We start from the raw sequence: 116,658 nt of genomic DNA on the forward strand, positions 1-116,658 counted from the left end.
CTGTAGATAGGTCCCAAAGCATTTATGGGGTAAGCTCCATGCCAAGGGCCCTGGCCCCTCGGGACACCACTTCCTCTCCTCTCTCCCTCCCTTCCTCCCTGCTCCAGGTTTGTTTGCTCTCTTCACAAATGAAAAGAGGGAGTGAGACAAAAACCTGCTGCAATTTTTTCTGCACAGCAACCCCTGCAGAGAATGGAGGGGTGTGTGCATGTGACATAAGCCATAAGGTAATTCTTAGAGTCATCTCAGCAGTTATATGAGGAGTTAAACAGATGAGATTAAAGCAGGCGTGAAAGAGGATGTTCATGTAATTAACACATCACTCTGCTGCTATCTGCAAAACCAAAGTCCCCGCCCAAGTGATAAGCTTAGAGGGAAATCAACAGGTTCCTCCATCCAACCCTTAAAAAAATGGGGAATTAGAATATAAATAGAAATAATACAAATGAAAGAGAAATAATAGAAATAGAAATAGAAATAGAAATAATAGAAATAGAAATAAAAATAGAAATAGAAATAGAAATAAGAAATAGATAGTAATAGAAATATTCCTATGAAAGTCATCTAAGTTCAACTGCCTGACTATTCCAGAGCTGAGAAAATTTAAAACCCTTTATTAAGGCTATTGCCCAAATAATTTGTTTTAAGGGAGGGGTCAGGCATGGGGTATCCATCACCTCTATAGGAGCTCTGTTCCTGAACCTCCTCTGAAACAGCTCTGAGCCACTCCCATCCATCCTGTCACTGGATCCCTGGGAGTTCTGTGCTCCCCCTCCACATCCCCTCCTCAGGAAGCTGTGGGGAACCACAAGGTCATCCCTCCAAACAGGACAAACCCAAACTCCTCAGCTGCTCTTCATGGGACACGGGACTCTGGATGCTTTCCAGTACCTAAATATTCTGCTTAAACTGTGCCCAACACTACACACAGAAAACCCCACAATGCTCCTTTGGACTTTTGGGAGTGTTTAAGAGCTGCCAGTTTTATGTAGGGAAATTTAAGCCTCCCAGCAGTGAACAGGAATTGATAACAATGCTAAACCACCTCTGTGAAATTACTTGATTTCAGTAATAAAGCAATAAAATAATTAGGATTATTTTATTTTTATGAGGGAATGTGTTTAAGTGGGAAAAGCAGAATTTTCTTCTCTAAAGATGTAATTACTTGCAATTTGCAAACCAGCACACTTTCATTGTAGTTCAGAAATTCCTAAAAAAGACATAAAGTAGATACAAGTGCCTTGATACTTCAAGGTGAAGTAGGTAGATGTTAACAGCTCAATTTGTAAAACCTTTAGCCTCTAAATGGAGAACACCACACAGTAGGATTTAATGAGCCTCTTTCAAAAGCCTAAAAATTATCTACGGACTGCAGTCCAGAGCTGGTTGTACTGCAGGAAACAAGGCTGTGCTGCAGCTTTCTTTTGCTGCAGCTTCCATTTCCTTGCAAGCCTGATTTGCACAGGGTAGAAAATAGAGGAAAAACATTTCCATTGAAACATAACCCAGTGATTCTTGGTGGGAGGAGTAATTTCACTTGAGATATTTCACCCCTACTCAGGGCACGGGAAAAAGGCTTTAAGAGAAAGTGTCACCTGCAGTTTCCCTGCTCCTTACATGGGAATTTCTGCATGCCCACAATTCCCTCCAAAATATTCCAGTTTAGCTCTGTGAATTTAGCTCTGTGATTGTCCATAATTCCTCTTCCCCACACAAGCACAGCAGAGCATTTGCCTCAGTTCTCTCCAAGGATGATCAGACTTCACCAGCAGCATGCAGACCCCTGGGCTATCCTAAACGTTTCAAGGCTATCAGGGCAATGGTTTCTACCCTGTTTATTGTACAGTATTTTGGAGAAAGGGAGTTAGACCTTCCAGGAGGTGGAACTCAGCCTCACCTGGGAGTGAGCTTCCTCCCCTTAACTGGAAAAAAGGAAAAACATTAAGGGTCTACAGGCTAAGAGTACTGGAAATTTTTCAGAGATGGCTCAGGAGACCTGAGAGAAATTGGCTGGTTTTTCTTAAACTGAAAGACAAATAGGAAAGAGTTATGTTCAGTGACTGGTGGTTCAAGCTGAAGATGTGGGAATGGCACCAAACTGAGCAGTTGCATCCCTGAAGGAAATCCTGTGCAGGTGCTGGATAATGTCTGTGAATCAGGAGTGTGAGGGGAGGAAATCTGGATCTGGTGTGTGCTGGGAGGACAGGCTCCCCCAGAGGAAGAGTAAATGAAGGAAATAGCAGTTTGAGAAGTTAAGGAGGTGTTATCAGCAGGATCTGGAGCCAAACTCAGCAAGCCCCATCATCTAAAGTCCTACAATCCAAAAGGAGGCAGCCACCATATCCCTGCCTCAGCATGGGCCAGAAAAATAATTTTATTTGTATATATTTAGTTATATCAAAAACTAATTTTAAAAAATTCTGACAAAGTGTGTCCTCTCCGCCTTCCTCTAAGTGTCGCTCCTGCCCAAGCATTCCCTAGAGGAGGACAGGCACTAAAATAGCTTTTTGTCAAAAAGCTGTGGGGTTGTTTGGCTTGTGCTTATCAGAGACCAACAGTAGTTACTCTTTAGAATAATGATAATAAAAAAGATAACACATTACCACTGCTTTCTGTTTCCAAGCCACTTCTTTGAAGGTAGTTTTATGATGTTTGTCTGTAGAGCTACAGTTGTCACCTTTATAGCTCAGTCGGGTAATTACAAAGAATTACCAGGGGAGGAGGAAGGAATAATGAATTTTCTATCCTAAAGAATAAAAACACTACTTGCAAGTGAAAAGGTTTATAGTAAATAAATCAACTGATTAACAAAGGTAGCTATATTCATTAGATTTTTCAGGTATCTGTGAGCAGGATATTCCTTTTCTACTTGGACTTGGCAGTTGATTCAGAGTGAGGCATGAAGTTTATCATGCAGGCTGGATAAAAAATAAATTACTTCCTTATTCTTTCTTGGTTGTTTCTATACCCTATATTTCTCCAGCAAAATATCCTCCCATATTGGTACACACAAGAGGAAGTGGTATTTTGCCAGGGCACATTTAGGGGAAATCACAGGCAAGAAAAAATTAGCTACATCCTGAAAGGACAGGCAGGGGAGAAATAAACAGATTTTGTAGCTTTAAGTTTTTATCCCAGAACTTTGGAGATGATAACTTGCAAGTCCACTATTGCCTATCTGCACACATATTTTCAGAACTAAGTCATCTCTGCAAGATGTTCAAGCAATCTTTGGCACAAGGCCTGAAATAATTATTCAGATATCTTCAAACTTTTGGAAGCAGCAGAGTACTGTTTGAGCCTTCGAGAAGTTTGGGAGATGATGAACAGATTCTCAGAGTTCCAGAAAGCACAGGGGTTTTCTTTTGTAGCCAGCACATCAGTGTCTTAGCTATTACCTCGTTTGCATTACACTACTTTCCTTGTAAGAACAAATACGAAGTGCATTATCCTCTGTTGTCAAAGGTTGTTTTTCCCACTCACAGGCTACTACAAGGCAGAGCACCTTTCATTCACGAGATAAGGTTTCTGTCTGCTAATTCCAAAATGGGGTTTTTTTTATCAGTAAGAATATTAGCTCAAGCTCTTTTTGGTGCCCTTGGCAGCATTTAACGTCATTTGCCATTTCAACAGTGCCCAAGAGAAGCATAAAGTATTCACTTTTGCAAATGGGTACAGAATCAAATAAGAGCCTTCTGTGAAATCCTGTCCTCTGCTGAGCAGAGCAGATCACATTAAAGTTGGCATGGATGAGCAGTCATTTATCCCTGGGTGGAATTTGGCCCTTTGTGAGATGCCATTTGGAATTAATACCTAAATCTCTTAAACCATGAAGAACTAAGCTTCAGGATTCCAAAAATTCTTCATGTGCAAGGCAGCCAATTATCAGCGTAAAATAATTTTTATGTATTATTGTAAAATAGTTTTACGATGATGCAATTTTAAAAATACGTCCCTGTAGAAAATTAACAGAAGATCTGAAACATACAAAGGTGTGACTTAACAATATTGATTCTCTTGTCATCCCCCCTTAGAGAAATTTCAAAAGGTAATATGATTTTAAATGTAGTTTCTTGTAGTTTAAGCAAGAAACACTGTAGTGACCAAGAAGCACATGTGGCCTCAATGCAAAAATGAAGCTGATTTGGGGAAACTGCTGCAAACTGTGTCCATCTGGTGACAGCTAAGGCCAAAATTCGCAATGAGACGCTCATAGATCATGGAAAGTCTTATATTTTGAGCCTTATCTGGCAGAAAAATAAAATTAAATAAAATACAGGAGCATGAATTTAAAAGTATACATATAGAGCTGAAAATAGTCGCAGGTAAAAAAATAATAAAATAACAAAATTATTCTCGTTATAGAAAAAATAATCCTATCTTTAGTCCGTGCTTTGTTAATTTAGTAGCTGAGGGCACTGCTAAACTTTTCCCCTCCCATCCCCACCGCAGGAATTGTGATCCTCAAGCTGAGAGATCAGATTTTGTGTTGTTGGACCTTGGCTTATCTCACCTTAGTTCCTTAATTCATGCTGGGGCAGTGAGCTGATTTTTCAGAGAGCTTGCTAGCTGAATATTAGAGGCAAACACAACACATTACTTTAGCCACTGAAGGCAAGTGGAAATAAAAAACTTTTAATTTCCTGTAGTTAATTCCAGGGTGCTCTTGCACCATTTTGTAACAGATGTAGGAGAACTTCAAGAAGTGTTGTTCTATAAGCAAATTTATTCTGTGAAAGGCAGTTATTAATGAAAATTATAGGGTGAGACCAGTTTTGCTGAAGTCGCCAGGATCTGAACAATAAAGCTCTGCACCCTGGTATAGATCTTTCTTTCTGAATAATTAATTATGAGTAATTAATCCTGCACATACCTGTGCACTGAAAAATGCTTGTAATCATGTTACTGGTAGTTTAAAAGCTAAGAACCTGCTAGTAATGTGCCTTTCCCTCCAGAAGGAAGAAGCAGCATGGCAAAATTAAATAGAGCCATAGTTAAAAAGCAATAAAAAATAAAATCATTTAAAAAATAAAATCTCTTTAAATTTTCAGAACAGAAATTCTCCAATACTTGTGGTTCATAAAGCCCAGAACTAGAAACTTATAACCAATTACACACTGAAACTGCCTTCTCAAGTTTTGGCAAATCTTTACATTTGTTCTCAAAGGATTTTTTTTTTCTCTGAAATGACTTCTTGAGTGCTTGTATAGTTTTCTGGGGATCCACAGTCCCACCTAACTTAGGGCCACAAATAGCTGGGCTGTGAAAAGACACTGCTGTGACAGTTTTGAAATTGCAATATTTTTCCTCTGCCAAACGAGATTTTGGACAGTTTGACAGACACAGCTAAAGCAACACTTAAAATGAAGAGTTTTCAACTATCAACTTCAGCAGGCTGAGCAAGTCTCCTTTATTCTGAATCTTCAGAGAACTCATAAAAAACACATACTGAATTTCCACTGGAGAGATACTGTAATGCAGTCTTACATATCTAAGAAATGAAGTTTTCTTCTGGGCTTAGGAGGAAGACTTGCCTTAATTGCATTGAAATTGTTTTGCGGCTTACAATATTTTCCTTATGTCAGTCCTCTCTATCAGAAATCCCTTGACAGGTTGAAGTCATCAAAGTTCCTAACTCTGAAACAATATTCACAAGGCTCCTTCACGAATGTGGCTTTTAAAGAATAACTCTACAGCCAAGATGCCAAACTTTCAAAACATAATTAGTACGTTGCTAACTCATTTAACAAAACCACAAGGCTTTTGTACGCCCCTGTGTCCCCAAAGTATGAAAACTGGTATTTCCAATGCCTGCAACACCCCTAGAACAAACTCTGACGCTCCTTATCTTTGCAGCATGTAGAAGAGGCTATTGAAATAAAACTAAATATAAGGGCATGCCTGGACCAGAAATCTGCTGCATGTTTATTGTATTTTATTTGCGCTGCCACCCACAGCAACTCCTGTAGGAGCAGACAGGCTGTCCACATTCTAAGATTTTAGTGTTTTCATAGTCTCAAAAAGCAGCCTAGCCTACTCCAACTCATTCCAACAGTGCTGAGAGCAGTTCTGCAGGTGGGGTCTCACCTGAGCAGGGAAAAGGGGCAGAATCCCCCCTGCCCTGCTGCCCACAATGGGGGATCAGCCCAAGGCACGTTTGGCTTTTTGGGCTGCCAAATAAATAATTTGTGTTACCTCCATAAATGGAGTTGGTTTGCCAGCCTGAGTCCTGTGAGGCTCAATAACACCTGTGTGGTCCTTTAGACATAAACTGCTGACCAGCCCTGGGGCTGGGGTTGGACCTTCTCCTCTCTGAGAAGGACTTCACAAACTCTGGAGGTCATTTTTGCCGCTCGTGACATTGCAGGTGTGTCGCCCTGAATTTTTTTAAGATTTTCTAAGCCTTCTGATGCTTACATTCTTGCAGCAAACTTTCTCGCGCGCTTTCTGTAAATAACTTATTGTTTTGCATTCTTTTATGGAGGAGGAGAAATTTGATGGACTGTTGGTTTGTTCAGTGTCATTGGAGAGGTGACACTTTCACCCTCCAGTCCACTGCCTCTTTGAGAAAACTCTAAATATTGGAGTGAGAAAATAAACTCCCCTTTTTCTTCACCTTGAGAGCAGTGGTGTGTGCGCTCGTGTTATTTCGTGTCCTACAGTGACACAGGTGGGTGTCTGATAATGCCAAGGTTGTGGCTTGGATCCCTCTATGCGCCATTCACTTAAAAGCCAGACTCTGACAATGCTTCCAACTCAGAATTCTGGGCTTTCTGTGAAACCTTGTCTGAGGTTCCCACCTACGCTGCTGCTGGCACAGTTGGCAGCAGCACAGCACCCACAGGGAGCGTCCTGGTCCGTGCTGCTTCCTTGGGCTCCTCAGGATCCGGGCACGGTGGGATCGAGGGCCACCTCCAGGGGCTGGAGGGCTGTGACCCAAAGAAGCAGAGCCCAAATCAGCCCCCGTGTCTGCAGAGCTGCCCGCAGCCCTCGCTCCGCACTCGGCTGCAGATCGGAGCCGGCTTCTCCTCAGCCCGGCCCCTCGGTTCGGTGCGGCCATCCCCAGGCACGGAGCTCCGTCAGCTCCCGCAGCTCCGCCAGCAGCTCCGCCAGCCCTGCCCGCAGCCGCCCCAGTCCTGCCCGCAGCTGCCCCAGTCCTGCCCGCAGCAGCAGCAGCAGCGTTAGCAGCGTTAGCCCGGGCGCGGCGCTGGCCGAGGTGCCCGCCGAGCCCGGCTGTGAGGGCAGGAGGGGCGGGGGGGGGGCCCGAGGCCCTGCCCGGGGCGTCCCCTGAGCTTGGGGGACGGAGCCCGGCTGCCCAAGAGGGACCCCGGGAACGGCCTCACCAGCGAACCCGAGCCTCTCGCACGGGCCCGGGGGTCCTGCAGGTACCCGAGGCTCTGTTCAGCCCGGCTCCCGTCCCTCGGCAGCCCAGAGAGCTCAGGGGCACGGGCCCGTCCCAGAGCCCGCAGCCGGCCAGAGAGGGCCCTGCGGCCGGAGCTCCCCTGCCCCCGCTGGCCAGAGGCCTCCCCCGGCTCGGTGGGACAGGGCAGAGGGGCTCCGGACAGGGCAGAGGGGCTCCGGACAGGGCAGAGGGGCTCCGGAGCCCTCGGGGCTTGTGCTGTCGAGGGCAGGACCGAGGGCGCGGCTCTGCGCTGCAGCAGAGCCGGAGGGAAGGGGCAGCCCCGGCCCAGCCTGGCCCTGGGGCTCATCCCCGCCGATCCCCCGCGGGATCCCTCCAGGAGCTCCGGCTCCTTCCACCCGAGGAGCTCTGCAGCAGCCGGGAGCGCTTCCCCGGAGACCTGCGGCACAGGAGAAGGTGGGAGGCGGCAACAGAGCCCAGGGAAGGAGAGCTCGGGGCTGTGCTCTGGGGTGATCCCGCCCTTACGGATCCGGCTGGGATGTGCTCCCACCCAAGTGTCTGGGGCACTCTTGGGGACAGGGACTGAGGATCAAAGCCGTGACCTCCCACACCGGTGGGGACAGCTGGGAAGCCTCGGAGACACCGGCGTTCAGCCTCTGCGGCCGGGGCTGCTGCCAGGCCCTGCTGGAGCAGGCAGGGCAGGTGCTGGAAATGGCCGTGCCGGCTTCTCTGGCCCTGCTCGATCTGCAGGGACCCTTCCCTCGGGCTGGGCTGGGGGAACGCTGCCAGCAGCCCTTGCCCCAACACCTGGGACCGCTGGGACATGTCAGTCCCCTCTCCTGACCCCCTTCCCCATGCCCCCATGCATCCTTCTTGCATGTATGAAAGGCATCTTCCATTCTGTGAGAAGCTCCAAGTCAGCGCAGCTTCCCAGACCAGCACCGCCTCCTGACTCCAGCTCAGGCCAAGCCAGCTCCCTCGTTCATCATCTCGGACAGCATCGTGAGGCCCCTGAGCAGCAGGAAGAGCAGACCACTGCTTGGGTATGTCAGGAGCTTCAAGGCTTTGTACTGCAGAGTGGATTTCTCTTTCTCATGGTGGGAGCTGAGCAGCTGACAGGACCCCAGCAGTGAGATCCCGGCAGAGCGAGGCTGCCCACACTGTGCAGCTCCTGGTTCCCAGCACCAGCTTTGGGTTCACTGGGGCTTCTCCTACTGACTCACAGCCAAGTTGATGAGGTGTCCTCCTCCTTAGTGTGGAAGTGCCCTTTGTGCCCGAGTTGGATGTGCAGGACCTTCTCCAGAGTCTGAGGTGTGAAGAACATCCACTCCCATAGTCTGAAGCTGTCCCTGCTAGGGAATGTCCTGCACCATTCCTCAGGTCTGGCAGCCAGAGAGCCTCAGGATCCCTCTGCCCACAGGGAACAAGGTCTTGTGGCTGTTGGGGCTGATAGCTCTTATTTTCTGCCTCAAAGGTCAACATGCTGTGGGCCAGCATTACAGGCAGAGCAACCAGGCTTTCCCCAGCTGACACTGCATCGGTGTGCTCCAGGTTTTCTTGGCTGCTGTCCACAATTTTTGGGACCTGGAAGGGCCACAGGTGAGGGTGGTGCAGCCTCTGGAGCGCAGCCTTGTCCTCAGCTTCCCTTCCCATCCCTCTCTGATGCTGAAAGGTGGTTTCAGGTGTACCTGGGCTTGGGAGACAGGCTGGGCTCACCCAGGGCTCGCTGGTGGGCACAACTGGAGCTGTGCTGGGACACCAGAGTGTCCCCTGCTCAGGGACAACAGGAACCCTCCAGGGACAGCACTGCCCTCTTTACACTGTGGTGGGTGGGAGCCCTCCGTGGGGGTGACACAGGTGACACTGGGGCACAGGGACAAGGCCAGCCCTGTGTCCAGTGACCTCATGCAGGCAGCAGGGTGGGGAGAGATGTGTGTGTAAAATTTCAGGGTTCCCTAAACCCTCTGGGCCCACCCCATAGCCATCCCCTCTCCAAGACCTGCTGGAGAAGGTTGGCTTTCCATCCCTGCTACTATTTTTGGGTGTGCAAACATAATAAACATAGTTGTGCTTAGTAATTATTTAAGAGTTGATAATGACAATGTTCCAGATGTGGGTGAGTGGAAATGAGACATTTTCACTCCAGAAAGAGCAATAAATTATTTTCTAGATGCGCAGTTCTGGAAGTTAAAACCCTCCAGAGCCCCAAACTCTCTAGATCTCTGTAAAAACAGAAGAGAGGCTCCCTGACTGGCAGGAGAGCAGTATTTGTGAAAGACAAGCAGGCTGCTAAACTCTGGTTTTTCTGAAATTCTGTGTGCTATACTTGTCCAGAGATGTGGAGCACATCAGCTTCACAAGCACTCACCTTAACTCAGAGAATCTGGGAAACTCACCATGCCTGCTGTTACCTGTCACATGCCAGATTAGACTTGGGGCAAGTGTTTAATTTTCTTTAAGATGTTTAATTTTGCAGTGACTCACACAACAGGTTTGCTTTTCTCCCCTGCCTCTAAGGGGTCAAGGATCTTGCTAAGACTTTGAGCTGTGATTAATCTGACACAGTTCATACAACTAGCCTTTGAAAACAAAGCTGACAGTTTCATAAAACTAATTACAAAGTCTCAGAACATGGCAATAATTGATGTATTCCCTAACCATGCACTTACAATGTGAATTAAAGTTGTCCTGTCACGGGACCAGCCACAGCAATGCACTCTCATGTACTAGTAGGGTTAATGCCTCTGTAACTTCATGGCAAAAACCTTTTTTTACCAAAAACTAGTACTTCTCTATAAGCACAAGCCATCTGTGCAAACAACTGGGCTCTTCAGCGAGGAGATTCTCTATTTACACTAGCCTGTTCTGGAGAAATGCAACTTTTCCAGTTTTGCGTGGTCTTTTTTAAAGTGAGCCTAACCTGACCTTCATGTGGCACTGTGTAATTACGAGTTTCTGCTTCTCCTTCACCTTCCACAGCTTCTCCCCCTCCCTCCCTCTCCCTCTCTCTCCCTCTCTCTTTCTCAGTGTTTTGCAATCACTGCGGGGAGTGATTCCAACCACAACTAACAGCCCTATCACTGCTTCTCCCCTGTGGGCAGCTCTGCAGTGCGGGTAGAAAACTCCCTGGGCCGCTCTCCAAACGCCCACCCCGTGTGTTTATCTCTTCAAACACATATCCCTGCGTGGCTCAGCCTCTGCCAAGGCAGGGCGAGCTGGAGGGTGCTGGTTTAGATGATGGTTTAGATGATGAAAAGCAGAGCAGGGCAGTTCTTGTGATGGTTCTTTCTGCTTCTGTTTCTCCTGCTCTGCTTCCATTCCTTGATCAGACTCTCAGAGGCAAACGTTGTGTGTCCACATCCCAAATGTGTCTATTCATCTTACTTTGGCTTTTCCTGGAGAAAGAGACCCCGCAGAACACTAAACAAACTTAGAAAAGTTTTCAGTGCGAAAGATTCAGCAGAAATGAAAAACAGGCTTTCCATTCTACCTGAAACAGCAGTTTAAAAAAAAAATGCAGATTTTTAATGTCATTTGTTTGTTTTCATTTCATATACTCATTTATCTCAAACAATATTGATAGCTCTCTTTGAATCCTGGTAATCCTGGCTAAATTAATATTTTTAAAGTATTTTTTCTAGGAAAGGCTTCAAGTTCTGCCTGAGGGAACCTACAAAGTGCAGTGTAGTCAAACTTAAGTTATTGCTATACAGAGCAACAGTTAGAATTTGCACAGGGACCATGCAGCAGTCACAGTGATAATTTTCACATCACTAAAGCCAAAAACCAGGGAGGAGTATTACTATTACCCCATCTGCTCATGTGAGGAGTCTCCAGATTTTGTTCTCTTTCTAAACAGCTGCAGACACCCCTGTGCTCTCTCCTCCTACCATGGCTGTTACAGAAAAAAAAAATCATTTGTATTCATTTTTTGTTGTTTTGCTTGGTTTCTTGAAAGCCCAGACTGAAGCAAATTCTCTTTTTGGCTCTTCTTTAGCAGACATTCCACAGGTGGAAACAAACAAATGGTATTTTCTCATGCATACTCAGGTTAGGTGATATAAAATTAAATATTTGTATATTGTTCTTCTTTAGGAGAACAATATCTGAATCACTGAGGTAACCCTCAGACTGTGGACACATTTGCAGAATGTATTCACTGTGTCCATTTTAAAAGTAAATATGGTACAAATACAAATTATTATATACACACATAAAATCTGTTTTAGCAATACAAAGTTGGCAACAGCAAAAATGGCTCATTTACTAGGAATTACAGGATCTGTGCAAATTTCCCAAAACTTAAATCAGAGTACAGAGAAAACCTTTGCTACTAAATGGTGCATGTTGGAAGGCTTTTTTTTAAAAATGTCTCAGTTATTGAAATGCTTTCCACATTTTGAGCAGGTGAGTCCAAGAGGTGCACTCTGTTGGGTCTGTAAGTTGTGTACAAGCCCCATATACACAATTTATGCTGACTACAAAAAATTAATAAATTAAAATTAATAAATTGCAGCTGCAGTGGCATTTTGAACCCGTGTGGAAAAAAATACTTGTGATGTATTTTAGAGGTGTGTTAGAGGCAGGGCTGAGTCACATGGGTAAATACCACATTCCCTTTATTTTTTTTTGTTTGTTTGGAGCTGCCCTAAGTAAAGAGGAACAGTGCTGATACTCAGTTTCATCAGCACAGGCACAGTTTGAAGACCCATCATTTACTCACTTCCCTTTTCAGACTAATCCAGCAGGAAAAATTCAATCACACAAGCACCAGAAAGAAATCTCAGATATAAAGAAAATTGCAGGGAAATCTGACAGCAGCAATGATTGCTTGTTTCTTTATTGAAGCTAGTCTTGCTGTTGATACCAACACAAGTTTATTTATTTTTTTTTTAATAATGAGATATTAATAGATTCAACTATTATAATTTTATGTGCATAGGAAATGCCACATCTTTCTTTTTTATTAGGTGGAAGCAGCAACCTGAAAACCCAGACTGCTGAAAAATAAGCATGGAATAGGCAAGATCAACATTTAGTTTTGCCACTGGGTAATTACAACAAGAAGACTGATCTGGCCAGCTGCTTCCACTACAATATTTGTTTCCATTAATACTTTTTTATAGTATTAGCCAATCTTGTCTGCTAAATAAGCACCATTTATTTTAATCTCATGTGATAGACCAGAAGCTAAAATGCAGTGGTTTCAACAACAAAAATATGAATCTTGAGGCTTCTGAAGGGGAAAGGAGGGCCTCCTTACAAATAGTTTGGATTTTTAATACATCCTTTTGATTTGGGCGGTGAAATAGAACACATCACACCCATACCTCTGTTGGGAGAGAAAAGTGCTTTGCTTCAGGCAGACAGATGTAGTGGGGTGGGGAAGGGATGATACCGCATTTTTTTTATGACAAAATGAAAACTACTCGATTTAAAACCAAGCACCAAACTGAATTCTGGAAGCAGAACCAAATTCAGAACCAGAGCCAGCACTAAACACCTGCAGAGGGCTCAGTTTGTCCAACAATAAAACCTCCCAAACTTTGTCTCTTGTACTGCCTGTGAACACAGATCCTTTCACAGCAGTGCCAGCTGCAGTGTAAAATTACCCAGGGTTGTAATCCTACTGTGCTGACAATTTTATGTTCCAGCAGGTGCTGTAGAATTTTTTACCAGCTGCTATCGCTCTTGTAACCTAGCTTTTCTGTTTTTCCAGTGGAAAAGGAGGAAATCTAGTAAATGGCAGGGAAGGAAAAACCAGAGATAATGGTTTGTGTCAGTAAAGGCACCATGTGGGAAAAGCAGGAGCTCCCAGCTATGACTTAATTACTTTAGTTATGTACACCCCTGTGATTGGAATGTATTCTTTTTGCAGTTTGAAGGGCTGTCACCTAGCAGTGAAAATTTGCAAAAGGACTCCCGTTTTTCCTGAAGAAATTAATGTTCAACCTGAAAGTGAGTGCGTCTCACTGGCAGCAAAACTTCAGGAGCCACACTGACATCAGCCAAGGAATATGAAAATGCAGATTCCAAAGCTGGGCTGACTCCACCTCAGGAATTGCACTCCGAGTCCTGAAACTTGCAGAATCATGGAATCAGTTGGGTGGGAAATGACCTCTGAGGTCATCAAGTCCAGCCTGTGACTGAACACCACCTTGTCACCCAGACCATGGCACCGAGCGCCACTTCCAGCCTTTCCTTAAACACCTCCAGGGACAGTGACTCCAGCACCTCCCTGGACAGCCCCTTCTGCCCTCTCATCCTGTAGCTGGGAGATCCCTGGATACCAAATTCCTTCCAAGCAGCCCCACACTGGGTGCTCAGGAAGCAGCAGGAGCCAACGCTGTGTTTTAAACCACAGCGAGCAGCCTGTGGGTGAGGGACACGTAAATTCTGGGTAGGAAATATCCGGCACAGCAAAATTCCTTATTTATGAGGGGTTTACAGCTGCAGCCGGACACAGCCCAGGGGAGCCCAGGGGAGCCCAGGGGTGCCCAGGGGGCCGAGAGGCCGATGGCCCCTGGGCTGTGCCAGCCCTGGGGCGGCAGCAGGAGCGGGGCAGGGCCCGTCCCTGTGCCGGCCCTGCTGAGGCCACATCTCGAGGGCTGGGGCACCTCTGGGCCCTCACGCAGGCAATGGAGGGGCTGCAGCGTGGCCAGGGAAGGGAACGGAGCTGGGAAGGGAATGGAGCCCCAGGAGAGGCTGAGGGAGCTGGGCAGGGGCTCAGCCTGGAGCAAAGGAGGCTCAGGGGGCCCTTGTGGCTCTGCACGGCTCCTGCCAGGAGGGCACAGCCGGGGGGGTCGGGCTGTGCTCCCAGGGAACAAGGGCAAAAGTAAATGGCCTGAATCTGTGCTGGGAGGAGTTAGGATGGACATCAGGAGGAATTTCTTCCTAGAACGGGTGGCCAGGCACTGGAATGGGCTGCCCAGGGACGTACTGGATTCACTCTCCCCGGAGGTGCTGATGGAAAGCCTGCACGGCGCTCAGTGCCATGCTCTTGTTGACAGGGTGGTGTCCGGCCGTGCGCTGCGCTCCATCACCCCCGCCTGATTTATCCCACCATTCTGTAATTTACAGCCACGCCGCCAAACCACTGCCTCTCCCCGGGAGCGTTCGGCCAGCCGAGGGGCGCTGCGGGCGGCCCGTGCGGGGACCGCCGGGCGGGGCGGCGGGAGGGGACGCGGGCTCCGGGTCCCTTTGTCCGGAGCCATGGGCGGGAACGGGGGGCGGGAGTGAGGGGCGGGAACGCGCGCGGGGCGTGGGCGTGGCCCGGCGAGGCGTGGCCTCAGTGGCGCGCCCGCCGGCCGTTGGCGGGTTTTGAATTTAGCCCGCGGCAGAAGGCGGCTCGCGATTGGCTGGCCGGCGGTCACGTGGGCGGGAGGGCCGCGAGCGCGGTCCGGCGGGGCGGGCGCGCGGCCATATTGGATCTGTGCGGAGCCGGCGGAGGAGGAGGCGACGGCGGTCGGTCCGTCCGTCCGCGCGTCCGCCTGTCCGTCGCTCCCTGCCCGTTTCCCGCCCTGCCGGTGTCCTCACCCCCAGCCGGCGCTCCATGGCCGAGCCCACGCCGCCGCGGACCCGCGGCCCAGCCGTCGCCGCGATGCCGCAGAGCCCGACGCGCATCTCCCGCCTGCAGGAGAAGGAGGAGCTGCGGCAGCTGAACGACCGCCTGGCCGTGTACATCGACAAGGTGCGGAGCCTGGAGACGGAGAACAGCGCGCTGCAGCTGCAGGTGACCCAGCGGGAGGAGGTGCGGGGCCGCGAGGTCACCGGGCTCAAGGCGATCTACGAGGCGGAGCTGGCGGACGCGCGGCGGGCGCTGGACGACACGGCGCGGGAGCGCGCCAAGCTGCAGATCGAGCTGGGCAAGCTGCGCGCCGAGCACGAGCAGCTGCTGGGCAGGTGCGGGAGAAAAGGGCTGGGAAGCATCGGTGGCACGGCGGGATGGAGATGGGGCTGCGGGCGGAGCGGCGGAGGAGGCACCGGCGGGGCGCGCCCCGCGCCGCCCGCCCGCCCGTCCCGCCGGCGCTCGGCCGGGGGTGCGCGGCCGGCAATGAATGGGGGAATGAATGAGGAGGCACCGGCAGCGCTGCCGCCGCTCCGCCCCGGCGGGAAGAGCCGGCCCCGAGCGCCGCCCCTGCCGGGTGCGAGTGCCCCGGCCGCCGCAGCATCCGCGGGATGCTCCGGTGCGGACGGAAAAAGGGGGGAAGTTTTGTTAGACAGGTTAGATATTAAGCAGGAGTTCCTTATTGTGCGCTGGAACAGGTTGTACGGGGAGGCTGGCGCGTAAGAAATGAGGTGAAGTGCTCTGGTTGCTACCCGGAGTAAAGGAGACCTTAGAGCACCTTCCTGTAACTACAGGAGGCTGCGGAGAGATTTTTGACAAGGGCACGGGGTGATAGGACAAAGTGGGAACGGCTTTAAACTGAGGAAGGGCAGGTTTAGATGGGATAGCGGGGAGAAATTCTTGGCTGTGAGAGAGGCGGTGTCCTGGCACAGGTTGCCTAGGGAGGTTGTGGATGCTCCCATCCCTGGAAGTGTTCCAGGCCAGGCTTGATGGAACTCGGGATGGTCTGCTTATTTTGGGAACTTGGGACTGGAAGAGCTTTAGGGTCCATTCCAGTCCCTCAGCACTGTGATTCCATGACTATTCACCTCCCCCTGCACGGACAGAGGGGCTGTCTTTAAGACTCAGGCTGCTTCGGGATGAAAAAATTGAACCTTTCTCAAACAGATTAGCTTCATAATGTGAAAATACTGACTAGGTAATACATGGATCATGCTTAAAACCAAAGGGAGCTGTAATTTCTGTGTGCCCTCTTGGATGTTCAGATGTTACAAAAGGTAGAATTTGTATCCACGCATCCCCCAGACTGACGGCTTTAGGGCACAGTGCCAAGATCCCCGCTCTTGTAGCAAACTGATTTTGAGACACTAGATTTTGCTTCTTAAACACTCGGCTCCATTCAATTGTTATTTGGTTCCTTGTTTGTGTTTACCTTCAATTTGATTTTTATGACTGCTGCAGTTTTAGGCATTCGCGCCTTCGCCTTGGAATCACAAGGTGTGACATTATTGGGATGGGGGGGGAAAAACCCTCCAGGGTTGTTATTCTTCCTCTGCTACTGTGTCTTAAATGCTCTCTCAGCCCTGATTTTTCATGATGAGGAAGATACTTCATGTGTAACCAGCATATTGATGTTCTCCCGTGTCTGCAGACAGCTGATATCTTTTGGACCCTGTTATTTAAAAAACCCCAAAACTGTGAGCTTCTAATTAGTGAGACTGGTTGTTCTTGAGGTTCTCTCTTGATGCCTTATGAAAGTCTTAAATCAAAGTAGTCATTGACAGTGATAGGGGAATGCCAGGTGTAGCTGCTGACAGGCACCAGCATTACTTGACTCCGGGGTCAAGCCAGGAATTTCCATCTCTTAGGGATTTTATTGAGGAAGACGCACTCTTGTGTCAGCTTCTCACAGGACTCCATGCGTGGGACTGGGATCTAGATGCAGTCTGTGGTGGCTTCCCTTTATGTGGCTGGAACCAAGGCTTTAATAACGTGGGCATGGCCATCTGCATATTCTGTCTTGCATTTGCCTGTGATGCTTGGCAAAAACCTGTTTTGTTGGGGACGGGGTGCTGATTGCCAAGAGCTCCTGGAGGCTTTAGTAAAACAAACACTTAGTGCTGTTTGGGGCTCCTGGGTTCCACTTGTTTGTGGCTCTTTGGTGGTGTTTGGTGCTGCCAGACCTCACGGTGGGCGTGCAGTTTCTTAGTCCTCTTTGAGTGCTAAGATGGATATCTTGGGGATATCTAAGCTTATCTGTAATTCTATTTGCAAAGCCTTAAAAAGGAGCAGAGGGGTTTTTCACTTGAACTGGGGCACGGTCCTTCATGGCTTCTTAAAGCTGTTAAATCACATTGTAACCTGACCAAAAAATGCTCTTAAAAGCACTTTGCACAAGTGTGCTTAGGAGTAGTGTAAAGGTTTGCAAGGTAAGATAAGGATGCGTGTTCTCAGCAGGATTTTCCTTGCCCTCTCTGAAAGCTGAACTGCAGCAGCTGCATGCACTGGCTTTAGTTAAAATGTGAGTATGTTGTAGTTTGGATCTAACAGAAAAAAAAAAAAGAAAAAAAAAAGAAAAGTTACCTGGCACATTTGGTTTGTGTGGTTTAGGCATTCTGGTAGCCATAAAATTCAAATTAGAGATGGCTTTGTTTCCTTACAGAGCTAGTGGAGGAGAAATGTCCCTTCAGGTGTTCTGGGTCTCTGGAGGGAGCAAAGATGATTTGCCACTTGATTATCTGAGGCTGGGCAATACCATTCATGGTCTAGCTGGTCTTCTTGTGTTACTTGAATATTTTTGCAGGTGTTACTCTTGTTTAACTCTATTTCCTCTGTTTAGCACAGCATCCTTCTTAATTGCTTGATGCATTTTATTCCAATCATCTTTCAGTCACTCTTGGTGCCTCAATCTCAACCTTCTGGTTACTCTCGAAGTGCTGTAGGACTTCTCTTATTCTTTCTTTACAAAAATTAAAGCTCCAGTCACCTGTTTGTTGGATTTGCTGGATTCAGTGCCATCTATATGGTGTGATGCACCAAAAAGCTTGCTCTGCTCATACTTCAAATCCCTCAAGAAAATTGCATTTGTTTGCACTCCTATATATAGCAGATTTGTTGAATGCTCTCCTAGAGTGCTTGCCATGCAGCCATGGGTTCTGCTCTAGCAAAAATATGAAGGTTTCCCTTGATACTTCATACATACTTTTTGTATGGCTTTTCTATTAACTTGATACTTCAAAGTTGGTAATCTCTAAAAGAACTAGGGGTGAAAAAAAGTGAGATTAAGAAAAAAAGAGCTTCCCTATTTTTGTTCTGGAGAGGGGATGGGAAAGTGATACTCATAGTTGTGTAAGTAGGAAGCTTGTGATGGGCAGAATGGAGATAAAGGAAAATAAATCTCTGTGTCTTAAGACTTGGGGGAAGAAACCATGTAATTTGAGTTTGGGTGTATAGAATTCTTGGAGAGCTCTTGGGAGGTGGAGGAGAGGAAGGTCTCTCTTTCATAGTTTGAGAAAGAATTGAGAGACAGTACAAATTTCACAGTATTTCCAATTTATTTTCTCATTAGTGATTAGACAAGACTTTACTGTATGCTTTGCCATTGGTGTTGGCTGTTGTAGACACATGCCTCTACTTTCTGTCCTTTAAATAAATTGTGTAATTAATTGTGACTGCTGCACTTTTGCCAGTCAAGGGCTGTGGCAGACACCAGCAGTAGCTCCACAGAAAAAATGTCTGTGCATATTGATTTCCAGCTGCTGGACTTGCTCGTGGGCAATAAAGCTGAAAGGTTGCCTGTAGGTAGCAGGACCATGAAGTCTCAAAATACGTGGTGATACAATTAACAACAAATTACTTTGGGGTACCAACTCCCGTTATTTTTAGGTAAGAGTGCACTTCCTACAACAGAGCAGCGTTGCCTTGGCTGGGAGTTCAGATTGCTGCAAGTTCCATATTTCTCGAGAAAAAGATTAAATAGACAAGGCATACAAATCAGTGAAGGACATCATCCTTGGGCATGTCATAATGCCACCATTTAAGCAGCAGGTCCCAAATGCTCCATCACATCCTACAAGAGTGGACAAAAAAGCTTCTGCTTTTTGAGGGGAAACGTGTCATGGGCTCATCCTTTGCCACAAGTGCACACCAGGGAGAACTGCTGGGCCACGACGGTGGGGGCAGAAAGGTCTCGTGTGTCACTGGAAGCAATTAACTTAACAAGGGTGCACATTGTGAATTTTGGCGCAGCTGTGTCACCAAGTCCTGCTGAACAAGGGCGGTTCAGAAAGCCAGGGCTGGCTGCTGCGTTGTGGGGCTCTGCTGATGGGTCAGGTTTCAGCACGGTTTTCCACTGGTGGAAGTGGTTTCCAAGATAAAGAAAATTTGCTTCTAAGAATGCTTGCAACGGGGACTTAATTCAATGTACAGCAGGTCAAAAATCCCCGGCTGGACTTGCCCGTGTTGGTCCTGTGAGGAAATTGTGTTCTTTAGGAGGTGTAAGCTGGTGTTAACTCCAGTTAATTTAGGAAACCCATTGTTTGCATTTGTCTTTGGCAGGCTGGGGTTTCACTGTGGCACTTTGCCAGTGTTGAGGGACATCTGCTCTCCTGGAAGAGGAGAGACAATGTGATTAAAGTAACTTCGAAGGAAATTCTGTGTTTTATTGAAGGTGTTGGTAAAGGACTTAATCTTCCTTTATTGTCTTCAGGTGTTTTGTTGAGTGCAAGCATTAATAGCAAATGAAATTATGGCAAGGAGTTAAACTTTAATTTTAAACATCAAACAGATAATTTATCTGGCTGGCTTTGCATCTCCAATTGGCCTTCCTTTCCATCCACACTCCGAAATACATTTCTGCACTGAGATTAGGCAGTAAAATAAATATCAGGAACAGCTTCCCATCAGCCTGTGGCTTGAATTACTGTGCAAGTGTGTGGCACTCTGCAGCTGGTACCCTGAGCAGCTACCCAGAACCATGTGGTGTTGGTGCAGGCAAAGATGTGACACCTGTTCCAGGCTTCTCCAGGGCACATATGTGCTGTGAGGAGCTGGAAAGGAAGCTGACTTGAATTATATTTTTTTAGGCGTGTTTTTCTTGTTGTAGGTGATCTTGTTCTGAAGTCAGCGTGTCTTCTGTGCAGTGTGGGACATAATTATTGTGTCTCAAATACGTGGACATGTGATGAGGACAGGGTAGTGGGCAGTGGCTTGTGTGTGTAGTTTCTGCTTAAAATGGGGCTATGGGGTTCACACAGATGAGCTTCAGGTTGGATTTGTGACTTCAAGCAGGGTCACAGCTGAACAGTATGTGACCAGAGATGATGTGTTGTTGTTGGTTGCAAACATTTAAATAAAATGGGTAACATGAGACACAAGGTTGAAACAACATTACATATATTTATTTACAGGAAAGCCAAACTTGTCCAGTTTCTCTTACTTTTATGTCGGTCTCTAATCGAAAATTTGAATGCTCTTAGGTGCTTCTTACATTATTTAAGTCACTTTCTTGCAAAATACAGCCTTAGCATTTTGTCTGCCATGGGAGAAAAATGTGGGAAACTGACTGCTAGCTAAATAAAACATCAAAAAATTCATTACTGTAGTTGGTTTTTTTTAATTTTAATTTTCATATTTATCTACAAGTGGAGCAGAAAACCAACCCACTTTGCAGTAAATGTAATTTTATAGGGGTCTAAATATAGGTTGCATTATCAGGAATGGCAACACGTGTGTATCTATGTCACGACTTGGCTGAAAGCCTTTGCTTTTCGAGGAGGGTTTGGTTAATGTTGGTAATGCTTAGCTTGGTGATCAGGCTCTTAAGTAGCTGCAGAAAAGAGTGGGTGGGGTGTGGGAGGTGAGAAGAATCTGCTGTAGGCTGGTGGCATCCTGCACTTGGTCACTTCCAAACGAAATTTTGAATTACACCTCCCAAGGTCTGGCTGCTGACTGCTTGCCTTGCATTTAGGTGTGTGGTTTGTCTGGCTCCAGATGGTCAGTTCAGCTAGAAAATTATTTCTGTGGGGTTTTTGTTTAGTTGAGGGTTTTTTGTATGGCTTTTCTATTAAGTTAGCAAGATGTTTAAGGAGATGACGGGAAATTCTAGGTTGCTGTAAACAAATTCCATGGATAAGGAGATCCACGCACTTTGAAGTCAAAAGAGAGAAAACCAAACTGCTTCTTTGAAAAAGATGCAAGTCAGCAATTACTTGTTTGCTCTTATTTTCCTTTCATGAGTCAAACTACTTGAAAAGGAGCACAGTTCTAGGTAATTTCTGAACACTGCAACAGGAAGGTGTTTGAGGTTTTTTCATTTGCTGTATTCAGATGTAGCTTTGGCTCTCTGGGGAGGAAGAAGCCAGCTATTGTCAAGAGGCTGAAGTTTTTCCTGCTCAAAATTAATGGATGTAAGGGTGAAGTATGTGTTGTATACATTGGTGTTTGTTTTTATAAATCACAGAGGCTTTTCTGATCTTTCCCTCCTTTCCCGAATTCCCTTCAGGGCTGGGATGACACTGTTGAGTTGCTGAGGTTTCATCTGGCTTCCAGCGTTTGAAGTGTTGAGCTCTGGTTTCTGTTTTCTCTCTGAGAATGTGTTCAGATGAGCTGTCTCATAGTTAGACAGCTCATGTCACTAACAACTAATAGTGCTCAATTTTAATTCTCCACCCACCCACCACCCCCCCTGCTGTGGCTTTTGTTGCATTAAATTATAGTGTGGCTTCACAGACAGTCTTGTTGCAAACAAGCCAGGAAGGGCTGATCTAACTGGTAATACTCTTTGTGGTACAGGTACTACACTGGGTTTTAGTCATGTTGTTGTTGTTGCTAGTCTATTTTATTATAATACCCTTTTTTCTCTGCTGGTGCATGGCAAGAATGCTCTTCTCAGCTGCCTTTCAGTCTGTAAATGCATTAAAAAGGTACTTGCATTAAAATAATTAAAGATCCAAGAAGTTTTAAAGTATCCACACACCTTGGATAGTGGCACATTTTGGGGAATCTCTCTGTTTCAGAGTCCAGGATAATTTGGGGAGCAGCACACTATCTGTAGCTCTGCAAATTTCTCATTTCAGGGTCTGACTTAGTAGGCTTGGTTTCAGCATGGGAGAAGCAGCTTCTTCCTGTTTTGATAAAAGCTTTTATCCCAGAAGTCATCAAGCAAGAAATGTCTGCTGTGGACCCTCATACTTCCTAATAGGGGGATGGAGGGATTGGGGTTTTTTACAGATGTGTTTTTGTACAGATGTGCAACACACCTTCCCTTCCTTCTTTTACCTCTTGTGCTGCACACTTTCCTTGCACGCTGAAGTCCCAACAGGCCTGGGTGAAAGAGGAAGGACAGGTCAGAACCTCTAGGGAATAATGCAGAGAGCTGGAAACAGGAGTGCCCAAACCCTAAATCCTATGTTTTTGTCCGAGCGCTGGATCCGGCTGTGGGTCTGAGGAGTGAAATCCCACTAAGGCAGTGGAGGAAGCAGCTGAGTGCAGAAGAGAGTGTTTTTGTGTTTTTGTGTGTCTCAGGGGCTCCCAGCCTGGCCCTTGGATGCCGTGGGGGGAGCAGGTGCTAATCCCACGGGATCGGGATTAAGGAGCGCTAAGTCTGTTGCGTAAAGCCCCTGCCATGTGGCGTGGCTGTGGTGCTGAGCCCTCCAGACAGGCATTCCATTCCTGCATCCCTCTATGTGCATGCGCCTCTCCTGAGCATGATGAGTGCAGGTAATCTTGGGGGGGAAAAAAAGGATTTTTTTTAAAGCCTGAGGGGTGTCTCCTTTTAAAGTTCTCGTTTTGTCGAGATGCGTTGCTGTTGTGTCTTATAAACCTTACAGTGACTGAAAAGAGTAGTGGATGTATTCTGAATCTATCCAATTTTAATTTAATTTCAATTTATCCAATTTTCTGCACATCATCTTGTTAATTCTGGGGGTTTTTTGTTGTGTTGTTTTTGGTTTTTTTGGGTTTTTTCAATGTCTGGGAAGAAAAGCATAAGAACTGAAGAAGGATATGCCAGCTCTTGTATTATCGAGCCTCAATCTATCCATTCCTTTAAAACATTCATAGTTCTATTAAAACCATCTAGGACTTCTGCTTGCTACTGCCCTTGATAGACAAATGTGGATATCCCAGGCAGAAAAATAATCTACTCCAAGGTTGAAGAACTTGTTACACGTTTAATGGCTGCTTGTGCCATCTAAGGACAAGAAACACTTTGATTCTTGAATATAGGTTTCCTTTCTCCTGTTTTTGATAGTAGCCTGTTCCTGTGTTATTTGTGGATAATAAACTTGTATTTATGTGATGTTACTTTTCTCCCCTGTTTGATTTCTCTGTTTGAATATTCTGGTTTAGGAGACAAACATCTAGAAAATGCTTGACTGCTTGTCAAGACACAAAAACTAATTTGAAGGTAATTTGAAAATCTTCTGTGCTTGCCTTCATAAAGAAATCACCTCTGCACCAGTGTAATTTCTATGATGGCAGATATAGACAGGATCTATATTGTATAGACAGGATTTGGGTCTGTGGAGCTTTGCCATTTTTGAAGGTTGCTGCACAAGCCCAGTAAATTTACCTAACACAAAATGTTTTTGACAGGTGTTTCTCAAGTTCAAGATTCAGATTGCTTTATTAGCCAGCAGTCTATTTTGGGGGCATTTCTAGATTTTCTTGCAACCTTTTCCTAGGCAATTCTAGGTTTTCTTGTGACTTATCTTTCTCTGGTTTGTTCCAGCTATGCAAAAAAGGAATCTGACCTCAGCGGAGCCCAGGTCAAACTTCGTGAGTTTGAAGCAGCCCTGAATTCTAAAGAAGCTGCACTGGCCACAGCCCTTGGTGATAAGAAAAGCCTGGAGGGAGAAATTGAAGATTTGAAAGATCAAATTAGAGAGGTGAGAAGAAAAGATTTCTAACCATCAGGTTCTCTTAGCGAGTGAGGTGCTTTTCTGTATTATGAGCTGCCATTCTGATGAAACCAAAAAAAAGGATGAAAACCTCTCAATTTTTAGAGCTGAGAGAGCTCTTAAAATTGAAGATGCTGAAAATATGAGGGATGTTACTTAGGGGGAAGAAAGCAGATCAAGACTCAAAGTACACTTGACACTTTTCAGAAGTGTTTTGGGGGGCAGATTGACTTCACAAGAACAGATAATAAGTGACAAATAACAATTTCTCTCTGTCCCCCTTTTGTTCCTGCCTCTGGTTCTGGATGTTCTGCTGGAACAATGAGGAGAAAAACCTCTTGTCCTAGTTTTGTTAGCCTTTAGATTTGTAATCTCGAGCATCACCACCTCAAGAAGATGAGTTGTGGAGACAAGGAAACTGGTGTTTTCCATGTATTAAAAATTGATTTGTAAGGAAAATTATTAGGTAGCAATTTTAATGCCAGTTACGAATGTGAAAAATACCGAACTCACTTGTATAAGCAACTGCAAGAGTGTGTATGTGTGATATATAATACTACTGGGATAAATACTGGTATTTGATTGTGAAATTAAAGCTTAATGTGTAGTTAGCTGTAATTCTGTGAGGCTTTGGCCATTTTGTGAGCTCTGCTGCATAATTTTTGTGTTGATTTTTTATTTCTTAAAGCTTGAAGCTTCTTTAGCTGCTGCCAAGGACCAGCTTATAAACGAAACCTTGCAGAAGGTGGACCTTGAGAACCGTTGTCAGAGTCTCATTGAGGACCTGGAATTCCGTAAAAATATGTATGAGGAGGTAAATTTAGCCTCAAGAATTGACATTTTTAAAGAGAAGAAGGCAACTGGTGTGGGAAATTCTAGAATAGGAAAAATAATTTAGGTTGGGAGGTACCTCTGCAAGTTGTCTGAACTCCTACTCAGAGTAGGGTTCACCTCTGTTCTGGCATGAAGATTTCTAATTTCCTTTTTTCTAGGAAAAATGATTTTAGCTCTGAATCCTTGTGGTAAAATAACTTCATGTATCATGTTGTTTCATCTTAAATTCTGATCATGGTATGCAATGCACATGTCTTTTATTAATGAGGAAGGTTAGTAATTTCCCACATAATCCCATTATAAGAAATAAAGTAGAGGGAGACTCAAACAGGTGCTCTGGACCTGCAGTGTTTTTATTTTCCAACCTTTCTAATAGGATGCTTTTGAATCATGGAAACAAAAGAGGAGGAATAGTTGTCTCTTAGAGCTTTCTCTTGCCACCCTCCCTTTCACCTGTGGCATTTGAGTCTTTCCAGGAGGAACCCTAGGGCAGTAACAAATGTACTTAACCATACTGTCTTTTGTTCCACGTATGCTTTTTCTTGCTAGAAGTATTTTCAGCTTTGTTTCATATTGTTGGAATCCCTTTCTTTCCAGAGAAAGCACAGGCAAGCGCACAAGTAAATGGGGAAAGTGGGGTGACTGTTATTTCACAGTAATTTGATTTTGTTGAAGCACACGAGATACCTCAAGAAAGGAGGGATATATTTCCAAAATCTGATGATGCTGAGGTGCATTTGTTGAAAGTTCAGAGAACTCTCAGAAAAAAATGTTGATGGTATCCTAGCTCTTATTTTAATGACTAGCTATTGCAAAATAAGACTGGGCAGACCATTTCTACCAAAAGCTTCATGCCAGAATAATCTGATACTGGAACCTAACTAGAACATTACTCCCCACTCAACAGGACAGCCTCCTGGAACTTTCTTGTCCCGTATTTCCCGAGTGTTAGCATGTTTCTCTGGCTCTCACAGGAAATCAATGAGACAAGAAGGAAGCACGAGACTCGCCTGGTGGAGGTCGATTCTGGGCGCCAGATTGAGTACGAGCACAAACTGGCCCAGGCCCTCCACGAGATCAGAGAGCAGCACGATGCGCAAGTGAAGCTCTACAAGGAAGAGCTGGAAGAGACTTACCATTCCAAAGTGAGAACGATGTTTTTCACGCAGCTGTTTGATGTTACTTTGTTTTTGTTTGGCTTAATAGGGTAATTGCTGGCGGCTCGGAGGGGTTTGTTAGGGAGCTGGGTTTGGAATTAGCATGGGTTTGGGTGTGGATTTGCATTTTCACATCTCGCTTTGGGAGCAGGTTTAATCCTCATGAGGTACAGCAGCAGAAGGGAAGGAAGCACCATGTGAAGGTGGTCTGTGGGGAAAAGTGATTAATGCTGGGATTACTGTGAATTCAGGGAAAATTTTTGAATTGTTAAGCATGATACTGAGCAATGATCAGTAAGGTGTCTCATGGTTTGTTTAAAAATTAATAATGGGGCTTGCTGAGAAGACACAAAATAGAGTCCTCTGAGCCTGTACAAAACATGGGGAAGTTTTACAATGCCCTGTAACTTCTGTTTTTCACTCATCTGGGCAGAAATCTGAAATCAGTTAGACATCATCATTTCCTTCCTCTGCTGTTACTCAGCATTTAATGTCTCAACTGAACCTGGTTTCTGTGGCTGTGCTTGTTGCAGTTAGTATTTTTTAAAAGCAAAGTGGGATTTTACATCAGAAAAGTTCATATAAACTGAATTTATTAGCATTGGTTTTGATCTTCTCAGCATGCTTATCTCCAGGCTTTCAATCTGGCTTGGAAAAGATGATTTAAAATACAGTCTAGCCAAAAACGCAACCTCTCATTGCTTCCTTGGTCTTTATCATCAGGTATAATTCTCTGTATTTTTGGAAACTTAGTTAAAAAAAATAAGTGAGGTTGCTTTCCATCATCGTCATCAAGTTCAATAAATCTGTGGTGTAGCTCAAGTGAGTGTGGTAATGTTAAGCAGGAACGATTTAGTTACTTTATAAAAGTAAAACTGTTAAAGTTTGAAGTGATAGAATGAAACAATAGTGGTTTAGAACGCTAGTTACTGGTACCAAGTTTGCTTATATTGCCTGGAAGTTAACAAGTTTGCCTCTTTTTAGAGACCTGGTCATTTCAGTTTAGCTTCTTCACTAAGAAGAAGCTAAAGCATATTAAATAAACATTTAAGTGTATTAAATAAACTTTAGCCAGCATGAACATGGAGCTCAGTAGCTCAGTTTCAGTAATGTCTACAAGGGACAGTTTTAATCCTAAAGTAAATATTCAGAGAATTGGAATTCCAGGCAGGGCAATCCAACTTGGTAACCACATTTTAGCCCTAAAGAAAGAAACGTTTCAGCGCGTCGGAGCTGCGGAGAGGAACTCGGGTGGCTTAGCGCGGCCTGTGGGTTTGTGGTGATTCATTCCTTCTTCTGGTGAAAGTTACTCCGAAACTGATGTCTTCACTTTGGTGCCCTGCAGCTGGAGAGTGCCAGGCTGTCCTCGGAGATGAGCAGCTCTGCAGCCAACACCATCAGGGAGCAGCTGAACGAGAGCCGCATGCGCATCGACAGCCTGTCCTCCCACATCACCAGCCTCCAGAAAGAGGTATCCAGCTCTGCCTCCTCGCTCCTGCTGCTTACACGCGTTGGGTTTTGGATTAAAGGGCTTTTCTTCCTGTTACATTTGTTGGTTTTTTGTATTAAAGGTGTGTTTTCCCCTAAGTTTGTTCAGTGTCAGGACCGGAGTTCGTCTTCTTTCCTCCTGCTCTGTGCTTTTTCGAATTCCTTAAGGATTTGTCTCCTTTTGATAAACTTTATTTCTTTTTCTGTGTGTAGTATTCTGCTGTAGAGCCAGTGTTTGAAATGGGGTACTGTTAACTGGCTTTTGTGAAATTTTTTGTGGAGAGATGAGGCAATTTTAGACAAATGTTTATTAAATGTTCTTGATGCTCAAGCAGCTTAATAATGACTGGACCAGCCTAGTGTAGAATTCTACAAAGCAACATTCAAAGCCAGAACTGGAATTTGGAGGCTCTTTTCATCCTAGATCCAGACATCTAAAAAAACCAAAACTAATGACAAGATCTTGCCCAGATTAGGAATGTGAGACTGAGTAAAAACATTAAATAACTGTGCTTAAGCCATCTGTAGGGCAGGACCTCGAGCAGAAATTGGTTATTCCTAGATCACAGAGGGCATAGATCACACCCAGAGAAGTATGACATAATGTATGACAAGTGATATGTTCAGTACTGGCCTGTTTGTAACATTGTGTGCACAGTGGGAAATCCAGAACGAAAATCAGAAGAGTTAGGAGGGAGGTTCTGCAGTAACCTTTTATAACTCAATTGAAAATGCAACTAAACATTTAAACATTTTTATTAACATAAATTATAATTAAAAAATAATTATAAAATAAAAATTATAATATAATTATAATAAAAATTATAATTATAATTTTATTAATATAAAATACTAGTACTGTTCAATCCTTTCTGTGATACATTTTGAATTTTATTCCTCCTGTACAGTAGACTCTAATAGGACATCAAAACTCTGTGTATTTCTAGTGAAAAATATAAATGTGGGGGATATTATTTCCTTATTTTCCAAATAAATTGGCAGATACTAGTAAGAGTCTTCCTAGTTTTCCTTTTATCTAGACAGGTTAGTCTTTGGAAAAGATCAGGTGACATAATGAATGTGCATGAGGTTCCACAGGAGTTGGATGGAAAATTTTGGCCACTTAGACCTTATTTCTGCCTTTAGATTACCTTCATCTTTTGGGGCTTTAGTCAACAGTTTTTTTAAGTTAATTGCCTCTTTTCTGTGCTTCTGAACTGCACAAGTGTTTGTTGCTAATTTCAGGGAAAATCAACTTCTGTCATTTTGACTGTGATTTTCTACCAAGGAAACCTTTTTGCTATGGTTTTGGGGTGTTTTTTTTTTTTATGGTAGCATTAGTGTAATCAGCCAGGACACTTTCTTTTTCCACTTCAGTAGCATTAAGTTAATTTTATTTTCTTGGAAATCTCTTATCCTGGTGCTGGTCTGGTTTGAGTTGCCAGCACTGAGCTCTGTAGTAGACTCCACTGTGATCTTCCATGTGACACAAAACTCCATTTATTAAATTCCTTATCTGGCTCTCAGCATTGACAACCAGTTATACTGGTCCTTTGTTTCAGACATGGAGACTCCCTCTCCTCTCTGTCTCTGGAATATGTGGTGACTTCCTAAATTTGGATGCATGCATAACAAACTTTGTGATTGTGGGGCATTGGTTCGTCTGTCTGCTCCTTAATTTTTTAAAAAAATTTGAATCTCAAGGGGCTGTGAAACAGAAGAAAGCATGCTGCTTATGGAAACCCCAAAGCTTGCCATCATTTTGGGCTTTCTTTGATAAGCATTCCATTCTGGGTGTACACTTTTAAGATCTGCCGACCTGATGGAATTTTTGAAGCAGGAGACAAATCAGATTTCTTCAAGGAGTGCTTATCACCACACTCTGAGCAAGCCTTGGAGGCTTTAGGAGTAGGCAGGCAGGTTTGCACTGACAACAGCCCCTGTTCCTTGAGGGGAGCTGCCTCCCAGAATTCAGGATTAGCAGCACCAAGCCAAAGCACAGAGCAGACATCTGGAAAACACAGAGCACTGAAACACCTCCAGGGGTGGTGACTCCTCCGCCTGCCTCCCTGGGCAGCCCATTCCAATATCTAACCACCCTTTTGGTGAAGAAATCTGTCCTAATGTCCAGACTAAACCTTCCCTTGGTGCAGCTTAGGACCGTGCTCTGTGTCCTGTCTGGCACATGTTAAACACTTAAACTCTTGAGCTCAGTTTTTCTTTCCTGAGTAAATCCAAGTTCAGTAGCATATTGTCAGACCTCAGAAAAACGTTGCAAAGTAGTTGTTTTCCCAAGGATGTTGCAAGTTTCACTGGAATTTGAGGTGTTTACATTTGTAGTAGGTGGGTTGGAAAGGAGGAAGCTGAACACACGGGTGAGTTTGAACTCAGGGGAGGACATAACTTCTGTATTTTGAATTTGGTGTTGCCTGAACTGCAGAGGAGGAGCACGTGGAGGCTTGGGTGGGCTTTCCTCTGCACCACCACTGATGTTTTCAATGCTTTTCCTCTAGTCCAGAGCGTGGCAGGACCGAGCCCAGGAGCTGGAGAGCAGCCTGGCCCAGGAGCAGGAAAACTGCCGCAAAACCCTGGCAGAGAAGGAGAAGGAAATTGCAGAGATAAGAAATCAGATGCAGGAGCAGCTGACTGACTACGAGCAACTCCTGGATGTTAAACTGGCACTTGACATGGAGATCAATGCATACCGGAAATTGCTGGAGGGTGAAGAGGAGAGGTAGGGAAGGACATGGCAAGGAGGTGGTGTCTCTGTTATCCCTGTGCTTTTCTTGTCTCTTTCTCAGTTAAAAAGCAGTTTTTAGTGGTGCTTGACTGCTTTCCAAGGCACTGTTTTTGCCCCCTCCTATCTCACAGAGTTCTAAGTCACCAAGAGACCAAGCACACTGATTATCAGACCAGCTCTCAAGGCAGCAAACACCCTTTATCCTTTTTCTTTTTAAAATTTTTTTCTCTTTTTTTAATCTTTTTTTATCTATCTTTTCTTTTTAATATTTTTAAAATTTTTTCCCTTTTCCCCCTTCCTTTTCCCCCTTCCTTTTCCCCCTTCCTTTTCCCCCTTCCTTTTCCCCCTTCCTTTTCCCCCTTCCTTTTCCCCCTTCCTTTTCCCCCTTCCTTTTCCCCCTTCCTTTTCCCCCTTCCTTTTCCCCCTTCCTTTTCCCCCTTCCTTTTCCCCCTTCCTTTTCCCCCTTCCTTTTCCCCCTTCCTTTTCCCCCAAGATCCAGCAGAGAAGAAGTAATAAATTGTCATTTGTATGCCTGCTTGGCGCTGTGCTTAATATTCTTCTGCAAAATTAATTGCAGGGTTATATAATTGTTACCCAAATTCCTCTAAGTATAGAATAATTTTAATAAACTGATAGCCATTGTTGCCCAGCTCATCAGCCAGCTGCATTTTCCACATCTGGCCTCAGAGTTCTTCCAGTACTGAGAATTTTCACCTCTGTCACAACTGTCATTTAAAGCAGTTTTGTTCTTCACTGTGTTCTGAGCTACTCTCTGCTGATTCTTCTCAACTGTGGGGATTTTTGCATTAATTTCACACAGTGGCTTAAGTCTCCCTAGGGTTTTTGTTTCTTTGTAGTCTTCAACAAATGCACAGAAATGCTTTTATGCTCTTTATGTAGTAATCCATCAGTATTCTGTGCTCCAGGAACATTAATCAGCTGTTTGACAACATTTCATTCACCTCTTCAGTACTTCAGCCTTCACTTCTTCATGTAACATACTTTGTTTACTATGCTGCTGTATCAATCTATGGGAAGAAGAGGAGATGGAAGGAAGTTTATTTAAAAAAAAAGGTGGAAAAAGTGAAACCAAATCATGGAATCATTAAGGCTGGGAAAGATCTGAATCCATCTGTTGACCTGGCACTGCCGTGGTCAGCACTAAACCCAAGTGCCCCTATGTCCCCAAGTGCCACATCCACATGGATGTTGGATGTTTGGGTGATGATTCCACCCTGGAATCATCCCTGGGCAAACCCTGACTGCCTTTTCAGTGAAGAAATTCCTCCTGATACCCAGTGCACACCATCCCATGTGTCCCAGCTCCAGCTGTTCCCTCTCACTCTGTCCCGCATTCCCCATCAGAGCACCCCGACCCTCACCTCACTTCACCCTCCTGCCAGTGACTTGTGGAGAGCGGGGAGGTCCCTCCCTGAGCCTCCTTTTCCCTGATGTGATGTGTGATGTGTGTGTGTCTGTGTGTTTTCTCCCTTGCCCACGCCAGGCTGAAGCTCTCCCCCAGCCCCTCCTCGCGGGTGACCGTCTCGCGCGCCTCGTCCAGCCGCAGCGTCCGCACGGCCGGCGGCAAGAGGAAGAGGATTGACGTGGAGGAGTCCGAAGCCAGCAGCAGCGTGACCATTTCCCACTCTGCCTCTGCCACGGGGAACGTGTCCATCGAGGAGATAGACGTGGATGGGAAGTTCATCCGCTTGAAGAACACCTCTGAGCAGGTTTGGAAGCGACCACGCGCGCCCCCGAGTTGAGGGCGTCCTCAACACCTCCCAGGCTTCATTCACTTTGACCCCAGAGCTTGTGGCATTAAGGAACTGGTGTTTCCCAAAGAAAGCTTTCACACACTGATCTGGATCGATGGTGACTTCTCCCCAAGGATTTTTGGTGCTTTTGTTTTTACTGCAAGGTGGCCCGTCCACCAAATCGTTACCTCGCACTTCTGCGTTCTGTCTTGCGAGTAATGCACCTGTAAAACTTTACAGATGACATTGTTCCTGATCAGAAATGCTGCAAGCAGACACACAGGCTGCTTTAGAAGCCTTTTCAGCACTTTCTCTGCCTTTTTAAGCCTCAAAATAAATAAACAGAGATGCAGAATAAAGGTCTAGATAAAATTAACTGCTAATGTCCTTTGTATCTGCATAGAGCTTTCCTAAATCATGGTTTTTCTTCTTCCTTGGCTGCACCCACAATTTCATGAGCCCTCAGTTCCCATGCCAAAGCTACTGTTACAGTGACCACTGAGATGATATGATTCTGTGAATAGGTTAGAATTTGTATTGGGAGGGTGCACATATCTACACAAATGAAGAACCCTTTGATAAATAATAATCGCTTCCTTATTTTGCCCTCAAAATGATGCTGTTACATACAGCACATTTCCCCCCTTTATCTTCACTAAAAGGCAGCTTGTTGCGATGAGCTGGCCTGGTTCCAAATGTTCCAGTCCCCTCTAATCAGTGAGGATATGGACAGGCTCCTCCAGACAGCAATAATGCGGGTTTTATTTACCTGTAATTACCACACCTGGGGAGCGATGGTTTCATTTAGTGAATTCAAGAAACCTTGACATTTCTCTTGGTCTAGACACTTCAGTCTGTAGATGACTCAATTCAGCCAGGTCAAAAACTGTTTCTGGTGAGTCAGAACCTGCCTTTTTTTTTTTTTCTTTTTTTTTTTTCTTTTTTTTTTTTGCTTTTTTGAGGGTTTTTTTGAGCTTCCCCACACACATATACTCGTTTAACACACAGATTTTTCCCCACCCCCCCAACTTTTATTTAATTTCCCTGCACATCCCTTGTTTCATAAGGAAGGAGAAGCATCAGTTTTGTTCCCAGTAACCATGGATGGTTCACGTTTTTAGCACTTTTCTAGGGGATCTGGATATTTGAGCAACTCCCTGTAGTGCAGTGTAATAAACTGTACTTGGGGAATATTCATGAGCATTTTGACAGTTTATATAGATAAATAGATTTTAAAAATTTATAAAATCCTCTCTAAGTATGGTATGTTGTGGTGCAATGACAAACTGAATGTCAGCATCCATTGAATTATATAAGATTGTTTATTTTAGATGATTTTAACTGACAGTGGGAACTGTTGAATGATCAGAACCTGTGTTTGTGGGAGAAAAACCCCTTGCTTTGAATTTAAAAAATACCTACTCTTGTTTTGAAGCAGTCATTCTTTAAAGATGACCTGTAAATGATTTGTTAATGCTTTTCAAGTAGTTGATAGGAAAAAAAGTAATATAGGGAGTATGTGGTGGCAAGTGTGCATATGTAAAAATATTTCAGGAATACTAACAGCAATATTTTGTTTTCTAGGAAGCCTGCTTGCCATTCTGTGCTTCAAAAAATAAATATTTGTAAGGGGATTTTAATATTTAATACCTATTACTAATATGTATTTCTCTGGACCAAGTGATAACAAAACTGATGCAAATCATAAACATTAGTTAAGTTAACATCAGAACTCAAAAGCAGAATGTATTAAGCTTTAACTTCAAATAAGAGGTAAGATAAATTAACCTAAAATTATTCTAATTCCATGCTGAAGATCAAGAGATAATAAACCCCTTCACTGACAGTTGTCTGTGTGTCACAGCCTTAAAGATAAAACACACTACATGCATAGCAGAAAAATGAATGCTGATGGAAATACTAAATTTTTTTCTTCTTCCTCTCCGTTTTTTTTAGGATCAACCTATGGGAGGTTGGGAGATGATCCGAAAAATAGGAGACACTTCTGCAAGTTACAGATATACCTCAAGATATGTACTAAAGGCAGGCCAGACTGTTACAGTAAGTGGTCAAGTTTCACTTGAAATGGACTTGAGGCCAACTTCTGTGGGTGAAAAAGACAAAAGGATTTTTAGTTTCGTCCTTCCTCTGTATGTTCTCAGGAAGTTATCACCTGTGTTTGTGTTGGCTATTCGTTGTGTTTGTTACTGGGATAACTAATACAGAGGTGTTTTTCAGAATTTTCTGAGCGAAGCACTAATTTTCACCATGTGCAGGTGAAAATTTTACATATATTACATATTCTAAAGTCCCTGCATTAAAAACACATGTGTTTTATTGTACAAAACCTTGGGAGATGCTTGCCTTTCCTCACTGGAAAGGGATTCACAGCATCACTGTGAAACGAAATACATTGAAATACTGCTAAATTAAATACGTTAATTGAATTTGGAAATGTGGTAAGACTGGCAAAAAAAATGTTCCTGTGTGACTTCTGTTGTCAGATCTGGGCTGCAAATGCTGGAGTAACTGCGAGCCCTCCCACTGACCTCATCTGGAAGAACCAGAATTCCTGGGGCACCGGTGAAGATGTGAAAGTTGTGCTGAAAAATTCTCAGGGAGAGGTAAAAGAACCTCAGATCTGTGCGGGATTTTTCTCTCTGTAGGTGGCATCACCTACAAGGATTCAGATGAGGGCTCCATACAGGAATGCACTGCAGCGGTTTTTAGGTAAAGTTTTCTCCTTTTGGAGAACTAGCTGCAGTTTAGAAATGCCTCTACTGAAGCCTGTGATTCTTTTTTTTTACTCTGTATTGAGTGTAAATAGTGAAAAAAATACATGTTCAGGCACCTTCCTCATGACAGGAGCTGGGCAGTGCCTTAGAATACACCTTGAAAAGAAAGTTTTGGTAAATTCTTGAGTGATTTGTCTTCAAAATCAGTTTTTCTTAATCCTGTGTGCTTATGAGGAGTGGGGAATGCCACAGTGAAATCCACATGAAGCAATGAGGAGTTAGTAAAACCTGGGGTGGGATAATTACTGAGAGATGCTGCAAATGAAAGAAAATATTTAAATATATATGAAAAAAATCAGATTTTGGAAGAACCTGATGACTGTGTTGTCAGAAACAGTCCTTTTAATCTTTAAGATACTTAAAACTAAGCTGCTTATGATCAATACTTGAGGAAGTGTACAAACAAAATGAGTACAAGTAGTTTTCCCAGCAGCTGGAGCTTTCATTTCTCAAAAGTCTTGAGCAGGTGAGAAACAGGAAATTTTTGTTGTTGTTGTTTTGAAGAGTTCAAGTCTTAAAACTGTCTTGCAGGAGGTTGCTCAGAGAAGCACTGTGTTCAAAACAACAGCACGTAAAGGGGAAGATGAGGAAGTTGAGGAAGAAGTAGCTGAAGCTCTGGATGAGGAAGAGATTTACCATCAGCAGGTATTTTCTTTTAGGGCTAACAAGGTTATTTATGTTGAAAAAAAATTGAGATATAAGTAATGAATTCTTAAAAAAATAAAATAAAATATCCAGTGTGGATGTTCTTTTATTTTATTTATTTTTTAATCACTAATTAAGGAAAGCATGGGGCTGTCTTTTTGAAAATATTGCCTAACATAGCCTCTTGCAGACAAGTACATTTTTTTTTAAAGTTTAAGATATGGAGATTTTTTTTTTCCCCTTAAACTCTGTTCCTCTTAAGATTCCCCCCATGCCAATTTACAGTAAAGCTTGGCTTAAGCAGCTAAATTTACTTAAAGTTTTCAGAATTTAAATCTCTCTTTATCTCTGATTGAGAAAGTCATGTTAGTGTCTTATATTCACGTATTTTCTCTGATAGAGATAATTTGAGATTTGAAAACTCTTTGAGAGAAAATGTGCCTGGCATGCTGAAAAAATGAAGTTTCTAAGACCAAAAAAAAAAAAAAAGGAGGACAATGTTATATTTATTATATACAACCTCACAAGGTTCTTCTTTATGCTCCCTAATTCAAATATGGCAATTATTTGTATTTTTCTGGTGCCTGACCTCTATTACTCCTCAACAGGAAAGGACGTGTAACATTGTTTTAATTCCAGGGTAAAATAAGTTGTACAGCTTTGCTGACTCTTGTTTGTACCATGCCAGGCCAATAATTTCATATATTAAAAAGTGTGTGTGTGTGTATATATATGTATATGTGTATATATGTGTATATATGTGTGTATATATGTGTATGTATATACATATATGCATATATAAATTTAATTATATATTAAATGTAATATATAATTTAAGTATAATTAAATATTTAAATATATAATTGATTATATATAAATATATCATTAATGTATGTTTGATAGATAATTAATATAGCATGAATATAATTAATACGTAATCAATATATACTGTGTATTATAATTAATATATAATTCCTATAAAATTAATATTTACTTATTTAAAAGTATATATTAAAAAGCACAGTAGATTCTTTTGGGTAGAAAAGCATTTTGAGCATTTTGCTGCTGGGTAGTTTGTTGGTTTTTTGGGGGTTTTTTCCTGGTTTTTTTTTTGTTTTGTTTTGTTTTTTGTTTTTTGGGGTTTTTTTTGTTTAAAATGGTTCTCCCTGTTCTCACCAGGCAGAGCAAAGGGCATCCAACAGAAGCTGTGTGGTCATGTGAAATTCCTGCCACTCCAGGCTCCTCCAGCCGTGGTAACCCCTGCCTGCAGAACAGAGCCTTCTGAGAAGCACAACGTTATTTTCCTGTCTGTGAATTTTTAAAGCTGCGAGTCTGATGGCCTTAAACTTCCTCTGCCACTGAGAAAAAAAAAAACAAAAAAAAACAAAAAAAAAAAAAAAGGAAAACAAAGGAAAAAGGAAGGTTTGTCACAAGCATCTCGACTTCCTCGCAGGATGTGAGCTGTTAGCTCCTGACAAGGAGAATTCAGCTGATGCTCCTGTCTCTCTCTCTCTCTCTCAGATTCATACACCAGTCTCTCTTCATTGAAACCTTGCTGGAGTAGGAATATTCCAGTGTGTTTTGGGGATCGATTTTTTTAGATTATACCACTCTAGACTAGTTGCTACGACCTCTTTGTATTTTAGGTGCTGTTGGGGATTGGTTTAGAGTTCCTAATTCTGGAAGAGGATTCATGTTACACCTTGTAGTTGTGTTGTTAAGATAGTGTTACCAGCTTAAATTTTCTTATGTGGTTTTTTTCTAACAAATTAGAAAGCTGTTTTAATATGGATTGCCTTACTTGTTTACAATTTTTAGTAACAAAACAAAGTCTCTAGAGGTCTAGTCTACATTTGTATGGGAAACAGTTGTAATTTTGCCAATGTTGAAAGTTTTTCTGTCCTTTTCACATTATTCCAATGTCTGAAAAACATTTTAATAAAGTATGTCTGTGCTGCCGAGTAAAGTTTTTGGAATTTGTTTCTTTCTGGAACTGAGCTAAAAGCTGAATGAGTGTTGAATCTTTGAAATTTGATGGGCTTTGAAGCTGAAGAAACATCCATTAAATGGAACAGTAGCATTTGAGGTGTGCAAAGATTTCTTCTGAATAATGACTGATACTGCTTCACATTTATAAAATCAATTCTTCAGAGCTTTATTCACACTCTGTTGCATTTGTGCTTATCTTGGCTCATGGTTCTGTTCTTACTGGACTGGCTTTGACTGCATCCTGCAAGTACCAGCCTAAGCAAATGTGAGCAAGCACAGTAACATAAAGAGAAATTTAGAAGTGCTGTAAAATAGTTATCTTTGACATAGCTTGAATTTATTGTTTTAAATGCCCAGCCAGAATTTTGGAAGTTGATTAGAATTTTTTGTTTTTTAATTGACTGAACGTTTTTTTTTCATGGCAAAATTAAGGTTTTTTTAACATGTCTTTCACCTCGGATGAGCCCTTTTCTGGTGGAATTTCAACCATGTGCCAGCAGAAGGTAGAAAGGGAGGAGTTGATGTACAAATCTTAAGTTATGGTAGGAACCTTCCTGCATGATCAAATTCTTGGTTATAGCTTTTGTAGAGCCTGTTCTTTGATGACTGTGGGGGAAATGCAGATCTTAGAATAATTCTTCCTTTTTTTCATTGCTGTGGCAGGATTTACTGTAAATTAGAAGAAGGGAGTGTGGGGAAACACAACTGTGAAACATGCTGCCACAAGGTGGAGGTCTTGTTTTGCTTGTTCTTTTTTAATACTTGTACAGCAACACTTCCTGCACTTCCCTGCAACTTCCATAACTTGATCATCGTTGGTTCTGGCATTAGATACAGCTGAAAACTCTTTAGCAATTTACTGCTTGCAGCTGGATAAACGTTTTACCAGAAATGTTTCTGCTCAAATACACTCACTCCTGTAAGAAACAAATGAGGAATTTAGGAAACAAGTGGTTTGACCTGTGCAGCAAACCTGTGAACTGCATTATTTTTTTCCAGTGTTCATTATAAAAACCCCAGTGTAGTCAAAACTGGTGCAAATTAGTTTATGGTGCTGTTGGCAGCAGTTTTGTGCTAAAAATCGGTTTTTGCTTTGTATTTCCTTGTTCATGATTTTCCATCACATTGCTCCAAGCAGAAGCAAAATATGGACAGAGAAATTAATCAGTAAATTCTGTTCAACAGATGCTAATTATTAATTTCCTTCGATAAATTATGCAATTTTAAACACTAGTCTTAGTTTAATTTTTTCACATGAAAATTTATCTTATCAGTGTATCATTTTGATACTATTTTAGGGGTTTCTGGATTGAAAGGGATGTTTTTTATCTGTGAAACACTGCATTTCATATTCATATTGCACTGTAAGCTGTATCTGTACTTCAAGTTGAATGCTGCTGCTTTTACAGAAATGGCCACGTGATAACTATGAAGGATTTTTCTCCAGTCAAAGAAATCAAGTAGCTGATGGAGAATAAAAGCTCTTAAAGCCCCTGTCCCGAGAGGACAAGTGATAATAGCCAGTGGTTTTTAGAAAGGGAGTGGAGGCTGAGTGTGATGGATGTGAATGCTTATTTAGCCTTTCCTGGACATCGAGGAAAGGCTGGGACACTTAATTATTTATAATACTCAACTAGCCCCATCACAGGATTATGGCAAAGTTTGCTATTTTATCTCAGGTTTTGCTTGGGGTGCATTTATTGCTCAGAGCCTTTTGCTGATCTCCTGGTTTCTTTTCAGGAGGTTTGCATAAATACAGGATTCCTGTGTGATAAAAACACTGATTAACCCCAAAGAAAAGCTGCATTTGGGGCATCAGTAAAGGAAGGCACATTACAGCTTAAGATGATTGACTGATAGAATTTTCCTACAATTAAAAATTAACTCTTGGATGTGAGTTTTCATAGCTGTTCTGCACTTTCAGAACAAAAAATATTTTCGGCAAGCAAGTCTTACTTTCTGCATTACAATAGAAGCTATGGAATTAAACTGTGACAATGATTTCCCCTGCAACTGCAGCATCTTGTTTTTGAGTTTGGTGTGTTTTGTTGTTGCTACTAAGGGCATTCTGTACATAGGATATCAACATTTGTTCTCTATTTTGACAAGTTTTTTGGGAAAGTATTTGGTACACTTAGAATAAAGAAATTTCCTTTTGGTTTTGTAATAACCTCTCAACACCAAAGGGAGGACAAGTGCTTTGTAGCTTTGCCACAAGAGGGTGAGGAGAGGCTCTCGGCAGAAGATTAAATCCCTGAAAGCTTTAAGGGATGTCACCTGCTTCAAGATGTAACCCTTGATTTGAAAAAAAAGCTGTCTCATTTGGAAATGTACATGAAACTTAAGTTTGAAATGTGGAATAACACAGTGGGTCAGTGAGGTGTCACCATCAGTGTTGGGACAAGCTCTGGTTATTATTTATCTTTTTTGATCTGGAGTGTTCCCTCAGTAAATTTGGAGATAAATTGGAGTTCTGGATGACACTGAATTGGATCTGCTGGAGGGCAGGAGGGCTCTGCAGAGGGCTCTGGCCAGGCTGGATCCCATGGGATGAGGGACAGCCAGGGGAAGTGCTGTCTTCAGCTCCAGGCAGGGATATTAAACTGGACATTAGGAAAAGTTTCTTCAGTTTCTTCACTGAAGGTGTGGAATGGGCTGCCTGGGGAGGTGATGGAATTATCATCCCTGTGAGTGTTTCAACAAAACCTGTGGGTGTGGAGCCTGGGGACATGGTTTGGGGTCAATGAGGTGGTGCTGGACTCAAAGACATCTTTTCCCAGCCTTAAAAATTGTGTGATTCTATGAGCTTCCCTTGTAGTTTTAAAGATGCTTTTGAATTCCCAATAATTGGCAGTAAAGAGGCAGGGCTCAGTTCTGCTTGCAAGGAAAATGCTTCTTTATTAACCCGTTCTGTGTTAAATGAAGCGCCGTCTCACAAAAAGTAACAAGTAAAGATGTTTAATTATTAACAGGGTTTTTTGTTTGTTTGTTTCAAAGGGAGAGCTTCTTTAGCCCTCTTAGTGCCTGAGTCTGTCCCAGTATCTCTTCTCAAACCTCTTTCTGGTTGTACCCATTGCATCAAAGGCCAGTTGCATTTATTGGCTCCAGGTTCCTTTTTGCAGAGTTGTCACTCTGCCCTGCGTGACTTTGTACTGGTGCAAAGCTGGTTTAAATAAATGAAATGTAAATGACATTTTGAGGTCTCAGTCTGGCAGAAATGTTCAGTTGAGTAACGTAAAAGAAAACCCCAGACAACACCAAAAACTGAAGTATCTTTAATCGCTTCTGTTGTGACTTCCTTCCAGCTGAACAGAAAGCTGGGGTGTTTCTCAATCTTTATGTAATGTGATAGGCAAGTCCTGCAGAGGGAAAGACTATACAAAAAAAGTAAAACTTCCTCATTTTGCATTACACTCATCACACTGAATCAGAACAGGCTGCTTTTTTCATTTGCAACTGAAAATACTGGCTCAAATACTGTTGAATACTGTTCCTTCCATGTAGCTTCTTATCTGGAAAAGGAATGTAAATTACAAGGTCAGCTGCATGACAAGAAAGCATAAAGTTGCTGAGAGAGAAGTTGACATTTTCAAAAGATACAAAGGTGGTCACTCATCCTGTCATTAATTATGTTCTTTAATTAATTTTCTTTCTTAAGGAGAGCATAACAAAGGTGTCATTGTACTACCAGGAGCTTTGCAGGCTGCAGCTTCTGCTGTGGTTAATTTTGTCTTTCATTTCTATTCAGACAGAAATGGGTGTTGCTGCTGTTGTAGAAAATATTCTGTAATAATCTCTTTTTTAATAATCTGCTGTAATAATCCCATTTTTAATGGAAATTTGGGCTTGGTGTGCCATCTACAGCATCAACTCGTGGAAGAAAAATCAGCACCCATCTGGGAGATTCTTCTGTCTGTAAATCTTTAGAGCAGGAGTGGGATTAAGAAGTAGTATCTCTCACCTCCCAGTTCTTATGTTTTAGGAAAAACAAGAAAGAGTGCTTTTTCTCATGGGTTTAATGCAATGTTAAGTGTCTGACTGGATTTTTCCTGTCAATTTCTTTTCCTCACAAAAATCCATGGGACACTACTGTGACTCCATCAGACAGTTCTGCCGTGCTGCTGCATCAAGCACAGAAACTGGGTTCGTTTTTCCTCTCTGTCTGCTTCTCTCTACCTGAAGAATATGCCTTCTTCAGGTCAGTAAAGATGTCTTTACACCAAGGAAAAAAAAACCAACAAACCCAAACGAAAAAACAAAACCAAAAAACAAATTAAAAAAAATAAAATTGAAATAACACACATGAGCTGGGCCAAGCCACTGTGCCGATCCCTGTGCACAGACCTTGCAGCTTCACTTGAATAAATGTTTCCCTGAATGTTTTGCCACTTAATTCCCTGTCACCCTGATTTTTGGTTTCATGAGGCAAAGCCAACAAGAATAAGTCACTCACTAAGAATAACAATTCTTTCAAAGAATTCAAGAGCAGTAGTAAAGTTCTGAAGAAAGCTTACCAAAAGTGTGTGTTGTAGGCATTAAAACACTGACAGCATCCTCACCCAGCTAGATTTGCTTTATTTCTTTGCCCCTGGCCAGCAGATATTTATTTTAAATCTGGAATTCTGCATAAATGAGTGTTCAGTCTTCATTCCAAACAATTATTTACCATTGGGAAGAGGTATAAAAAAAAAAATAAAGGACTACAGGTCTTGGCTATCACAGGGATTGTGATATCCTTATTTCCAGAACCTTGTTTAGTTTTCTCAGGAAGAGAAGCAGTTATTCACAGCCAAACATGAGCAACCCCAGCCTTGTCAGACAGATGAGTACAGATCTGCAGGTTCATGGCCTTCCTACACACCTTGGGTCATTGTGTAAGTGCCTTTCTGTTGGAATGAGGCTGTTGTTGCTTTATATCCCCATGGTTCTCCTATCCCCATGACTGACAGTCACAAAGAACATTCTTAAATAACATGCTCACAGCTAGACTGGTCCACAGACAGAATAAAGAAATTTAACAGATTTGGCTTTGTGTACTAAGCTTTTTCACCCCCACAGAGCACACACAAAGCATCAAATAACTTCTTGTCTGATGGTAAATACCCATAATACCTTGAACTTTATGAATAACAAATTATTAGCCTTTCTGCTATGTCTTCCTTTTGATTTTCAGTTCCTGCAGTTTTTGGAAAACAAAGCACATGGTGGTACTGCCATCCGTGCACAGTTTCAAGAAATTCATTTGTTCAGAGGGGCTCTGTATCAATTTCTAATTCTAGCAGCTTTTGGCAATGAGATTTTGTGTAGTTATTTAAAATAAGTGTGTCTCTTCTGGGAGTGAAGGATTGCTGAATGAATTAGGCATAAAACAGAGGGGAAGCAGATAAAGTCTCCCAGGAATAAGGTCTTGATTTTACACTCCAAATTCAATTGGTCACCATAGAAGACTGTGTTATTAAATATTTTTAAATTTTTTTTTTGTCTCAGTGCTACCATGAGAGGTCAGGGTTTGCACACACTCTGCCAAACCCTACCTGTCAAGCTGGAGTTTCTGCTGCTTTAAAATAATGCTGTTCTTCATGCAAGATGAGTCCCTGCTTCCTAAAACTTATCTGATGATCTCATTCATTATGTATGCAGAGCTTTCCCTACACAAAAGTAAGCTGTAGAGTTAAATTCAGCCTGGTATAAATGCAGGATATGTTGGCTAAGTTTGAATTCACACCAGCAGAATGTGCACTTCACTGAAGAATGTGGTGGTGCTTCTTCATGGAAAAGCAGAATATCTTTTTTTTTTTCCTGAGTGCTATGCACTATAATACTTTTGACAGGAAGATTATTGCAATTTGTGTAATTTTTCTCTTGCACATGCTAGAGTCATAACTGAAGAATCTTCCTGTCAGACCTTCCCTGCCAAATAGGAAATGGGTAATACAATTTTCCAATCACTTTGCAGCATTTAAATAATGTGCCAATTTGTAGAGCTCATTGCACACAGATTTTAATAATCAAAACATTGGTATAATGGACCTGCAGATAAAATCAAATGAGGAAATGCCATTGCTGCGCTTTAAGAAGCAGAAATAAATATTGGTTGCTGTCCAGCTGCCTAAAGAAACATTACTGTAGGAACAAGAAATCATAAAAACAAAGCACTTTTTAAACCTGTTTTGCATTGTTAATTACCATAGCTTAATACTTTAAACAATAAAAAAAGTTTGCATCTCTCGATGACACAACAATTAACATATTTGCAGAATCCATAGGGTCCCTGCTCACTAAACACGTTTGGCAGCTCAGCAAATGCCACAGATGACTGCAGCATCCACAGCTGATGGATTGAATTCTGACTGTGATTTATCCCTCTGCACTCAGTCTGTAAATACAAATTGCACATTCCTGGGTTCTGGGTGCCCGACCCCGATGGGTCTGAGGAAAAACAAACCTCCTTTAGTGCGCAGCTGCACCCCAAATCACACGATTGTCTCCTTGGAGCTCCTTTTGAGGGGCTGCAGGCCCAGCAGGGACTGCTGGGTGCAGGGGACGTTGGCAGATTTTGGGATGCGGAGCATCACCCGCTGATTGTTCCGACGCCACTCGTGGTACAGCCGACAGTGGTACCTGAAGGACACCTGGGGACAGGAGGGACACGAGCTGCCTTCAGTCACTGACACCCTGCAAGGACCCAGCCGGGGCTCCAAATGCCTCCCAGTGGGACAAAATGGGTGAGAGTTGGTGAAAAGAGAGACCCACCACGCCCCAAGCTACCAGAGCACAGGAGAAAAACAGCCTGTGAACTATTTTACCTCTCATTCCTCTTTTTTTCACAGCCTGAAAAATCAGACATCCTGCCTCTGCCTTTCCCAAGAGCTGTTGGCACACGTGGAATGAGAATTTGGGACATCCTCTCCTGCTTCAGGTTGCTAAATTGACAAAGAATGTAATTGTTTGCAGGCCGATGAACAGAGATGTGTTCTACCTTGTAATATTTTACTGCTGAATGCATCAAAGTTGGGCTTGCACAGAGGCAATGAGCTGACAATGTGTGTGTCTCATTTTAGATTGTCTCTGAAAATTATTTTTTGTTGTTGTTGTTATCAGGTAATTTCAACCTTTATGTGGAAATGTGATTGCTGTGGAGATGCAAGATAGCTTGGCCTCATGTTTTTAAAAAAATAGATTACAACTTGTTTTAGTGGCAGCCAAGCATTGTGGGAGTTGTAGCTGTGTAAGAGAATGTGTATGTGCAGTTTACAAAAAAACAAAAATCAAAACAAAACAAACAAACAAAAATAAACAAACAAAACCCTCAAAAACCAAACCAACCAAACAAAAAAAACCCTAACAACAAACTGTAAATTTTGAGAGAAATGTGCCAAGTGATGATTGTTTTCTCCTTGAGCTGTGGGCAGGAGTTGACCCATGCACTGTATCCTTTCCATACTGCAAGAAGAGCTAAAGAACTAAAGAAATGTACCTTTCAATAATGTCCTACAAGGGCTAAAAAATACTTTTCTTTTTCTTTTTTTAATTAGACCTTTTCACAGCTGTCTGAGGGAAACCTATAAAGCTTTGCTTGACTAAGCAGTTTGGCAAAGGCAGCTCTTCAGACTGATCCCCACAGCTTTCAACCTCCTCTCCTCCCCCTGAAGGAAAGCATCCTGCATCCTCTGTTTCTGTGGAGCAGTGTGTATGAAGGAATTTGAGAAATCTCTTCCCAAAAGACACTGCAGGAGGAGCAGAAATCACTTGGAGTAGTGAGGAGGGTGAAAACACCCCAACACCTGCAAAGGGATGCCCTGTAAAATGCAGTGACAGGAATGTGAGCTGGAGTTCAGGTTAGGTTTTCAAGCAGCACAACATGAGGTTCTTTGAGTAATAGCTGCAGTGTTAAACTAGGTATGTGTGTTATACAAGAGAAAGCAGAGTTTTAAAATTAAAATTTAAATTAAATTACTTTTTAAATTAAAATTTAAATTTAAATTCTTAGTTTAAGTAAGAACCCCCTTTTGGTGTCTGGAGCTTTCTTCTTGGGAGGACTAGGTGCCTTTTTTGGTGTGCATGTGTGTGTGTGTGTGTGTGTGTGTTAAAAATACAGAGGAAAAAGCAACAGTGTTTTATGGATAACTTGTCTGTTTTAGAGGGAGGGATAAAACAGCTTCTGGGATGCTAAAAATAACATCCCTGCTGCTCACTGCTCACTGGGACAACTGTGGTGTGTAAATAATCTGTATGCCAGCTTTTGCCTCCGGAGAAAGAAGGCTGATTTACTGGAAGTAAAACAAAGTTTTAGTTCCCTTCATTTCCCCAGGACCTAGAGGAATATTGTGTCATCTTGTGTGTAATTTACCCTGCAGCTCTGAACCTATTCCCTGCACAGCCATAGCTATGTAACAGGATTCTCCCACTCCTGAAAGTGACAGGGCATGTGCTGCTGAAGAATTCGATGAAATTAACACTTCTGTGTGTGGGACCATTCCTTCCTGCACACAAGGGGAGCCTGGAGCCCTCCCCGAGGCAAACCCAGGCTGGGGCTTTCCTACCTCACTGAAAGGAGGCTTATTTTGACTCCAAGCTCCAATCATTTGGTGATTCACCTCCCTAAAGGCCTTCCTGCCTTGCCCTTCTCAAGTGAACACAGTGCTCCCCTAGCCCATCCATCTCCTGTTGCCCCAAATAACAATTTAAAACGGAATTACAGCTGTCCACCGCTGAGCGAGCATCAAAGATACTGAATTTTGATTAAATCAACCAAGGTATGCCTTTATAAAAGGCTCAGTACCACTAGCATGTTCTCCAAGAGCCAATAGCACATTTTCCTGTGTGCTTTAGAAGGGGTAGAATTTATAAAGTTAATATAAGGGATTTTTGCCTCTAACTCTGCAAATGCAACACCCAGGGATACGGACCAAAGCTGGGATGCTGGAGTAGTCTTAATAAGCAAGATTGTGTCATGGCTAATTAAATCCACCTGAAAAAATGCCTTTTACCACTTCCAGCAATTTGGTGATGGTGAATTAACTATGCTAGGTAAATTGTTCAGAATTTTGGTTTCCAAAACAGCCACACACAAAGCAAATTTGAACAATATTTGCTTGCATACCTGCCAGGCACATCTACACCCAGCACTGCAGGAAAAAAAAACAAGTGTGGCCTCACTGCTGGAGTACATGGCCTGTCTCAGGAGAGTGCTGCTGCCTCACAGAAAAGCAGAAAACAGCAAAAAAAGATTAACTGCACGAGGCTGAGGCAAAGCTCTGAGCTTTCCCTCCTGCCTGCATTGCTCCGTGGGTGAGACAGGGTTCACAAATGTGCAAATGAGATTTCCCTTTCACAGCTTTCTTGGAAATACTCGTGAGGAGGTGTGGGGGGGTTTTGTGCTCCCCTCACACCCCCTTTTCCTCAGGGCTCAGCACAGGGGGTGTTTCTTGCTCCACCAATGCAGTTTTTCTAAAAGTGGCAGCTCACACGGGTCCAAATCTGCTGAAAGGAGTCTGGGATAGAGTATGGCCATAACCAGAGAGGGGCAGAGCTGTGTGCTGGCCCTGTGGGATGTGGCCATGCCACGGTGTCCTGGCTTGACTATATGATGCTTTTATCCCCAATTGTCATGTTCTGTTTCTGCTGAATAATAAGTTTTGCACCTTGAAGATGTGTTCCAAGAGTGAAGGGGGGAGAGAAGAAGCACGGAGTTTCTTTTCAGAAACTGCACTCACTGCTCCACATTCCTGCTCCTGGACTGTGATGTCTGCGGATGGACAGACAGCAGGACAGAGCTCTCCTTTGCTTTTAGTTAGTTTTAGCTAGCTGAGACAAAGAAGTTCCCTAGATTGTGGGGAGGTTTTCCCCCTTTTCTTTGGACCTGTTTAGACCTTCCCCAGACTGAACAACAGAAGAGCACTGGCAGCTCACACCTGTGACCCACCGGGCTGGGCCTGGGCCGCGGCATTTCCAGCACCACAGGGACTGATCAGAGACTGAGTGAGCTGAGCCACAGCCCACGGAGGAGACTTTGTGAGATTGTCTCTCTTTTGGAGCAGCAAGAGGTTTCATTGTTTAATATTGTTTAGGTTTTATTGTTTAATAAACAGGTTTTTTCCACTTTTCTCCCAGGAGGTATTTTCTCCCAGACTGATTGGGCGCCGGGGCCGATTGAATCTGCTTTCCTAGAAGAGCCCCTCTGGGGGTTCTCTCCCAAATTTGCCCTCAACCAGGACACACACACGGACAGGTTGGGCTTTTCCTGCCCCAGCCTGGCACCATCTGAGTGCACTGCTGTGTGTGCTCCCCCTCTGCACCCACCCCGCTCTTCCTGCTGCACAAAAAGGTGTGAAATGTCAAACACAGCATTATTAACCTCGGCTTCTCAGTGAGCTGCTACACCATGGCTTGACAAACACCCATTTTGGCAGCTGTCCCCTGTGTTCCTCTCACTTCTGCTGCCTGTCAGTGCACTGGGGCCAGTAAATTATCTCAATTCAACAACTTGACAGAACAAGTCGCTCTCAGGATGGATTGGCGGGAGAGTGACTCGTGCTGGGACACAGAATGCAATTTAACCTGCACTGGAAAAGCAGCTCTGTTTTCACAGACCTGGGCACGTGTGTGTTCTGATTTCCCCCACATCCAATACTTTTGAATTGTAAGTTGCATTAGAATAAAATTTGAATCCTCTGTGGCAGCCAAGTTGTTCACCTTTAATCTTTTTTTTTTGTGTGTGTGTATGTGCTGTGTCTTCACCCTTTGCACATCACATTTGCTGAAACTCCCTCCTGTAGTGTGGATTCTTTAGGGTTTTTTTGTTAAGGTTGGCATTAAATGTGTGAGATGGTATTTTTTGTTCAGACTCAGATGTTTATTATTTTTATCTATATTACAATCCCACAAACTGAGAGTTCTATAGTACTTCACTTTAACAAACTAAAAAAGGAGCTGTATCTCTCTCTTTATAAGGCTTTTTAAGGATAAAGTGTCTAATTAAGAAAAGACGTTTATATTGTTTTTACTTTTAACTTAATAACTAACTACTTGTGGCCCGCAATGTGGGCTTTTTTATCTAATTACACAATACTACCTAAACTCATGAAGAAAAAGGTGAAGGAGAAGGACAAGTCTTCACCCTAAAATCTCTATCTGGTTCAATATACATTACTATATTCTAAAACTTTAAGTTTTCTGCTGTGAGACATTACACACTTTTATTCATACTACACACTCATAATCCCGGTTCTATCATTCCATTTTGGAAGCTTCTCCATGGCTTCAAGTGAAATGCAGTGTTCTCTTGGGGGTCAGTGCCTATCAGCACAGAAAGGCCAAAATTCTCAGCATCCAGGGTCCCAACACTGCAGCATCTGCCTTGAACTCCCCCATGCTGCTTCCCTGCCTCCCTCCTGCTGTCCCCACTGGTGTTTGGCATTTGGGAATCCTTACCCCAAAGCAAACTGTCTTTCTGCTGTCCCAGGGAGCTTGAATGGTGTGGGGAAAAAAGAGATTTCATGCAGGTGCAGTCTGCCCTCACCAGCACAGGAGGCAAAATAGAAGCAAAGCTCCGTGCCATCACCTAGAGCGCTCTGTGCCATTCATTTCCCCGTTTTTGCCCCTTTCCCTTTCCCCCTGTGATGTAAACAAAACCCCTGACACTTACCAGGGTCCAGAAGAGGTAAATAGTGAAGAGTGCCACAGTGAGTGCAATGAGGCCAACAGCTTCCAGCCTACTGCTAAAGTGCAGGTGGTCCACGGCTCCTCGCAGGCACAGCCAGCCAGAGACGGTGGCCAGCGGGGTGATGAACAAGAAGCACACCATGTCCCCAAAGAGGGTCCTCTTCTCGTGCTGGGGGCCCGGGTTCCTCAGCCACTGCACAGGCACAACACAGCCAAGGCGGATGTCAGCCCAAGGAGGATTTTTTTTTTACCCCCAGCTCAAAGCACAAACCCACCCCTTAGAGGACTGAATGCGGACATGGCCTTCGGCGTCCCCCGGGGACGCCTCTCATGGATCTGTGGGTTTTTAATGTATAGCTCTATAGTACTTTTCTATAGCTCCTCCAGAACTTTACTAATATTTACACTAAAAATTTTGAAAGCAAACCTAATCGCATCAAATTTGATCCCTTGCCCTTCTGAAACACCCTTGGAACCCCAAGAATTAGAGTTCCTGCGTTCTCTGGAATTGGATTTTAATGTTAATTTTAAACGCACGGGAAGAAATCAGTCTAAAACTTTTTAACTTTTTAAAACTTTCTCCCTATCACCCCATGTAAAAGAATCAAACCTTTTGGTACAATTACACTTCTGGCTGTCTTTCAAAATCCAGTAATGCAGCTGCCATCAGGGATGTTTTTAGTTTAAAAAGATCAAGCCTCAGCCTTTTAGTGGCTGGAGTTTTTAACTAAAAGATTCTTTTTAGGAAAGGTATCTATGTGGTTATTGTATTAATCATGATACCTTTCAATCTGCGCATAGATTAATTAATAAGGCAATTAAAGGAGTGGTTGAAAAGAAAGGGAGAAATGTTGGAATGTTGGGGGACACAAGACAGATGATGGACTTTGGACCTGGTTAACATAAGAGATTTGATAACATCATGCCTTGGCAAAAGTAAACAGCACATTGAGGATTGCAAGAAGATTCAATCAGATGGGTTTACTGGAAAAAGAAAATTACACCCTCTCAGCAAGCAAGAGATGTTTAAAATGCGTAAGTTTTTTATGTGATCTTTAACCCAATCATTATAGTGAAACATTATTAGCCTCCCTAAAATAGTATATAAGCATTTGTATCCCACAATAAATCAGATTCTGATCACCAAATCAGTCTTCCCTGTTTCTATCCATCTCCGACACTTTTCCTGCACTCTCTCACATTTCAGAATAAGAACCCTTTCTAGCAGGTTCTTGGAATTCTGTTTAGTCTCACTCTCAAGAAGAGAACTTTTAACCAGGAAACCTTGTTTTTCACCAGAGTTTGAGAGACATAACAAAATGTAGGGCAAGCAACCCCCTGGACCAACTCCAAGGGACAGACCCCAGGGCAACAACATTGCATATACCTGCTAAATGTACAAATTAATTGAGCTTATTATAATTAATACTAATTAATTTTTAAAATTGTAGAAATCCTGTATCACTCACTTTCATACCTACACTTTGTGCACCTGAAAGCTTTCATTAAAGAACTGCTTTTTACCTTACCACTCTTAATATTGTTTTCCTTTGTATTTTAGGCAACACTAGAGATCTGAATTTCTCCCCCTTGCCTCCTGCTGGTGTCCACCTTTATCTGTACCTACCATGTCATTCATTCAGCTGTGGTAAAAGCTGCCTTGAGAAATGTTTTATGAAGTGCAGCCCCTACTTTTTGCCCACTGGCTTCTTTGAAAAACTCCCTTCTTAATATGTAAACGTGCAGAAAATATTTTAACATTTCCCATGCTATTTTAGGGGGCTTTTTTTAACATTCTGCTCATAACATTTGCAAAGCCATTTTCGACTTGTTTTCAGATACCTCCACATTTAAGCAGAGTTCAATGCACACAAGGTTATTTTTATTAAGAGGGTATTAATCTTGAGAAACAGAGTGCCTGAAAGTCAACTGATGAAGCAAAGGTTAGGGTTGAACAGCTATCAAGCCCACACGCCCACATTTCTACAAACAGGATTTGAGATAGCAGAGGTGAAAGAAGTTCCTACAACAGTACGTTGAGGTCTTTTAATTAAAAAGAAAATAAAGTAAACCAAGCCAAACCTCATCACATGAGTCAATATTTGAACAGGAAAACTACCCAGCCCTGTATTTTTTGCCAATGTGAGCCGTGGGGTTTGGGGAAACCTGTTCTGCAGCATCCTTTTATGGGTTTTTGGGGCCAGTAGAACCAGAAGAGGCTCATGCATCCCTAAACGCATTGGTCCTCTTATTTCTGCAAGTGTGTTACACATTTACAGTAGAAGTCCTGTCTCATGTACAACTCAGGAATTTACAATACAAAAAATACATTCATAATTTTTTTTTTAAGGATGTAGGCTTTTAACTTGCTTGAACACTTCTGAAATGCTAAGGAAGTGCAAAGCACTTTAAACCAGCTGTGTATTACTGTGAACAAGAGGTTGTAAGGGAAGATGCCAATTAAAGAGGGAGGCTCAAAACTGTTTTTTTTCCTCTCCTTGATCAGGACAGATAGTAACCAGGTGTGGTTTACCCCAGGAAGCAGCTAAGGCCCAACACAGACGTTTCCTCACCTCTCCATCCCATCAGTATGAGGGGGAGAACAGCAAAAAGCTGCAAGCAGAGTTTTCTTCAGCAGAGCTTGTGCAAAATAAGTGGACACACATTTACATTTGAACACCTTTTTCTTTTACTGTAGCTTTAAAGGGAATGCTAAAGAGCGAGTAAAAGTGTCACACTACTTTCCTTGGACCTTTGTATCCATTTACTTAAAAAGAGCACCAAGGGTTTATGCACAACAGCTCCAGGTTATATCTGGTTGCTTCTGAAAAGACTGATTGCAGCCTTCCCCTTGTTTTCCATTTCCAGGAGTCCCTGCAATTTCCAGGAGTCCCTGAAACCACCAAGAAAACAAGAGGAACTGAAAGGACCTGATAGCAGAGATTGTGCTTTTAAAGGTTTTAAAGACTGCAAAAAAAGAAAACAAAAAAAGGTTTTGTGAAAAGCACTTGTTTGAAAGGTGACCTGGAAGAGGAATGCTGGGCATTTTCACACTTCTTGACCTCAACAGGAATTGCAGGTGTTCACCACTTTCCCAGGACAGACTTCAAAATTTTGGCACCCGTGCCACTCAGGTAGTGTAAAAAATAGTTCCCAGTTCAGAGCAAGGAGGAAGAACATCAGGAATGCAGGGAGGGAGCACAAATGTCAAGGCATGTGCTGTTATCCCCACCCTGTGACTGTCACTGCACACAGCGCAGTGCACTTGAATTTAGACAGCATTTCTCACTGTGCCATCAAACCTGATTGAAAGTTTGAGCAGATTAAAAAGGTGTGGAGCTGCTTCACAGGCTGATTGCTGCCTGCTCCTGATGCCCTGTGGCACACGAACAAAGAGTCAAACCCAAGCAATTCAAATATTAGATGAGGCCGTGACAGGCAAGAGTAGTATTAAATAATAAATAAAGCCATCACAATTCTACAGTCTAACCTCAAAAAGCCGGAAGGATTTCATTAGCTAGCTCTGAAGTGTAAGTAAGTCAGAAGCAAAGATTAAGCGATTTCAGTGGTTGTACAGGTTTCAGTCACAGCACTTATATTTCTCCTGAAGCAGTGCACACCTGCTTCTAAATCTGCTTCTGTTTCTAGGTTTCAGTCATTTGTTTTGGGAATGGAATGGGCACTGTCAAGTTTCTTTATAGCTAAAAAGCCAAGTCAGCAGATCCTTTTGTGCAACTCATACCCACACAGGGATCCTAACACAGCCCTGAGCTGATTAATTACTGTGGCAGTATGGTATGGACTACCCTGCTGGCCAAGAACGAGATGTAAGGCCAGATGAAGCTGTCAGATCTGCGCTGTGACACCCTGAAATCTGTCCTATTAAAATGTGTCAGCGTGCCCAATTATTTCTGCAATAAACCCAGACTCTCAGAGTGATAATTTCCATTTAGGGGAGCAGGGGAAGGATTAAAAAAAAAAAAAAGAGGTAGAAAAAGGGTCATGTTTGAAGTAAAATGCTGGCCTGCCTGGATTTTTGTGAAATGAAATCTTAAAGTGGTCAGTGTTTCCTGTTCCTGATCCACAGGTAACTGGAGCTGGAGTAACAAGACATGAAATGACTTCAGCTATGGCAGCAAAAATTATTTCAAGAGCTTTAAGCACAGCACCTGATGCAAAACCCAATCTTGGCCCGTGACTGAGACAAGCCAAGAAACCCTTTGATAATCCAGCACCTCAGAGAGATGGGGGTTAACACTTATCTCAACAAAGTCACTCTCTAAAGGCATCTTGGGGAAAGCCAGAAGGGAGAGCTGAAGGGTGCCATCAGTGAAGTTAAAGTGCTGCTTAAGGTGAGGGACAAGGTTGGCTTAAGAATAGATGGATAATTGTTGCCCCCAAATAAATTTAGCATAAGAATCAGAAAAAAAAATCCCCATCCTTTAGAGGATCCTACTCTGGAGCAGCCTCCCAAGAAGAGCAGCTTAGACTAAAAGCTGACAAAGTTCTGAGAAGGAGCTTGCTTGCATACTGAAAGAGATTTGTGATGTACTGCATTCGACTTGACAAAACACTGTGAACGCACCTGGGGCTCTTCCACCCCATGCACAGAAAGATTTGCTGCAGCCCCTTCACAAAGCAGGGCTGAAATTGGAGGAGGAAATCATTGAAATCATTGGAGCAAGCAGCAGCCAAGGACCAGAACAGCTGGAGAGGCTCAGGCTCCCTGAATTTATCTACCCTAACCAAAAATGAGCTGCCAGCAGAGTGCTGATGTAAAACACCTCCACCATTCTGAGCTGCCTCACCACTGCCAAAGGCCAGGTCCTGGAAGTACTCATTTCTGCAGGTCTAACTTCAATTAGATGACTCACAAATGTAAAAGCAAAGTGTGTGCGCAGTGTTTTTCCTGATCAGGTCCTAAGGCTACCATCTGTTTCTGCTGGAGAGCCCCTTCTGGTTCAGCTCATTTTCCTTGGAGAAGTGATTTCAAACATTTCTGGAGTCACACCACGAAGCTGGGCGTAGAGGAAGGAATTATCTCCCCTAAATGCATTGTCCTTTGAGCCAAAAATAGCTCGTTGCACATCAGAACTCATCAGTTCATTTTGTTGTTTTCATGCTGATGGCTCAGCAGTGAGTCCTGGTGGAAGCAGGCTGTACACAAGCTGAAGTGATGGAAATTACTGTGTTTTCTGGTTTCTGCCACCAATGGGAACATTTTGCCTTGGGCTTTAAGCAGAGAAAGGCTGATATTCCCTCTTTCTTTCAAAGAATAGTTCTCTGGAATGAAGAATGTTTTTAAAGATCAGGAAGACCATTTATTGCTTCTCCTCCTCCCATTCATTGCCCATCCCCAAATACTGCATCTGAGCAATTTTTTTTTTTCTGACACTATTTTTACTTGAAATATCCATTTTAACATTTTTCAGTGAAATGTTTTGAAACCTGGCTTAACTACATGTAACTAAAAAATAAAATATCCCAGACTAGAATGATATATATGCTTGTTTTCAGTGTCATGAAAGATTTTGGGTGACTTGAAACTTTCCTAGGTTAATATTTTGCCAAGGAAAACAAACATTTGACAGTTACTTTTTTGGCAGAAAAAAAATATTTATGCTCCAGTTTTTTGGTCTCCTCCTTATATCAAACATTCTGTTACTAGCACAGTCATATTGTCTTTAGTAGGTGCCTTTAGAAAGGCCATGGTGACAGCTCACAGAGATGTTTCTTTGGTCCCAAAGAGTGTATTTGAGAGTTGGAATAAAAATTATTTGATCTCTGTAATGTTATTGTGCCAATATCACGGCCTCTTTGCAAATGACTCTGCTCTTATTTAAGTTTGATCCCTATTTTGACTCGAAGTGCAGGAAATATTTTAAATGTGGATGTCTCAATAAGCCAAGGCTTCTTTTTGAAACAGCAAATAAATTTTGCATTATTCTGCGTGCTTCTGAAAGGGGAAGGATTACATTTTCCACTGTAAGGATGGTGTATGATAAAACTTTCATTTTTGTTTTGTTTTGTTTTCTAGAAAGGGTAAATCACAGCACAGACAGCTGTACCTAGAGTTGGTTCCTCAGTGTGAGGAGATCACCACAGGCTGTGGTTGCTGTCACACCACAACTCAGTTTTCAATTTAGACCTTGGGTCATTTGCCAGCTGAAAAACAGGAGCAAGAAATTGGGAAGGCAGGTCCTATGCTGGTCTATTGCAGGGAAGGCAAGAGACCAGCATAGGAGAGTGAGGACCTGCTGGACAAAGGAAAGAAGCAAATAAATGCACAAGGCAGTGAAAGCAAGGACAGGTGACCTGGGAAGAGTCCAGAGATTAAATCCTCTAAGAGGTTGTGGAGGGTTGGGCTCAGGAGCGCCAAGGTGATGCTGGAACTGAACCTGGAAACGGGAAAAGAGTACCAGGACATTCTAGAGCCTCATTAAACACAACAGGAAGGTCCCAGGGGGTGTTTCCCCCACTCCAAACAGCACTGGCAGACAGGTGACAGGGATGGGGAGAAGCCTGAGGTACCCAGCAGCTTTCCTGCCCCAGCCTCCAAAGGGAGCCTCTCCTCCCAGCCCTCCAGGTGGATGGAGAGCAGGATGGGCCCTGGGGAGCACAGGCTCTGCCCTGGGAGGAAAGATCCTGCTCAGGGCCAGCTGAGGAGCCTGGAAATGCTCAGCTCTGTGGCACCTGATGGCATGGAGCCCAGGGTCCCCAGGGAATTGGCTGGAGGAGCTGCCAAGCACTGTCCATGGCACTGGAAATGTCCTGGCAGGGGTGAGACCCCAGGTGGCTGAAAAAGGGGAAACATTGCACCTGTCTTCAAAAAGGGTGGGAAGGAAGAGCTTGGGAACACCCAGCTGAATTCCCCTCTGTGCCTGGGCAGGTGATGGGACAGACCCTCTGGAAGCTCTGCTGAGGCTCCTGGAGCTCAAGGAGGGGATTTGGGGCAGCCAAATCCCTCACTAGGGGCAAGCCCTGCCTGACCAGCCCAATGGCCTTCTCTTGACCAAACCAGTGGACAAGGGAAGGGCTACAGATATAATTTACCTGGATTTCTGCAAAAAGAGTCTCCCAGAACAGCCTTCTGTCCAAACTGGGGAGAGATGGACTTGATCATGGACTGCTGGAAATGTTCCAGGCCAGGTTGGATGGGGCTTGGAGCAGCCTGGGACAGTGGGAGGTGACCCTGCCATGGCAGGCGTGGCTCTGGATGGGCTTTAAGGTCCCTTCCAGCCCAAACCATTCAGTGATTCTGATACACAAGCAGCATTAATACAGTGCTTCATAGATGTGGTTTCATGTTTCTGGGTTACACACACTCAGCTTCTAAAAAAGGATTAGTAATTCTCTGGCAGTGAAAACAAATAGCAGAGCTTGCTAAATGGCACTATAGAAATCTATGACATGTCTTGCAGGTCCAATTACACAATAGTATAATTTTTTTAACATTAGTCTGGCTCACTGCTGTTCTGTTTTCCTACTAGCCACTTTTAATTAATAGTCCTGGACATGGTTGTATCAGTTAAAAGATTTCAGGATGTGCCAAGAAAAAAAAGATTTTGTGGAACTATGGGAAAAGCTGTGTGTCTTTCTATCTGTATTTGCAATGCTCTCATTCTGGTTTGAGTGACTGTATTCCCAGTTAGGCAGACAAATATATATGCATTCAAGAAAATCAACAAAAATCACATTTCACATTTTAAAATAAAAAAACTTATTTCAAGACATTGTACACGTCCTGATCGACAAACTCAAATATATGGGAAGCAAAGACATGATAGATAATAAATTCTCTATAGGTCTACAAATAAAGACAGATGCAATAAATCTTACCACTTCTATTTTCCTAGAAAATGTAAACTTTGACTGGCTCCTGTCAGGGCTGGGAAATGCTGCCAGCAGGAAGGACAGAGATAGATGACAACTGGGCAGTTCAGGACTATTTTACAGGGCCACGATGCCCAAAGAAATGTCACCAAACCCATTATCTGAAACAGAAGAAGCTGTGCCTTTGGAAACTCCAGCATCTTTCCCCTATCTTGCTCATTATTGAAGCAAATCTGATTGTTCAGTTACTTTCTCCTGGGAACTTTCCTCCAGTATTTTTTGCCCTTGATTGTTATAAAGTTAGGGATGAGCAGTTACAGATGTGATGGTTTGAACTAGTCTGTTCACTGACAAGTAATTTAAATTTTTGGTTTTTTTATGGGGAGTGGGTTGCTGTTGTTTGCACTCTTGCTGCCAGTACTATAAGAAAGATTTGTGCATTGTAGCAAATCCTTGCTGCAGGGAACATAAAACAGGTACCTAATTTCTCTTTAAAGGAGAAAGAGCATTCTGGTTTGGTCTCTGAATTTCACTCCATTAGGAATAAATAGATAAAAAAAAGGGATCTTGGAGAGTTTATGGTTTTAAATCCATGCTGGGGAGTTTATTACTTTTTTTTTTTTTTTTTTTTTAATACCAGCTTTAACTCAGACATACTTCTACTGAAAATCTACATGTCTGCTTCCAAAAATCCCTGTGTGAGTTGGTCTTAAGGGGATTATTTTCACAGCCAAAGATAACTAGGTACAAAAATGTCTCTATCACCTTGCCCTTTTAATCTGCCCTTTTTGGGTCAAAAAAGGAAGGAGGACAGACACACCTTAATCATCTGCTCCCAGCCCTAATATGCTTATGGACAGCTGCAGTTCCTCCAAACTTTGATTTATGAAAGTTTTCCTGGTAGGTGACTATGCTGAGGAACCATTTATTTTCCTTCTGGCTTGAGGTGTGATCCTTTTATAAACTACCTGCTGCAAATCTGGTGTCTGTTCATTACAGTAATTTAATGCTAATGACTTGCTTCACTGAACAGTGGAGAGGAAAAATAAGTAAAAATAATCCCAACAGATAAAAATGTCGTGACTCAAAGTCTTGCACAGGAAATGAATTCATATTTCAGTGTAAGGCTTCGTGAGGTTTTAATTTATAATGTAAGCTCATCTTAAATACTTCATGCATAGGTGTACATTTAAGAGGGTTTTTTAATTTATTTTACCGTACTCGTGTAGGCTCTAAAGCCAGCAACACAGCAGGGAAAAACTGAAGTTAATTTCTGCCCAATATTGCTGTAATTATCCTGACTTTATTTTTTCTCCTAGTCATGCTGTTTTGCTTATGAGCTTCGTATTGTTAATTAAGTGCTTTCTGTTTGTTTGCAGAAAAAAAAAAATAAAAGTGAGCCAACAGATACCAAATCCTGGCTGGTTTAAAACATGTAAGTAACTTACAAGCAATACAAGCCTGACTTATATGGTCACATAATACTCTTATACCATTTTTATTTTGTAGCTGGCTGTTCCCTAACATTTTATTATTGCACATAAATATGTTTGTACTGCTGCATTTCATGCCTCCTTCTGCACTGAGCCAAGTGGAAGCAACACAGATGCAATGTGGAAATTGAAAATGAAGATGATACATAATACTTACATAAAGCTTGACTAATCTTTATGCTGAAACACAGCAAAAGCAGCCACATGAATAATACCACACATTCCTAATGCAGATTTTTTTTTTCCTGTGAATTGGCTGCATTAAAAAGGCAGCTTATATAGAACTGGAAGGTCCATAAAAGTCAGAAATCGAATTACTGCAGTTTGAGATTTCACTGTGCTGGTTTTGAGGTGCTTGGCTGGCTTGTCACAAGGAATATCAGCTCTGTGCATATCAGCCACCATATTATGGATTTCTCTTTGCTTTGTCAGGGGGTGGAAGGGGTGGGTTCAGACCTTGACTCCTTTCACTGAATTCTGCACCATTGTGAATGCTGAAGTAGGGTTTTAATCACCACCATAGTGCCTGATTCACACTCCCAGTGTGGAAACACAATTTTTTGGGGGGAGAATAATGTGAGTTCAGAAAAAGAAATGAACCAAGAAGCATCACAAACTCATTGTTGAGGGGCTGGACCACCATTGCCTGCTGCTCTGGCTGGGTTTTGGGCATCAAATTGTGCATTTCCAGGGAGAAGACTCTCCCTCAGACAAAAATACACATCCTGTGGCAGAGACAAAGCAGAAGCACAGAGCTGTGTCTGGTCAACTCCTCTCCTCTCATAAGGATGGACAGAGGGAGGAAGGAATTTGGCTGAGCCACCAGCCACACCACTTGTTCCATTTCAATCTCACTGCTGCTGCAGCCTCTCCTAAATTCACATATGACATTTCTAGATAAAACTAGGAAAGTGCCTCAATTTGTTTCCCTCTGAAACAGATTTCTTCCACACCCGTGCCTAAGCCACCAGGAGACAGTGATCAATCTAGTGAAGGGATGAGGAGAAAACATAATAGCATGGGTTTGGTGTTTTTTTTGTTTTGTTGGGGTTGTTTTGTTGGTTTTTGGGGGGGGGCTTTTTTGGTGGAGTTTCTGGTGTCTGTTTTGTTTTGTTTTAGTTTGGCTTTGTGTTTTGTTGGTTTTGTGTCTTGGGGGTTTTTTGTTTTTGGTTTTTTTTTTTGATTTTTGGGGGGTTTTTTGGGTTTTTTTAGGGGCTTGGTTTTTGTTTTTTGGGGTGGTTTTTTGTTGTTTTTTTGGAGGTTTTGGGGTTTTTTGGGGTTTTTTTTTGTGTCCTTTTTTTGGCCCTTTGAAAAAGAGTATAATACATTTTGGAATAGTCAGAAATACATTTTTTTCCCCCTCTTGGTGGAAGACCTCTTGCAGAAAAGATCAATATGGTGACTGATTGCTTTGAGCATCTCTTCACTACCTGTCACTGACCCCTGAATGGGATGCATTCACTCTGTGAGACAGGGCCTGTTGAGGAGTTACTGGGTAGGTTTTTAAAGTCTGTGCCCTATAAATCACTTTATGAGCACAATAGCCCCTCTTGACCTACTAAAATGCATCGGTAAAACTCATCACTCACCTCCAGTGAGAAGAGGACCATTTACTCTTCCCATTATCTAGGTCAGGGGAATCTTTGGAGAACTAATCACCTCACTGCTAAATGAAGAGGACTTTGACATCCCACCCCAAAACTTACACTCCCTGTGGTGTTAAAAGCAGGTGGCCACTTTGGATTGTCATTCATCCAAATTTTACAGCAGGGTTTTTGTGAGGAAAGGTTCTACTGCACCTGGTAAACCTCCTGCCATGTCCTCACGCTCTGGGTAACAGAGAGACAGGCAGGAAGATGCTTTTAGGACACAGAAGATGAGGGAATCTGGCAACTTTAGTCCTGCTTTAGGAAGTTTCAGATTTTTGCTGCGATTTATTTTTATTTATTTATTATTTGCATGGGGAGGTCTCTGCGTTTCAAAGCGCTGTGTATTAAATAAGTAGAAATGTCCAGGATAAACTTAAATTACACTGACAGAAATCAAGGAGTTTGATTATCTTTCTGCTTAATTTTCCTCCTGGCATACAGATCATTTTAGTTACTCTTTTTCTCTTCTGCTCTCACCTTTGAAAGTACATCTTCATTTTCCTTCTAAACTGAAAACATATTCCCTTTATAAGATCACAAAGGACTGGGGCTTTTTATGACCTTTCCTGCAACTGCACCCAACTGTTGATTTCTGCACTAAAATACTGTGGGTGTAAGCTGAGAAGTCAGAAAATAATGAATAAAGATAAAAACACTTCACTATGTTTCAAAAATGTTCTTGCTCAGGGTTTTCATTTGTCCTCAGCAAATAGAAACAACTGGCAGGTTTACCATTATTACTCTAAATATCATCGCTGCTGCTTCTACTACTTATTAGTGCTTTTGCCAAAAAGAAGCCTAATTTCATCAGGGAACAACCAAGCAACCACAGTGCCCCATCCTGGGCAGGGTCAGCTTTGCTTTCAGCTCCTTCCATCATCAGCGGCTCTGGCCAGCACCACATCCACTTTGTGCAGCACAAGCCTCACCAGGAGCCATCACAAAGGGAACAACCTCCAGAAGCTGGGCTCTAAAATCAAACTGTGATGCCTCAGCACCGCTTATCTTTCTTCTCAGAGGGCGGATTCAGAATGGCATCATTTTTATATCATTTATATTCTTGCATCAAAGATTGAGAGGGGATCCAGAAGCAACCCAGAGCTGGCCAGGACCTGCTCTGGGTGCAGGACTTGTGCTAAATGCCATGTCATGCTCCTTTTGTGGGGGGATCCTGAGGAAGAAGGAAGATATCCCTAGGCTCAGACACAAAATGTGCGTGCCTATCTCAGTTAAAGCGATTTTGGTAGTGTTGAACTGCTCATCCCCTGACCCACCTCCCAGTGAGTTCTGTCCTGTGTCCTCTTCTCTGTGAGCAGGAGGAAAACAAAATGCTGCTTCCCCCTACCCATTTTTAATACTGTACCTCCTTCCACCAGTTCTGACACAGTTTAAAGGAACAATTAAGATGCACAGGAAAGACATTTTGTCCTGAACCCAAACTCTGCATATAGGTGTCTGTGTCACCAACAGGTACCAAATACTTCTTCTCGTTCATTTTGCCAAAATGTTGCTTGTAATTCACTTTTAATTACTAAGGAAACCCTAACTTTGCTTCACCTTTTCCCAAAACAAAATAAGGAAAGGAAAAGGTCATTAGCAGGGTCAAGAGATTGAACTTGTTTAAGTTTCTTTTCTTTTCCTGAGAACCAAAAATACCCTAAAACCTGGAAAACTTAATGAAGCTGCTATCTATAGTTGGCAAAAACTAAATTTTCATTGATAAAGGAGAAACAATTTGAGTCTGGCACATAGGCAAGAAAAGGCCAAAAGGTGACTCACAAATGTCTAAACACGCCAGATACTCATCAAGAACCATTCCTTCTTGTGGGCTTGACAGGTAAACTGGGTTTCCAAGGCTCCTAAGATTGTTACCTCTCAAAAGCAAGAAGAAATAAATAAATTTCTGACTTATATTTAATATGTTGAGTCCAGAGACTTCTACCACATTCCACAGAAACTTCAACTTACCTCTCTTCCACTCTCAGCCAAGCTGGCTGGTATCCCAGGAATTTGCTGCAAAAAACCCACCACTCAGGTTTGCAGTGAGCAAACCCACTGATCCTAAAAATTTGGTTTTGATTCCCTCCAAAACGAGGGGTTCTGCCCCATCCCACCCTTTCCCTGAGCTCCCACCTCACATTGCCAAATCCCACTGTAACCACAGAGCCTTTGTGATGCCTGCACGGAAGCAGGCAGGATTTCTTTCAAGCCAAAATGAAGATTTCAGGGTTGCACTGACCTCCACCAGTGGCCTGGGCTTGCGCTCCACTGCAAACCTGAAGTGGCAGAGCTCACAGTAGCTGGTGTTGGAGGAGGACAGCCAGCGCTCCAGGCAGCTGCGGTGAATGGTCCCCAAGGTCCCCGTGCACTCACAGGGGGACAGCAGCTCCTCGTGGCTGCTGCCCTCGTGGCAGATCCTGCAGATGGGCCGGTCATTGAAGGGGCTGCTGCAGGACAGGGAAAGAAAAATGCTGGTCAGGGCTGGAGGGTTGTGGTGACTGGTTGGAGGGAGGGGCCAATTGAATTTGCCCTGAACCAGGACAAATACATCCAGTGGCGCCCAACGTGGGGCTTCTCTGTCATGAACTGCTTTCCTGGATGAGCCCCTTTGGGGGTTCTCTCTGAAATCTGCCCTGAACCAGGACAAATACATCCAGTGGCGCCCAACGCGAGGGTTCTCTGTCATGAACTGCTTTCCTGGACGAGCCCCTTTTGGGGGGTTCTCTCTGAAATCTGCCCTGAACAAGGAAAAATACATCCAGTGGCGCCCAACGTGCGGCTTCTCTGTTGTGAACTGCTTTCCTAGAGGAGCTCCCTCAGGGGTGTTTCAAAAATTTGCCCTGAATGAGGAAAAATACATCCAGTGGCTTCTCTGTCATGAACTGCTTTCCTAGAGGAGCCCCTTTTGGGGTTCTCTCCAAAATCTGCCCTTAACCAGAACAAATACATCCAGTGGCGCCCAACGTGCGTCTTCTCTGTCGGGAACTGCTTTCCTGGATGAGCCCCTTTGGGGATTCTCTCTGAAATCTGCTCTGAACCAGGACAAATACATCTGGTGGTGCCCCATGTGCGGCTTCTCTGTTGTGAACTGCTTTCCTAGAGAAGCCCCTTAGGGGGGTCTTTCAAAAATTTGCCCTCAATGAGGAAAAATACATCCAGTGGCTTCTCTGTCATGAACTGCTTTCCTAGAGGAGCCCTTTTGAGGAGTTCTTTCCAAAATCTGCCCTGAACCAGGACAAATGCATCCAGTGGTGCCCAATATGGGGCTTCTCTGTTGTGAGCTAGAAATATTTGCGTTGCTTTGCCCTGTAATTAGCAATCCAAGCTGGTGGGCTAATGATTTAAGGCATTTTGGTTTTCTTGCTTAAAATGCCTATTTTATTAGGTGTGGGGAGAAAGTTTAGGGTGAAAAACATAAGAGTGGCAGATGAGAGGCAGAACACCAGGTTCTTCTGTATTTTGTATTTCCCAGCTCTTCACAAAGCAGCAGTGCAGCCGCCTCAGGGAATCCCAAAGTGCATCAGGGAGGTTGTAAATCTGCCTCAGCTGGGCACTTCTTGGTTATCCTCTGACATAAATGTAGTCCCATTTCTCCTCACAGAGAAGAGCACAATTCTTCCCAAGAATATTTCTGGGTTTCACATTCTCTGAAGCTTAGAGAAAGGAGAAACAATTCTTATCCCATTTGCTGTGCCTGTGTTTGTGCCAAAGTAGAATGCAATATGGAGATTGCTTACCCAAAGTGATGGTGGGCCAAGTCAGGGCCAAGTGTGTGTGTGTGTTGGGACAGTCGGGTGACAGTCATGAAATTTTGTGGAATTAGAGTGTAGTTGTGTGCAGAGTTGAGTGCTTAGCAGATTCAGTTTAGATGTAATGTAATATAATATAATAAATATAATATAATATAGTATTATAAAGTAATTAATTAGCCTTCTGATAAGCTGGAAGTGTCCTCATCATTCCTCCCTGCCACGGGGGTTGTCCTTTTTGATACATAAATGTTGTTTTCACTGGCCAACAGTAAAGGACTGTTGAAAGAGCATCACCTTTCCCTGTAGCCCCCAAAGGCAGGGCCACGACTACAGAAAAAAGCACATGAAGGCCAAAACCTCCTCTCCCTGGAAAGGGTTTCCCTCTCTTTGGGGCAGCCCACAGGCAGGTCAAAGAGGGATACAAAGAGATGTGTGCCAAACACATCCCTGCTGTGGGGCTGCAGGTGCGTATTTTTTCAGCTCACCACCAGCAAAGACAAACTTAATTTTGACCCAAGCATCAAGTCTGGATAAGGCCAAGCACATCAGAATACCCTTCCTTGCTTCTAATGAGAACAAAGCCAGCCTGAAGCACGCTTCAAAGGCATAGATTAACAATATATTTCACCTCTAATCCGCCTCTCTAAACCAGCAGCAAAAAGAAAGGTCAATCCCTCGGACAATGACAGAAGCTGCAACACTGGTGCTAGAAACAGCTTGTATGGCTGCTCAGCACACCAGGGGCTGGTGAAGGGTTTAAAAAGCATGATGCCTTCTGCAGCATGATCCTTGTGGTGATGGAATGGGGGTTTAACCACACACCACATGGGAAGGGGCCTGTCCCTCCCTCTTCCCCCCACATACCTCTGCACGGCCAGGTTCCGCACCACGGACGAGAGCAGCTGCCCATCCTTGGAGGACACCTGCATGACATACTGGGGACAGCTGGTGGCCAGGCCCCCGCTGCTGCCAGGCAGGCTCTTTCCATCAGGGGCTGCAGGGTGTGGATGATCTGGAGGCACTCCAGGCAGGTGGCTGCAGCGGTTGGTCCTCATGGCGCTGGGCAGCGGGTCCCCATCTAGGCAGGAATGGGGACAGGGAGGTGCTGTGGGGAACATCCCTCCCTGTCTGACCAACAGCAGGCATGAGAAGGAGCATCCCTCAGTGCCCACCCCAGGTTTCCAGAGCCCACTGAGCAGGGAAAGGGGGTTTGCAGTATTGGGTGCCACAGAATAAACAGCCTGCACATCCCACAAGCAGCAAGGCAGCAACCTTGTCTTCTCTCTGCAGACTCCTAAAGTCATGAGTGATAAACAGAGAGGCTGAGGCTTTTGTCACTCCCCCTCCAAATGTTTCAAAGGTATATACAGTCTGTGCACTTTCAAATTTAAAGGCTGCCACTGTCCGCCAAGGGGGAAAGTTATGTGCTGGAGGAGAAAATGGTTGATTGGCTTCAAATCCCCTTTGAAAACACTTCCATGCTGCTTAGTGTCTTCTATCACCAACCCACAGCAGAGCACAGACCTGGCAATTAATCCTGTACAGGGTTTTAGTCACACAAACCTGCTTAATCATAGCCTGCAAAGCAGTAATTTATGCCACAAGGTGAGACAGAAATCACAGCCTGCCCATGCCTCCCTCCTCTGCTTTGCTGTCTCTCACATCACTGTGAGTGTGTTTTGCACAGTGCTTTCACACCTGGCAAATGGGAAGGAAGGGTTGTGCTGGGAACAAGTGTGATAATCCACTTGTGGGGAATTGTGTAAGGAATTTGAGACAGGACTTCTGAGTTGGTTTTGATAATGTGATTTATTGTTCTTATCTTCTGCATAGGTAGGAAGGGTGAATTCTGCTCACATCTTTACCCCATGGTTCAGAAGGTCACAACACCCCCTAGTTACAAGAACTTTTAAGGAGTTACTGACCAATAAAACACTGCCAACAAGGATATTTATGTTTTTGACCCAATCCTTAAATATTTCGTCTTATGGACCCATGTCACTGTGTAAGCTTCCTTAGCCAATCATGTAATGACACACAAACCTACAGCACTGCATTCTAAACTTCCTGTTTACCTTTGTAACTACTTTAATTTTTATATCTTTAACTCTAAAACTCTAAACTTTCTTCCACTTAATGGGTGTCTGCTCTAAACTGTAAATCCACATTCTCACTTCTAGCACCTCAGTTTGGGAGCCTTTTCCAAGGTCTCAGATCAAATCCTGTGTTTAATTCTAAGCTTTGGCTTACAGGCTAAAGTTCTGAGAGTGCCCTGCATTTTGGATCCCAACCTGAAGAAGCCTGAGTGTGTAAATTCCTGATGCCTTGGTGGGATGGGTGCTCCTGGCTGGTTGTGCTTGCTCTGGAGGGCTCCACCAGGCTTTGTCACTGCCCTTTGGGTCAGGCACCAAAAACACACACACAGGGTGGGTTAATCCCTCTGCAAAAGGGTGAGAAGATTCCCTAGCACACCCTGGGACACTTGGCTGCAGTCCTGTGTAAAACTTGCAGGTTACAATGCTGATATTCCCATGTTAAAATCAGGAGTTTCCCCCTCAAAAAAAAGTGTTCTGCATCACTCACCACAGCTGTATAGCGCCAGCACTGCGGCTGAGAAGAATCTTTAAAAACCAAACATGAACAAAACCCTCTAAACAGGGGTGTTTCTCCAAGGATTTAGGTGAAACCCTGTGATTTGACTCTGTTGGATTTGAGGAAGAGCAGCACCAACCTTTGGAAGCCCCCTGAAGGGATGGTCTTGGCAGTAAGATTTTGGGGCACGTGAGGACTGGTGCGGATGCTGGACCCACTTGCACCACGCAAGTTTTCACACAGGGACTCATATTCTTAGAAAGGCATCTAAAATAGGAAAATGGGGGTTTTTTTGCAGGATGACTTCAGCTGTTTTCAGACCACACATCCCCCAGGGGAAGAGCTGGAGGCTGATGAGACAGCTTACAGGGCAGAGAGCGTCCAGGGAATGGGGCAGGGAATTGGACTCTGGGCCTCATTTACAATGAAAATGAAGCAAATGGCTGATGTCAAAACCATTAACATATAAAAGATGCAGACATTTCAAGAGAATAAGAGCCACAGACTCTCCAAGGAGACCATGGTGTTCAGTTTTAGTTTTAAAATCCATGCTGAGACTGTTTAACAAGAACGTTCAGATGCTGAGTAGCTGCTTCATTAAACTTAAAAAGCCTAAGAAGTATCATGCTTACAGACTCACGCTGCAGAATTATGTATTTTTATCCTGATTGCTTCACTGACCCCATTAAGTACAACAGTGGTTTTATAATTTCATATATAACGGCCATCGAGGCCTTTACAAACATCCCTCAAGTCACTTGATGAGTTTGGAGCATCAGAAGATGCAACTAAATGCAAAGCTTTAAAGCGCAGAGGAAATTATCTGGCTGTATCTCAGGAATGTTAGTTCAAATTTCTGCCTACAGCACTGCATTGATATCCCACTTTGGCAGAGCAGATACAGGTAATCCCTTTCTACTTTTTTTTTTAAAAAAGAAGGAAGGTTCAGGTAATCGCTTTCTGCTTTTTTTAAAAGGATGTTGAAAGTTACAACACATTTTTCTGAATTCAGAAGAACCATTTTCACACAAAATCAGTGCATGTGCCTGAAAAGTGATACAATTATAGAATTAAATGGTGTGTGCTTTAATACTGAACCCCATGGTAAATAATGGAGATTAGTTGTCCTGAGAAGCACAGAGATCCTAAGCAAATCCTAAATTAAAGCTGGCATTAGGGAATTGTAAATTTTAACAGCCACAAACCCCCAAAGTGAGTATTTACCATATGTATGTACTATGTCTTGAAGTTTTTCACCTGAAACAAGTGGAAATCTGTCAAAAATGCCTCAATAAAAGAGAAAAATAAAGAACAAAACCAGGAAGATGTGTTTAGCTGGTATTTATGAAGAGAAATGATATTACATTGGGGAAGACAGAATATCAATATTTATTCCAGACACCAGAAAATTCTGAGAAAAGTGGCTGAATTTGGCATGATGAATGTACGGTAGTATGTAGCTCTCTGTTTTTTCTTTTCTATGTTTCACTAGCTGTAGTTTTTAACTTTTATATATATATATATGTATATATATGTGTGTGTGTGTGTGTGTGTATATATATATAATTTATATATATGAATATATATATAAATAAATATGTATATACACACACATTATTTTATATATATATATATATTTATATATATGTACATATGTATATGGGTTTATGGGTATCAGAATAAAAGTAAAGGTGTTGCGGGTATTTTCTTTATGCAGTAAGTGTAAAAACAGTGACAAACCAACCAATAAACTCAAGGAAAGTATCTGAGGGCTTGTTGAAGCTAGGTAGAAGATTCAAGTGCAGAAGACATCCTCTGCCCCATAATAATTTACGGGATGGTTTATTCCTATTTAAGAGATTTATAACTTCTGTACCAAAAAGCCCACAAGGCTCAACAAGTGCCAGTCAGCAAGGCACTGCCATTCCAATTGAGTTGCACCCAAATAAGAAGCAAAAAACCAGAACTGCTGCCCTGAAATGGAATTTAAAGGCAAAGCCATCTGCAGACCTGGATGGCAGCTGGAATCCTTGTCGCGCTCTCTCTGTCTGTGCGTGAGCTCACCCCAGTTCTGAGAGCCACAGAGCAGCACCAGGGTGACGAGTTAAATCATCACAGCAGAGCTTTTTTTAAGGCAGTGCTGCTTTCCTGCTGGAGCTGTGACTGGCTGGCATTGACACAAGCCAAAATGATCTTTACACTTCAAGCGGTGGGTTGCGAATGTTGAACAAATACTCGTGGAGTTGCCCCCTTTTCCTTTTTTTTTTTTATTTTTTCTTTTCAGCACCTCTGCTAAGAATAGCACTGATTCCACCTCTCAGTCATGGTTTCAAACTTGGAAACCCTTTCACCTTTCTTATTCCATGTTCCCGCGAGTTCACCCTATTAACTTCAAGAAATGTGACACGAGCTTGCATCAATCAGCTTCAACACTCAAAAATATGCGTGAAAAACCACCAGCATCCCATCTGGAGACATTTTCCCAAGAAATACCGGGTTATTTTTAAAAAAACAGCCAAAATACTGATGCTAATATTAATAATAATTATAACAACAACAACAAACCAAACAAAAACCAAAAAAACCCCACACCAGCAGAAAAATCCCAAATACATACCCACACAGAGAAATAATTTTTAAAAATCCCAAAAAAATAAAAAACCACCACCAACAACAATCCCAAACAACCAAAAAATTGCCCTCCAGTTTTCAGAAGCTTTCAGAGATGTGTTTTTGTTTATTTATTATTTATTTCTATTTATATTAATATTACTATAATATTATACTATGTTATAATATTAAAATTATATATAGGTCTATAAAATTATATAAAAATATATAATTATAGTATAATATTATAATGATATTATAATATTATAATATAATATATATTATTATATTAAATACTATTATAATTTATATTATTTATTTATATACTGATTGTTATTGTTTATTTATTTATTTATTTATTTATTTATTTATTTATTTATACTATTTATGTAATTTCACATAATTTGGTGCAGTTCGCTCCAGATTTTTGGGCCCAGGGACAGTTTTTTACCTGGGACAGGTCAGAAGATCTGGAGCACAGATAGAATTCTCCACCTCACTGCAAGGTGGAAGAATGGTGCAAATCATGGAGGGGAATCTCCATCCTTCTTTTCTGCTATCAACCCTGGCTGGCTGCTCAGAATGGAAATTGCTGCATTCTAAGTAATAAAAAAATGTTTTAAATAAGCGTTTCGAAATCTCAAAATGTTTTTGTCAGCAATGCAGCTGTCAGAGGCTGGGTGAAAAAGGTGTTCCAGTGCTCTCCACCGGCTCAAGTGTTGCCTTTGTTTCTAGAAAAGGGGAACAGGAACTCACCTTTCCCTCACTGAAGTTTAGGCAATAATTTTATGCCACCCTTCAGGATGCCCCAGAGACCGAAACAGGCACTGCACTCACTGGATCACACACAGCTGCTGGGTGATCCCTCTTTCCCCTTCCCACAAAAGAAAATGCAGAAGAAGAACCGAAATTCTCCACTCCAGAGCACTCTGGAACCTCCTAGATTTTTACCTGCTAACAAACAAGGCAGGGTACTGTGAAGGTGGAATGCACAGATCACTTCTTAAAAAGTAAGAACCCCTGGGACACCTGAAAATCCTATTTTAGTGTAAAAAAATCGACTTTTATGCATGTTCTTTCTTGGACACTCACATCTGGAATAGTTTGAAATGTTTCTTGGATCCACCACAGAGCTTCAAGGCTGCCCTTCTGGTTTCAAACACACAAAGACTGAGTGAAAAAGTTGGTGCAGTAACTGGGAATTCCAGCTGAAGCACCACAACACACCCCAAGTCCCCCAGAGTAAAAAACCTAATCTCTCTAAATTGAGAAGACCAATTCCTATATTTGATAATGACATGTGGCTCAGCACAAGGAGAGGAAAGAAAAAAAAAAAAACAAACAAACCAAAATGCTGCCTGACCTGTTCATTTTGGAGCTCTAAAGGCATCAGTGAGAGAGGGCACTGCAGTGCTGGGACACGCTGGCAGGAGAAGAAGGCTGGAGAAAATTTTATTTTGGTCAAGAGCATCCAGTTTGCTGCATCACACACCCCCTTTCAAGGAGCTCTGAGAGACCACTGAAAGGTGCAAGAGGAAGATGTGGCAATTGTTCCCCAGAGGAGGAGGGCAGATTTCAAGTTAAGGCGTTTCGACACACAGAAAGTAGCACAGCACAAGCACAGATGACGTTGGGTAATTTTACTCTGTTTCAGCCCGAGTTTTACTAATTTTTCAAAGCTGTAAACAGCATTTTCCATTCATCTGGTCTGACTGCAGAGAGCTGCAGGGGCTTTTAAAAGCTGCCACACTGTAGGCCGCATTCAAAGCGCAATTTTATAAACAAGACCATCAGAAAAACTGAGTGCTCATTTGAGGCAGCAGCACAAAGCAGTTCAGCATAAGTAGTCCTTAAGAGTCTGACCATGCATTTAAAACTTCAGTGCCCACCCATAAATCATTGTTATTCTGTTAGGTACTGAACCTTGAACCACTTTCCATGAGAGCAATAGACTCCCTTCTTGGCACTGTGAACTTTTTAATAAATTGCTTTATATGCCTGCACAGCCACTAACTTGGGTTATTTGCTTAGATTTGTATCCTTTTGTTGGTTGTTGAAATGAAAGTTTTCAGATGACAATAAATACTAGAAGTACTTGTGGTGTTGGCATTTTAGCCTTGCATAAAAAAGAAAAAAACCCCAAAAAACAGAAGACACAAATTCAGTTTATAGCTGATCTGGAAATAGGATTTTTTTTTCCCCCAAGGTATAAGGAAATATGTATGTTTTCTTTCCTTGTACTAGTTTTTTTTCTAGCAGAAATGTCTTTCCTCACAGGTTACAAAGGCACTGACATGTGTTCCTAAATTTCCTTTTTTTTTTTGCCACATCTGCTTCAGACCCTCATTCCCCTATTTCCTGTCCACAAAATTCCTTCTTATACCCCAGAAAATGGCATAAACCACAATTGTTTCCACACTTAGGCACCAAAATGCAGTGAAAGAATTAGTATCTGCTTATATACTCAAAGATTGCATATTAAAAGGCCCAGAAGTTTGGGGTTTTTTTGCACCAGAAAGCTCTGGATTCTCTTTCCTCTTCCAAATTAGGTCACCTTATACAAATGAGTCAAGCATTTCTTGGCCTAAAACGTGAAAAATGAGAATTTAATTTGCTCTCAACAGCTGTCAAAGGACAAAGAACTCCATGTCAGCCCTTAAAGCCAGGCTTCATCTCTAAAAATCACTTTGTCCTGGAGAGTGACAGTATTTTTTTGCACACACTGTGTTTTACTGACAAGGCACTTCCTTCATCATGGGAACTGCAAAACTTTCAGCCAAATTCTCTGCAAGCACCTCGGATTTCATCAGAAAACCTGTCTTTTGCAATTTCCAAATTTTTTTTTTTTTGCAGTTTTGGTGCAGAGGACCTTCATCATCCAGTGCCTCTGCACTCTGACCTCTGCTCCATTTAGGTGCTTCATTCCTGCTGCTTGTTTTGTCAGAAGGAGCAAAATCTGAGAGTGCAGGATGCTCACCCCACCCTCTGAGACTCACACAGCACCAAAAATTTGAACAGAAATTACACCTCGATGTTTTCAACTATTCCTTCAGCAGATGGGGAGAATGGAGACAGTGTGAGGAACCAGTGTTTCTGTCAAATATAAAGTCTTGAAGCCTTTCTTAAATACAAGGTCTTAGGAGGGCAAACGGAGTCAGATCTGATCCAAATGTGCTGCACTTGATGGAACTGTCCCTATTGACCTTCCCCACATTTAGGCTGGACTCAGAGCTACTGTCCCACAGTTGTGGGATGGAGCTCAGGGGAAAACAGCTCAAAAGTTAAATATTTGTGTACTCCCAAGGCCACGTTTTCACATTTAAAAATAGCTCTCCCCATTTCCACTGCAAGGCTGAAAGGAGGGCTGCCAGCGTCACACAGATCATTGCCCTGCCCCATGTAAAAAATCCACAATTTGGCTTCTTTTTTTTTTTTTTGCTCACACAGGTAAATATCAGCTGAATCCAACTGATTTCTCCTGGCCAGGTAAGGCCAAGCTGAAAATTACTCATTTAAACTGCAAATGGTGTAAATAGTTAGTACCTGAGGGTTTGGTGACGAACTCCAGTTCATGTAAATCTTGTGTAAATTAATTCTTTGACAAATAACTCTTAAATTATGGTTTTACCTGGCTCACAGTGGCCAAATCCACACAGGTTTTGGAGCTGTGACCAAGAAATTTGTTTGCAGGAGAGTTAGAGCAACAGAGAGCACAGAGGGTGCTGGCAGGTGATGGAGGCAAGAGCTTGATAATTGCGGGCCAGAAAGAGACAGCAAAAAAGCAAAATGTTTTGAACTACTTACAGGGGACACTTGGAGAAATGTGGCCATGGTAATTCTACAGACAGCTTAAGAAAAATGCTAATTCTTCTGTTCATCATTGCTAAGTTAATTATTTGACTGATTTTAGTACATTTCATTCTCCCAGCTCCTGCAGTCGATACTGCACACGAATATGATCCTATTACAATTATTGCATTTATACTCCTCACTATTGATGGCAAAACAGCTCAGTGAATGAAACTTAGAAAAGATACTAAACCCACTTTCAAATTAAAGTAAGTAGAAAATTGAAAACATTTCTCTTTTTAATAGCTTTATGTTTTAATTCCAGAGTTCGGCAATATTGGCTGCATCGGTCTTGCATCTGAGAAAAGCTTCATTAGAAGCTCGATGAGCACAACTTGTCTTTAAGACTCCAGTTTTGAAGCAAAGATTATTATCATACCCTGCATACCTCGGTTTGGATGCATTGTAATTTAACCTGAAATCATTCTGGTACCTTCATATTAATTTCTTTTCTTCCTTAGTCTTCACCTGCATAAAAATTTAATACTTAGTTCCTCCACAGAGGACTTCTCAGCTTTCCATGTGATGCATCCCAAACGTCTCACTGTCTGCAAGGTACCTGCATTACTAAAAAACTTGTCTGGTGCTCTGCACTGAGGCCTACATGCACCAAGTGCAATCAGGAGATATTTTTCTTCTTCCCTAGGCCCTGTGTCTGTCACTTCTACAACAAGACTGAAAACCCCATGGGGTGGATTAAATTCTTATGTTTTATTCAGCAATGAATCACCTGGATGGCAGTCTGCAAATACACGAAACTTGGCTTCTGTGTGATGCTTTGCAAAGCATGTCCCCAACTAATATATTTACACGTGGAATATGTGCTTTCAGTTGTTCTCTGGCTGTGGGATCACCCCGGGTGTTTCTGGAGGTGCCATCCAACAAGCCACTTTCCTTCCCTGAAGAGAATTTACTTTGCATGATTTTATCTTGTTGTGTTTCGGCTGGCAGCGGCAGCTGAGTGTTTGATGTTTAGCAATGGGGGAAATTAGTCTTCCAAACATCTTGTTTGAAAAAGAGGAAAACACTTTAAAAAGCAACATGCCTCCAAATGCAGGTCTATTCCTCTCCCTTTTCCCTTTTTACCCTTCAGTCAAAAGCAGCTAAAAATATTCTTGCTGCATTTTCCTTCACTTGGGAAGATAAACCCTCCCTGTTCCCATATCAGTCATTTCTCTCAGCAGGAGCAAAGTGTGGACTCCATGGGTTTCTGCAATATTTACATAAAGATTTCCCTCTGAACTTCAGTTTGGGAGGAGGGGAAGAGTTTCTTATCAAACTCTGAGACTTGCACTGCAGTCCAGAATGAGACAAACACATGGGGATACTGTGAGTTAATTAAAATCAGTGGTAATTCCCTACAGTAGCTGGTTTTACATGGGTTTGTGATGTGTTACATAAAACTATATGCTGTGGGGACTGAACAGCTCCATTTCCTTTTCAGTAACAAGCACACCAAGAATGCTTTTAGTCATTGTCACACGAAGTTGGCACTGGTCAAACAAATCAGATCTGACATGCAGACCTGGAAAGGAAAAGTTATTGCTGCAAAATGAAGCACATAAAATTCAATTTCTCTTCAGTAATCTTCAAGCAAATTACTGAAATGCTACACTAGTGAATCAAAACTACAAGACAGAACTAAATCGAAGTGGCAGAGGTAAAATTTTGCTGGACAACATTATTGTCCTTATCAAATCCGAGAGAAATATCAACAAGAGAAATAACAAGAGTTAGAAATGAAGTAGGTATTAGCCTTATTTCTATGAGAAATAAAGTCAGTGGAAGCCTGGAGTAGGTTTGAGCTGATCTCAGCTGGGATTTTGCTCTGTGTGTCATTGTGACTTCTTCTGAAATCAACCCTGACATGCAGCTTTGTTTGCATACCCAAGACAAGCTTGGTATAGGACTATTAGAACTTTGCAGAGCAGCAGTGAGTCAGACTGATGCTAAAAATATATACTATTGTGTAATTGGACCTGCAAGACATGTCATAGATTTCTATAGTGCCATTTAGCAAGCTCTGCTATTTGTTTTCACTACCAGAGAATTACTAATCCTTTTTTAGAAGCTGAGTGTGTGTAACCCAGAAACATGAAACCACATCTATGAAGCACTGTATTAATGCTGCTTGGTGGAGTTTGTGTATCAGAATCAGGGGATGGTTTGGGTTGGGAAGGACCTTAAATCCCATCCAGTGCCAGCTCTGCCATGGCAGGGTCACTTCCCACTGTCCCAGGCTGCTCCAAGCCCCAGTGTCCAGCCTGGCCTTGGGCACTGCCAGGGATGCAGGGGCAGCCCCAGCTGCTCTGGGAATTCTATTCCAGGGCCTGCCCACCCTTCCAGGGAAGAATTTCTCCCTAATATCTGATTTAAACCTACTCTCTGTTAGTTTGAAGCCATTAACCCTTGTCCTGTCACTTACAGACCCTTATAAACAGCCTCCATCTTTCCTGCAGCCTCCCTTCTGCATCAAAATGGTCCCAATTGGCTCCCCCTGAAATCTTCCCTTCCCCAGGCTGATATCCCTGGAGCTGCCCCAAGCACCAAGTCCCACGAGGCCTGAGAACATGATGGTTGTGATTTTCCTTCGACCACACTTTTTAAAGCAGAATCTTCTTAAAGATTCACTTGTACCTCATCAAAATGTTTGCGCGTCTTTGTGCCACCGTGCACATCCTAAGACATCACTGACGGCACAGAAATCATCCAGAAGCGTGGAAGTTCTAAAGCTTGGCTGAGCACTTTGGCTCTGTTGCAGAAGAATCTGTGTGAAGTTGGCTGTTGCCAAAGGGCAAAGTAATTAAACATCTCCAAGTTTTACCCTGGGGGCTGCAAAATTCTGGGGTTCCTGGAAATGTTGTGAACAGCCAGAAGTAAAAAGTAAGATAAAACACTTAGTAAGTGTTTTAATAAGATAAAACACTTGAAGTAGGCTGGTGAAACACTTATTTGCTTTCAGCAATGTGTTTTACCAGCCTACTTCATCTTCCAAAAAACTCTTTTTTCTTAGTAAACAAGCAACTAAAAGATTTCTCCTCCAAGACTTGCCTTCCTGCTCCTGAGGCAGGTGAAAAGGAAACCCCTGCTGGAAGTTTAGGATGCAGGTTTTCCACAAACTCTTGATTGATTTCTGCCTTACAAACTGCAGGGTTTTGTGGGTCTCTGTCCTCTCCACTACTTTAAACTTTTAGGGTCAGACAGCTTTATCTCACTGTAGGGCTGTGGAGATTTCTAGAATCTACTCACTCACCTTCCTTCTTGACACTTGTGGAGCAATGGCTGCTACAGCAATTGAGGAGAATTTAGGTGGAAGCAATCACCAATGGAACCTAAAAATGGAAACTTCACCAGCCCTAAAAAACCAGCTCTAGCTATGTACTCCAGCTGCACCTCTTAATCAAGGGCAATTTACATTTACACAGCCCATGAAATGTAAAGTTTGAGGATCCTCTGCTATTTAATAGAATAACCCCGCACACCCCATTTTCCACAAGGAGCACTTCCCTTGGTTCAGCTGATGCTCAGGACCTTCAAAGCACATTTCAGGATAATCCAGGCCTGGTGAGCAAACCCAGAAATGCCCAGCTCCCAACTCTGCCTGCCTGTTTGGCACCTGATGAGCACAGAGCTCTGCTCTGTGTGACAGAGGAAAGATGACACTCCTCCTCCCTGGAGGCCTCCATGCAGAGATGTCTCACACACAGTGGTAAATTGAGTATACAGATGATTCTGCTGGTTTTGGCAAGCAGAAAGAAAGCAGAAATGCTATTTTTAGCACGGCACTTCATTACCAGTTTAATGGCATCCCAAGGTTTAGCAGCCTGTCAGGTCAGGAAGAAATTACACCTTGTTAGAGAAAAGCACTGAAACAAATTTCCTCATTAAGTACCATGTCTCCCAGCTTTTGCCCATTGCTGGAAACATAATTTTTCACCCTGCAAATTGGATAAGTAAGATTCAATCATTTTTTTGTTTTATGTTAGGATATCTCCAACACTTTTATCTTCCTTGCCATTGACTAGTGAGATTTTAAGTGGGTGTTTCTGGCTCTTTAATTAAAAATTATTAGAATACCTCCACAAGTATTTCATAACAACATGGATGCTGAAGTTGAAAAACTGATCCCTTTATGTACAGACATCTTAATAAACTAGTGAATCTTAGTGAATTTCTGCATCATCATTTTGAGAACTGCTGCATTTGCCAAAGGTTAATTACATATCCCATGCCATGGGCATTGTTCTCAGCTAGTCATACTAGTCCTAAATTTTGTTCATTTTTTCCATCAAATGAATCCCCAGTGTTTTTCTGAGGAAGCTGACATCCTCCAAAGGCTCTTCTTCCTTTCTAACTCCTGGTTTATCTCCTACCATAGCTACAGTGGGAGCAGAGTGAATCCCTGATATCTCATATTTCTATAAAATATATCTTAATACTCTTGCCTATGTAACATCCTCCAGGCATACAACAAATTTGTAGCCCTAATGAAGAACAGTGAGTTAAAGAGTGACAAAAAATTAGTTTAAAGTAAGCCAAAGCCTTGTTCAAACCCCTCCTCAGTGCAGCTCATTTCCAAAGCTGAACAGTCTATATATATAATAACTGCAATAATTTGCTTCCAATATTTGTGACATCTGTCCTTTCTAGCAGTCATTACCTGTTTCAAGCACATTACACTCCTGGCTGCTGATACAGATAGAGGATAAATTAATTATGGATAGGAATTTGTGACCAAGTGTTTCCAGAAACTCGGACTATCTGTCTCACAGAGCCATCAGCTCTCAGCTGCCAAGCAGGACTGAAATAAGCAAAACAGAGACAGGAAATTCACTGCCTCAGCCCCAAAATACTCAACAACATTGGCCCAGGCCAGAGCACACTTGTCTTTTGTCAAAAGCAAAACAACAGAAGCCTCATGATCAACAAAGGCAATTAATTGCAACAGGCCAGAACTGGAGGAGGTGATGGAGTCCAGGTGGTAAAAAATTTCTCTTGGATTTTGGGGGTGGATTTTTTTGTGTCCAAGTGGGAGGTGGCAACAGATTCATTGCCTTTTGAGCCTTCAGGGAGGACAGACAAAAAAGCCATGTTTGCACACCCCTGGGCAGGTTGTGCTCCTAATCAAAGTGTGAACAGGCAAAGGGTGAAGGTCTGGCAGCCACAGCCCAAGTGAGCAGGGATGGAATTGCCCTTGTGGCTTTAACACAGATTTATACAAAACACGGGAGAAACTGAGCCGTAGTCACTCTCATTTCTTCGTTTTCCCATCTGACATTTCATTATTTAATTTGATTTAGTTGATAGAAGCTTTTAAATCAAACTCTGTCTGGAGGCTGTTTGAGTGGGTTGAGAGCCAGCCAGCACAAGCAACCTGTACATGTATGAAATATTTCAAACTGAGAGACTTGTCTCTATTTTCTAAACCTCAGTGGCAGCAGAGCCTGATTACAGCAGCAATGTCCAGTGAAGTATTCTCAGTTGCTCTTCCCCATTGCAGTTTTTTCAGCTTTTATAAACCCCGGCAGTGTCAAACAGCGCAAACTGGATGGCAGGCAGTCCAACAGCAGCTAGAAATCAACTCTGAGTTGTGTGTCACAGCTGAGAGCCCACACCAGCCTGGCAGCTGCCAATTCCTGCCAGCCCAAGATGGGTTCTTAACATCAGGATTGTCACAGAACCCTGAAGTCACAGAAACTGAGCCACCAACCACTGCTGCACAATGAAATCAGCTTACAGGCAAGGAGCTGGCTTTAAGGGCTCCATCAGGGATGAGTTCCTCTCGTGCTGGTGAGGATACTTTGATCTCCTGGGTTTCAGAACATGCCTAAATTTAAAATAAGCTGCTGCAAGGGGGAAACTATCCTTTTTATGCTGCATGGATTGGAAGGCTCTGGGCACAAGTAGGAGGGCAGGAATGGGCAGGTTAGAGCTCCCACATTCATCTCCCTGCCAGTCCTGGCACTAAGTCAGAGAAACCACAACTTCCAGCAGCTGTGAAAAAGTGGAGCTGCAATTTGAGAGGAGGAGAAAAGAGAGGTGGGATTCAGTTTCCTGCTCCTGATGGTCTTCAGGGACTGTTCCCTGAAAACAAAGGTTAAACAAAGTGTGTTATTGATACTCCCATGTGAATTAATCACTCCTCCCTCTGCTGCACCAGCCCCTTCAGACATGGTTCGGTACCTCAGGAAGGAGCGGCCTGAGGATTTCTGAAACATAAAGTTCATAACTTTATGTTACAGAACATAAAGTGGCACAGAAGGTATTTCATCCTGTTTCATAGAGACCTTAAGGACTAAAATGGGGGCAAAAAATCCCAGAAGATGAAGGTGTAAACCTGTCCTCATGTGGAGATACCAAGGCCTTAAACAAGGCCTTTATGTTCCAGCTACAGCCATGAAATGCTACACGGTTTTATTTCCAAGCATTTTAGAGATAAATGCATTTGATGCTTCTCAAACAGCCTAGAGCAGATAAGCAAAGAACCAACACTGACCTCGTGTCAGATTTACAATTTTTATTTTTTAAGCCCTCGGAAAACCAATTACCTCAACCATAAGCTAGTTTGGAGAAAAATAATCTCCCCAGTGCTCGGCCCAGTGATGCTTGTGAAGCACCCAGCTCACACAGAGGGAAGAAAAAACAGGTGGGTAAGAAAGGGTTGCAGACCATGACCCTGCCTCATGCTTCTCAAGCTCTCCCTCTCTGAGGTAAAGCAGTGATTACATTGAGAACTGGGGCACCAGAGCCCAGACTTGATGACCAAAAAAACCCCAAAAAAAAACCCCCCAACCCCCCCAACCCCCCAAAAAAAACCCAAACAAAAGAAACAAAACAAACAAAAAACACCAAACAAACAAACAAAAAATACCAACCAACCAACCAACAAAAACCCCCAAAAAACCACAAAAAAACCACAAAAAAAACCCCAAAAATCAAAACCCAAAACAAACAAACAAAAAAAACACACCAAAAAACCCCCAAAAAAACAAAACAAGCAAGGAAAAAAACCAAAAAAACAGACCAAAACAAAACCACACAAAAAAATTCCAGAAGCAACAACCAAAAAACCCCCCAAAAAAACCCAACCAAAAACATAAACAAAAAAACCTGCAAAAAACCCAAAAAACCCCAAACCAAAACAAACCAAACAAAAAAAAAGCCAAAAAACCACCAAACAAACAAACAAAACAAAACCAACCAAACATACAAACAAACAAACAAAAAAAAAACAACCAAAAAACAAAATAAATTGCACTTCACCTGCAATCTAAACATCTTGGATTATTTCTTCTTCTATTTGTGACTTCATGGAAGGGTTAATCACCAGTAAAACACCAGGTTATGGGGTCAGCACCTCACCCCAAAGCAGCAGCCACCTCTCTGAATTCCACACCAACCTGCAGGAATCCCAGGCCCACAAAAATGATGAAATGCAGCAAAGCTGCACAACTGCAGCTCTGCAGCAGCACCAACCTCCCGGCCTCACCCCCAGGAGTGAGCAGGGTGATCCTGAGCTGCTCACCCAGCAGTTCAATAGGGGAAACACGAAGCTCACCTGGAGCAGGGGGTTCAGAGAGAGGAAAAAGGAATTATGGAATTAGGCAGCCACTGTCACTGTGCCACAACCTGATCACTGGGTAAAAGTTAAAACGTGGGGTGAAATCCCACTGCGGGGGTGAAATATGGCCAATTTCTTTCCACACCAGCTTTTTATAAAGCGCCAGTTCTAAAAAGCTTCACACTGCCTGGGTTGTAACAGCTCCACAACAGTATTTATTAATTTGTGTTTACTGTCACATCCCAATAAATATCACAAGTCAATAAAAGCTTTATGCCAGTTGCCTGTATCCTTTGGTTAACCTTCTGCAAAATTCGCCTATTCATCATGACTGTCATCATCAAGCCAGAAAGAGAGTTTTCTTTTGCTAGTCTTGTTTTGGGTTTATTTTTTTTTCCCTGTGCGTTTTAACACAGACATGCCTTTGCAAGTTTCCTGTGTTAAATTTTTAATGCTTGCTTAGTACAACTATATACTTACAACACTTGCTGTAATGTTTAGGCTGCCTAATATAAGTGTGACAGAATAATAAAAAAAAAATTAAAAAAAAAAAAATTTATTGTATTTATTATATACTATTATATAAAAACTATATATTATTATATATAAAAAACTAATTTATTATATAATTACTATATATAATATATATATTATATATAAATATATATAAATATATTATTATATATAAAAATATTATTATTTTTCTTATATTATATATAAGAAATTATCTATAATATTATTGTTATAATATTATATATAATAAATTATAGATACTACTGTTATATTTATTTTTATATATAACATAATATAATATAATATAATATAATATAATATAATATAATATAATATAATATAATATTTATTATATTATTTTTATTTAAAAATATAATAAATAAACAAATATATAAACAAATAAATAATTAAAAAACATCTCTATCTAGCAGGGTTTTACTCTAAATTTCAAGCGGCCATCTCCACTGCTGCTTTATACCAGGAAGAAAAGCATGGCTTCTACCTTTTTTAAATTATTCCTTCTAAAAAGACACCCAACATTTGAGCAGCAGTTTGTCAAGGTCCTCTGGCAAGCTTCATGAACCACAGATTCATTCCATGGCTTTCACTATTTTCCCTCATTTTAGCAACCCGCAGTCTTGCAGATTCTGCCTCCAGGGCATGAGATGTCTCCACATCCCCCCACGGAACACTCAACATTTAAAAAATTCAGTAAAACTGAGTGGAAATAAAGGAGTTTGTCACAGTCAGTGTGCTCTGTCCAAGCCAATGTGCTTCTCTATGTGAAGCCATAACAGTTAGAAAAGGAAATTTCGTCCTCAAAATTCAGCAGTTTTGTGTTACAAGTAGAACCAGATTCATCCAATATTTAAAAGAAAAAGTTAAAGAGGTTAAAAAAAAAATATCTCACTCCACTTTCTCTTAGTCCAAACTGCAGCAGGGGAGGTTGAGGTGGGCCTAGAGGAGGAATTTCTTCACACAAGTGAAGAAGTTGGTTGATGACTGGTGAAATTGATTGGAAATTGATTGGTGATTGGTGAAATTGATTGGAAATTGATTGGTGATTGGTCATTGGAAGGGAGGGGGTGGAGTCTCAGTCCCTGCAGGGGTTTAAGGAATGACTTGGCACCAGGGCTCTGCTCTGGTTCACAGGTTGGACTCAGAGCTCTTTTCCAGCCTAATTGATTCTGTGGTTCTGTGTGATTCCCACAAAATAAAACTCAGTAAAGATCTGCACAAATCAAAGGAAAAGCATCCAAGATCTCTCTTGAGCTTTTAGAGGGTTTTTTTTTTACAGTGTTAGACTAAATATTTTGTCTCTGCTTTACCAGTGCCAGCAATGATTCATCCCTACAAAATACTGTTGAATAATTAAAAGTAGATGATATCTCTGTTCTCTCTTCATAACGTTTTTTCCCCTACTCCTAATTTTTTTCCTTTGAAACAAATGTCTACCAGTCCGTTAATTAACATTCATTTTTCCAGGATCTGCTCAGCACAGGAATACGCTAACTCTTCAGGTGAAAATAATTTATAGACTACATTATCCAAAGTTATTTGCCATTCCTTTGTCCTTGGCAGAACAGCGTTGCAAAGACAACCAGCATCTTAGAGCAGAACACATTAACAAGATTGTTAATTTCCTGATTCTGCTAATGAAAAAAAAAACCCCACCACTCCATTAAATAAAAATGAATGGTGACTATTACCAATTTTATTATTTTTCCACAAAGAACAGAGGATGAAATCCTCAGTCCAGCGAGCTGTTAATTACTCCAAAGGATAAACCCCAGATCCATGAAACCTCTTATTCTCTGTATTGTGGGGCTTTTTCAGATAATGCTGCAGTGAAAAACAAAACCAAAAACCTCTATTCTGAGTGAGACTGAGAGGGCACCTCAGCCACTCATCATTATCATCAGGGAGCTCCTTGGCCATGCAACCACAGAGAAAACCATTTACAGGGGGAAAAGGTTGGGTCCCTCCCATGAAATTTAGCATTTGCCCATCAGCTGACACAATCTTTTACTCATTTCTGGGGACCAGCACACACTGTCCAAGCTGTCCAAGCTGATTATCCCATCGTTTTTAGGGCTGCTGAGCGCAATGAGCTGCAGGTGGGACTTCACCACAGCCAGGGGGATTTTTTAGACCTCTCTGTACAACACAGCCACCTCCAGTGCCTTGTGCCTCACTTGGTGGAAATCAACATTGTGCTCCAGCTAAATGAGGAGAAGAGCAAGAAAATCAGTTTTCCAAATTTTTTATTTTCCAGTTTTCCCAAACTGAGTGTCATGCTTCACATTCAGTTCTTCTTAAAAGCACTTACAGTTAAATTGTGAGGAAAAATGTGATGCAAAACTATGAGTTTTGGTCACGTTGAAGTGATGCCTATGTTAATGCTAATTTTTTTTTTTTTAGAAGGTACGCTTTTCTGGGAAAATTGGGATAATCTGGAGAGTTGGAGACATGACTGTTTCACCAAGTTTCTAATTGATTTCAATTTTAGAAGACTTTCCTGGAATTATTTTGTGCTAGGTTTCATGAAACCATGAAGCATTTTGGGTTTGCATGCCTGTCTGCATGCTTAAAAATGCAGAAAAAGCAGTTGGGCCATAACTGATCACATATTTTCCTTTTATACCTGATAAGGAGCAATAGGATTTATTCCACTGGTGGTAAGACTTGCACCCTCGTGGTCATCTTATTAAGCAGTATTATATCTTTTCAAGGAGTTTACTTCCTCCTATTCTGGGAGGCTTTCAAAGGAGCTTCAGTGGAATTTGGGGTGTGTTGAGACCAAAACTGGCTGTGGGTAAAGTAAAGGTGGCTGTGAGTAAAATCCGTGCAGAATCCCCAAAATTCACCCAGCCACTCACAATGCCACAGGCAGGAGGGACAACATTTCAAGGCTCTGGGAATTAATGTTCTGTTGTAGCTTCATGGACCATCAGACCAGCAGATGGAAAAGAGGCTTCCACGAGATGCACCAGCAAGCTCAAAGTGACTTCAGCATGAGGCTGTGGGGGCAGATCTCTGGCTCAGCTGGACAGCCTTTTCCTGTCAAAGCTTTAATGCAAGATGTGAAAAATGCATGTTTTATGACTGGCTTTTTGCAAATATTAAAATGGATATTATGTGTGTTGTGTTAGAAAGTTACGCTGTGTTAATTTTCTGAAGTAGTGCGTTAAATATAGTTTCCGGTTATAACAAAATGTTAAAATGGAAACTATGCTATGTAAAATACTTTTTTTAAAAAAGAAAGGGCTCGTGCCGAGACAACAGCCACAGGACACCTGAATCTTTCAGTGAAAGGGAATTTATTGCTCCCTTATCAGAAGAAATGAACTTCTTCCTGCCTCACTCAGTCATGAAGACACCTTAAGATTCAGAGGAAGAAGTTGATGATGACCAGACAGAATCCTGTGTTTGAATGGAGTTTATGTATCATGTATGAGGTGTATGAATATGCAACAAGTTGTTGTTTTTAAGGGTTAGTCCTCTGTTACTGTGGGTCCTTTTTCAGGCTTATTTTGCCCAGGAAAAGGTACCCGGACATCTGTAACTCTTTGTCGTTATTGTCTCATATTGTCCTAATCCAAACTCTCCAAATGATTATTACTCTAATTGTATTACTATTTTTATAACCATTTTATTACTATTAAACTTTTAAAATTTTAAAAAACAAGTGACTGGCATTTTTTCACACAAGAAAAGCTGGCATGCAGTTCCATTACATCCAGGCTGGGTTGGGAATTACAACACAGCTCCAGAACAGCATCAGCATCTATGGGCAGAATGAGCCACAGCTTTAGGTGAAAGGCAGAAATGACTTTAAGCTTTTCAGTGCCCCTCTCTAGGAATGTTTTGCTTTACCAAGACTCAGTTCTGCAGAAGCAGGAGGGCATTCAGGTGTCTGATGCAAAAGAAAGCACCAGGTGCTCACAGCCCGTTTGACTGTTCCTTGCCCCGATAAGCAGCTTCTCTATAAACTCATGGCAGTAAAAATCAAAAGATTATTTGTTTAGGGAGATCTTGCTGGCTAAACATAGCCAAGCTGCTTGAGAAATCCCTGTGGACGGGGGCTGCCTACCAAGGGCTGCTGGCCCCACCAGCTGAGTTCCAGGCACTCACACAGAGCTTTTAGTGCTTCAGTCCCACAACATGCGCTTAATTATTTACCAAAACCGAGTACAACGCATTTGTGAGACTTTTATGGCCATCCCAAACATATTCAGAAGCTCTGAGTTTGCATCTTCAGCCAGTCATTCACACTGGCACTGCACAAACACTTCATTTAGTTTTCTACAAGTTTGAAGACGCCCCACATGCCACCAGTCTTGTTTTCTTGAGGTTTTGGGGACAAATAAAGAGTTCTATTTCTGTCATGAACACACATATAGCTGTTCACTGTACAAAATTCAAACCCATCTTCTCCTAACTTTTCTCCTGATTTCTTATGGGAGAAAAGCTTCAGGAAGCTTTAAAACACAATAATTAGATGATATATCCAAATATAACTCCAGGTTATCCATCCCCTATGATTTGTGTACCTGGTCTTCAACTCCAAGTTTCAAAACCACATCTGAAATGTTGTGCAGTTTTCAGTAACTGTGATTTCTGACTTTTAAAGCTACTATAGCTACTTTCACGTTATTTTGTCACACCTGGCAGGAAAACTTCACAAGAAGATTTCAAAGCTTAGCGTGCCTAAAAAAAGGAGCATTTTCCACTCCCAGAAACATACTCCTGTTCTCTCCCACATATCTTAGCAGACTGTGTGAAAGTAATTTTCTTTGATATGGGGAAGTTTTAGAAGAACAAAAATACAAATCCTGTGTACAAATCCTTTCCTCTCCAAACCACAGTCACAAACATCAACATCTGAAAACCAAGGTGTGCAGAGAAAATTGAAGAAGCAGGCTTCATTTCCCTGGATATATTTTCCTTCCTCTCCTCCAAATCCAGAATGACAATTCTAGTGCTCCAGCTCCCTGGGCACCTTTGGATGGCACTTCCAAAGCAAACAGATAACTTTTTTTTTTTATTTTTTAAATTTCTCCACAATGCTTCATTAATTAACCCCTTTAAAAACTTGGGGAAATGCACCCATGAAACCTCTGCAATGCCCAATTTTGCATGTGCATCATCCAAACTTTTCTCCACAGGGGTATTCAATTGGAGAAAAACAAATTCATTGTAAAATGCGTCACTCTTCAAAAAAAAAAACTCAGGATTTTGAAAGAGCTGACTGCTATGTAAATTTTTCCTACCACTTCTAGCTCACAGATACATTAACAGCTCAATGGTTAAAAGTGGTTAAAAATTGTTAAAAATGGTTTAAAAGGTGACCATGGAAGGACAGAACTGACAGAGCTGAGCGCTTCCAATCCTCTTTATTCTACTTTGTGCTCGCATTAAAAATAAATAAATCAAATAAGAACCCACACATATGGCAAAAGGAGCACAGGTTCCTTTTATGCAATACAGTCTCATTGCATTTCATTAAATTCTGTAAAATCTTGTGTTCCTTTTCCATCCTTACATCCTTTCAGCGGAGCCACAACCACCTTTGCATGTACAGCTGCCTCCCACAGTGTTCCTGCGGTCCTCTCTCCCTCTCTCCAACCCCTTTCTTAGTCATTAATGCTGAAATGTTTCTTTCAGCTAAAAGGATCAGGCACGTGGCTCCATTAAGGAAACTGCATGGCCTGAAGGAGTGCTATTAAAAGGCCAAAGGCAAACGGGGCATTCTCTGTCTTGGAGAGTAAGTGCATCTCTGACAGCACTTTCTGCAGAGATGGGTTGGTTTCCTTCCTACCAAGAAACAGAATAACAAGAGGAAAAAAAAAATTAAAAATTAAAACAACAACAAAAAAAATAAAGCCCTTCCACCGCTGGGTGTTTTGCACAGTCATCACACACCCAAAATATGACACCAGAACTGCGCGTGTCACACCACGCCAACAGAGCAAGCCATGCTCGACAGTCCAAAAGCAAATTAAAACTGGTCCTCTCTGCTTTGTCTCACAGCGTTTTGGGTTTTTTTACCTGTCCATAATTCACCCCCAAAGCCTCACAACCTGTGATGCCCTCTCTGTTTCTGAAGCAGCAAGCAAGGGGATCTCTGCTGCCAATTGCATGCCGCACAAAGGGCTGCATGTCAGCTCCAAGATATGAAATTAAAAGAATTGTGGAGCTATTTGGCTCTTTTAATATTCTTTTTATTATTAATAATATTTTTTATTTTAATTATTTTTTTATTTTTTAATTATTTCATTATTCTTTTAACTGAGGCCACAGAACATGCATGACAGCAGACAGAGAGACTTCCTGGGGCGTGGAGTTCACCTGAACATGCATGGCAGCATAACATCCAGGGAATTATGTTTTTAAACACACAGGATATGGTGAATGGTGAGGGGAAATATGGCAATTTTACCAGAAAAGTCACTTTGCCAGGTCACTTAACAAAACAAAAAAAACTCAAAAAAAATCACACAAAACAGTGAGTGGTGACTGGTATGGGACAAAGACTTTTTCTTGATAGCAGTTTTTAAATTTTCATATTATTTTTATTTTGTAATCTAGACAGAAATTTTTACATGCCACAGTCTCTCTTGAGGACTAGAGCAGGTATAGCACACTTATAAATTTCCTACCCACTGCCAAGAATTGCAAAAGCTACTCACAGCAATGGCTTTCTCTGAGAGGGCTATTTAATTTTAAAAAATGTACAGAAGGTAAGTGAACAGGATGTTATACCTTCTTATGAGAAGGCTATGCCATAAAACAAGCTATAATCCTCATTTCTGTCTCTCTGTTCTTTCTCCTTCTTTAAAAAGGGGAGAAAAAATCCCAGCTATGAAGTAAAAAAAGGTCTGTGGTTTTATTTTTAAGCATGCTAAGCAGGCACAGCTTTATCTTCCCTGATTTTGACAGGCCAGCATCTGGTAAGGGGAAAGGACTTAAAGCCAACCAAAATTGTTCTCAACAGTAAAACACTGAGGATTAGCTGGCACTGGGGCCAGTGGGTGACTTGTGGGCTCATGACCCCTGTTCCAACCTGCTGTAAAATTACCTCAGCTGGAGCAGCCCCTGCTGCCCTTCCCATCAGCACCTGCCCTGCTCTGCATTTAACAGCCAAAAACCCGTGAAAGAATTTCAGGGGTTTAAAACCTCCTTTGGAAGCATGCAGATCAAATCACTTCTTCCTCGAAATAAGAAAGAGATAAGTAATTTATACTGTGACTCCTGGGTTGGTTTTTTTTTTTTCTTTTTTTTTTCCTCTTTTTTTTTTTGATTTAAATTTTGTTTGAGCGTGCAGTGCCTTTTCCTCAGTGGAATTCATTGTGTTTAATCCTTTTCTTTCAGGTGTACACACCTTTTGTGCTCTCTTCTCCCTTCAACTCCCGCATCTCAGCCTTAAGCCTTGCTTCCCTGTGCTAAAACTCCTTTTTGCTGGGTAAATTCTCTTTCCCCTCTTCACCCAGCTGCTCTCTCCTCCTACATCTGTACAAGCTGTACACAGAAGGCCTGCAATTAGTGGCATCTAAAAATTAGGGAGGTCCAAGGACAAAACTAATGAGAAAACAGAGGTTTGCAAATGTTTGTGAAGCTAAGTCTCTTTCCCAACCCTCTGGGAAAAGAGCAGGACACTGGATTTTCACTGTATGCATTATTTTTTTAAATTATTATTATTATTCCGCAGAAATCTCTTTTGCATGAGACTCCAGCTAGGAGGAAACACTTCCTAGGGTAAAAAAAAAAATTTAAAAAAAATTAAACCTCTTCATTCATTGTTGCTGAGTTAATGTCTTACAGAGGGGCTGGGGAGGAATGAGCTGGGCTCAGAGGCTGCCCGACCTTATCACACAGGAGGAGCAGCCTCTGCAAACACAGAAAGCAAATGATCTGGCAAATATTTGTGTGTTGAAAAGTTAAATTACGCACACAACCTCTGCTTTCCTGTTTCAGAAGCTGCCTGGGAAAGTCAGAAAGTTTTTTAACAGCGCTGAAAGACTCTGTTCCTTTTCACAGTGATGAGAAATGGTAATTCTTCCAAGGAAAACAGAGTTCAGGCAAGATTGAAATTACACAGGCTTAGGGCTGACACACAAGGCTGCCAATATGGATTTTTGCCCATTAAAAAGATCCACAAATGACAGGAAAATGTGTTGGTGCTCTCAGTCTCACTTTTCACATAAAGACACAGCTTTATCACCCTGAAAGTATTTCTCTCTGCTTTTAGGAAGATAATAGATATAATATTTAGGAATATAAGAGATTTGACTTCTCTGTCAGACCTCATCAGACTAAAAAAAAAAAAAAACCCTCTATTTTGACTGTAATATTTTAAAGCAAGAGATGAAACAAGTAAGAGATGAAATATTTAAAACACTGGGTGTGGGTTTGTTAAATCTAACTGGCTTCTAATAGGAAATAAAGGGCACAGAGAGCTCTGTGAAAGACTCTGCTCTTTTCTTGCAGGCAGAGCCTGACCAAACTCCCACTCCAATTTATGTATATTCCAATGAACCCTCGAGCACGAAGAAAAAGCAGAAGAGGAGATTGAAACACCACATCTGCACCCCAAAGGTTTAGTCAAAATATTTCCAGGCACAGAACTTGAGGAGACACAAAATTGCACGGGTTGATTTCTCTTTTAAGCACTGTGTCTCTGTGTAAGGAAAATCCTAATTTATTTTTGGTAGCATGTACTAAAAAGCTGCTGCTATCTCCCACCCAGCTGCTTCCCTCACCCTCCACCCCAACCCCCAGAGATGGCTGAATGTCTTTTTCAATACTCTGAAAATGTGGGGTTTTTAATGTGTGGGGTTTTTTTTCCCAATACTCTGAAGACATCCTGTAAATCAGCTTCAAGTGTTTTAATGTCTGTCTTAAATATAAATATCTGTGTGTTGTGTGTGTCCATATGTGTACACACACAGTTTGTGGTGACATCCTAGAGTGCTGGGAGGAAATTGGGCTACTGAGTCTTCCCAAACACAAGAAACATGAGCTGTTAAAAGGTAACTAGTTTAAAAAAAAATAAAATTAAAAAAAACCCCAAAGTTTTCCCTTAAAAAAGCATAAAAAACCCCAAATTAACAGAGTAGATTCCAGCTCAGATCATATCTAAGTTATGTGTAGTACTAAGTCCCAAGACCCTGCTTCAGGCTTTTCATGACTTTTTATGACTAATTTCATTATTTTTTATTTAATAATAAGACACTGAGAAACTCAGCCACTGCTGCAAATGTCAGGGAATGACTGCTTGCTAAATACTGTAATTTGAGCAAAAATGAACAAAACAACAGCACAGTAGCTGTGGTTTGGCACAGCTTAATTTTGGCTGCTTCTCCTGGATGGAACCCAGAGTTTAAGGACCTGCCAGGAGCCCTTAAAAAGTGAACCAAGCTATAAAATGTGACACACTGGGGAAGGAAAAAAAAAATTATTCTGGCCAGGAAAACGCTGTTGGCAAGAGCACAACATGCTTGTGCACGGTTTTAAACACCCCTATATTGTTGCATGACACTTCGAAAATCTTTAATGGGGGTGTAAAAATGTCTTTCAGAAATAACAGGATTAAACTCCCAGCCAGAGATCCACAATCAGGTGTAACCAGCCACCATCCCATAAACGCTCCTGGTTATCCCAAAGCCCAGGAATTTGTGGGGTTTTATTCTTGCTCCTGCAAATGACTGGCAGAAATTCAAGAGTGCTCTTAACCTCCCCTTTTGGTCATCTGTGAAATACTTCAATAATTTGCGCTGAGTGGCCATAAATCACAAATCCAGAGGAAAGGAGGAGCCCAAAGGCTTCTGGTCACACCTGCTTGGGCAGGAAGGTGAGGGCAGAGGGTTCTGGAGTCAGCACCACCCCAGCGGCACGAGACAAGGGGCACACAAAGGTTGAAATCCAGGGCTTGGTTCATTGCCTAAAAGAGTCATATTTTCATTGATCTGTGTCCAAAACGCAGTGAGGAAGTACTGCCCTTGAAAAGGCGATAAATAATAAACCAGTATTTCCACTTGCTGTTCACAGCTGGGTAATGGATTTAAGAGAACCAACCAACTGCAGGTGGCTGGAGTTTTACATGGAATAGGGAATTCTTTGTGGCTCCAGGACCACATCAAATGAAGTAGACAATGTGCTTTATCTTCCTACTGATCCTTTGGAAAGGATCCCCAAATCCATAAGTGGAGTTTATTAGAAGCAGACATCTGCAGAGGACAATTATTTCCCCCAGTGTTTAATGAAATAGATTTTGCTGTTTCTGATGGGATGAGGCACTAGCACACACTGCAAAAAAGGTTTGGTCATCAGCTTTGGAATGTCCCAGTAGGTGAGTGCCATGTTCACCTGGAAAAGATCATTGTCAGCATGGAAAATGCAGCGCAAAGGGCCTTTTGTCCCAGAAATTGTGCAGCCAACACAAATCACAACAGGAATTACAGGAGCTGGAGCTGAGAGGTGCTGGTGGCTCCTGCTGCTGGGAAGCCCTGAGGGTTTGTGGATGGGGCGGCCACCAAGGATGGGAGAGAAGAAAGAGATGAGGGGAAGCAGAAGGGAAAGGTGACAAACCAAGGCAGAGGGAAAATGAAGACAGGGAAATGGTAATCAACCAGCAGTAACTCATCAATGGCACAACACAACACACAATGCAGGCAAAAAAAACAACCCAAAAAAACTCCAACCACAACAAAACCAAAGCAAGCAATAAACAAAATTCAAAGCTTTTCCTGGAAGGGGGAATATATCTGTGCAGCTACAAAAAAATGAACTGAGGACTGGCAAAGTTTAAAAGCCAAGAAATGCTATTCTGTCCTTTTCAAATGACCTCTTCAAGCTCCTTTCTGAAGTGAAGCTTTGATCACAATCATTTCATGCAGAAGGCTGAGCCAACCTTGGAGCAGAATGAACTATGTAACTTCTTCAGCACAGGGAAGTGAAATGCAAAGCTAAGGAAAGACAAATCACTCCTGCCTTTGGCTATCACTCATTCCCTACCATTAAGGAAAACCCAGTGATTGATGAGCACTGCTGAAAGGGGTAATAATCTACAAGTAGAAGGAAGACAGCATGTCTGATGCTGCTTCAGAAGATGTCCTGAAGGGTTTGACCATCACAGATAAACAAATTCTGCTATTGTCATTTTACTGAAGTTATGGGTAGCATGCAAGGCTGCTACAACCTTTCTAAGCCAAGTGGACCCATACTAAAATATAAAACCATCACTTTCAGGCAGTCATACTCATCGTACAAATAATAAAACCGAGGTGGAAGGAAGTACTGCCGGGCTTTCTCCCACTTGCAGTGGCAGGAATAGGCTGGCAAATTTCCCCTTTCTCTCTCCAGAGGCCACGGCAGCAGTATCCACTACAAATGAAGTGTAAAAGTCGGTGAGTTTGCAGAATAGCAGGGTTCTGTAGGGCAACTTTCCACCACTTTCTCAAAGCACCACGCAGCCTGAGGTGTGCTCTGAGCAGCACAACCAAAAGCGAGCGCATTAAGGTCAGCTGTGGAACAAATGCCCCACAAACCCGAAGCACCTCCAGGCAGAGCCTTGTTTTCCACCTTGCACTGAGCACAGTCCATGTTCCCATTCCTGGCATGCTCCCTCAGATTCCTTTTTTGGGGATGAAACTATTGGTTTGGCCTGAAAACTGAGGGGTTTTCATTTTCTGTGCGACCACACAGAGATTCACTCAGACATTAGAAACGCCAGAAAACATCAGAAACCACCCAAAGCTCTGGTCTACAAGGAAGGTGCAGTTCCAGAGCTGAGAGAGGGACAGAAAGGGAAAAACACCTCTGTGGAGGAGATTTGCAAAGATTTATATTCAGTCCTGTTAAACTCATTTGCCACTGAGAGAGGAAGGGAGAGAGTTTGAGAATATTTATGTTTACCACAAGTTATTGGAGAAACACTAAGCTTCTGCTGATTCCCATAAAACATTTATACAGCCACAACAAATCGTGGGCATGATCAAAGTGAGCCAGAATTTTAACTTTTCCTTAAAGAAGACAGCGGTTTGTTCACAGGATCTCTTTCTGTAATAATTTACAGTTTTCTGAAAGACTGTTTCCATTCAAGACTTTGTCTCCTGCTTTAATCCCCCACGTTTTCTCTGGTGTTAGACTCTGCTGGCTGCTCCAGCAGGATGCAGAGAAAACCAAAAAACATGAAAAGGGAGGAATTTCAGCTTTTGCTTAATAGACCAACTGGATCACACAACAGACAAAACTGCTTTCTTTTTTAAATGAGGTAGGACACAGAGGTATGTTTGCATTGCAATTTGTGGTTGCTGCGTTTATAAATCCAATTTATCTGTAACTCTGGGCTTAAACTGGTCCTTCCACAGATGCAAGGGTGCTGTTGAAGAGTTGTTTTTTTTTTTTTCCTGAAATTCTTATATATGTCTCCACTGCAAACTGCCTAAGTGAGATGAAAGATCACTCTCCTCTGCCCAATTTACAAATGCCCAGAAAACCCTTGAACTCTCCTTGGCAACACTGATTGCACTCTGGCAAAGGTGAAGCTGTCTGGGATTCACTGTTGGAACAAGAGCCAAGGGATAAATCAAGTTTTCTTTAGCTTTATGCCTGCAACTGAGAAATGTGTTAAATCCCAGCACCACTACTAAGATTTTATTCATAAGGATTGCCTTAAAAAAATTAATTTAGTCACAAGCAGCACCAAGACAGAATTTGTTTTACTTGTTAAGTTCAAAAAGGAAGGAAAATAAATTTTCAAAAAAAGTTGTGTTCACATATTTACAGATTAATCTGTATATTCTACAGAATATGCACAGGATAGAGAATATTCATATTACAGCTGATCACCTACAGACACCATGAGTCTGTAAATTCCCTCATGGACTCATGGTGAACAAATTTAAAGTATCCCCACCCTTCTGAAGTAGAGTTATTGAACACAGACTCCTGGGTAGGTCAACAGCACAGCCTTCAAATGTGTATTTCTAAGCACTGTTGTGCTTCTATTGTTGTTCTATGTTGCTTAAACACCTTGAATACTAGAGGGACTAATCAGCAGTTCTGAGATAGATAAATAATTCCTCTTTTTTTCAGATTAAATGAGACCACAACACTTTTACTATCAAAAATTTCAAGGTAGGACTTACACATTTACCACATCCTCCTTACCACAACAATTTTTCAAATATCCAGAGAGCAAGGAGCAAACCACCACGTGCAAAAGCGCACATCAGCCTTTGTCAGCGCTGGAAATCCTCCTGGGCTTGGTGAAGGCAGAGTCTCAAAATGCCCCCCTGGTCTGGGGCAGCTTGTTTGGTGACAGCAGGATGGGTGGCAGTGCACGTGCAGAACAACTTCAGCCTCAGTTGGGGCTGAAGTTCCATTTTGCCTCTCCAGAATCACATGAACAGATGGACACCACGTGCAGACTTGCAGGAACACGCCTGTGGAAGGCCACAGCCATGAAGTGATAATTTCACTGCACCCAAAAATAATTTTCTGCTAATTTCTTAATGGTTGAGTTGATAGACAAAATATTTTCCAAATAGGAACAATAAGTAAACTCCTCAGCCTAGGGCATTTGTAATCCAAACACAATGAAGCAGCAGGGTGTAAATTAGAGGGAAATGTGACAGCTTATTTAGGCAAATGGTGCTCACATCTAGATAATTCCCCTTTTGTAGTGCTACAGGAATTAATGATGAGATAGGGCTGGAGCTTAACTGAAATGGACTGTCAGCTCTAATGATACATATCTAATATGCAATAGCTAATATATTACATATTATCCATCCAATACATATATCTAATGCTGAAAACTACAGGGTGAGGGGTTGGTGACAGCCCTTCCAAGCGGAATCACAGAAAGGCTGAGTGGTTGGAAGGGACCTCCAGAACCCACCTTGTCCATCTCCACTCCACCAGCAAGAACATTCAGGTGACAGCACCATGAACAGCTTCCCACGTTTGGCAGCACAAATGAAAACACAGAGACGGTGAGAAGAGACCTCAAAGGACAAAATGAGGCAGGCCTGAGTGGTCAGAGAGATGATTCACGTGGGCACAACACACTGCAGAACAGAGGTGTCCAGCAGGCAGAGAGTTATGGGGGACTTGGAAGAGGATTTTAATTCGGTTCCATGGAGGAATCCAGGGAGAAGGTGACAAATCAGTGTCAAGGACTGCTGTGGCCAGTGGGAAAAACAAGGTTGGAGCAATCTGCAGTTAATTGCCTCTAGGGCAGCGTTCAAATTCACTGCTGGTTATCCATTACCTCACTCAACAGAACAGAAGCAGATTTCAGCTTTAGTGGTGGCACTCACAGCAAAGAAAAAACAAAGGTTTGTTTTGCCCCCACATTCCCAGGGTGACCCTCAGCTCTGTGGGCAGGACTCAGCAGTTTAATGGGTGAAACATGAAGCTAATCTGGAGCAGGGGCTTCAGAGAGGAGCAAAAGGAATGATGGAGATGGTCCCAGTGGAGACTGGCAGCAAATGCATGGTGCCATAACCTGATCACTGGGTAAAAAGTAAAATGTTGGATGAAATCCCATTGCAGGGGTGAAATACAGTACAACTCTTTGTCTATACTGGCTTTTTACAAATTATCAATTCTAAAAGGCTTCAGACTGCCTGGGTTGTAACAGCTTCACAACAGTATTTATTTATTCATTTGTGTTTATAAATATCACAGTCAATTAAAGCTTTATGCCAGCTGTGGGGCAGAACCCCCCAATCCACCTTCCCCTAGCCCAGGTTTTATTGCTGGGCATGACAACACATTCTGTGGAAAAGCCTTTGGCCAGCACAGGTCACCCCCCCAAAAACCTACAACCTGCTCTCTGAGAGGGCAGGGAAGGCAAAGAGAGCAAAAACCTTGACAATACAGTCCAGGAAAACCCAAAATCTCAGCAATTTATGGGCTTCCAGTAAAGGGAATTATCTCCACCCCAGCCAGACCCAGCACAAACTGGCTGGGCAGCCACAGATGTGTTTGCAGCAGCCTCTCAGGAGGATTTTGGACAGTCAGACCTCAAACTCCTTCCAACATTCAGAACACAAACCCATAGCTTCCAAACCCATTCCCTCCCTTGAAAAGGGAGGGAATTCCAGGTTGTGCCCACAGAGCTCATGATCAGATCCATAACAAAATGAAGCTTATGGATCTGAAACTTCACTAAAACCTTCCATGGCACTGGAAGTCCCCTGACAAGAAAAATGCCCCCCCCGAATGCTCTTTTCAAAAGGGCCTGAGAGGCTGATTTAAAGTGTATTGCCTGAAGTGGAAAAGTGCTCAATCCAAAGAATTTCATGTGGAAATGTGAGCCCAGAAGTTTCTAGAGGTTTCTGCAGCAGTCCCCCGCATGGGGTACCCCGAGTTTGGGTTATTTCTGCTCAGGACTCGCAGCAAGTGAAGGATGAGTCTCTCTCATAACAGATTCACATTCAAAACTCTACTACAAACCTACTTTTAGCTCAATAACCCCAGGCTTCTGGGCATCTATTCAACCACCTAAATTAGCATGAGGAGATGGTTCCCATCAGTAACCAGAGCCAGTCTCAGTCTGGCATTAGTAAATGTATTCCTGTAAGCAGCTGGGATGCAGAAAGGATTTCTGTTTAGCTTCAAAATTCTGTTTAAATTAATACCACGTTTATTTTTCCACCCCTTTTCTTTTTTTTTCTTTTTTTTTTTTAATAGCTGCAATTTTCAAAGATAAACCGAGTCAGTTTCTTTTTCCACTTCCAATAAAGCCTTGAAGGTTCTCCTGCAGAATGCTGAGGATCTCACAGATCTGAGAAAGCACCTCTGCCTCTCCTCTTCTGGCTCACAGGTCAGTTTGTAATCCTTTGCTGATACTAAATACACAAATGCCTTTTAGCAATGATTTCCGTTTAAAATATTCATATAAAATATTGGTTTAAAATTGTAATCTTACAGAAAAAATGATCTGAATAGCCACTGGTGTGTTCTCTGACTAACACTGAGTGCAAACAAAACACTGGCAAATTACTTGAAGTAATCAAATTCGATTTAAACAGGACCCAAATATTTGGATTGGGCAACAGACACCTAACAGCCAAGATTAACTAAGTAAAACAGAATGTAAGGTAACCTAGGTTTTTAAGTAAAAGTAGCTACCTACATTTCACATGATTATATGTAAGTGTTTTTCCCCTTGACACTGTATTTCTCCCTTTTCATTATGAGTAGATTAAATTAAAAACTTTTCCTAGCAGGGGCACTGAATTATTTCAGATTATAATGCTATGCATTTCTAAAGTGTCTTGACTCCCATGCCTCAGCTAATCCCCCCTAAATGCATTTTCAGATGAGAATGCCAAGACTCAGCCCCTCCGCAAGGAAACAGAGGCAGAGATGAGGAGACTCAAAAATCAGAGGAGGTCCAGTGAAGATCCTGCTGCAAAGATTTGGTCAGCAGCAGAAAAACCCATTCCTAATTTTCCTTACTATGGAAATGACCCCTCTGCAAACAATGGGGAACGACTGAAGAAAAAGTTCTTCCTAAGCAGAGAAATTCATAGTGGATTTCAGATGGGCACCAAAGGACAGCAGCAAAGGTCACAAAATGCACTGGTTTGGCTTCTAAAGGCTGTGACATTTCCTGTCCCATTTTATACCACTAAATCACCTCCTCATTCCATTTTTTGGTGGGATTTTCAAAGCTTAAATATCAGGTATTAAATATGAAAACTGCATTTTTCATCTTTCTAGCCAGAAACTCACCATGACTAACATCAGCAGAATACAATAAATGAGATACTGGAAGTTGTCCTGCAATTTGTTTTTGCATCACTGAAACTTTGGGGATATAAATTTTGCTCAATAATCACATTGAATCTTATCTCTTATTGTTTACAGCTTTCTTTTAAGACATATAATGAATGATTCTTTGCCATTAGTAAAAGTTTTATAGGATGGGAGAGGAAAATAACTCCTTGGTGATAAAATTTTTCAACAGCAGAAAAAAAAAAACAACTCCTTTCAAAAAGACAATTTCCTCAACTTATTATTCAAGTTTTTCCAGTGGCTTAGAAAACACAGAAACCAATTAGTTTTAATCTCCATTTAATTTTATGGAATGCCTCCAGAAGAGCTCCTAACACAAAGCTAAGACTCCAGTAAGGACAGTGCAAAGATGATGAGAACTCGGCTAATATTATCCTCACAGAGATAGCAGAACTGCAGTTCTTATGTGTTTCTGATAAAAAGTATTGTGGGCATAATGTTCAAAACTCTCCAGAAATTGCCCTTTGAATTTACATTGGCAGTGGCTGCAAGAGAGCAAATTTCCTCACTGAGGTGCAGACAGCAGAATTCAATCCAAAAAGGGGCAGAAGTACAAGGAAAAGTCACTTGCAAGGCTGGAAAGCAAAAGTAAAACATAAAACCTCGTTTTGAATAATCACTAGGACTAAAATACTGTGTTAAGTGTTAATACTTTTAAATCACAGGCACTAGAATTTAGAAATATCTCTCCCCTCCTTTTAAATACCTGTTTGAATGAAAATTACCTGTCTGAAGACTGGCTGGAGTTATACAGATTATTTATGTTATTATTTTTAATACTTATATTTTGTAAGTATTATATATATATATATATATGTAACATATATTTAAGTTATACTTATTATTTATCATTATCAAAGCCCACTCGAAATCTCTGGTGTTTTTTGCTACCTTTGACCTGTAAGTGACCTGAGAAAGGAAATCCTCTGTGAATTAGTAACAGCTCTGCACCTCCCCTGCCACTGCTGCCCAAAACCTCCAAAATGAGGTGAAAGCAGCTTTACACCTGCTTAAAGGTGGCTCAGAAACTCTTAGGAAATGACATTTTTAAAACCGTTTACGTAATACATTTAATAAGTGGAGACTGGTAAAAATTGATGGAGGTAATCTTTAAAATTTAATACAGATACCTTACACAGGTGGCTTCAATGCTGGGGACCAAATGCTAATTTACAAAAAAAAACAAAACAGAAGAGCATTTCAAATGAGACAAAATATTAACACATATTCATGCATATTACCACATTGTAATAACTTCAATTTAATACTGAATTTAAAGACAGGTAATTTGCAGGCTCTTTTGCTATCACTTCTTTCAAGTGGTGCCTCATTTTCTCCATCACTTCACACAGGCTACAAGCTTTTTGCCTGTTTTATAAATAGCCCCCTCATCCTTTCTGTGTATTTTCAGATACCAGGGTGTCAAGCACTGGGTTTCACCAGCAGGAATTAGCCTGATATTGCTAATCTGTGGCATAAAAATCAAACTGAGTGACAACTCCAAGAGGAAGCTGGTTGTTAGGAAAGAAGTGTGCCAGTAATCATCATTTCTCAGAACAGAGCATAACAAATACACTGCTGTTGGATGGGAATTCCTTACAACATCCACGTATCAAGAAAAACAAGGATGGGAAGGTGCAGCTTTCAGTTCAAGAGCCAGGGAGGCTCCAAAGATGAGGAATTTATGAGGTGATATCCAGCCCACATTAGTCAAATTTCATCAGTGTCACTGCTACCTTCCCTTTATAACCCTGGTGCTGATCCTCCTTTCCCCTGGTAACTCCCAGACCTGGGTGATGAGTTATCCCCCAAACTGGTCCCATATAAATCCATATAAACCCAACAGTTTTCCTCTGGCACACCTCTCCGAGACATAATCAAAGAAATATCTCTGTGATCACCACGCTGACGTCCAAAATCTGACTGAAATCCTTGTCCTGAGCTGCTCAGAGTGTCCAGGCTGACAGGGAACAGAGAAAACACAAAACGCAGAGTGAAGATGCTGGCAAATCTACCGGTTCTGCCAGCTGCATTTTAGCAGGGGAAGGCTATCAAGGAAAGAAAAAACGTGAGGTAAATACTGGCAAACTGTGGGGAAAAAAGGGAAAGTGCAAGAGCTTAACGCAGAAAAAAGGTGAAGACAAGGAAGTGTGGAAGGATGGTAAAGTGCCAAGGCATGGACACACTCCAGGTTAGAAACAGACATGTCTGAGGCAGATCTAGCAGTAGTTTTATTATAATTAATAAAATATATAATTTATATGTTATATATTTTAATATATAATATATTGTTATAAGCGCTATATTAATTATATTAATATAATTATATTAATTAATATATAATATAAATATATATAATATATAATATATAATTAATAAGTGTTGTGGGAATGAAAAAGGCCTTCTAAATTCCTGTCTGGAATGAGTGTCACACAAAACCCAAAGGTTTTTTTCAGGGTGAAAGCAGGTACCAAGACACCAGAATTTTTAACATGCAAGGATCCCCGTTTTGAGGGTTTACCCAGAAGATCTTGGCCAAGATGTGCAAGGCTTCAGGAATAAACAACTTCTTCCCTTCTCCTCTTCCCTCAAAACCATGAAAAAAAAGCACAACAATTTCGACTGCCATCAGGAAAGAGAGAATTTTATATCAAACAATTGCCCTGGGCCACTCAGCTAAATTAAGTCAAAGGGACTGCTGGCAGGCTTAAAATAGGCATGTGTTTAAGAGCTTTCCTGGCTTTGTTGCTGCAGTGGAGGAAAAAAAAATATGAAGCTGCAGATGCATAAATTTGAAATTGAAAATATCATCAATATCTCCAAGACAAGTATAATTAGGATTAGTAAATTAATTCTGGTCTACATTGCCTTGCACGAAGCTTAAATGAGAGCAAAGTGAGAGAGATGCCAGATACTCTCTTTCCCTCCCCGTTGCTTTGTATTGCTCTGAAAACAGGTTCAGTAACCACCAGAAAGAGAGATATGGGATTCTTGGCTGTGTGGAGGGGTGCACCACAGCAAGGACACTGAAAATTATCTTCAGCACATCACCAAGGGGGCTGGCACAGCCAGGATGGCACAGGAGCAGTGCAGGAACCCCTTGACAGGTGTCCGCATTATCACTTTGGTGGTTTCCAGCAATCTGATTTCGTGACGAGCCTTCCTGCACCGTGTCACAAGGAATTTCCCTCCCTTTCAGACTGTGGTTTTCAAGCAGCAGCAGCAGCAGCAGAATTTCTTCCTGCCAGGTTCCATAAGGAAAGCAGGACACCCTCCTGGCAGCGGAAATCTGCCGTGACCACTTCTGTGATGCTCACAGGTACTTTTCATTGCTCTATAACCTGTTTTATTTTAAGGGAAGGGTGCCCACAGGGGCTCTTCTGGGCCTGATCCAACTAGCTGGAGTTATCTTGAGGGTAATATTGTTATCTGGGCAATGGTGGTCTGAGGATGAATCCGTTCAGAACATCATTCAGAAACCAGGCCCCCCTAAAATTTGTATCAAGATGCAAAGAACATGCTAGCTAGATGTGTTTTCAAATATGGGTGAAGTTTCTGCTACTACAGAAACTACACACATCTCTCAGCATCTGCTGCAGAGAAAGATAATAAATACAAATTCAAGGAGAAAGTGGCTCTGCCAACACAAGCGCCACAACAGCCACAGCTACCCTGATGTGTTTTAACAGGCATTATTTGCAAAACCACGTATTTTGACAGATCAAAACGGCTCTCAGCCCAATTACAGCCATTTTAAATGGAAGACGTCACTCACCCTTTCCGAGCTCAAGCCTACGGGCCCCCAGGCAGTGGCTCAGACATGCTCGGAGCCCTGCCACGGATGGAGCCTGTCCATAGGGGCAAGTGGAGACCTCACAGAAGCGGCGGGCACGACGCAGGGTTTATCCGTGAGATCCCGTGCAGCCTGTGACAAGCAAGAGGTCAGAAAATGTATCAGAAGAAGTCCCTTTTGAGTGGGAAATCCGTCATCCAGTGTGCTCCCAGGTGAGTCTGGTGCCTCACACTCGAGCACCCCACACCTGGAAGTTTGAGGGCAGACGCTGCGCGCCCCGAGATGCCACCACAAATAAATAATTACTGCAGAAGGACAGGCTGCATTTTGCCTCATCAGCCGCACAAACAGCAGCAGGCTCAGCCATTAGCAATTAATTAAAGATCAATGGCATGCGAAACCCCAGGGAGCACACGTGCAATTAGCAAATGTATTTAAAGCAAGCCACAAGCCCGCAAGTTTTTTTTGTCTGACACCAACTCACCAAGGCAATTCTTGTCCTTTTTTGTTAAAAACCTCATCCCACTACCCTTAACAAGCCAGGGGGGCTGAGGGAGGGTTACCCACAGAGTTCCACTTGGCAAAGCACATTTCCAGCACCCTGCACTGGGTCCGAAGCCCACGGACATGAGTCATTCCTCAGCGAGTTTTCCTTGTTTATTCCAAGGGACCTTGGGTGGCCCGTAAGCATCCTTGCCAAAACGAGTGATCTCTAATAGGCAAATTAATTAACTTACATGCTCTGCTTTCACTGGTTTGATGGCTCGGGGATGCCCTGCACAGTCCAAAGTTGAGACACTGCTCGGTAAACACCCTGCGTGCACCACCAGCAGACCCAGAGCGGGCAACACAGGGTTAAATTTTAAGTTCGAACAATTGCTTTGAAATTTAAACTTCGCTTTGAATTGCGTTGAAAGTTAAACTCCTCTGGCATGGGCAGGTACATTACTGGGGAGTTTCATAACCCCTTATATCTGCAAAGAGCCCTATGAGACCCGGCAATTAAAAGGAAAAAGGAATTAAAAAAAAAAAAATAAAAAGGAAGAAGGATTTATAGTTCCTAGTCTGAATCCCAGAAATGGCTACAGTTTGTCACAGCCTCAGGAACAGACAGAAACTGCATTTATTTCCTCCCCGGAGTTCCCGAAGGTAATTCTGCCTGAAAGAGCCTCCAGCCAGATCGCTCCACGCTGGGCATTATCACTCTCCACATGGATTTCCCTCCTTTTCCTTAATGAAAGAGTTAAACCCCAAACCCCAGCTGAACCGCTGGGGAACGCTGATGACGATGACAATAATATTAGGAAGAGGAAGAACAACAACAACAACAACAAGGGAAAAAAAGCAGCAATTTACCGCCGCGCAGAAAACGCGAGGACCGCGGATTTTCCTTCCCGCGTCGCACTCACCTCCTCCTCCTCCCGGACCCTCAGCTCTCCTTCCAAAAACAGGGATGGAGACCCGCGCGGGAGAGAGCCAGGAGCAGCAGCCTCCGGGTCGGCTGTCGCCACAGGACCTCTCTCCATCAACCCCTCCTTCTTCTCCTCCTTCTTCTCCTCCTCCTCCTCCTCCTCCTCCTCCTCCCCTGGCGGTACCCGCGGAGCAGCAGCGACACAAAGGAGCGCCCGGGTAGCGACAGCTCCGTGCCAGCCTGGAACAGCGCGAGGAATCAAGGAATTTCATCGTTGTCCTGTCTTTTTTTTTTTTTTTTTTTTTTTTGTTAAAAACCTCACAAGAGCCCCGTGTCCACAAGGAGCTTTCCCGGAGCTGCCTCGGTGCTGAAAGCTCCGAGAGTTTGCTGAGACTCAGTTGGAGCAGCATCCAAAAAACGGTGCGGCCCCAAGTTCCAAAGACAAACCCCCCCAGGCTAATGTTTTTCCTTGCCCAACCGCAGTTCTCCATCCCACTGCCTCTGTCACGCTTGCTTTGTTTGGAAATGAAAGGACTGGGATGGTATTTCATGAAATTGCTGCCTTCCCCGAAGGCAGCTGTTAAAGCAGCACTAAAATTTCACCAGAAGGCAAATCACAGGGGCAGGGAAGAGCTGCCCTTGCTTGGCTTTCCCAAAAAAATGCCCACCAATATTTGCACCTGCATGTTCACCCAGCAACACAGGAACACCTCTAGGTGGAGATGGAAACAGCACACAGATGACACTTGTGTGTGTGTTAAAATAAAAAGGGAGAGACTGGCATGCCCAAGTCACTCAGCCCATCTTAGCAGGAAAGGTAAGTTTAGTAGAAATTTAGGTGTTCAGTGCAGTGGGGACATCAGTGAGGTTGCTTGGATCCAACCCTTGCAAACGGATCTTCAGCTCCTGGCACCTCGGAGATCCTGGAGCAATGGATGTCTCACCTGCTGGAGGAGAAGCTTGAACTGGTGCCTGGTGTACAAATCAGACCCGTGTGTGGTCTGGTGGTTTGATTCACCGTGCTTTTCTACGCTGGATGGAGAGGAAGGTGCCACCTTTCTGGGAGCTGATCTCCAGGGAATGTTCAGGGAATGTCATACTGAAGAAAGAAGCCCAACCCAATTCAAAACAAAACAAAAACCAAAACCAAAACAACAAAACCAAGCATTAAAAACCCCCAAAAAAATACCCCAAAACAAAACCAAAAAACTCAAACAAACAAACAAACAAACAAACAAACAAAAAACCCACAAAAACCCAAAACCAATGGAACAAAAGAATGCAGCACCAAAACCCTCAAGACAAAACCCAGCTGTATCACCTTGTTGTCTTGGTCCCTGGGTTAAATATTCCTGGGAAGGACTCAGGAAGGGGAGAAAAGAAGGGAAAAAGAGACTGACTGAAGATTACATGGTCTAAGTCTCATTTCTTTATGTGGCAGGGTAAAACCCTGAATTTTGCACACCCTGACCTCGTGTCTAGGGGCACTCCAGCAATCCACATCACACAATCCACATCTTTTGCCTTCCCCCCAGGAGAAGGGAGTGGATGCAGGGAGTGTCTCATTTCAGTGAGATTTGTGTATGACTGGCAGGGGTTTAGTTTTTATCCTTGTAATCAACCATATGTGCCCCAGAAGGCAGCACTGAGGGAAAATGAGGAAGGTCTGGAGTGCCCTCAGTCCCTGAAGCTCATTCCATGGACAAGCAAAGAGGATTTTTCTCCTGCAGGAGCTCATTTTACCCTTTGGATGTTCATATGTCATTTATCTCTGGAAGATCCAGACCAAGAACCAGAATTTGATCTCAAATGCTACAAGTGGTGAGGATAGAGGACAGAGAAAAATATATATTTATTTATTTATTTATAACAAATAAATAATTTGTTGTTCTTACCGTGATATTTTTTTTTTTGCCAAAGCAGCTCAAGCTATCATTCAGATGGAGCTCCCTAACTGGAAACTGTTCTGTTCTCACAATTCCAGTCATGACTTTCAAAAAAACTCAGGTTTGGGTCTACAAGGCAAAGCAGTTTCACAGGAATGGGATGGAGCCTTCTTGCCAGCAGGGCACGATGGAAAAGAAGAGGGATGTTATTGGTAGACTGTAAAGCAAGACTGCCTGGAAAGTGATATTGCCACTGAAATTAAAAAACAAAAAGAAAAAAAGAAGAAGGAAAAAAAAAAAGAAAAAAAGAAAAAAGAAACAAGAAAAAAGAAGAAAAAAAAAGAAAAAAGAAAAAAAGAAACAAGAAACAAGAAAAAAGAAAAAAGAAAAAGAAAAAAGAAAAAAGTAAAAAAGATGTTGTAAACACTTGCACACTGGGCTTTGCTTACTTCCACGTGTAGTTAACCCAGATGGCCATGTGACTACAGCTGAATATGAGATTATGTACCACAGGGCACTTTGGACAGGAAGACACTGTACCTGCAGTGCTGTGCCTAAAAGAAAATGAGACATTTTCTTCCATGTCTTGTGTACAATTTAAAGACACAAAGAAACGGTCAGAGAAGCAGAACATAGAAGAAAGTAAGCCCAGTGGGTGTTTGGCTTTTTATAGTTACTGGAAGAAGATGGGACATTGTCTGTGTGCTGTGTGCTCCTGACATTGTCCAGAAATAGAAAATAAGTCCATCTTGTATTCATTCTCCTTTTACTACAGAGATAGTACATTACAAGGTTTTGCACTCCTGCCAATACTCACTGCCAAAAGAGTAAATTGCCAGTTTTCACAAAGTTGCACATTGCTCCATAAATATATATTCAGCAGGGGCAAATACCTTCTCCTTTTAATACCTGTGTTATACTTCAACACATTTGATTAGAGAGATGCATGTGCTGGGACACAGCTCCATTTTTTTACATTCAAGAAGAAGGGGGAAAAAAAACCCCTCAAATTTATATAGGATGCATCCTTTCTTGCTTTTGGAAAATGAAGGTGAGGCTGTGCCACCAACACTCCATATTGACACATTCCCACCTCCTGTCCCTGTGTCCAAGCTGATGAAAAGAGGGTTCCCACTCTCTTAAAAGTGCAGAGCAGTAAAGCCACTGGAAGGTTTTTGGCAGCACAGCCCTAATGGAAAAGCTCAATCTCACTCATAAAAGCTATGCAATGGACAAAAGGTATTATGGAAATCCTGTTATCATTCACCTTACAAAACAAATGGGGGAAAAAGTATCTGGTAGTGCCTACAGAGGAAACTCTCCACAGTCTGACAGAAAAAGGAACAAGGGATTCATCAACTCTAAAATTATTAAGAAGTTTGGTTTTAACTTCCTCTTTTCTTTTTTTCCTTCCCGAAACAGATCTTACTAGAATAAAACAAAGGCAAAAAGATCTCTGAGAGCTCTGCCAGTCTCTGTCAGTTACGTATTTTGGGAAGTGGGGTGAGTCCACATGAATTCTGTTGTCCCTATCTTCGAGATAATTCTGTTGCATTTTAGAAGAGCACTTGAGCTATGGTTGACAAGTGCTCTATGCAGTTCTCTTATCACAAAAACCTCAGTAAGGAAAAAACCTGGGCCCTCTGAAACCATCTCAAACCATAGAAGAAAGGCAAGTGGCACTTGCTGATACAGACATAATTCAAATCTTTTATTTAACAAATGAAAATATCTTTTATTTCCCACGGAACAGTCAGAATTTTTGACTGTAGCATCATGAACTGAAGAAAGTATAAAAGTGTTTTGTCTCTAGAGCCCTGTTCTTCTGCTAATGGTGATGAAAAACTCTGTGGATCCATGATCTGGCTGAACTTACCTCAAGTTCTGTGCTATAAAAATGGCATAGGTCTCCCTCCTGGGAAACCTTGGATAGTTTCAGACCCCAGCCTGAGTGGACTGAAGCTGCTAAACTGGAGGAAAGTTTTAATTTCTTACTCCCACCTCCCCAGAAATTTTTCACCTTGGGGAATACATCAAAACTAGACTGCAAATTATCTGTCAAATGCTAAAGACACTGCAGGATGAGGCCATGAAGCCCATTTTCACAGCAGATCAGCTGACTTCTTATTAAACCATACTCCGAAACTTTCTTGAATCTTTCTGAATTTTCTTTCTTTCTTGAAGTCCTTCTTGAATCCTGCTGTATTTCAATTTGCTGATCCAGCCAGGCATTGCATCTGGATCCTTCCCTCTGTGAAGACACATCTGTCAAGTGAACCTGCTTAAATTCCTAGTGAGAAGAAAAGACTGAATATCACCACGATAAGAACGAAAATGCAGCAGGTGGGGATTAGTTTCTGTGTTAAAGAATCTATTAAGTACATCAAAAATACCAGCAACTTTCTGCAGTCTGTTACAGATTATTTAACCAAAAATGGTTGTCTTTTCCTGAATCTGTCATTCTCTACGTCCTGAAAACACGTTTAACTTGGGCATTCTGTCTCCTTCACAGGCCCGCATTGCCTATGTAACTAATGTAACTGCAGCAATCCTTGAAAAAATGGCTTTCTTGCCACATGATAAATGGATTTGCAGCTGCGTGGCAGACAGAACTGAAACGTGAAAAATAAACAATTCAGTGTGAGGTGTTAGCAATAACTGTATCAAATTGTGATGATCATTTCACAGATACAATTCCAGCGAGAGTGTGTGGTCCTTAATCAAGTGCCCTTTTAACTTAAATGCCCTATTTTCTATTTTGAATTATCACTTAGGGTAGGCTCCTGGACTTCTTCAAGGAATTCTCTGACATATCTACAGTCTAATCTCCATCTACATGTGCTAATCATCTTTTGAACACTGAATCCTGGCTGGATGCCACACACCCACCAGAAGTCCCCCCCATCACCAGCTGGGCAGAGGAGGGAAAATACAATAAAAAGGTTCCTGGGTTGAGATGAGAACACAGAGAGAAGAGACTTAGGGAAATTAGTTTATTACCAATCAAACCACAGCAGGATAAAGACAAAGGAAACTAAATCTTTAAAACTCCTTTATCCCACCCTTCCCTTCGACCAAGGCTTAACCTCACTCCCAGTTTTCTCTTCCTCCTTCCCCTCAGTGGTTCAGGGAGATGGAGAACAGGGTTTGTGGTCTTTTTATTAAGCATTCTCTCCTTCTTCCTCCTCACCACTGATGGTCTCAGATGTGGCCAGAGGATCCATCCTGGAGCTGGCTGGCTCAGCTGGACACAGGGGAAGCTTCCAGCAGCCTCTCAGAAAAAACACCCCTGTGCCACCCCCCACCACCCCAACCTGGCCATGCCAACCCCACACAGACAGAGTTTACTTTATCTGCTGCTGTGGAGCAGCTTTTATTCTCTCGGAGAAAAAACACCAGCCCAGGAGAGCAGCAAATGAACAGCACAGAAAAGGTGGCTCCTGGTGCAGCTGGGCTGGGTGATTAGTACAAAACAGAACACAAGCCACTCAAGCTTTTCACACTCGTATGTCCTAAGAAATTTAAGGCCAGATAATGAATATGGGTTGTTTTTGGTTTTGGTTTTTTGGTTTTTTTTTTCCACAAAGTTCTTTTCACCTTTGAGGCCTGCCTCAGAGCAGCTGCATTTTCTTCACTGGTTTCCCTCATTTTGCAGCTCCAGCTTCCTAAGCCGGTCCTCAAACTTCGGAATGTCGACTCGGTGCTTCATCAGGAACTTCCCATTTAAGTGAAAAACAGGTATGTCATACTTGTATTTATCGTACCAGGCCGAGTTCTCTGGAAGGGTGATGTCCACCTCCTGCAGAATGAACTGTGGCAGAGAAGAGATATGTCAGTTCCCAGTGGACACTGTAAAACAAAACCTGCTTGTCTTCTGATCAGTGCTTTCCTCAGAAGGGAAGGGCTGTTTTCCTGAAGCTTGTGGGTTTATTCTTTGTGTTGCGGCCTTTTCTTTGTGTTGCGGCCTTTTCTTTGTGTTGCGGCCTGGTTTTTTTGAGTACAAAATATACGTAGCCACAACCCTTGGCTGCCTCCCCACAAGGGACTGCCTCCCTAGCCCAGAGTATTCCTGTTCCACTCTCCTGTGGGCAGCAACCCCAACAAACACACAGCCGGGAACAAAACAGGCAGCAGAGTGCGACAGCCCTCAATGCTTCCATTGAAAGTTTCATCCTTCAACAGAGACATCAAAAACTGGTTGGAAAACGGCGAAAATTGCAGCCACATAGTTCAAATATTCACAACCCCACTTAGTTACATCTTTCCCAAATTACATCCTGGCTCATGAAAGTTCCAAACTCTTCCTTCAGACAAGGCAACAGTATTTGCAAAAGGAGTATTTTCAAGAACTCCTGTAATATGGTTTATATTGGCTTAGTTTGCCAATACTTATTTGAGTAGCATTATCACAAAATGCTTTTGGATAATGAGTTTTATGTAAATCAGTGCTGAAATTGTCTTGAAGAGGTCATCCATGAAAGAATAACAGATGCAAATAAATCCAAGCAATTTTCTTTTTACAAAGAATGAATCCTGATTAACTGTTCTTTCCATATAGAAAACATATACAGAATTTCCATACATTACCCTTCTCTTATATGGCTCAAGAACTTCTTTTGCTTCATCACACAGAGGGCATGGTTTCTAAATGAAAACATTCAGAGTACCTTAAAGCGTGCATTAAAACACAGAAGTTGTTTGTACTGTGAAATAACACACACAGACATTACATTCATTACTGTAAATTCAGGTTCCCTTCCCTGCACCAAGCTCCCTGCCTTAGGGGCTTTCTAAAACTTTACTTATCAGTGCAGTATGGATGAAAAAAAAAACCCCAACAAACTATCCAGCTACTGAATTTAATCATTTTACATTTGCTATTGCATTTCTCATGGGGCAAATTTTACAGTTTTCTAAATCAGATCCAAGGGAATGATCTGAAAGTATTTTCAGCAGCAAATGAGGACAGCTGCAGGTACCACTGCTGCTAAAACAGGAATGAGAAAGCCACACAAGTAACTTCCAGCCTGTCTCAGATCAAGAAACATGGCTCAGCTCAAATGGGAAAAAGGCAATTTAAGACTGGGTGGCTTTGACTGCAAGAAATTAAGCAGGATCCTCCAAACAGCAGAGCTGGAAGGAAAGTAACCTCCAGAAAGGAGAAATGGCAAACACCTTCAGTGTCTTAACCCGTGATCAGGTCAAAAAAACCCCTCACATTTCTGAAAACTCCCCCATCTGAGTTCTGCTGACACCAAGGCTGTAACTGAAGAATTAATTCATATGAAAGCATGCTGCTCCAATGTTTGCAACAGCAGAATTTGGCCCACAAAATTCACATGGCAAAGTACATGGAGGTGAACATGACTGCTCTGTCCCTCTGCCCCAAAACACCTCCTGCAGCTGGAAAAGATCTTCTTCTCATTCTCCCTCTGAAAAGTCTTCCTTGAGCTTGTTTAAATGTGAAGTTAACTTCCAAAACAGCTACTTTTTATTTCCTGTAATGTGAATTTTCCAGTAATGTGAATTACTTCGGATTAAACACTCTGCTTTTATTTAGATCCAACCTAAATTGCGTTTCCCACACGGACAAGTCCTTGTGCTCTGAAAACCCATGCAGGACACTGAAGTGTCCTGTGTTCCTCATAGTCCTCGTTGCTTTTGGTTTGACAGACACTGGTGACTGAAAGGAATTGACCCAGAACCCTGCACACCAGTTTTGCAACACACAAAAAAAAAACCCCAAAAAACTCCACCCAGTTAAACCAGGACACACTTGGTTCCTCTAGGCCTGTGGAGAGCTTCCCAACATACCGGGCGCATAAATGCTTTTGGTAAAGATGGCTAAACTTTTTTTTTTTTTTTTTTTAGGAAAAAATATAGTTTCATTCTCATGGCAAGCTTAAGCACTCGGTGGTATTGGCTTAAAATCAGAAGTGAATTATTTTAACAAACAGCGAAATCTTTTGTAGCAGTAGATTTATATAAGCAAATGTTGCTAGGGTGGTCAGAAAAGGGGACTACAAAGGGAAACCCATTTGATAGCTTCTATCAGTTTGATCCAGAAGTCATAACTCCCCTTCTGCTTTCTCCTCCTCTTTTCTCCTTATTAAAAATAAGAAGGAGGCAAACAAGGGATCATTTAGCATGAGATAACAGTGTAGATTAGATTTTTTTAATAGACTGCACTTTTCTTTGCAATTGCCAGTGAACATTTGAAGTTAACAGCAAACATTTAGAGTTAAAAAACACCTTCAACAAAAGGCCATTTCAGAGAAGTGCTGGAAATCTGCTACTAGAAAATTTGATTTCACACAGTGCCTTCCTTACTAGTTAGGAGTTTTAAGACACATTTTAATTTTAAAAAGAGAAATTTTTTCCAATTTTTAACCCAAAGGTAAGAGCATTATTCCCTACCTTACCCCATTTGAATTATGAATTAGTTGAGGCTGAACTGGGCACGGGGAGAGAAAGCTGCAACTTTAAAGTATAGTTCTGATTATTAAATGGATGCTGACCTATTATTTTTAACCTATTCATTTGTCACACAGTTTCCACACTCCTGTATGGTTACAGATGGAATGAAAAAACACTGTGCAGGAGGAGGTAAATATTTTAATCATATCTAAAACCACCACACTGATGTCAGCACTCTCAGTGCTTTGCATTTGTAGTTATTCTCCTCTTAAAAGCTGCAACAACCACATAAATTCAGCATAACCCATCCTGTGCCATCCTTTATAAAAGTGCAGAACTATGCAGGTAATAATTGAAAACAATTCATGAAATGTGACAGTCCACAAATGACCCTTCCTGCTCATCTCATCTGTTTTCTAAATATGCCTAGGAATTCTACACCCTTTTTTTCTGCTGCCAACAAAGCAAAAAAGAGGGTAAAAGAAAAATCTACTTTTCCCTCACGTGCTCCCAGCACTAATTGGATACATTTTACAGTCTCACAGGTGGTGCTGAAATTAAACATGAGCACTTTGAAGAGCCTGCTTTGACTGCTGATACTTGTGGTTGGCAGATTGTGTGTAACATTTCATCTCTGCTCTCCATTTTCAGGGTGAAACTCTGGCAGCTGGGCCAAATCTTCAGCTGGTAAATGAACCACAGAGTCACAGAGGCAAAACTGCCCTGAAATATTTGTTGATTGCTAATTGTTGATTGCTAATTCTTACAATGAGAGCGGGACTGTGCAGCAAAGCCTGGCGTGCAGAAACCCACTAGGTAAAACGCCCAACACCACTCTGAATGGGGGAAAATAAAGGGCAAGGACAAGCCATCTAACCTGCAATTCCTGTGTTTCAGAGCTGACAAACACACAGTCCTGCCCAGCTTTATTGTGTGAACAGCTCTTACCTTGGTGAATAAAGTCAAGGTTGGTTTATCCGTGCTGGCTGAGCAGAGTTGTCTCCCCAGTGGGCTGGGTGAATGCCTGGCTCGTGGCAGGGCTCTGCTCAGGAAACAGAGCACCATCATCCTGTTTCAGGCAGTAAAAAAAAAAAACAAAAAACCCCTCTGAGTTGTTCCAAGTTATAGCTCATGAAATTTAATGTCAGGATAAACGCGACGCTTCCATGGCGGCTCTAAATCACACACAGCCAAAACATTCAACCCAGGGTTTTTATCCTCACACTATCAACACATTCATCAGGGAGGTGGGTTTACTATGTGGCAGGCCAGAAACGTTGTGCAGCTCAAAAAGCAGCAGTTCCATTAAAAAAAAAAGAAGAAAAGAACAACAAAACACCTACGTTTCCTTGTTGAAATGCCTCTTTTAAATTCCCCAACACAAATGCTGACATAAATGCACTATGCTGTTCCAGCTCCACAGATGCCAGCTGGAATTACATATTTAAAAATGCAAAGTGCTGTGCTTTGAACCTCTGTAATCTTGCTGCAGCGTTTGACATAGTCTACTTACCCGAATTATTCCATCAAAAAAACTAATCTGTGCCTAATCAGAATATTAATACAATGCGTTCTGCAGTGAGTAAAAAAAGCTGTAGCCAAGATGATTTAACTTGGTAATATTAAAAGCATTCATACTGCCCCAAGTCCTTCCTGCAACAGCAAATTAATTGATGGGTTTGTAATTCCTTTGAGAAAATCTGAGTAAGTTAAGCGTTATTGACGGGCGCCACACTGGAGTCTTGAAGTCACCTGTTCATAATGTCATTGATAAAAACACTGCTTCCTCCAAAATTTTGTCTTAATGTGACCTCTACAACACTGAGGGACAAAGAAGGAAGCCAAAGGGAGTCTGCATGGTCATTATCAGCAGCCATGACACCTGATGTCAGAATTTACACTGGGAAAACCAAACTGAATCCCTTTTACCCAAAGCCAAACTGCTTCTGCTCAGTTTCAGGCCTGACTTACTTGTAGCTTCTATTATCTAAAGCTAAACACACAACGTGATGTCACAATTTGAAGCAGCTAAAGAGTGAGGAGGATCTCATTGCAGCTTCTGGGCACAGTTTGGGATGTTTAATCAAACAGAACCCAGTGCTCTTCTGCTTCACTGGATCTCTCAGTACCAATATCACGAAGCTTTTTTCTAAGAGGAAAGGTTATGCAGAATAACCACTAAGGAAGAGCACTGCAGTGGACTCTAAACTTTAAATGCTCTATTTCTAAGCCACAACCACAAGAAAAAAATCAAATGGGTGACAGGGCACTGCTCCACCAATCTTCCTGCACAGCCAAAAGACAGCAGCTATTAGTAAGTGTCAGCTGCAAGGGGCAGAGCAGTAAAATTCCTGTCACTGAGCAGTGACTGGCACAGCACACTCTGCCAAAGGTCACAGTCCTTGGCAGCTACTGCACTTGTTTCACTTAGCAAGGTGGAAACAGAACTGCCTGGGATTTTGAATGTTACATGTGCGGGCAAGCTTGGAACCTTTTGGAAAAAGGCAGATCTGGAGGGCAGGAAGAGCCTCAGTCGGACGTGGAAAATTTTTAAACCCACAGCAAATGGAAGACCACAACAGATGCAGTTTTGGCATGAAGTGTTCACAGCATGTTGGCCTGTTCACATGCAAGATAAAAAATGGAGGAAAAAAAAAGGGTCTGCTTACTGACAAGTTTTTTAAGAACACTTTTGTTCCCAGCCTAGCAAGCCTTCCAAATGAGGAAGATGTTCTCAAATTGTTTTTTTTTTTTTTGGATAGTAGAATGAAAAAAGCACAGATTTCCATAGATCACATTTTCCCTTCCACACATATATGTGCATAAAGCAGCTCCAGTTCAGTCCAGAGTTCCCCTCCTGATCCCTCCATACTCTGCTGTCCTGAGAACAACAACTACCAAAACATCAGCTGAAGAGGAATGAATAAAACAGTTTCAGTACCTAAACTTTGAGGCCCCACAAAGAAAAAAAAAAAAAAAAAAAAAAAAAAAATCAGCCAGTAGTGCCTTAACTTCTTCATCAATTTTATGTAATTACAAGAAATTCTATCTTCAGAATCTAGCAGCAAATCTTCACTGACCAGAAGAATCTGCTGTTTCCAGGACTAACAGGAGTCTGACTGGCTGTTTTTACAAATAACCTGAAAAAAACAGAGTCCTGCCAAAGACACTAAAACGCACAAAACTTCCCATATCATTATTCTGGATTTCTCTCTAGACTACCCCCAATTATAAAGATTTGCTTGAGGGAAAAAATGAACACATAAATACAAAGAAGGATGCTTGCAAACTTGTGAATTTACCCTCCCCTAAACCACAATGCTACAGATTTAACAAATTATTCTTTTGAGTCTGGGCTTGGCCCATGCTCTATTTTGCAAAGCCAAGTTGGACTCAATTCCCATTAACAGAATTTGCATCACCTAATAAATCCTCATCTGCAGGAAAACTAAGTTGTGACACTAAAACCATCCATTATTTAGATGAGGTAAGCATCTGTATAAACTTAATCTCAGCATCAATCAAGGAAAGGCAAGCATGGATTTATTTTCCTTGAAGTATTTACCTTTTAAGTAACAGCTGAAAGAGAATGGTGGGGATAAAGTAGGTGCAAATATCAGGATGCATGCTGATGGCAATTTAAACACCTATCTCCTGCTGTCCCTCATTCAAAACCAGCTATGGCCATCAAGGAAACCAAATTTTCTGGCAGTCTGCATTTGATTACCTACCAAGGAGATGCTGAAGAGGAAAACAGGTGACACAGACCAGGGAGCCCAGGTGAGTGGAGACAGCAAACCCTGCAGCTGTGGAGATCCCCACGCAGCTCTTACCCCACCAGACATTCAGAGGAGGCCTGCAAAACACAAGAAAATCTTTTCTGCACGTGCTCATGACTCTAGGAGTCCCTCAGGGAGAATCAGGTTCTTGCAGCAGCTCGAAATTCAAAGATACCATCAGCAATACCAGCTGTGTCTGTGGGGTGATGTTATGCATCAACCAGTGCATGTTTCCATGCATTTTCTCCTACAGTAACCCGGGGGAAATGCCACAGAAATACACTGCATTCCATCACAGAAAAGATGGAAGTGTCACATTTGTCAACACATTTTGCTCAGTAACCCCTCCAGATTAGAGGGATGAGGCCATGGGAGTGCATCCTAGAACCTGGTCCAGGGCCACACTTCAAATCCCAGATAATTTAAACTGCACCCAACAGGTTGCTGTAATGGCCTGTTCTGAATACTGTGCAGAACTTGCACAGAAAACCACACTACTACCATAATGTAAAGTTTCTAATGGAGCTTAAAAGTTAACAGTAAAAATAGCATAATAGAGGATAAGATATGCATCATATACATTATAGAACACAGCATACAATATTTTATATATAAACATGTATCTCATGAAATTATATTAATATCTTACATCCTACACAGCCTATAATGTTATCATATTAACAAACATAGCACTAACATTAAAATATAGGATATTGCTGATATAATACATATTAATATTTATGTAGGTCATATTAAGGTAATATTAATATGTCATTAATGCACAATTAATATTGCTTTGGTGTATTGTATGAATAATTATATTAATGCTACTGTATATTACATATAATATGTACATAATGATATTGTATATTAATTATATATATAATGATACTGTATATTATATTGATACATATCAATATATTGATATGTATATATTTTATTTATATGTACAGCTTGTATGTTTTAAGTATACACATATATACACATACATACATATAAAATATAAATATATATATTATATATATATTTAAGTATACACATATACACACACATATATATACCTATACATATGTATATATTCATACAAATATACAAATATTTTCATGAGTATATATATGTATACAGATTTATATATATGTATACAGATTTATGTTAATGTATGTGTATATACAAATATACACATATATTAACATAAAAATAATATGAAATATATTATCATGTTTACATATAAGATACACATTTGTGTGCCTATATATATAACAATACATAGATATATGATACATATTTTTGTGTGTGTATATGTGAAAAATAAATCAGAAAATATAGATATAAACAAGTATAAAAATTATAAAATAAATTATAATTTATATATAGGTATATATATGTGTGTGTATATATATGTATATGCATATGTATATTTATGTATGTATATATACAATCTGGCAGGGCTTGGGCGGTTTTGCTCCGAAGTTTCCAAATAGAAATGTTTAAAACTCTTTATTATGTTATATATCTATAATGTATATAATGCCTACATACACATGCAGATATATATAGATATAGATATATATATATACACACACACATATATATGTATGTGTATATATATGTGTATATATATACATATATCTACATATACATAGATACATATATGTATATATAGACATATATACACATATATATACATACATATACATAAATATATGTATATATACACATATATATGTACATATATCTGCATATATAGATACATATTTGTATATATAGACATATATGTATACATATCTACATATACATAGACACATAGATGTA

At 42.1% G+C, this 116,658-nt stretch overlaps 3 protein-coding genes across 7 annotated transcripts in view; 1 reads left to right on the forward strand and 2 right to left on the reverse strand.

Moving 5' to 3' along the window:
- The first annotated feature begins 14,768 nt into the window (after positions 1-14,768).
- On the forward strand, positions 14,769-37,206 carry LMNB1 (lamin B1). The gene is made up of 11 exons (XM_071455102.1): positions 14,769-15,262; positions 23,659-23,815; positions 24,516-24,641; positions 25,636-25,806; positions 27,164-27,289; positions 29,820-30,040; positions 31,551-31,776; positions 33,757-33,861; positions 34,305-34,424; positions 35,127-35,240; positions 36,420-37,206. Exons 1-11 carry the CDS (start codon positions 14,913-14,915, stop codon positions 36,459-36,461), a joined length of 1,758 nt encoding a protein of 585 aa, XP_071311203.1. The 5' UTR covers positions 14,769-14,912; the 3' UTR covers positions 36,462-37,206.
- A 2,895-nt stretch (positions 37,207-40,101) lies between these two features.
- On the reverse strand, positions 40,102-102,901 carry MARCHF3 (membrane associated ring-CH-type finger 3). Of its 3 annotated transcripts, none has more exons than XM_071455110.1 (6): positions 102,763-102,901; positions 101,336-101,485; positions 64,485-64,698; positions 62,108-62,312; positions 48,877-49,086; positions 40,102-43,861 (listed from the first exon to the last, which is right to left on the reverse strand). In XM_071455110.1, exons 3-6 carry the CDS (start codon positions 64,673-64,675, stop codon positions 43,703-43,705), a joined length of 765 nt encoding a protein of 254 aa, XP_071311211.1. In that variant the 5' UTR covers positions 64,676-64,698; positions 101,336-101,485; positions 102,763-102,901; the 3' UTR covers positions 40,102-43,702. The 3 variants fall into 3 exon arrangements, with proteins under 3 accessions (XP_071311211.1, XP_071311210.1, XP_071311209.1); XM_071455109.1 differs by having other exon boundaries at positions 62,108-62,315; XM_071455108.1 differs by lacking the exons at positions 101,336-101,485; positions 102,763-102,901 and having other exon boundaries at positions 40,102-40,741; positions 43,675-43,861; positions 62,108-62,315; positions 64,485-64,709.
- A 4,728-nt stretch (positions 102,902-107,629) lies between these two features.
- CUNH5orf63 (chromosome unknown C5orf63 homolog) overlaps positions 107,630-116,658 on the reverse strand; it is a 9,986-nt gene continuing 957 nt past the window's right edge. Inside the window, exons 2-5 of one of the 3 annotated variants that reach the window (XM_071455091.1) lie at positions 114,799-114,923; positions 112,016-112,136; positions 109,238-109,294; positions 107,630-108,461 (exon numbers count right to left, since the gene is read on the reverse strand). In XM_071455091.1, coding sequence (XP_071311192.1) covers positions 108,282-108,461; positions 109,238-109,294; positions 112,016-112,135 — 357 coding nt within the window. In that variant the 5' untranslated portion in view covers position 112,136; positions 114,799-114,923 and the 3' untranslated portion in view covers positions 107,630-108,281. The other 2 variants (XR_011683890.1, XM_071455090.1) reach the window with 2 other exon arrangements.

The sequence above is a fragment of the Agelaius tricolor genome, unplaced genomic scaffold (genome assembly GCF_023055355.1).
Source record: "Agelaius tricolor isolate 1412-34295 unplaced genomic scaffold, bAgeTri1.0.p SCAF_44, whole genome shotgun sequence".
Classification (NCBI taxonomy): Eukaryota; Metazoa; Chordata; class Aves; order Passeriformes; family Icteridae; genus Agelaius; species Agelaius tricolor.

Coding starts and splice junctions, on each gene's coding strand:
- LMNB1 (XM_071455102.1), top strand. CDS start 14,913: ATGGCCGAGCCCACGCCGCCGCGGACCCGCGGCCCAGCCGTCGCCGCG. Junction 31,777..33,756: donor TGAAGAACACCTCTGAGCAG/GTTTGGAAGCGA, acceptor CGTTTTTTTTAG/GATCAACCTATGGGAGGTTG. Junction 35,241..36,419: donor AAGAGATTTACCATCAGCAG/GTATTTTCTTTT, acceptor TGTTCTCACCAG/GCAGAGCAAAGGGCATCCAA.
- MARCHF3 (XM_071455109.1), bottom strand. CDS start 64,675: ATGAGGACCAACCGCTGCAGCCACCTGCCTGGAGTGCCTCCAGATCAT. Junction 62,316..64,484: donor CGGAACCTGGCCGTGCAGAG/GTATGTGGGGGG, acceptor CCTGTCCTGCAG/CAGCCCCTTCAATGACCGGC. Junction 49,087..62,107: donor AGCCCAGGCCACTGGTGGAG/GTCAGTGCAACC, acceptor GTGCCTGTGCAG/TGGCTGAGGAACCCGGGCCC.